This window comes from Somniosus microcephalus, chromosome 4, assembly GCF_052327205.1.
Source record: "Somniosus microcephalus isolate GS21.2 chromosome 4, FLI_Smic_1.0, whole genome shotgun sequence".
In the NCBI taxonomy this organism is placed as follows: Eukaryota; Metazoa; Chordata; class Chondrichthyes; order Squaliformes; family Somniosidae; genus Somniosus; species Somniosus microcephalus.
The window spans coordinates 63,147,587-63,291,765 of record NC_140990.1 but is presented as its reverse complement, the minus strand read 5'-3'; the positions used below and the strand labels follow the sequence as shown (position 1 = coordinate 63,291,765).

General features: G+C 50.9%; 1 protein-coding gene and 1 pseudogene across 2 annotated transcripts in view; both read left to right on the top strand.

Annotated features, from left to right (window-relative positions):
• LOC147119052 (uncharacterized) overlaps positions 1-4,984 on the top strand; it is a 23,016-nt gene extending 18,032 nt beyond the window's left edge. The window contains exon 3 of the mRNA XM_085984019.1: positions 4,961-4,984. Coding sequence (XP_085840145.1) covers positions 4,961-4,984 — 24 coding nt within the window. The remainder of the gene's footprint in view (positions 1-4,960) is intronic.
• A 55,874-nt stretch (positions 4,985-60,858) lies between these two features.
• On the top strand, positions 60,859-111,809 carry LOC147119051 (uncharacterized; annotated as a pseudogene). Its single transcript, XR_015077871.1, has 7 exons — positions 60,859-60,971; positions 77,651-79,123; positions 85,030-85,153; positions 89,926-90,059; positions 100,654-101,447; positions 101,522-101,621; positions 111,306-111,809. The product of XR_015077871.1 is annotated as an uncharacterized LOC147119051 (transcript).
• The last annotated feature ends 32,370 nt before the right edge of the window (positions 111,810-144,179 follow it).

Below are 144,179 nucleotides of genomic sequence, written 5' to 3'. Positions count from 1 at the left end.
TTGTGTGCAGTTTTGGTCGCCTTATCTGAGGAAGGACGTACTTGCCATGGAAGGAGTGCAGCGAAGATTCACCAGGCTTGTACCTGGGATGGCAGGAATGACGTATGAGGAGAGATTGTGTCGATTGGGCTTATACTCACTGGAGTTTAGAAGATTGAGAGGGGATCTCTTCGAAACCTATAAAATTCTGTCAGGCCCGGACAGACTAAATGCTGGAAGGATGTTCCCGATGGTCGGGGAGTCCAGAACCAGGGGTCATAGTCTAAGGATAAGGGGTAGGATATTTAGGACTGAAATGAGGAGGAATTTCTTTATCCAAAGAGTGGTGAACCTGTGGAATTCTCTGCCACAGAGGGCGGTGGAGGCCAGTTCATTAAATATATTCAAGAAAGAGTTGGATATATTTCTTAAGGCTAAAGGGATCAAGGGATATGGGGAGAAGGCAGGGACAGGGTACTGAATTTGAATGATCAGCCATGATCTCACTGAATGGCGGAGCACGCTCGAGGGGCCAAATGGTCTACTCCTGCTCCTATCTTCTATGTTTCTATGTTTCTTTGTAGCATCAGCTCCGACTATTTGGCAAAGGGCAATGGATCAAGTCCTGCAAGGGATTCCAGGGACCCAGTGTTATTTGGATGACATCCTGGTCACGGGCGAAAATGACAGTGATCACCTCGCCAACCTGGAGCAGGTGCTCACTAGATTGAAGGAATATGGGCTCTGAGCTAATCGCCACAAATGTGAGTTTTTCCAGAAGCAGATCTTGTATTGTGGCCACGTTATTGATGAAGAGGGGTTACATAAGTCCCCTGAAAAGATTGAGGCAGTAGTCAAGGCTCCAGCACCGGAAAATGTGTCACAACTGTGGTCGTTCATCGGGCTGGTGAACTACTATCATAAGTTCTTGCCGAATTTGTCTACAGTACTACACCCACTGAACACCCTACTGCAAACGGGGGTACCATGGAAGTGGAATGACGAATGTAAACGAGCTTTCCAGAAGTGCAAAGAATTGATCACATCAAAAGAGGTGTTGGCTCATTTCAACCCAGCACTACCAATTCGGTTGGCGTGTGATGCATCACCCTATGGTATTGGAGCGGTGCTGTCGCACAAATTCCCTGACGGGTTGGAGAGGCCAGTAGCCTTTGCGTCTCGGTCACTAACCTCAGCCGAGCGTAACTATGCCCAGATTGACAGGGAGGCCCTCAGCCTAGTGTGGGGAGTGAAAAAGTTCAACCATTATCTGCACGGGCAGAAGTTCACATTGCTGCCTGACCACCAACCACTGGTCTCCATCTTTAATCCAAAGAAGGGCGTTCCGGTGATGACTGCGCAACGGCTACAAAGATGGTCCCTTTTTCTAGGGGCGAACCAATATGAAATAGAGTATAAGGGCACGAAACAGCATGGAAACGCTGATGGGCTATCACGCCTGCCACTGCCTACTGCGGAGGAAGCACCAGCAGTGGACCCTGTCGAAATATTTTATTCGTCTATAATTGAACGCTTGCCAGTAACTAATGCAGATATAGAGAAGGAGACCCGAAATGACCCGACACTGTCTCGGGTATATGATTTGACGGTGAAGGGCTGGCCAACACATCGCGACTCACTGTTGCCAGCATACTCATCCAGAAGAGAACAGCTGTCAGTATGCCTGGGGACCTTGATGTGTGGATCCCGAGTGGTAATTCCACCCAAGTTAAGGGAGAGAGTGCTCAATGAGCTTCACGAAGGCCATCTGGGAGGGGTGAAAATGAAAAGCCTTGCTAGGGCTTATGCGTGGTGGCTGGGGATCGATCAGCAAATTGAGGACCTGACAAGGAGCTGCTCAGGATGCCAGAAGGTCCAAAATGCACCACCACATGCCCCTCTACACCCATGGGAGTGGCCCTCCTCTCCATGGCAACGGGTGCATATTGATTTTGTTGGTCCATTCATGGACTCAATGTTTTTAATAGCCATGGATGCGCACTTGAAATGGCCTGAGGTGATCAAAATGTCCTCCACCACCACGGAGAAAGCAATTGCAGTCCTACGGACCATATTTGCCAGGAACGGCTTGCCAGAGCAGATTTGCTCTGATAACGGACCACAGTTTGTGTCCGAAGAGTTTCAGAAATTTATGAAAAGGAATGGGGTAAGGCATTACACATCCGCCCCATATCATCCAGCCACAAATGGATTGGCTGAGAGGTTTGTACAAACCTTTAAAAAGGCAGTAAGGGCCATGTGCGATGACGACATTCCACTGCAGCATAGGTGGACAATTTCCTGTTAGCCTACAGAAATGCGACACATGCAGTTACCAACCAGATCCCGGCCATGATGTTCTTTAACCGAAGGTTGAGATCTCGTCTGGATTTGCTCAGACCAAATGTACGAAGAAATGTTGAGAATAAGCAATTCCAGCACATCAATGAGAAGCCGACAAGGAGCTTCAATGTAAGGCAACCAGTCTTGGCCCGCGACTACCGAACAGGGAAATGGCAACCAGGAATGATATGCACACGGCAGGGGCCACTAATGTACACAGTGGATGTTGGGGAGAACATTGTGAGATGCCATGTCGACCAGATCCTCGCATCACAGGAACGAGTCAACCCCATGTCTCGCATACCTGGTAATGAACCCGACCTACGGGTAGCATCTACCCCAGAAACAGTAGTATCGGAAGCTGATGAACCAACCGACGACAGGAGGCCAGAATCGCCTCCACACCAAGAGCAAGACACTCAGGAAAGGCGCTATCCAGAAAGGATCAGGAAGCCGCCCCAAAGACTGAATTTATAAATGGACTATTTTCAGTTAATGTTGCATGTTAAAAGTGTTAATTGTTAAATGAATGTTATGGTACTGTTAATCTAAAAGGGGAGGAATTGTAGTGTATGTACCTTTAAGGGGAGAACTACTTTTTACAGCTCCTGTATACTGTAGTACCGGCAGTGACCACACCTGTATATAACCCTGAGTAGGGATCTGTACTGTTTAGTTTTAGAGTAACCCTCATCCAGTAAACACCTGTTGATTGTTCCTCTGCAGCCTCTGTCGATTATTTGAAGGACACACTACCTAAAGATATCCAGATTTAACAGAAGAGTTCACAGGAGCCTGTTAACTGCTGATACAATTATACAACAGACATTTGATCTCCAGATAAAGAAGGACCTGCAGCGTGTTTCCAGGAATTCCCTGTTTTATTGATGTGTGTGTGTTAGTCACCAGGATAACTAAAAATACACGACCCGGGACATCCACGGGCGTGCAATCCCGACAGTTACTCTGGCATCACTTCTGCTGTGGAACTCCAGCACTGACCCTGCTGAAGGTTGTAGGCTCAGGGAGTGGGGCCGCCAGGAGTGGGGCCTCCGGGAGTGAAGTGTAAGGAAGCTGGGCTTCAGTATCCTGACAAATGCATGGCAAGGAACTAGAGGAAACCTTACAGAGGAACCGTCTGGGGTTTTACCGGCCAGCGTAGGTCTAGGGGTGAATGATGCCTGACTCCCTGAACTGTCTTACATTGAACCCAGTTCAGATCAAGGTGAGTTCAGTTTATAGGAGAATAGGGACAAATATCACCCACAATTGAGGGAGTCAAAAGCAGCCATTAGAGAGGCTAAGAGATCTTTGGAAATGAAGACGGTGCACAATTGTAGTAATAATTGTAAAAGCTTTTCCAGCTATGTCAGGAGTCAGAAGACATAGTTACACGGAGTTACATAGAATTACAGAGTCTACAGCACAGGAACAGGCCATTCAGCCCAACTGGTCAATGCCGGTGTTTCTGCTCCACACGAGTCTCCTCCCACCACTCTTTATCTAACCCTATTAGCATATCCTTCTATTCCTTTCTCCCTCATGTGCTTATCTACCTTCCCCATGAATGTATCTGTGCTATTCACCTCAACTACTCCTTGTGGTAGCACGTTCCACATTCTGACCTCTCTTTGGGTAAAGAAGTTTCTCCTGAATTCCCCATTGGATTTATTAGAGACTGTGTTATATTTATGACCTGTAGTTTTGGACTCCCCCACAAGTGGAAACATTTTCTCCAGGTCCACCCGATATAACCTTTTCATAATCTTAAAGACCTCGATCAGGTCACCCATCGGCCTTCTCTTTATTCTAGAGAAAAGAGGCCCAGCCTGTTCAGCCTTTCCTGATAAGTATATCCTCTCAGTTCTGGGATCATCCTTGCAAAGCCTTTTTCCACCCTCTCCAGTGCCTCTATATCCTTTTTATAATATGGTGACCAGAATTGTGCACTGTACACCAAGTGTGGTCTAACCAATGTCCTATACAAGTTTAACATAACTTTTCTGCTTTTCAATTCTATCCCTCTAGAAATGAGCCCCAGTCCATTGTTTGCTCCTGTTATGGCCTCATTAACCTGCGTCGCTACTTTTAGTGATTTGTGTATCTGGACCCCGAGATCCCTTTGCTCCTCTACCCCATTTAGATTCTTATTTTCCAAGTAGTATGTGGCCTTCTTATTATTCCTACCAAAATGCACCACCTATCTTAAAATTAATTTGCTAATTGCCCTCCCATTCTGGAAGTCTTGCGTTTTTTAAATATTCGTTCATGGGATGTGGGCTTCGCTGGCAAGGCCAGCATTTATTGCCCATCACTATTTGCCCTTGTGAAGGTGGTGGTGAGCCGCCTTCTTGAACCGCTGCAGTCCCTATGGTGAAGTTGTTCCCACAGTGCTGTTAGAGAGGGAGTTTAACCCATGATTTTGTCACAGTCTTCCTCAGTATTAACTCTACCTCCCAATTTGGTGTCATAGACAAATTTTGAAATTGTGCCTCTGATTCCCGAGTCCCAATCGTTTCTGTAAATGGTGAACAACAGTGGTCCCAGCACCGATCCCTGTGGAACACCACTTCCCACCTTTTGCCAGTCTGAGTAGCTACTCCCAACCCCTACTCTCTGTTTTCTGTTTTCTAACCAGTTTGTTATCCATAACAGTTTGTAAGATCGACAAGATGGCCAAGGCCAGGCCGTGTGGAGTGAAGGGCCAGGCAGCAGAATGGATGGAAAGCTGGCGACAAAACAGAAATCAGAGGGTTGGAGTTAAGGGAAGTTTGTTGCGACCTTTCCATCCATTCTGCTGCCTGACCTTTGACTCCACACGGCCTGACCGTGGTCATCTTGTAGACCGTACATACTGCAGACACAGTGCACCAGTGGTGGAGGGGGTGGATATTGAGTCCTGTGGCAGGGGCGCTGATGAGGTGGATTTCTCTGTCCGTGAGTTTTGAGGCATCGCTAGTGGCGTTTTTCACCACTTTCCACCTTTAAAAAAACCTTGCTGCCAGTTTATTAAAGCCATTAACAGCCGCTCGGGTGGGACACACCAATAACTGAGGCCTTGTTTCCCTCAGAATGACAGGCCTGAACCCGAGTTAGAAAACATTTAGTAATTAAACCAGACTGGGCGGGGCCTGAGGTGCGAGTCAGTAATGGAAAATTGGTGGCCAGCGTACTTCACACCAGGGCTGAGGACCCGGGGACTCAGGTTTCTGTATCATTTATTGATTCATTTGTTTATTGCCCAATCTCAATCAGACTGACGGGTCATCTTGCTGTCCGGCGGAGGCGAGGTTCCCCAGTGGAGGGCTCTCTACGCGGGGGTCCTTCCCTGCACCATTGGGGATCTGGGGTGGAGACTGTTACAAGGAGCTGTCGTGTGCAACAGTTTTTAAACTCCTTTCCGGACTCCAAGGCCAGATGCGGTTTCTGCAGCCTAGAGGAGTCCATGGGCCGTGTATATATTCAGTGTGAGAGGTTTCAGCCACTGTATAGTTACCTGAAGGGGCTGCTCCTCAACTCTTGGTTACACTTTAGCCCCACGGTCCTAATCTTTGCCCGCGCGGTGCGGAGGCGGGGTGGGTAAGCCGGAGGATCTTCTCCTGTACCTGATCTTGGGCCTGGCGAAAACAGCAATTTGTAGGCCCAGGATGGGCGGGGCTCATGAGGGGGTCACTCTGGCTGCCTGCCTCTCTCCCGTGGTCTTGTCCCTGCCCGAGTGGACCTGGAGAGGGAGTAGGCGGTGTCCACCGGTTCACTTGATACCTTCCTCGACCGGTGGACACCTCGGGTTAAAGAGACGATAATCGATCCTCACTATCACATTGTGATGTAATTATTAATGGTGTGTGTCACAAATACATTTTGTTCTATTTTGAATAGAAATACAAAAGCTCTACTAGACATGTTAAACTACTAGTTATTTAATCCGGGCTGCAGCTGCTGAAAGGTTGACTGTACTGAGGTTTGTGGCCAGAGCTGGCAGACATGTTCTGAAGTCTGATGTCTCACACCTGAAGAGTCTGTTTATGTCGTGTTGTAATGACCTTTTTCTGTTGCCTGGTGTCAGAAATAGAAATCAAAGGGAGATGATGCCTCACTCTGTTAATCAACTCTTTGACACATTCCTATGCATTTCCTTTCTTAATTTACAAAGATCACAACTCCATTAGTGAACACTGGATTGCCAGTCTGCCACTTTTTAGTGAGGCTTGAAAGGATTCGCTGTGAAGCTACACCTGCCCATCTGTCTGTGTGTCACTGTGTTTGGATTGTGTTAGACAACAGTCCTAATATCTTGCCTAAATCCATTACAATTTTTGAAATGTTAGATTGTACTTGGAAGAAGTTGAGTTTGAATCTGACAATTCTGAAATTGGGAGCTGTTAATGATTTTTGTTTTTCACGTAACTGTATAGTGATGTGAAATTGTGACATCAGCGCCAACCTGTATGGCTGCTGTTTTACGAGCTCCTCCCCAACTGGTATTTCAATGTTGTATTTAATGTATTTAATGTTGTATTTTAATATATCATACTGTTAGTTTTTTTAGTATTCTACTGTTTAGTATTTAGCATTCTAGTTTTAGTATTAGTAGTTTAGTTGTTTAAAAAAAAAGTATTCTACTGTTTAACCGACCTGTATGGCTCATGAGGGTAGCCGTTGTTTTACGAGCTCGTCCACAACTTTCCACTTTATTTATTATTTTATTGTTATTATTAAACAATTTTGGAAGTACTGTTTCTTCGCTTATCCGCTACAACCATCAATCACTTCTGGACATAAGATCGTCCGGAGATATAGGAGCTACCCCCGATTTTTCAAACTGGGATTCTGCTGCTACTACCATCTACCCTCCCACCTTCTTACCTGACTTCATTCCTGTGATCAGGAAGCAACGACGGCGCAAGCGGGGCAGACGAGCAGGTGCATTAGTGAAGCTGAGGTGACATGAACACCACCCCACCCTTCCGAGTATTCTCCTGGCGAATGTGCAGTCACTGGACAATAAGCTGGACGAACTCAGGGGGAGGCTCACCTTCCAGTGAGACATTAAGAACTGCAACGTCTTGATTTTCACTGAGACTTGGCTTGATCCATCGATACCGGCTTCGGCCATTCAACCAGAGGGATTCAACATTCACCGGCTAGACCGAACAAAGGACTCGGGGAAGAATAGAGGGGGTGGAGTATGCTTTATGATCAACAGTTCTTGGTGTTCCGACGTGGAACTACTTACATCTTCTTGTTCACCCAACCTCGAACACCTGATGATCAAATGCCGACCCTTCTACCTCCCAAGAGAGTTCTCATCCGTGATCATTACAGCGGTGTATATTCCACCACAGGCCGACACAAATAGGGCACTAAATGAGCTGTATGGGACCATTAGCAGGCTTGAAACTTCCCATCCAGAGGCTGCATTCATCATGGCTGGCGACTTCAACAAAGCCAATCTGAAGAAAGTACTGCCTAAATACCATCAGCATATCACCTGCCCAACGCGAGCCAAGAACACACTAGATCACGTTTACACTCCGTTCTGGGATGGATACAAGGCCCTCCCCCGCCCTCCCTTCGGCAAATCAGATCACACAGAAACATAGAAGATAGGAGCAGGAGTAGGCCATTCGGCCCCTCGAGCCTGCTCCGCCATTCGATGAGATCATGGCTGATCATCCAAACTCAGTACCCCGTACCTGCCTTCTCCCCATATCCCTTGATACCTTTAGCGCTAAGAAATATATCTAACTCCTTCTTGAATATATTTAAAGACTTGGCCTCAACTGCCTTCTGTGGTAGAGAATTCCACAGGTTCACCACTCTCTGGGTGAAGAAATTCTTCCTCATCTCTGTCCTAAATGGCTTACCCCTTATCTTTAGACTATGACCCCTGGTTCTGGACTCTCTGACCATCGGGAACATTCTACCTGCATCTAGTTTGTCCAGACCTGTCAGAATTTTACAAGTTTCAATGAGATCTCCTCTCATTCTTCTAAACTCCAGCGCATACAAGCCCAATCGACCCAATCTCTCCTCATACGTCATTCCTGCCATTCCAGGGATCAGCCTTGTGAATCTTCGCTGAACTCCTTCCATGGCAAGAACATCCTTCCTCAGATAAGGCGACCAAAACTGCACACAGTACTCAAGGTGTGGTCTCACCAAGGCCCTGTACAACTGCAGCAGGACATCCTGGCTCCTGTGCTCGAACCCTCTCGCTATGAAGGCCAACATACCATTTGCCTTCTTCACACGACTCCATCCTGCTGCTACCCGCCTATAGGCAGAAACTGAAACAGGAAAAGCCTGTGATGAGATCTCTACAACGGTGGTCGGATCAATCAGACGCTATGTTACAAGACTGTTTTGATTCCACTGACTGGGATATGTTCCGGAATGCCTTGGACAATGACATCAACACATATACAGATTCAGTCATTAGTTTCATAAACAAGTGCATAGATGACGTTGTTCCGAGGATCGTTGTACAAACATTTCCCAACCAGAAACCATGGGTAAATGGCGATATCCGTGCTATGCTAAAAGCACGGTCCATCGCATTCAACTCTGGGGACATGGATGAGTACAAGAAATCAAGGTACGACCTCAGAAAAACCATCAAAAATGCAAAAAAACAATACACAGATAAAGTGGAGTCACATTATCATAGCTCAGATTCGCAAAGGATGTGGAGTGGACTACAATCTATTACGGACTACAAAGGGAAACCCAGCTCTGTCATGCCCAGCAATGCCTCTCTCCTGGACGAGCTTAACACTTTTTACGCCTGGTTTGAGGCCAACAACAACTGGCCTGTTACAAGGGTGGCTCAGGACGACCGGGTCTTCTCAATCTCCGTGGCTGACGTGAGCAAGACCTTTAAGAGAGTGAACACCCACAAAGCACCCGGTCCAGATGGAATCCCTGGGCGTGTCCTTAGAGCATGCGCTGACCAGCTGGCAGCCGTGTTTACGGATATATTCAACCATTCACTGTACCAGTCTGTAGTCCCCACCTGCTTCAAGATGACATCGGTTATTCCAGTCCCCAAAAAAACAAAAGTAACCTGTTTAAACGACTACCGCCCCATAGCACTCACTTCTGTCATCATGAAGTGCTTTGAGAGGCTGGTCAAAACCCACATCAACTCGTTACTACCTGACACACTGGACCCACTCCAATTTGCCTACCGCCCAAAAAGATCTAGGGATGATGCCATCGCCATTGTACTGCACACTGCCTTATCACACCTGGATAAGAGGAACACCTATGTGAGAATGTTGTTCATTGATTATAGCTCAGCATTCAATACCATTATCTCCTCCAAGCTTGTCAACAAGCTCAGTGAGCTAGGACTTACCACCTCCCTATGCAACTGGATCCTGGACTTCCTGACGGGCAGACCCCAGGTGGTGAAAATAGGCAGTAACACCTCCTCCACACTGATCCTGAACACGGGAGCTCCCCAGGGTTGTGTGCTCAGTCCCCTTCTGTACTCCCTGTTTACTCATGATTACGTGGCCACGCACAACTCCAACTCCATCATCAAGTTTGCTGATGACACTACCGTTGTAGGCCTGATCACAGATGGCGACGAGACAGGCTACAGGGAGGAGGTAAGAGCTCTAGCAGAATGGTGCAAGTACAACAACCTCTCCCGCAACATCAGCAAAACAAAGGAGATGATCGTGGACTACAGGAAGCGGCGGGGGAGGGACACACCCCTATCTACATCGAAGGGGCTGAGGTGGAGAGCGTCAGCAGCTTCAAATTCCTGGGTGTATTCATTACGGAGGACTTAACGTGGTCCCATCACATCGACGTTGTAACCAAGAAGGCATGCCAATGCCTGTTCTTCCTCAGGAGACTGAAGAAATTTGGAATGGCCCCCCAGATTCTCACCAACTTCTACCGGTGCACCATCGAGAGTATCCTGTCCGGCTGCATCACTACCTGGTATGGCAACTGCACCGCCACAGACCGCAAGGCTCTACAGATGGTAGTGAAAGCTGCACAACACACTATAGGAATTAAACTACCTGCTGCCCAGGATATCTACCCTGAGAGGTGCCGGGGGAAGGCCCTGAGAATCATTAAAGACGTGAGCCACCCCAGCCACAACCTCTTCGCCCTGCTCCCATCCGGTAAGAGATACCGAAGCATACGGTCTCGTACCAGCAGGTTTCGAAACAGCTTCTACCCCCAGGCCATAAGACTCATGAACGTATAATTTATTATTATTTATTACTGTTGTTTTATTATTATTACTGTATTTCTATTAGTATTTTATCATTGTTATGCCATATTTATTCCAATGTTGGGAGGACTCGTAAAAATCAACATTTCATTGTGCAGTACACACGTCTGCTGCATATATGACAAATAAAAATTGAATTGAATGTGATCAGTCAAAGCAAATTAAAAGATGCTGCTATTTACTGAACACAACTGAATAATTCTACAAGGATGTTATCGCAGTCTTCCTCAGTATTAACTACATCCCCCAATTCAGTGTCATCAGCAAATTTTGAAATTGTACTTCTGATTCCCAAGTCCAAATCATTCATGTAAATAATGAACAACAGTGGTCCCAGCACCGATCCCCGTGGAACACCTTCCGCCCGTCTGAGTAAATACCTTTAACTCATCCCGTTACTATAACTGGACTTATCTCCATTCCCGTGCCGAGGGGATTGCTGTACCAGATGGGAGGGGCAACATTTGGGGACTCTCGATTCTCCACCAATTCCCATTCCCCTTCTTTCTGGTGGATAATGGAGGTGCCACTGTGTGTAATGTGCAAGTCAGTAAGAATTGTCCACGAGGATTAATTAGCACTTTCTAATTGGAGATGTTAATCAGTGGAACCGTTCAGACATTGAATTGTACCAAAGATTAACATAGGATTGAAATAAAATGTATAATTTTATTGTGAACTAATTTCTGATGAGAGTCCCTGAATTAAGCGGAAGGATCGCAGCGAGCGGTTCTTAAAGGGACACTACAGTCCCGAGAACACAATCAGCTATATATCCAGAATATTAACCTCGAGCCCAGTTATAGGGGTTATTAACATCAGCAGAAACAAACCCCACTGTCAGAATAAACATGGTTCAGTCGTGGATGTCATTAACACCAGGAAAAGCAGCAAAATCCAACCTCTGCAGTCATTTGTGAACTCGCTGGTGTGTCAGCAGGTGGGATGACCGAGTGAATCCCTTCTCACACACGGGGCAGGTGAACGGCCTCTCCCCAGTGTGAACTCGCTGGTGTGCAATGAGGTTTGATGAACACCTGAACCTCTTGCCACAGTGAGAGCAACTGAATGGTCCCTCATCAGTGTGAACTCGCTGGTGTGACTGGAGGCAGGATAACTGAGTGAATCCCTTCCCACACTCGGAGCAGGTGAACGGCCTCTCCCTGGTGTGACTGCGCCTATGATTTTCCAGCTGGGACAGGTAATTGAATCCCTTCCCACAGTCCCCACATTTCCACGGTTTCTCCATGGTGCGGGTGTCCTTGTGTCTCTCCAGGTTGGATGATCAGTTGAAGCCTCGTCCACACACAGAACACGTGTACAGTTTCTCCCCGCTGTGAACGGTGCAATGTTTTTTCAGGCTGTGTAACTGGTTAAAGCTCTTTCCACAGTCAGCGCACTGGAACACTCTCACTGGGTGTCTCGGTGCTATTCCAGTCACACTGATGTTTGAAATCTTTTCCCACAGAGAGAACAGACAAACATTTCTCCTTCCACATTCAAAGGCTGATGATATTCGGGTCCTGATGAATGGAGTGACTCTGTCAGATCTTGATGTGATATTTGGTGTGAGTTTGCAGTGTGTAAATGCTGCCCTTCTCACAGCCTGTAAAAGGAGTTTACAAAAGCCATCACTGTGAGTCCAGGATAGAAATTGACAAGATTCTCTCCTCCTGGTTCCTGGCCAAGGGGGCCGCGCATGCGCCCTGCTGCCCCCTGAGCCTCTCAAGATGGCAGCTGTTAACCCGGGCCTGTCACCGGGAGAAAGCCCCGCAGCTGCCACCCTGCTTGGGGCAAACGCCCGACCGGGAGGCTCTTGTTCGGGGTCTGAGGCCCACCCCGGGTGTTTATAAAGCCTCCCCGCCAGTTCTATTGCACCCCCGCGCTCCGCTGTCTCCTCCCCACTCCGGAATCTTCTCTCCGCCTTCCGCTGCCATCACCCGACTGGTGGCACTGCGCACGCGCGGGACCCGCCCCGCACCGAGCCTTTCCTGCGCCTGCGCACACCGGGCACTGCAGCAATGATAGGGCCTATCCTAGACCGCCGCCATTTTACGTCAACAACAGGTGGCAGAAAAGTGAGTGGACTAGCTGAAGACAGAGATAGCTTTGGAGGATGGACTAGAGGAGGATGAGCGGTGTGGCACAGAGCTGGAGAATCTACTTAAAGGAGTGGCTTGCTAAAGAGAGTGGTAAGGGGAATTTGGTGAGAATGGGAATTGGATGCTGAGGGGGAAGGAGGTGCTCAGTAATTTAAACCAAGGAGCAACAGTAAATAATAAATAATCGCACCGGAGGACACAGAAAAAAGTGGCATTATAATCAACACACAGCAGAGCAAATTAACATAACTATAATTGGTTAGTGCATTGATATACATTTCTTAGTTTAGTTTCGTTCGTGGTTAGTGAAACAATGCCGCAGAAAAATCAACGCTGGAGCACTCAAAGACCCTGCTAAGAAGGCCCTATTCAGCCTGCGCCTCACAAACAACCCGATGACTCCCAGTCATGCAGAGACACAGAGTGTCCACAGTGCCTGGTCTGCACTCAAGGCCTCCATAATCAGCACCTGTGAAGAGACGCTCGGTCACTCGACCAGGAATCACCAAGACTGGTTCGACGAGAACAACCAGGAGATCCAGGAGCTAATAAGCCGCAAGCGCAAGGCATTCCTGAACTGGAAACCACAATACAACTCAAGAGTAAGAAAGCAGCTCTACAGACGCATGAAGGCTGAGGTCCAACAAAAAACTCGTGACCTAAAGAACAGATGGTGGGTGGAGAAAGTGCAGGAGATCCAGCAGCTAGCCGACAACCACGACGTGCGTGGATTCTTTAGCACAGTCAAGACCGCCTACGGCCCAAGCACCCAAGGCCCTACCCCACTGCGGGCCAAGAACGGAGAGGTACTCATCAAGGACAGGGTGCGCAGTCAGTGCCCGCTGGAAGGAGCACTTCAAAGATCTCCTTAACCGAGACTCTGTCTTCGATGCGAGTGTCCTCAACTCCATCCCGCAGCATGCTACCCGCCACCGTCTCAGCACAACCCCAGCCCGGCATGAGGTTGACTAGGCCGTCCGACAACTGAAGAACAAGGCCTCAGGAGCAGATGGAATCCCCGCCAAGGTACTAAAGCATAGCGGAGAAGCACTACTGGCGCAAATTCATGAACTCATTTCTCTCATCAGGAAGGAGGAGAGCATGCCAGGGGATCTCAGAGATGCCGTAATTGTGACCATCTTCAAGAAAGGTGACAAGTCCGACTGCGGTAATTACAGAGGAGTTTCCCTGCTGTCTGCCACAGAAAAAGTCATCGCAAGAATCCTCCTCAATCGCCTTCTCCCAGTGGCCAAAGAGCTCCTCCCAGATTCACAATGCGGGTTCTGCCCACTAAGAGGCACAATGGACATGATCTTCACTGCGCGCCAATTACAAGAGAAATGCAGGGAACAGCACCAACCGCTGTACATGGCCTTCTTTGATCTCACAAAGGCCTTCGACACTGTCAACCGTGAGGGATTATGTAATGTCTTCCTCAAATTCGGCTGCCCTCAAAGGTTTGACACCATCCTCCGCCAGCTTCACGACGACATGCAAGCCGTGATCCTGACCAACGGTTCCACCACAGACACAATTCACGTACGAACTGGGGTCAAGCAAGGCTGTGTCATCGCACCAACGCTCTTCTCGATCTTCCTTGCTGCAATGCTCCATCTCACCTTCAGTAAGCTCCCCGCTGGAGTGGAGCTAATTTACAGAACAAACGGGAAACTGTTCAACCTCCATCACCTCCAGTCCAGATCCAAGGTCATCCCATCCTCTGTTGCTCTGTTGTTGAATTACAGTATGCAGACGACGCTTGTGTCTGCGCTCACTCGGAAGTCGAACTCCAAACCATCGTCAACACCTTCACCGAAGCGTACGAGAGCATGGGCCTTACACTAAACCTTCGTAAGACAAAGGTCCTCTACCAACCTGCCCCTGCCACACAGTACTGCCCCCCGATTATCAAAATCCACGACAAGGCCTTGGACAACGTGGACCACTTTCCATACCTCGGGAGCCTACTGTCATCAAGGGCAGACATCGACGACGAAGTCCAACAACGCCTTCAGTGTGCCAGTGCAGCCTTCAGTCACCTGAGGAAGAGAGTGTTTGAAGACCAGGACCTCAAACCCAGCACTAAGCTCATGGTCTACAGAGCAGTAGTAATACCCGCGCTGCTGTATGCCTCAGAGACATGGACCATGTACAGCAGGCACCTCAAAGCACTGGAGAGGTAGCACCAACGCTGCCTCCGCAAGATCCTGCAAATCCATTGGCAGGATAGGTGCACCAACATCAGTGTTCTTGCTCAGGCCAACATCCCCAGCATCGAAGCTTTGACCACGCTCAATCAGCTCCGATGGACGGGTCACATGCTCAATACGAGACTCCCAAAACAAGCATTCTACTCGGAGCTCCAGCACGGCAAGAGAGCCCCAGGTGGGCAGAGGAAACACTTCAAGGACACCCTCAAAACCTCCTTGAAAAAGTATAACATCCCCACCAACACCTGGGAATCCCTGGCCCAAGACAGCACAAAGTGGAGGAGAAGCATCCGGGAAGGCGCCGAACACCCCGAGTCTCTTCGCCGGGAGCAAGCGGAAGCCAAGCGCAGGCAGTGCAAGGAGCGCACATCAATCCAAGCACCTCACCCACCCGCCCCTTCAACCACCGTCTGCCCCACCTGTGACAGAGGCTGTAGGTCCCGCATTGGACTCATCAGTCACCTGAGAACTCACTTTTAATGTGGAAGCAAGTCATCCTCGGTTCCGAGGGACTGCCTAAGAGAGAGAGAGTGTTAAGCTTGACTTAATAAGGATTTATTAGTGGAAGTGTACTCTTTTTGGTGAAGCAATAAACAAATAAACTGTAACTTAACAAATACATTTAATGAAACTTAACAACTTCAATTAAAATGTGGTTGTCGGGGGCGACGATGCACTCCAGTCCCCGTGGTGCCCACCAGTTGCGGAAGGCCTCGAGTGTGCCGGCGGACACTGCGTGCTCCATCTCCAGGGCCACCCGGGCGCGAACATAGCCACGGTGCAAGTAAGTGTAAGTCAAAGGAAAACGATGTAAGTGATTAAATTCTAACTACTTTTAAAGATGCTCACAACACTGATAAATAGCAAAGTAATTGATCACAGTTCAAGAAATAAACTACAGATAACAAAAAATAAATTCATTCATTCATTAATAAAGACCAGGCAGTGTGTGGGGATTGTAGTATGTGGGAGTTTGTGAACAACGAGACTGTCCCAGACGGCCACATCTGCAGGAAATGTCTCTGCCTCATGACATTCCAGCTCAGAGTCAGTGAGCTGGAGTCCGAGCTAGAGACACTCCGACATATAAGGGAGGAGCAGGAATTACTGGATAATTTACTCGAGTACAGTCACACACCAGAAGAAAGCACAGGTGCAGGAAGGGGAGAGTGTGACTGTCAGTCAGCCGGGTAAGGGGAATGTAGGAGAAGTAGTGAAGGAAGTCCAGCAGACACTGCTCCTGTCCAACAGGTACAAAGTACTCAATACCTGTGAGGATAAGGAGAACAACTGGGAAGGACAGCTAGAATGTTGCCCAAGGCATCATGGAAAAGGAGGCTGTCCAAGGGGTGGAGAAGCAGAGTGGAAACATTGTAGTATAGGGGATTCTATAATTAGAAGGAAAGATAGTAGTCTTTAGTCAGGATCAAGAGTCCCGAAGGGTGTGTTGCCTTTCTGGTGTCAGGGTAAGGGACGTCTCAAAATGTCTGGAAAAGAATCTGGAAAGGGAGGGGGAGACTCCAGTTATTGTGCTCCATGCCAGAACCAATGACATAGGAAAGATTAGGGAAGAGGTCCTGCTAAGGGAGTATCAGGAGTTAGGAGCTAACTCCTAGGTTAGGACCTCACGGATAATAATCTCGGGATTATTACCCGAGCCACGTGCAAATTGGCATGGGGAGAAACAGATTAGGAAAGTCAACATATGGCTAAAGGAGTGGTGTAGGAAAGAGGGGTTCCATTTCAGGGGACACTGGCACCAGGAGTGGAACAGGAGGGAGCTGTACCACCGGGACCCGAACTGGGCTGGGGCCAAGGTCCGAGCAGAAAGGATAACTAGGAAAAAGCCACACTTCATTCCATCGATGAAAATCTTCCTTTTGTGGTCGAGTGCGATGCATCGGAGGTGGCGATCTCGGCTACCTTGAATCAAGGTGGTCGACCCGTTGCATTTCTGTCCAGAACTTTGCAGGGTAGCGAGCTCCATTATCCTCCTGTCGAGAAGGAGGCTACGGCTATCATCGAAGCAGTACGTAAATGGAGTCATTTTCTCGCTTGTCGCCATTTCACACTTATAACCGATCAGTGCTCTGTGGCCTTTATGCTGGATAACCGGAAACGCACTAAGATCAAGAATAACAAAATACAACTCTGGAGGATGGAATTGGCCGCCTTTGGCTACACCATACATTATTGACCCAGCAAAGAGAATGTGGCCCCGGATACCCTCACGCGGGCATTCTGCTCTTCTATGTCAACTTCGACTTCTGCTGATCTTCATACTGACTTATGCCATCCTGGCATTACCCGTATGTTGCACTTTGTGCGATCTAAAAATCTCCCATTTTCTACGGAAGATGTGAAAATAACATGCTCCACTTGTAGAATTTGTGTGGAATTAAAACCACAATTCTTCCATCCGTTGGATGGCTCGCTCATACATGCTATACAGCCTATGCAGCGACTCAGCATTGACTTTAAAGGGCCATTGCCTTCCTCAATGTGAAACACCTACTTACTTACTATGGTGGACGAATATTCATGCTTTCCCTTTGCTTTCCCGGTCCCAATATGCTTACTTCCACAGTGATCAAATGCCTCGATCAGGTCTTTTCCCTTTGCGGTACGGCCAATTTCATCCACTCTGATCGGGGTGCCTCCTTCATGTCAAGCGAACTCAAAAGTTATCTTTCCCAACGGGGAATCGCCACAAGTAAAACAACACCGTATCATCCCATCGGTAATGGACAGGTTGAGAGATACAATGCTATCATTTGGAATGCTGTTCGTCTTGCACTGAGGCCACGCAACCTACCAGACCAGCGGTGGGAAACTGTGCTCCCTGACGTGTTGCATTCCATCAGGTCTCTTCTTTCTACGTCCATCAAAATTACTCCTCATGAACGATTCTTCGGGTTCCAGCGTCGCTCCACTCATGGGATGTCCTTACCATCATGGTTGGCAGCTCCCGGCCCCGTACTGCTCTGAAGATTCATTCAATCTTCCAAGAATGATCCCCTCATCGACGAGGTGGAACTAACAGACATTAATCCCACATACACGTACGTTCAGTACCCTGATGGCCAGAAGTCCACTGTTTCACTCCGAGATCTGGCTCCCTGTCCAACCGGTCCTACGGACCCTACCGATAGAGGGATCCATAGTAATGATGCCGATACTCTGCGCTCCTCCGAGGATGACGCCCTACCTGGGACATCAAGGGATCTGCCAGCTACTCCGCCGAATCAACTCGGGCAGCAGAGCACTCCCCACGGGATGGCCACCCGAAGCCAGGACGCCAGACAATCACCAGCTACCAAGCAAGATGAAGCCAGCTCTGCGCCTGTGGGGACCCGTGCCCGGAGTCACGATCTCCCCAGTCCCCCTCAGATCGATCAAGGCGACACGGGCCCTGTCAACCTACCTGTACGAACCAAGCGACCCAGAGACCAAGACACGGTCCGAGGAGACGTGCCTTCCGACCACAAACAGAAATCAAAATGACTGCGGCTCTTCGTGGTCCGTTATATCCGCTAGAAGGACATCGTCGGACTTCCAAATCGTTCAGGCGGGAAGAATGTCATTAATCTTACCATTTATGTAGAAATGACTCATGAGATAACACTGGGCAGCCAGCTGGTGGCGTCGTCCAAGGAAAGTATAAACACTCGGGCGTGGGCCCAGCTTGCTTAGAACGTTTTTGTAACCAGGAACGAGTGATGTAACTAGAACTCATGGTTGTGAAACCGTTGATTAAAGCCTTGTTTTATGCTCAAACCAAGTGCTTCGTAGTTTTCTTAGGTCACCGGATATAACACATTTAGGAAGGGAGGAGGGGAGGTGGAGTAGCTGTACTTGTTAAAGCTGTCAGAAATAAAGGATGTAACAAACAGTAGGGTAGTTACAGAATCTCTATGGATTGAGTTAAAAGATAAGCAGGGATCTATCACCCTAATAGGGGTAAACTATAGACCACCACATAGTGGAAGGGAGTTGGAGGAAGAAATATGTAGGCAAATCTATGAGGTGAGTAACAGGCATAGAATAATAATCATGGGAGATTTAAACCCCCAAATAAACTGACCACCATTTAAAACATATTCTGCTTTTCTATTTTTCCTCCCAAAGTGGACAACTTCACACTTCTCCACATTATAGTCCACCTGCCATGTTCTTGTCTCGATCCCTTTTGCAGCCTCTTTGCGTCCTCCTCACAGCTTACTTTCCCACCTGACATTGTATCGTCAGTAAACGTGGATACAACACACTCGGTCCCCTCATCCAAGTCACTGATATAGATTGTAAATAGCTGAGGCCCAAGCACTGATTCTTGTGGTACCCCACTAGTTACAGCCTGCCAACCCGAAAATGACTCAGTTATTCCTGCTCTCTGTTTTCTGTCCATTAACCAATCCTCAATCCATTCTAATATATTACCCCCAACCCCATGAGCCCTAACTTTGTGTAATAACCTTTTGTGTGGCACCTTATCGAATGCCTTTTGGAAATCCAAATACACTACATCCACTGGTTCCCCCTTATCTACCCTACTGGTTACTGTAGTGTATGTGCCTTTAAGTCAGAACTACTTTTACAGCTCCTGTATACTGTAGTACTGGCAGTGACCACACCTGTATATAAGCTTTGCGCATGCCTCTGTACCCCCAGTCTTGAGGCTACCCTCCTCCAGTAAAGACCTGTTTATTGTTAATATACAGCATCCATGTGATTATTTAATAACAGCATATCCACTGAACCACGGATCCAACAGTGGTGACGAGTGTCGATTCGAATCTACCTGCAACATAAAAAAAAAAAATAGTCGAGGCCAGGAACACGGGCGTCGACCACGAGCAACCGCCCAGCAGTCAGGCAGAGATTGAACTTTGCAGGGGTGGCTGTGGAGAGCCGGGCTTGGTTCCCCAGCCACGATGAGCAGCAAGAGACTGACGACAGGTCCAGCGCAGACCCTTCCCGAGCAGCGGCGGCTGGAGCCGACCGACGGTGGAGAGAAAGCCGAGCGCGTCGACGGGGTAAGACAGAGGGTGAAGAGTGCAGGTCGCAGCCGGGGGTTGAACACCGAGCGGCGTCGAGAAAAAGAAAACAAACCGGAGAGAGAGAGAGGGTAGAGAAACAGCCGGGTTCTAGACTGAGCGGCGCTGAAAAATATAAATAGAAGAATGCGCAGAGCACAGCCAGGGCTCACGGGCTGAACAGGGTCCGCGGGGCGAAGAAAGGGGAGCGCGGGAGATGCCATTGAGCCGCGGAGAAGAAGAAAGAGCGTGGGAGACGCCATTTTTAGAAGCCGCAGCGGAGAAGAAGGGCGAGCGCGGGAAGGAAGGAAAGCGTGGGAGATGCCATTTTGTGCCAGCGGAGAAGAATGGGAAGCGCGGGAGGTGCCATTTTTGACAGTTAACTCACACCCAAGGATGCCGAAGAGTGGCAGTATCTCTACGTTTGACAATGAAGTCGAAGATTGGGCGACATATGTGGAACATATTGAGGTGTACTGCAGGGCAAATGAAGGGCCAGATGCTAATAAAGCACTGGTTCTGTTAAATTCCATGGGTGCAAAAACTTATGGGTTACTGCGAAATCTAATAACCCCAGAGAAGCCGGTAAACAAGAATTTTGAAAGCATAGTAGGAATCCTACAGGACCAGTTAAACCCCACACCGCTGCTGATAGCAGAATGATTTAAGTTCCATAAAAGGAACCAACACAAAGACGAAAGCAATGCTGAGTACCTAACGGAACTGCGCAAGCTAGCGAAACACTGCCAGTTTGGAGCGGGACTAGCAGATACGTTAAGGGACAAGTTTGTGTGTGGGCTACAAAGTGAAGGAACCCAGGAACAGCTTCTATCAGAAAAGGATCTTACGCTGGACAAAGCTTTCAGTATGGCAGTATCACACGAAGCAGCTGCAAGGGGCGCTGCACAGATACAACGGATACTGCAAGAATATGGCACCAATGAAATGTCCTATGGAACAGGGAAGTGCTGTCGCTGTGGCAGAACAACACATGACCAGAAAGATTGTTGGTTCAAGGACCAAGTGTGCAGACAGTGTGGGACACATAGCAAGAGTCTGCAGGTCTGGGAAGAAAACCAACAGTAAGAAATCTCCACAGGAGAAGTACAAAAAGGTACACCAGGTGATGGACAGTGGTTCAGACGAACAGAAAAGTGACACAGACTCTGGAATCAAGGAGCTGGGTTGTCTGAAACTACATAAGGTAACAGAAATGGAGGATCACCAGACTATCTGGGTTACACTCAAGATAGACGGAGTCCAAGTGAAAATGGAATTGGACACAGGGTCAGCGCTAACAGTCATAAATCAAAGAGACTACAAGCGGCTATTTTCACACATACCCTTGAAAGCTACAGAGATTGTCTTGAAGATGTATACGGGGCAAAAAGTCTACCCCAAAGGAAAAATAAGGGTGAAAGTGACATATAAAGGCCAGGAAATACCTAAAATGGATATATATGTATTGCCAGATGGAGGACCACCACTGCTAGGACGTGAATGGATCCAGAAGATACAATTAGATTGGCATTCCATACAGGCACTGAAGGTTGAGGCCAAAAAGGATGACGACATCACACCTGGACGACTGTCAAAAATGCTAACTGACGCAAAAGAAGTGTTCCAGGAGGGACTAGGAACACTAAAAGGAATAACAGCAATGATTAAAATAGAGGAAAATGCAAGCCCAAAGTTTCTGAAGGCCAGACCAGTGCCTTATGCGATCAGACCAACTGTTGAAGCAGAGCTGGAAGGGTTGGAACGTTCAGGAGTACTGTCCAAAGTGGACTGGAGCGAGTGGGCTACACCCATCGTTCCTGTAATGAAGAGGTCGTTGAGTAATACGCCTGGGGAACCAAAGAAGGTCCGCATCTGTGGGGATTTTAAGGTGACAGTGAACCCAGTCCTTCACACGGTACAATATCCGCTTCCACGAATTGAGGATATTTTCGCCTCGCTATCTGGAGGTAAACGCTTCACCAAAAATTGATCTAGCCCAGGCGTACTTGCAAATGGAGGTAGAAGAAGCTTTGAAACAATACCTTACGATCAACACTCATAAAGGTCTCTATCAATACAACCGGCTGGTGTTTGGGGTAGCCTCGGCTCCGGCTATTTGGCAGAGGGCGATGGATCAGGTCCTGCAAGGGATTCCAGGCACCCAGCGTTATTTGGACGACATCTTGGTCACGGGCGAAAATGACGGTGATCACCTCGCCAACTTGGAGAAGGTGCTCACCAGATTAAAGGAGTATGGGCTACGAGCTAATCGCCACAAGTGTGAGTTTTTCCAGAAAGAGATCTCGTATTGTGGCCACGTCATCGATGAAGAGGGGTTACATAAGTCCCCTGACAAGATTGAGGCAGTAGTCAAGGCTCCAGCACCGGAAAATGTGTCACAACTGAAGTCGTTCCTCGGGCTGGTAAACTACTACCACAAGTTCTTACCAAATTTGTCTACGGTATTAGACCCACTGAACACCCTACTGCAAACAGGGGTACCATGGAAGTGGGATGACGAACGTAGACGAGCTTTCCAGAAGTGTAAAGAATTGATCACATCAAAAGAGGTGTTGGCCCATTTCAACCCAGCACTACCAATTCGTTTGGCATGTGATGCGTCACCCTATGGTATTGGAGCGGTGCTGTCGCACAAATTCCCTGACGGGTTGGAGAGGCCAGTAGCCTTTGCGTCTCGGTGACTAACCTCAGCCGAGCGCAACTACGCCCAGATTGACAGGGAGGCCCTCAGCCTAGTATGGGGAGTAAAAAAATTCAACCACTATCTGCATGGGCAGAAGTTCACCTTGCTGACTGACCACCAACCACTTGTCTCCATCTTTAATCCTAAGAAGGGTGTTCCAGTGGTGACTGCACAGCGGTTACAAAGATGGTCCCTGTTTCTAGGGGCGAATCAACATGAAATAGAATATAAAGGCACGAAACAGCATGGGAATGCTGATGGGCTATCGCGCCTGCCACTGCCTACTGTGGAGGAAGCACCAGCAGTGGACCCTATCGAGATATTTTATTCGTCAATAATTGAACGATTGCCAGTAACGAACGCGGATATAGAGAAGGAGACCCGCAATGATCCGACGCTGTCTCGGGTATATGAATTGACGGTGAGGGGATGGCCAACTCATGGCGACTCACTGTTGCCAGCATTCTCATCCAGAAGAGAACAGCTGTCAGTATGCCAGGGGACAGTGATGTGTGGATCCAGAGTGGTGATTCCAGCCAAGTTAAGGGAGAGAGTGCTAAATGAGCTACATGAAGGTCATCTGGGGGGAGTGAAAATGAAAAGCCTTGCTAGGGCTTATGTGTGGTGGCCGGGAATCGATCAACAAATCGAAGACCTAACTAAGAGCTGCTAAGGATGCCAGAAGGTCCAAAATGCACCACCACATGCCCCTCTACACCCATGGGCGTGGCCCTCCTCTCCATGGCAATGGGTGCATATTGATTTTGCTGGTCCATTCATGGACTCAATGTTCTTAATAGCAGTGGATGCTCATTCAAAGTGGACTGAGGTAATAAAAATGTCTTCAACCACTACAGAGAAAACGATTGCAGTCCTACGGACCATATTTGCCAGAAATGGTTTGCCAGAGCAGATTTGCTCTGATAATGGACCACAGTTTGTGTCCGACGAGTTCCAAAAATTTATGAGAAGGAATTACACATCCGCCCCGTATCATCCAGCCACAAATGGATTGGCTGAGAGGTTCGTACAAACCTTTAAGAAGGCGATAAAGGCCATGTGCAACGATGAAATTCCACTACAGCATAAGATGGACAATTTCTTATTAGCCTACCGAAACACGACACATGCAGTTACCAACCAGACCCCGGCCATGATGATCTTTAACCGAAGGTTGAGATCTCGTCTGGACTTGCTCAGACCAAATGTGCGAAGAAATGTTGAGGACAAACAATTCCAGCACATCAATGAGAAGCCGACAAGGAGCTTCAATGTAGGGCAACCAGTCTTGGCCTGTGACTATCGAACAGAGAAATGGCAACCCGGAACGATATGTACAAGGCAGGGGCCATTAATGTACACAGTGGATGTCGGGGAGAACATCGTGAGACGCCACGTCGATCAGATCTTAGCGTCACAGGAACACGTCAACCCCATGTCTCGAGTAGCTGGGGATGAACCCGACATACCGGTAGCATCTACCTCAGACCCAGTAGCAGTGGAACCCGATGAACTACCCGATGAAAAGGGGTCAGAATCGCCTCTGCACCAAGAACAAGAACCTCCGGAAAGGCGCTATCCCGAAAGGGTCAGGAAGCCGCCCAAAAAACTGAATCTATAAATGGACTTTTGTTGTTTAATGTACATGTTGAAATGTTAGTTGTTATTTGAATATTAGGGGTACTACTAATCTAAAAGGGGAGGAATTGTAGTGTATGTGCCTTTAAGTCAGAACTACTTTTACAGCTCCTGTATACTGTAGTACTGGCAGTGACCACACCTGTATATAAGCTTTGCGCATGCCTCTGTACCCCCAGTCTTGAGACTACCCTCCTCCAGTAAAGACCTGTTTATTGTTAATGTACAGCATCCATGTGATTATTTAATAACAGCATATCCACTGAGCCACGGATCCAACAGTTACATCCTCAAAAAACTCTTAGATTTGTCAAATATGATTTCCCTTTCATAAATCCGTGTTGACTCTGCCCAATCATATTCTGATTTTCTAAGTGCCCTGTTACCACGTCCCTAATAATAGATTCTAGCATTTTCCCTTGCATTAATGATTTGGACTTAGGATTAACGAACTCAATTTGCAGATGATACCAAACTAGGGGTTATAGCTAACACTGAGGAGGAATGCAACAGAATACAAGAAGATATTAAAAAACTTGCAGACTGGGCAGTTAAGTGGCAAATGAACTTTAACATCGATAAATGTGAAGTGATGCACTTTGGTTGGAAAAACAGAAATATCACCGACACCTTAGAAAATAACAAACTGAATGGGATAAAAGAGCAAAGGGATCGAGGGATACAGGCGAACAAATCATTTAAAAGCAGCATCGCAGGTCAGAAAAGCAATTAACAATGTTAACAAAGCAGTGGGATTTATTTCTAGGTGTATAGAATTCAAAAGTAGTGAAGTTATGTTAAACTTGTATAGGACCTGGTCAGGCCACACTTCCCACAGGCGTACTGTGCACAGTTCTGGTCTCCATACTATAAAAAAGAGATAGAGAGATGGGAGAAAGTGCAAAAAAGATTTACAAGGATGGTACCAGGACTGAGAGATTACAGTTATCAGGAAAGATTAAACACGTTGGGACTTCCTGAGAAAACTGAAGACTTAGAGGTGACCTGATAGAAATCTTTAAAATGATGAATGGGTTGGACAGGGTAGATGTGGAAAGAATATTTCCACTTGTGGGAGAATCTAAAATTAGGGCCATAAATACAAGAGAGTTACTAATAAATCCAACAGGGAAATAAGGTGAAATGTCTTTACTCAGAGGGTGGTTAGAATGTGGAACGCGTTGCCGCAGGAAGTGGTAAATAGCTCAGATGCTTTCAAAAGGAAACGAGGCGAGTCCAGGAGAGCGAAGGGAAAAGAAAGATTTGCTGAAAGGCTGAGATGAGGCAGACAGAATGGGAGGAGACTCGTGTGGAGGATAAACAGCAGCACCAGAGACTAGTGGGGCCGAATAGCCTGTATCTGGGCTGTATATTCCATGTAATTCGATCACTAAAGTCAATGAAACTTCAACCCTGTGATTCCAGGCCCCAGACAGCTGGAGCCGCGCACGCTGGGATCCTCAGGAGCAACACTCGGATACACTCACAGCGCAGGCCCACCATTACAATTATACACTGCTTCAGAAAATCAATACACTCACAGCGCAGGCCCACCATTACAATTATACACAGCTTCAGAAAATCAATACACTCACAGCGCAGGCCCAGCATTACAATTATACACAGCTTCAGAAAATCAACACAGTCACAGCGCAGGCCCACCATTACAATTATACACAGCTTCAGAAAATCAACACAGTCACAGCACAGGCCCACCATTACAATTATACACAGCTTCAGAAAATAAATATACTCACAGCGCAGGCCCACCATTACAATTACACACAGCTTCAGAAAATAAATACACTCACAGCGCAGGCCCACCATTACAATTACACACAGCTTCAGAAAATAAATACACTCACAGCGCAGGCCCATGTGGAAATATGATTTTGCCCTTACTAGTGCATGATGGGATACTTGACATCTAATGTATTTTTGTACCATTGCCTGTGGACTAAAACCGAGTCAGCAGCAACTAATGTAATCTTCTGACCTATTGCAATTAAGTTAATCACAACCTGCCAGAACAATACATTGCAGAACTATTGGGTAACCGCACTGCTAATGACATCTGGCCAAAGAGTGAAAGCAATTCTGTTAAAGGTCAATCTCGTTTCTCTTTATACATGATCATATTGAACTTGTGTTCTTCACTGTATAAATATGATAATCAGACATGAGTGAGCAAATCATTTTTCGGTAACAAGATTCAAACAAAACCTCCTGACAGAATATAATTAACTAACTTTGTCTGAAGACATTTCTGTCCTGCTGACCTTTTGATTGTCCTTGTTTAAACTCTGAATGTGTTTAAGATGATACAAAACCATTACACGTGATCGATGGAACGCTTGCTTGTTTGAGTGTAGAAATATGCTGCATTCGCTGATGTCCTTTAGAGATGTTGGCCTAGCCTTTGTCCAGGCAGCTCTCTCCTTGTATATACTGGTATGCAAGTAAAATAAAGCTTTGCTTATCTGACGGTTAAGTTTGTTTCAGAGTCTTACTCGGAGTCGAGACTTCAACAGTATTTCTTGGAGGTCCCACCCAGATCGCTTGCTGTACCGGTGAGTAAACGGACCAAGACACGGTATCTTTCTGGGAACGAATCCTAACTGGCCAGTTATAAGCGGCATTAGCCACCAAAGGGATTCCCTCTCAGTCTGAAAACTAGTGTGTTCTGTTTGCTATTGGCTACAGTACTGCGATCAGTTGAGACTCATTTTTCCAGGGTTGAGTTGTCATTTTGTAATTATTTCCTCTTTCAGTCTATCAGAAAAGGAGACGATTTCGGAAACCTGAGCCCTGAAATAGACCGTCCAGATAAGACACAGTAAAGTCGGGTGATCCCGGACTAAGAAAGGTACCAAGGATAAAAGGGAAAGCGCTAGAAGTTTGATACTGCAGTGGGGGTGGGTCACCCGGAGATTAAGTTACTATAGTAGGGGGCGGGTCCCCCGGAGATTAAGAAGCCAGAGAGAGAGTCTTGCGGCAGAAGGCAGGAGACCTTCAGAGATTTCATTAAAGTATAAGGACTCAGTTCTGCAGTGGCGAATAACACAGACTGAGAATTGTCTATTGTTCAGTGTATCGTTGTGGTAAACCACTTTTGTCGTTCACTATCGTTACACTATAGTTATCACTGTTATATCGTTACTCTATGGTTATCACTGTTCACACTGTTGTATCACTATACGAGGTCGCCTCTTGTCACGCTGTTATACCTGGGCTGACCACAGCTGACTCCGCCCATGGCTCCACCTACCTGCCCAGGTATAAAGGTGGTCGACTGGCTGGTATTCCTCCTTGTTGGATCCGATCACCCACGAGGGTGGGCTCTGTTATTTAGCCAATAAAAACCTATAGTTACTTTCTTAACTCGTCGCTTTTCATTGGATGAATTGATAGGTACATCAATAGTATAAGGTTTTAATGAGTTACTTAATTTGTTTACATGTGTGGTCTGTCGCGTTAGTTATTATTAGTCTTGTTATTGTTAGTATGTGTTTCTTTTCATCTCTTACAGCAACTTGGTTGCAAAATCGCAAAGGGGAAACGGATTATTGCGATCCAGAGAAATTACGCCTAGTTGAGACTAACGAACAGGAAATTCCCAATTAAGTAAAAAAAAAGGGTGCCAAATCTAGTAAAATCCCAGAGAAAGGCACCCCTGCTTGTTATATTTTTCAAAACTGCGGTCAAGTTTCAATCAATGACCTGCCAAGGTGGTCCAGATGGACCCGAAATGGGAAATACTCATTTCCACCAGATGGCACCGTTAACATAGACAGAATTACCTTTCTAGAGGAATGCCTCATAAAAACAAAGGGACCCAACTAGAAAAGGAAAAAAAGTAAATTGGTCAGCCTTCTCAGATTGGAAAAAGGAAGCAGAGAGGCGACGCGAACGAAGTATAGAAGTGAGTAAACATAATAAAAAGAGGGATGAGATTAATCAGGAACAGAATAAACAACAAAAAGTTAAACAAAATCAGGGTTGGCAGGGTCCACAAAATTTATCCGGAAACAGAAATACCCAAGCCCAGGTTCACACTCGTCCACAGACTAATTGGACAACTAGCAATCCCTGGGAAAATCAAAGTGGCCCAAACGAAGAGTTTGGACAAAATCCAAATTGTTCAGCATGACGTTACTTAGAGCCCACCCCAGACATTGCCCAGGAACAACAAGCTGTGGTACAATTGCCTGCAGTATCATTAAATTCTAAAGAAGAGCCATTTATAAATTTAAATATGAATGGAACACAAGTCCCATTTTTTGGTAGACACTGGAGCAACTAATTCGGTCTTGACTAAACAATATGCAGTAGGAGCGCCTTGTACCAATCAGAGTGTCAAGTGTGTAGGACTTTCAGGAACAACCCAGACTATGGTATGGTCCACTCCATTGGATGTACAGATGAAAGACTTTCATGAACAGCATGCATTCTTATTATCTGAAGACGTTCCCATCAACTTATTTGGAAGAGATTTGTTGTGTAAAATGAAAGCAGTGATATCATGTACGGAAAAAGGACTGAAGGTACATGTTCCAACTGACAGATGTGGGATGTACCCATTGCAGGTCCACAATTCTCCTATTTTGTATTGTTGGACTAATCGTGATGACAACCTCAGTAAACAATTACTGATGGCTGTGGGAGCATTGCAGTTTTCACAAGATCAGTATCAGAATACCAGAAGCAGTTAAATTTGAGACATTGGCATGATAAATTGCACTGTACAGCCTATTATGACAAAACGGGAGAAGATCTAGAAGTGGCAATTAATTACAAGCCCTTTCTGCATCAGAAATATTCATTTAAAATCCGAAGAATTTTAATTGGGCAAGAAGGAATAGCGTCACCAATCTTGCTGACCCAAACAGCATGGGAATTATTCAGGGCAAAAGACTCTAAGCCACACTGTACACTAGCAGTGGCACATGAATTCAAATCTTCTGATCTAGGACAGATGATCCTACGCCTATCAAAAGCTGCAGTTCAACAGGAGTGGAGAATAAGTCAGGGTTGGTTCAAGACCTAAGAGCAGTTAACGAGTCTGTTCTCCCTGCCTACCCGGTGGTCCCAAACCCAGCCACTATCCTGACCAGTATACCTCCTAATTCAAGGTATTATACGGTCATTGATCTCTGCTCAGCCTTCTTCAGCATTCCTATTCACCAAGATTCCCAGTTCCTGTTTGCCTTCACGTTCAAAGGAACCCAATACACATGGACCAGGCTGCCACAAGGCTATACAGAAAGCTCAACTATCTTTTCGCAGTGCCTCAAACATGATTTACAGGACATTGTCTTAACCGATGGGTCAACCCTCATACAGTAAGTAGACGACCTGCTAATTGCATCACCTACCCAAGAGGCATTGTGAATCAGTGACTCGGCTTATCACTAAGCCTCGTATAGACATTGTAGAAACTCCTCTGGACAATAGCGATTTTATATTTTATGTGTATGGATCAGCCCTCAGAGACTAAAAGGGCTCGCCAAAAAGTGCATATGCCATTTCCGATGATCATTCAATTATCGAAGCATGTTCACTACCATCTTTCTTTTCAGCAAAACAAGCAGAACTGTTTGCCGTTACAAGAGCATGTATTTTAGCTACAGGAAAATCAGTGAATATTTATACTGACTCTCGGTATGCATTTGGAGTCACTCATGATTATGGTCAAATTTGGAAACTTAGAGGATTCCTGACTTCATCAGGATCTACAGTTAAAAATGCTGAACAAATTGATAACCTTTTAAAGGCTCTCCAGTGTCCTACAAAAATTGCTGTTGTTAAATGCAAAGCACATACAGGCAATCAAGACCAGGCTTCTTTGGGCAATGATAGGGCAGATCGAGCAGCTAAGGCTGTTGCTCTATCTGATACAGGGTCACAAGTGTCTGCATATGTTCTTAGAAATCAAGATCCAGACAATCCCCCACCCACAATTGATGACGTTTTGGCCTATCAATTACAGGCCAGTCCGGACGAAGTGTTAGCTTGGGTGAATGATACTTGTTTTAAAACACCTGAAGGAGTATGGGTCTACCATGACAGCCGCATGGTGGCTCCCAAGTCAATACTCCCATGGATTGCCCGATGTGTCCACATGTTCACATGCAGGCAAAGGGGGGATGGCAGACTATATCACACAAACTTGGTATTCACCAGGCATTGACAATTACAAAACAAATTAGTGAACAATGCATTGGCATCGGCAGCGGGTGGAGGCGGAGCTGAGCGGCAGAGCGACTACAAGAGGCCCCAGAGGCTCAGGTAGGCCCCAGTGCGGCATCGGCAGTGGGTGGAGGCGGAGCTGAGCGGCAGAGCGACTACAAGAGGCCCCAGAGGCTCAGGTAGGCCCCAGTGCGGCATCGGCAGCGGGTGGAGGCGGAGCTGAGCGGCAGAGCGACTACAAGAGGCCCCAGAGGCTCAGGTAGGCCCCAGTGCGGCATCGGCAGCGGGTGGAGGCGGAGCTGAGCGGCAGAGCGACTACAAGAGGCCCCAGAGGCTCAGGTAGGCCCCAGTGCGGCATCGGCAGCGGGTGGAGGCGGAGCTGAGCGGCAGAGTGACTACAAGAGGCCCCAGAGGCTCAGATAGGCCCCAGTGCGGCATCGGCAGCGGGTGGAGGCGGAGCTGAGCGGCAGAGCGACTACAAGAGGCCCCAGAGGCTCAGGTAGGCCCCAGTGCGGCATCGGCAGCGGGTGGAGGCGGAGTCGGGACCAGCGGGAGCAGTGAGTCGGAGCCCGGTATAAAAACCGGAGAGAGGCGAGGCCCGAGACCACAGCTGGGGCAGTCGGGAGAGCAGGAGGCCAGTAACTGCTGGGGCAGTCAGGAGAGCAGGAGGCCAGTAACTGCTGGGGCAGTCGGGAGAGCAGGAGGCCAGTAACTGGTGAGTTTAAAAGCTCACCTTTCGCGGGCTTTTTCTTTCACAGCTGGTGCAGTCGGGAGAGCAGGAGGCCAGTAACTCTTATATAGGTGGAGCTGTTGCTAAACCCGAAACACTACAGTGTAGTGTCTCCCACCCTTCCACCTCCTCTAACCTTTTAGGGGTTAGGGGAAGTTGAAAAGGTAGGTTCAATTTATTTTATTTCAGGAGCCTAACCTAGGTGGAAAAGGTTCCAGGACAGGAGGCGGCAGTGAAAATACAACACCAGAAAACAGGTAGGTGACTGGTTGGTGAGTACTTTCACAAACTTATTCTAAGTAGAATTCAATAATTAAGCTAAATCGTAGTAAATAAAAGGGTATTGTAAGGGTTAAGTCATGGAAGGGCAGCTCGGACCCGTGTCATGCTTCTCCTGTGCCATGTGGGAAATCAGGGACACTGTCCCTGACAACTATGTGTGCAGGAAGTGTGTCCAGCTGCAGCTCCTAGCAGACCGCATGGCGGCGCTGGAGCTGTGAATGGACTCACTCTGGAGCATACGCGATGCTGAGGATGTTGTGGATAGCACATTCAGTGAGTTGGTCACACCGCAGGTAAAGGCTAGCTCAGACAGTAAATGGGTGACCAAAAGGCAGGGTAAAGGCAGGAAGGTAGTGCAGGAGTCACCTGCGGTCATCTCCCTCCAAAACAGGTTTACCGTTTTGGGTACTGTTGGGGGAGATGACTTATCAGGGGAAGGCACCAGCAGCCAGGTTCAGGGCACCATGACTGGCTCTGCTGCACAGAAGGGCGGGAAAAAGAGGGATAGGGCTATAGTGATAGGGGATTCAATTGTAAGGGGGATAGATAGGAGTTTCTGTGGCCGAGACCGAGACTCCAAGATGGTATGTTGCCTCCCTGGTGCAAGGGTCAAGGATGTCTCGGAGCGGGTGCAGAGCATTCTGAAGGGGGAGGGGGATCAGCCAGTTGTCGTGGTACATGTAGGTACCAACGATGTAGGTAAAAAGAGGGAGGAGGTCCTACAAGCTGAATTTAGGGAGTTAGGAGCTAAATTGAAAAGTAGGACCTCAAAGGTAGTAATCTCTGGATTGCTACCAGTGCCACGAGCTAATAAGTTTAGAGAGAGTAAGATAGATAAGCTAAATACGTGGCTTGAGCAGTGGTGCAAGGGAGAGGGATTTAAATTCTTGAGGCATTGGAACCAGTTCTTGGGGAGGAGTGACCTGTACCAAGGGGACGGTCTACACCTGAACTGTGAGGGAGCCGATGTCCTCGGGGTAATATTTTCTAGGGCGGTTCGGGAGGATTTAAACTAATTTGGCAGGGGGATGGGAACCTAGGTAGTGGAAAAGAGGGAAGTCATATGAAGTTAGAAATAGATGGTAGAAAGGTGAGAAGCAATAAGCAAAGGAGAGAAACACAAAGGGCCAAACAAATTCATAATGAGAGTGTGAAAAAAGCAAGCCTGAAGGCTTTGTATCTTAATGCTAGAAGCATTAGGAACAAGGTGGATGAATTAGTTGTGGAAATAGAGGTAAACAAGTATGATTTGATTGGGATTACAGAAACGTGGCTGCAGGGTGGGCAAGGCTGGGAACTTAACATCCAGGGATATACAATATTTAGGAAGGATCGGCAAAAAGGTAGGGGAGGTGGGGTAGCATTGCTGGTAAAGGAGGGGATTAATGCAATGGAAAGGAAGGATATTAACTCGGATGAAACGGAATCTGTATGGGTAGAAATGAGAAATAGCAAGGGGAGGAAAACGTTAGTGGGTGTGATATATAGGCCTCCAAATAGTAATATGGAGGTGAGGGAAGGCATAAAAAGGGAAATTAGAGAAGCGTGCGATAAGAGCACAGCTGTCATCATGGGTGACTTTAATTTACATATTGATTGGACTACCCAAATTAGTAAAAATTCTGAGGAGGAGGAATTCCTGGAATGTTTTCGGGATGGTTATCTGGACCAATATGTCGAGGAGCCGACTCGAGATCAGGCCATTTTAGACTGGGTATTGTGCAATGAGAAGGGACTTATCAGCAATCTTCTTGTACGAGGCCCCTTGGGTCAGAGCGATCATAATATGATCGAGCTCTCAGTCGAGATGGAGAGTGAGGAAATTGAATCAGAGACTAAGGTCCAGAACTTAAATAAAGGGAATTACGAGGGTATGAGACGGGAATTGGGTAAGATTGATTGGGTGGTGTTTCTGGGGGGATTGACAGTGGATAGACAATGGCAAGCATTCAAAGATAGAATGGAAGAATTCCAGAACATGTTTATACCGGTTTGGCATAAAAATAAACCTAAAAAGGTGACTCAACCGTGGATAACGAGGGAAATTAGGGACAGCATAAAATCAAAAAAAAGGGCATATCAACTGGCAAAAAAAAGCACCAGACCGGAAGATTGGGGGCAGTACAGGATACAGCAAAAGAGGACAAAGGGATTAATCAGGAAGGGGAAAATAGAATACGAAAGTAAACTTGCAGCAAACATAAAGACAGACTGCAAAAGCTTTTATCGGTATATCAGGAGGAAAAGACTGGTAAAATCCCAAGTCGGTCCCTTGCAGTCCGATTCGGGAGAATATATAATGGAGAATAAGGAAATGGCAGACCAATTAAACTCATACTTTGGTTCTGTATTCACAAAGGAGGACACAAATAACCTCCCAGGAATATCGGCAAACATAGGGACTAATGAGAGGGAGGAGCTGACAGAAATTAATATCTCTAGGGATATGGTGTTGGGTAAGTTGAGGGGACTGAAGGCCGACAAATCCCCGGGGCCTGATAAACTACATCCTAGGGTACTTAAGGAGGTGGCCCTGGAGATAGCAGATGCTCTAAGGATCATCTTCCGGAACTCCATTGACTCGGGAACAGTACCCGTGGATTGGAGGGTAGCTAATGTTACCCCAATATTTAAAAAGGGGGGTAGAGAGAAAGCAGGGAATTATAGACCAGTAAGCCTTACATCGGTTGTGGGCAAAATGCTAGAGTCCATTATTAAGGATAAAATAGCGGAGCACTTGACAAATGGGGAAAGGATCGGACAGAGTCAACATGGATTTACAAAGGGTAAATCGTGTTTGACTAATCTGCTGGAATTTTTTGAGGAAGTAACTGGTAAAATAGATGGGGGAGAGCCAGTGGATGTGGTGTACCTTGACTTCCAGAAAGCCTTCGATAAGGTTCCACACAAAAGATTATCATGCAAAATTAAGGCTCATGGGATTGGGGGCAAAGTATTAACGTGGATAGAGAACTGGCTGGCGGATAGAAAACAGAGAGTTGGAATAAACGGCTCATTTTCGGAGTGGCAGGCAGTGACCAGCGGGGTGCCGCAAGGATCTGTCCTGGGACCCCAGCTGTTCACAATATATATAAATGATCTGGATCAGGGAATTGGATGCAATATTTCCAAATTCGCTGACGACACTAAACTAGGAGGAGGGGTGGGCTCTGATGAGGATGTCAGGAGGCTACAGTGCGATTTGGACAGGTTGGGGGAATGGGCGGATACGTGGCAGATGCACTATAATGTGGATAAATGCGAGGTTATCCACTTTGGGGGTAAAAACAGGAGGGTGGATTATTATCTAAATGGCAATAGATTGGGAGATGGGGAAGTGCAGAGGGACCTGGGTGTTCTTGTGCACCAGTCACTGAAGGAGAGCATGCAGGTGCAACAGGCGATTAAGAAGGCAAATGGTATGTTGGCCTTCATATCAAGGGGGTTCGAGTATAGGAATAGGGATACCTTACTACAGCTGTACAAGGTGCTGGTGAGACCGCATCTGGAGTATTGTGTACAGTTTTGGTCGCCCCATCTGCGGAAGGATGTTCTTGCCATGGAAAGAGTGCAGCAGCGATTCACCAGGCTGATACCTGGAATGGCGGGAATGACCTACGAGGAGAGATTGAATAGTTTGGGCTTGTACTCACTGGAGTTTAGAAGATTGAGAGGGGATCTCATCGAAACATATAAAATTATGGCAGGCCTGGACAGGCTGAATTCAGAGAGAATGTTTCCAATGGCAGGGGAGCACAGAACCAGGGGCCACAGTCTAAAAATAGCGGGCAAATCATTTAAAACAGAGATGAGGAAGAATTTCTTCACTCAAAGAGTGGTGAGCCTGTGGAATTCCCTGCCACAGAGGGCTGTGAAGGCTAATTCAATAAATATTTTCAAGAGAGAATTGGATATATTTCTGAAGGCTAAGGGGATTAAGGGTTACGGAGAAAAGGCGGGGACGGGGTACTGAACTGGTAAGATCAGCTATGATCTCAGACGAAGATCAGCCATGATCTCATTGAATGGCGGAGCAGGCTCGAAGGGCCAAATGGCCTACTCCTGTTCCTATCTCTATGTTTCTATGTTTACCTGCCAAACAATGAACCCAGGTAAAACGGAAAAGGTACAGGCTGCCTCCCACCCAAATCCAACAAGACCCTTTGTACATTTACAGATGGATTTTATTGAATTACCGGTATGTTTAGGATTTAAGTATGTATTAGTTATTGTAGATGTGTTTTCACGATGGATTGAAGCCTTTCCATGTAAAAAAAAAAATGATGCAGTTACTGTTGCAAAATGTTTGTTAAAAGAAATTGCACCACGATTTGGTATACCTGCACAACTTTCAAGTGACAATGGATCACATTTTACTGGGACAGTTGCGCGAGAAATGTGTAAGGCTTTACAGATCAACCAACACTTCCACTGCAGCTGTCATCCACAGTCAGCGGGGCTGGTAGAAAGATATAATGGTATGCTGAAAAACAAACTTTCCAAACTCTGCAGTGAGACTGGACTTAAATGGGTTGAACTGTTACCCTTGGCATTGATGGGAAGGCGATCAGCAACAAACAGAATGACGGGACTGTCACCACATGAAGTCGTCATGGGACGACCTCAGAGACTGCCATTTTCTGCACCCTTCACTGCCAAGCAGATGGACATTCACAAGATGGATGAACATATGTTGAATTATTGCATTGCCTTAACTAAGTGTATTTGAGTTTCCACCAACAGGTCAAGCAAGCCCAGGGTGAACCAGCTGAAGGAAGGTGCCATAACCTAGAACCAGGAGACAACGTATACATGAAAGTATTCAAGAGAAAGAACGGTCTCCAACCCAGATTCGAAGGTCCGTACCAAGTACTCCTAGCAACTAATACTTCTGTAAAGGTGAAAGAGAGACCAACATGGATCCACGCCTCCCACTGCAAAAGAGCTCCAGAAAACAAGGAAAAGGAATCACCAACCCCATCAGTAAATGGAACTGAACATTAGGACTATGTTTCCTTGGGACACTTATAATGCCTGCAATGCCCCAATTGTATATAAATACATTTTTGTATATGGCATACACGTACGCAACAACGGTGAGTGCTTCCAGCTGTTGGGTTTGTGCCCATGTTCCCATACATAGTAAAGGGGGTATTCCATTAAGACCTATCTCCTTCAATGAGTCAGAGACGATGGAATGGATTTTACGCCAAAATGGGAGTATTACCAAGTATGAGTTAAATGGCCCCAAAAAGATTATAGTAGATGAAGACTGGCAAAGGCATTGGACCTCGGCAGGGTGCGATTTGGACACCCTCAAAGGATGGTATCAGCCTAAGTATGACCATGCTAGACAGCTCCCCTCCCTGGTCCTCACCAATACATCTGGGATAGGGAGACCAGTAAGCTCATGGTGCCTGGATAAGAGTAAGAGTAAAGGACCAAGCGTTGGTCACAGTTATTATGCAGAACCAGTTAAAGTAATGATGCAGGTACAGCTCAAGGACCTATTTGATGGGGAAGGAAAGATTAAATGCAATCTTGCTAGACTAGGTTGTCCTTGATAAGGACATAAGGAGGGAATGTGGAAATATGATTTTGCCCTTACTAGTGCATGATGGGATACTTGACATCTAATGTATTTTTGTACCATTGCCTGTGGACTAAAACCGAGTTAGCAGCAACTAACGTAATCTTCTGACCTATTGCAATTAAGTTAATCACAACCTGCCAGAACAATACATTGCAGAACTATTGGGTAACCGCACTGCTAATGACATCTGGCCAAAGAATGAAAGCAATTCTGTTAAAGGTCAATCTCGTTTCTCTTTATACATGATCATATTGAACTTGTGTTCTTCACTGTATAAATATGATAATCAGACATGAGTGAGCAAATCATTTTTTGGTAACAAGATTCAAACAAAACCTCCTGACAGAATATAATTAACTAACTTTGTCTGAAGACATTTCTGTCCTGCTGACCTTTTGATTGTCCTTGTTTAAACTCTGAATGTGTTTAAGATGATACAAAACCATTACACGTGATCGATGGAATGCTTGCTTGTTTGAGTGTAGAAATATGGTGCATTCGCTGATGTCCTTTAGAGATGTTGGCCTAGCCTTTGTCCAGGCAGCTCTCTCCTTGTATATACTGGTATGCAAGTAAAATAAAGCTTTGCTTATCTGACGGTACAGTTTGTTTCAGAGTCTTACTCGGAGTCGAGACTTCGACACCCACCATTACAATTATACACAGCTTCAGAAAATCAATACACTCACAGCGCAGGCCCACCATTACAATTATACACAGCTTCAGAAAATCAATACACTCACAGCACAGGCCCACCATTACAATTATACACAGCTTCAGAAAATCAATACTGAGCTGAAATAGTTTATTATTCAGTTCAACACATTGAGTGGCTGATTAGCACAGGTTAGATACAGTGTAAAGCTCCCTCTACACTGTCCCATCAAACACTCCCAGGGCAGGTACAGCATGGGTTAGATACAGAGTAAAGCTCAATCTACAGGGTACCTCTCTTCCCCTGAAGGTGCTGACTCTGGCTGTATTCAGTTCTACAATCACTGGTTCCCCTCTCTCTCCTCCCCTGAAGGTGCTGACTCTGGCTGGGTTCAGTTCTACACTCACTGGTTCCCCTCCCTCTCCTCTCCTGAAGGTACTGACTCTGGCTGGGTTCAGTTCTACACTCACTGGTTCCCCTCCCTCTCCTCCCCTGAAGGTGCTGACTCTGGCTGGGTTCAGTTCTACATTCACTGGTTCCCCTCCCTCTCCTCTTCTGAAGGTACTGACTCTGGCTGGGTTCAGTTCTACATTCACTGGTTCCCCTCCCTCTCCTCTTCTGAAGGTGCTGACTCTGGCTGGGTTCAGTTCTACACTCACTGGTTCCTCTCCCTCTCCTCCCCTGAAGGTGCTGACTCTGGCTGGGTTCAGTTCTACATTCACTGGTTCCCCTCCCTCTCCTCTTCTGAAGGTACTGACTCTGGCTGGGTTCAGTTCTACACTCACTGGTTCCCCTCCCTCTCCTCCCCTGAAGGTGCTGACTCTGGCTGGGTTCAGTTCTACAGTCACTGGTTCCCCTCCCTCGCCTCCATGAAGGTGCTGACTCTGGCTGTGTTCAGTTCTACAATCAGTGTTTCCTCTCCCTCTCCTGAATATTCACTGTTTTAGATTCGGGCCTGGGGCCGTACTCGGTGTTTGTAAAGCCTGTGTCCTCCCTGGATCCCAGGGCTTGGTGAAAGGTAATAACCGATATGGGGCAAAGGCAGTTATGTGGAGTTCACTCACAGATCAGCCATGATCTCATTGACTGGAATTCCTCATGGTAAGGTGCAGACCCTTCTACCTGCCTCGGGAATTCACGGCTGTTATCATCACTGCGGTCTACATCCCACCACACGCTAATGCCAAACTAGCACTGAAGGACCTCTACAGGGCCATCAGCGAACAACAAACTGCGCACCCAGACGGAGCTTTTATCGTCGCGGGGGACTTCAATCACATAAACCTAAAAACTGTATTACCGAAATTCCACCAGAATGTTTCCTGCCCCACAAAAGGGGAGAACACACTGGATCAAGTCTACACGAGCATTGTAGATGCTTATAAGGCCATTCCCTGCCCCCACCTTGGGAAGTCTGACCACCTCTCCCTGTTTCTAGCCCCGGCATACAAACCGCTCATCAAAAGAGTGAGAACATCAGTGAGATCAGTGAAAGTATGGCCAGAGGGGGCAGTCTCGGAGCTTCAGGATTGCTTCGAATGCACTGATTGGGGCATGTTTGCCCATAATGACATCGAGGAATACGCATCCACAGTGCTATTCTACATTAACAGTTGCGTCGAGGTCGTCACGACCCATAAAAATATCAGGACATACCCCAACCAGAAACCCTGGATAAACGGAGAGGTCCGCTCGCTGTTGAAAGCACGCGACGCAGCATTTAAATCTGGCGACCGGCGGCTTACAGTGCAGCTAGGACCAACCTAAAAAAGGGTATCAGGACTGCCAAAAGGAAACAGACACTGCGGATAGAGGATCATTTCCACCACAACTCGGACCCCCGGCGCATGTGGCAAGGCATCCAGTCCATCACTGACTACAAGAGCAAAAACACCAGCCCCCCGGTTAGCGATGCCTCCCTTCTGGAGGAGCTTAACAACTTCTACGCTCGCTTCGACAGGGACAACAGGGAGCCGGCTACCAAAGCCTTGCCACCCCCGGAAGACCAGGTGCTCACTCTGTTGACCTCTGACGTAAGGGGTGTTCTACGCGGAGTGAACACACGAAAGGCTGCTGGACCGGATAGCATCCCTGGACGGGTACTCAAGGAATGTGCTGATCAGCTGGCTGATGTCTTCACCGCCATCTTCAATCTGTCATTGGCCCAGGCAGTAGTCCCTACATGCTTCAAGACCACTACCATTATTCCTGTGCCCAAACAAACGGCTGTGACATGCCTGAACGACTATCGACCTGTCGCACTCACACCCATCATAATGAAGTGTTTCGAGAGACTGGTCCTGGCTCACATCAAAGCCAGTGTTCCCGCCTCTCTTGACCAACACCAGTTTGCCTATCGTGCAAACAGATCAACGGAGGATGCAATCACAACTGCTCTATACTCGGCACTGAATCACTTAGATGGTAAAGAGACCTACATCAGAATGCTGCTCATAGACGACAGCTCAGCATTCAACACTATCGTCCCCAACAAGCTGGCCACCAAACTCCAAACTCTTGGCCGGAACACTTCCCTCTGCAACTGGACCCTGCACTTCCTAACAAACAGACTCCAGTCTGTCAAATTAGGTAACCACACCTCCCCCCCCGACCCTGAACATGGGGGCCCCACAAGGATGTGTGATGAGCCCCCTCCTCTACTCCCTCTTCACCCACGACTGCGTGGCTGTTCATGGTTCCAACACCATCATCAAGTTTGCGGATGATACCACGGTAGTAGGCCAGATCACAACAACGATGAGTCAGCCTACAGGGAGGAGGTCCAGCATCTCGTGAAGTGGTGCGCCGATAACAACCTGGCCCTTAACATCAAGAAAACCAAAGAAATCATCGTGGACTTCAGGAAGTCTAAAGGCGGAAGTCACACCCCCATCCACATCAATGGGGCTGTGGTGGAAAGGGTGGACAGCTTTAAGTTCCTCGGAGTCCACATCACGGAAGACCTCTCCTGCTCCCTCAATACCTCCTCTCTGGTGAAGAAGGCCCAGCAGCGCCTATATTTCCTAAGGAGGCTGAAGGGATGTAACCTGTCACCCCTGGTCCTCTCTAACTTTTACCGCTGCACAATAGAGAGCATCCTGACGAACTGTTTCACAGTATGGTATGGCAGCTGTAGCTACTACGACTGGAAAGCCCTGCAGCGGGTAGTCAAAACTGCCCAACGCATTACCGGCACCCGGCTACCGACCATAGAGCACATATACCAGAAACGCTGTTTACGGAGGTCACGGTCCATCATCAAAGACCCTACCCACCCCAGCCACAGTCTGTTCGCCCTCCTGCCATCTGGGAGACGCTACAGATGCATTTGCACCCGTACGACCAGATTTAGGAACAGCTTCTTTCCCAGGGCTGTCATCCGACTGAACTCCACAAATAAACTCTAAAGCCTGCACATCTGCCAATGCACTTTATTATGGTTATGTTTATGTTAATGTATTACAAGCCAATTGTATGTTGAATGTTTAAATGTCTTAATCTAAATGTACACTCTCGGGAGCCGCAAACCTACATTTCGTTGTACTGCACTTGTGCACTAACAATGACAATAAAAGTTGATTTGATTTGATTTGGTGGAACAGACTCGAGGGGCTAAATGGCCTCCTCCTGTTCGTATAACTGACAGAATGATCATGGTTCTGTCCTGGATGTGATTAACAGCAGCAATAACAGCAGAATCCAACCCCTGTAGTCACTTGTGAACTTGCTGGTGTTTCAGCAGGTTGGATGACTGACTGAATCCCTTCCCACACACGGAGCAGGTGAACAGCCTCTCCCCAGTGTGAACTCGCTGGTGTGTCCGCAGGTTGGATGAATCAGTGAATTCCTTCTCACACACGGAGCAGGTGAATGTCCTCTCCCCAGTGTGAACTCGCTGGTGTGTCAGCAGCGGCGATAATCGAGTGAATCCCTTCCCACACACGGAGCAGGTGAATGGCCTCTCCCCAGTATGAACTTGCTGGTGTATCAGAAGCTCGGATGAATGAGTGAATCCCTTCCCACACATGGCACAGGTGAACGGTCTCTCTCCAGTGTGAACTCGCTGGTGTCTCAGCAGGTGCGATGGCCAAGTGAATCCCTTCCCACACTCAGAGCAGGAGAACGGCCTCGCCCCAGTGTGAACACGCTGGTGTGACAGCAGGTTGAATGACTGAGTGAATCCCTTCCCACATGTGGAGCAGGTGAACGGCCTCTTCCCAGTGTGAATACGTTGGTGTGTCAGCAGTTTTTCTGTTTTTAAAACTCTTCTCACAGTCAGAACATTTAAATGGTCCCTTATCTGTGTGAATACCCTGGTGTTTCAGCAGGCTGGATAAAGTAGTGAATCCCTTCCCACATTCAATGCAGGTGAATGGCCTCTCTCCCGTGTGAACTCTCAGGTGTATCTGGAGGTTGGACGACTGAGTGAATCCCTTCCCACACACGGAGCAGGTGAACGGCCTCTCTCCGGTGTGACTGCGTCGATGAGTTTCCAGCTCAGATGGGTAATTGAATCCCTTCCCACAGTCCCCACATTTCCACGGTTTCTCCATGGTGCGGCTGTCCTCGTGTCTCTCCAGGTTGGATGATCGGTTGAAGCCTCGTCCACACACAGAACACGTGTATGGTTTCTCCCCGCTGTGAATGGTGCAATGTTTATTCAGGCTGCGTAACTGGTTAAAGCTCTTTCCACAGTCAGTGGAACACTCTCACTCGCGTGTGTGTGCCTCAGTGTTTTTCCAATCACACTGATGTTTGAAATCTTTTCCCACAGACAGAACAGGCAAACATTTCTCCTTCTACAATCAAAGGCTGAGGATATTTACCTCCTCCCTTCCCACTGTCCAGGGCCCCAAACACTCCTTCCAGGTGAAACAGCGATTTACTTGTACTTCTTGCAATTTAGTATACTGTATTCTCTACTCACAATCCTCTACATTGGTTGGACCAAACGCAGATTGGGTGACCGCTTTGCGGAACACCTCCGTTCAGTCCGTAAGGGTGACCCTGAGCTTCCGGTCGCCTGTCACTTTAATTCTCCGCTCCACTCCCACACTGACCTCTCCGTCCTCGGCCTCTTCCACTGTTCCAATGAAGCTCAACGTGAGCTCGAGGAACAGCACCTCATCTTTCGATTAGGCACTTTACAGTCTGCCGGACTCAACATCGAGTTCAACAATTTCAGGCCATAACCTCGGCCCCTATCATTTTTTCTCTCTCTCACATGGCAGCTGTTGACCATTCTGCCATTGCCATTTACACTTCATCTAGAGTCATCTTTTGTTTCTTAACTTGTCCCATTACCATCTCCATTTGCCTTGCACCATCATCCCTTTTGTCTCTTCATCTCTCCTGCCTTCCATCCTATCACAGACCTTCCCTTTTGTTCTTTCCTCCCCTCCCCCCTCTCCCTGCCCCTACACTTGCTTTAAAACCTGTTACATCTCCAACTTTTCCCAGTTCTGACAAAGGGTCATTGACCTGAAACGTTAACTCTGTTTCTCTCTCTACAGATGCTGCCTCACCTGCTGAGTATTTCCAGCATTTTCTGTTTTTATTCCTGTATTAGCGAGGTCCACATTCTAACCACTCTCTGAGTAAAGAAATTTCTCCTCATTTCCCTGTTGGATTTATTTGTAACTATCTTGTATTTATGGCCCCTAGTTTTGGATTCTCTCCACATCTATCCTGTCCAAGCCATTTATAATTTTAAAGACCTCTATCAGGTCTCCTCTAAGTCTTCCCTTTTCTGAAGAAAAAATCCCCAACCTGTTCAATCTTTCCCGATAGCTGCACACTCTCAGTTTACAAAAGCCATCACTGTGAGTCCAGGATAGAAATTGAGAACATTCTGTCTACCTGGTTCCTGTCCCAAGGTGGCCGCGCATGCGCCCCTGCTGTGACTTTTTTTTTCTCTCCAGGCTTTATTAAGAGCGCAATAACAACAGAAAATGCTGGAAATACTCAGCAGGCCAGGCAGCATTCATTGAAGGGTCCCAGACCTGAAACGTTAACTCTGTTTCTCTCTCCATGGATGCTGCCTGGCCTGCTGAGTATTTCCAGCATTTTCTGTTGTTATTTCAGATTTCCAGCATCCGCAGTATTTTGCTATTATTTTATTAAGAGCGCTGCATAACACAGATCGGGTGATAATTCCCTCAATCTGGAGAACAGAAGTACAGTGGATTCGCGCGCGATCTTTTCAAGTCTATTGCAACTGACAACAGCTTAAGTGGCCTGTTCTTATACACAAGCCTGCTGTGATTTTAAACCCCTGGGTAGCCTGGGCGAGTCACTGACCAATCAAACCCGCAGCTGGACACACACGTGACACACAATCCACCAATGGTTTTCACCCCCGGGGCACTTGGGTCAGGTTGGGAACAGGTGCCTTGAAGCCCCGCCCACTCGTCGTTCCTGCACGAAGATGGCCGCCCAATGAAGCTTCCCACTCTCCTTTACCAGGATGGCGACCATTAACCTGGGCCTATTACCGGGAAAAAGCCCCGCAGCAGCAATCGCGGGACCATTAGGTTATTAATCGGGGCTTGCGGCTTACTCCAGCTGTTTATGAAGCCTATCTGCCCACATTCCGGGTTCATTACACCCCCAAGCCCCGCCATCCATTACCCGCTGCCGATGCGAGACTCCACCCTTTGTCCTTTTCCACCACTCGCACTGCGCATGCTCCATCACTGTCCGGTGCTGCGCATGCGCACTGGGCTCCTGTGGTGTGGATAGGGCACATTCCTCCCTGCGGGGAATGTTGGGTAAAAGCCTCGCCATTGAAAGACCATATTCGCATATAGAAAATTATTATCTGTGATAGGCGTGAGATTGGGACCGAAGGGCCAAGCAATAAAATTAGGATGCAAATTATACAGAAACCCAAGTGCACGGGCCATCCGCTGTAGTTCTGTCCTGGATGTGATTAACATCAGCAACAGGAGAATCCAACCCCTGCAGTCACTTGTGAACTCGCTGGTGTTTCAGCAGGTGGGTAAACGAGTGAATTAATTCCCACGCACACATTTAAACAGCTTTTCTTCAGTATTGTGTCTCAAATGCTTTGACCTTTTAACGCTGGAGTGTTAATAGGTGGGAAAACTGAATAAATTCCTTCCCACATGTGAAGTATCTAACCGATCTCTCTCTAGTGTGACTGTGCTGGTGTGTCAGTGAATGGGATGACCGAGTGAATCCCTTTCCACACACACAGCTGGTGAACGGCCTCTCTCCTGTGTGAACATGCTATTGTGTCTGTAGGCTAGGGTGCACCTGTAGGATTTAGCAAACATTATTAAGATTCTATAAGCATTTTTACATAACTATAATATGTGAAATTGTATGTTAAAAGCCTAAAAGTCTGTATAAAATGGCGAATGGCTGAGAGCAAAGCAGGATGGGAAATATGCCAACCTGACTAAAAAAAAACTGCTGTTCCCAATTACCGAAGTAACGGAATGTAGTGCTATGTTTATGGAGACAAGGAATTCAGCAATATTGTGCTGAAAGAGATAAAAACTAGAGAGATAGGAGTTGGAGACATCCTTCATTGGTACAGCTATAGGATGGACTGACTATTTAGAAAACATTCTAGGAAATATTCTGTGAAAAGTGAAGATCTGAGATAAGGGTACTTTGTTATGCATAGAGAAAAAGTCAGAAGGATCAACAAGGTCATAAGATGGCTAACGAGGGAAGCAAGACATTTTACCAGGTGTCAGAGGGTTAATTATTGCCATGTAAGCAAAACGAGAGGAAAAAGGGTATAAAGGTACAGGTTTTGAACATCAAAAGTGTGCACCGTGTAACCAGAGATTGATAGGAGCTTCGGTCAACAGAACACAGCAAGATCCCAAGTAAGTGAGCTTCGGTCAACGGAACACAGCAAGATCCCAAGTAAGTGAGCTTTGGTCAACAGAACACTGCAACATACATCAGGAGACTTGCGCTGTGGTCACTCGGAGGGAATGCCGGGGTTCAAACGAACAGACTGCGACTATCTTCTTGTTCAGTATTACTTCTTTGTACCGGATGTTTAATGCTGAATAAACCTGTTTTACTGATACACAATATAACTGTACCCAGAGTGGTTTGTGTAGTCATGGACTGTTTTACTGATACACAATATAACTGTACCCGGAGTGGTTTGTGTAGTCATGGACACATTATTATAACAGCTTTTGAAAGCTACATCAGTCATCGGGAAAATGCTGGAATCCATTGTTAAGGAAGTGGTATCAAGTCACTTAGAAAATCATAACATGATTAGGCAGAGTCAACATGGTTTTATGAAAAGGAAATCGTGTTTCACAAATTTATTAGAGTTTTTTGAGGATGTAACTAGCAGGGTAGATAGAGGGGAACCAGTGGATGTAGTATATTTGGATTTTCCAAAAGGCTTTCGATAAGGTGCCACATAAAAGGTTATTACATAAGATTAGGGCTCATGGGGTTGGGGGTAATATAGCAGCATGGATAGAGGATTGGTTAACGGACTGAAAACAGAGAGCAGGGATAAACAGATCTTTTTCAGGTTGGCAGGCTGTATCTAGTGGGGTACCGCGTGGATCAGTGTTGGGGCCTCAGCTATTTACAATCTATATTAATGACCCAGATGAAGGGACCGAGTGTAATGCATCCAAGTTTGCTGATGATACAAAGGTAGGTGGGACAGTAAGCTGTGAGGAACCTTTGGACCTTCTGACAATCACCTTAAATCTGTGTCCTCTGGTTCTCGAGCCTTCTGCCAATGGGAACAGTTTCCCTCTATCTACTCTGTCCAGACCCCCTCACGATTTTGAACACCTCCATCAAATCTCCTCTCAATCTTCTCTGCTCTAAGGAGAACAATCCCAGCTTCTCCAATCTCTCCACATAACTGAAGTCCCTCATCCCTGGTACCATTCTGGTCAATCTCCCCTTAACCTTCTCTGCTCCAAGGAGATCAACCCCAGCTTCTCCAGTCTCTCCACGTAACTGAAGTCCTTCATCCCTGGTACCATTCTGGTAAATCTTTTCAGCAGCCTCTCCAAGGCCTTCACATCCTTCCTAAAGTGCGGTGCCCAGAATTGGACACAATAAGAAAGAAAGTTGGACTTGCATTTATAAGAACAATAAGAAATAGGAGCAGGAGTCGGCCATTTGGCCCTTCGAACCTGCCCCGCCATTCAATGAGATCATGGCTGATCATCTGCCTCAACTCCATTCACCGGCCCTATCGCCATATCCCTTGATGCCTTTACTGGTCAGAAATCTATCAAATCTGTTTTGAATATACCCAATGACTGAGCCTCCACAGCCCTCTGGGGTAGAGAATTCCAAAGATTCACCACCCTCTGTGTGAAGAAATTTCTTCTCATCTCAGTCCTGAATGACCGACCCTTTATCCTGAGGCTGTGGCCCCTGGTTCTAGACTCCCCAGCCAAGGGAAACATTCTCCCAGCATCCACCCTATCAAGCCCTGTAATAATTGTGTATGCTTCAATGAGATCCCCTCTCATTCTTCTGAATTCAAGAGAATACAGGCCTAGTTTACTCAATCTCTTCTCATACGACAGTCCCGCCATCCCAGGAATCAATCTCGTGAACCTTCGTTGCACACCCTCTATAGCAAGTATATCCTTCCTTAGGCAAGGAGAAAAAAATTGTACACAGTACTCCAGGTGTGGTCTCACCAAGGCCCTATATAATTGGAGGCAGCGTTGGTGGTACCTCTCCAGTGATTTGAGGTGCACTGGAGAGGTACCACGAACGCTGCCTCCGCAAAATCCTGCAAATTAATTGGCAGGATAGACGCACCAACGTCAGTGTTCTCGCTCAGGCCAACATCCCCAGCATCGAAGCTTTGACCACGCTCAATCAGCTCCGATGGACGGGTCACATCGTCTGCATGCCCGATACGAGACTCCTAAAACAAGCGCTCTACTCGGAGCTCCGGCACGGCAAGGGAGCCCCAGGTGGGCAGAGGAAACGCTTCAAAGACACCCTCAAAGCCTCCTTGAAAAAGTGTAACATCCCCACTGACACCTGGGAATCCCTGGCCCAAGACCGCACAAAGTGGAGGAGAAGCATCCAAGAAGGCGCTGAACACCTCGAGTCTCCGGCAGCAAGCGGAAGCCAAGAGCAGGCAGCGCAAGGAGCGCACGTCAACCCAAGCACCCCACCCACCCGCCCCTTCAACCACCATCTGCCCCACCTGTGACAGAGACTGTAGGTCCCGCATTGGACTCATCAGTCACCTGCGAACTCAGTTTTAATGTGGAAGCAAGTCATCCTCGGTTCCGAGGGACTGCCTAAGAAGAAAGAAGATATAATTGGAGTAAGACTTCTTTACTCCTGTACTCAAATCCTCTTGTCATGAAGGCCAGCATAGCATATGCCTTCTTAACCGCCTTTCACGACCACCGGACGTCCCAAAGCGCTTTACAGCCAATGAAGTAATTTTGAAGTGTAGTCACTGTTGTAATGTGGGAAACGCGGCAGCCAAATTGTGCACAGCAAGCTCCCACAAACAGCAATGTGATAAGGACCAGATAATCTGTTTTTTCGTCATGTTGATTGATAAATATTGGGCTCAAAACACCGGGGATAACTTCTTCGAAATAGCACCACAGGATCTTTCACGTCCACCTGAGGGGGCAGACGGGGGCCTCGGTTTAACATCTCATCTGTAAGACGGCACCTCCGACAGTGCAGCGCTCCTTCATTACTGCCCCTCAGACAATGTGGAGCTCCTGCAGCATTGCTTCCCCCAACAGTGTGGCGCTCCCTCAGCACTGCCCCTCCAACATTGCGGCGCTCCCTCAGCACTGCCCCTCCGACAGTGCAGTGCTCCCACAGAACTGTCCCTCCAACATTGCGGTGCTCCCTCAGTACTGCCCCTCCGACAGTGCAGCGCTCCCACAGAACTGTCCCTCCAACATTGCGGTGCTCCCTCAGTACTGCCCCTCCGACAGTGCGGCGCTCCCTCAGCACTGCCCCTCCGACAGTGCAGTGCTCCCTCAGTACTGCCCCTCCGACAGTGCGGCGCTCCCTCAGCACTGCCCCTCCGACAGTGCGGCGCTCCCTCAGCACCACACTGGACTGTCAGCCTCGCTTTATGTGTTCAAGTCCCTGGAGTGGGTTTGAACCCACAACCTTCTGACTCTGCTATCCACTCAGTCTTTTATACAGTTTCTATATAAGTTCCTTGCTTTTGCACTCTACCCCTCTCCTAAAGCAAAGGAGTTATGATGAATTGTTAAACAGTTTTTTTGCAGAGTGACCAAGGCTGTCTGTGTAGTGTATGTACCTTTAAGAGGAACTATGTTTTTGTAGCCCCTGTGTACTGTAGTACCAGTAGTGACCACTCGGGTATATAAGCCTGTATAGCGTCTTGTGTAGTTAGTTCACCTCCAGACTTTGTTCAATAAACACTTGGTAAATCAACTCCTGCATTCCGTGTCTCCATTAACACACGGATCTAACAGTGGCGACGAGTTAGAAACGAACTTACCTGCAATTCGGCAGCACCTCAAGGAGATCGATTCCTCAGACGAAGGTCGAAGCAAGAAAAAACAAACAAACTGTGGTTTCACCAGCTAAACGGGCCGGTGGCAGGTAGTGCACTGATCCTTCCTGGGCTGCGGTGGGCTGGGGCTCGATCGGGGTGGCTCTGCAGCGGGGCCGGGCAGCGAGTCGGAAAGCAGAAGCAAAGAGAGACAGAGGGTGGAACACTCAGGAGGCGGCCGGTGCTGCAAAGCAGGTCGGCGTTCGGACTGAGCAGAGGGAGGGGAAAGTCCCAGAGGGTCCGCTCCACAACGGGAACGGTTCTCCAAGTAACGGAGAAACTATTTGAAAGATATAAAAAAAAATAGAAAGACCGCGAAAAGCTGCAGGTCGCAACGGGAACCGCGGAGAACAGCGTTGGCAGCAGCGGCAGCGGCGGGAAAGCGCGGGAGGTGCCATCTTGACTCGGCGGGGAAGAAGAAAAAGCGCGCGAGGCGCCATTTTTGATTTTCAGGATGCCGAAGACTGGCAATATTACTGCTTTCGATAGTGATATAGAGGATTGGACCACAGATGTGGAAAGAGTGGAGGTATATTGCAAGGCGAATGAAGTAGCGGATGATAAAAAGGCATCGGTACTTCTAAATCTGATGGGCGCAAGGACATACGGGCTGTTACGAAACTTGATCACTCCAGCCAAACCGATGGACAAGAATTTTAAGGAGATTGTTGATACCCTACAGGAGCACTTAAACCCAACACCGCTGCTGATAGCGGAACGATTCAAATTCTTCAGGAGGAATCAGCACAAGAATGAAAGTAACGCTGATTACCTCACCGAATTACGAAAGCTGTCAAAGCACTGCCAATTCGGGGCAGGACTGGCAGATTCTCTACGAGACAAATTCGTCTGCAGTCTCCTAAGCGAAGGAACACAGAAAAGACTGCTTTCTGAGAAAGATTTGACACTGGACAAGGCTTTCAGTGTGGCTGTATCATACGAAGCAGCAGCAAGAGGAGCTGCAGAGATACTGCAAAAGCCACAGGACTTCGGCACCCATGAAATGACACGAGGTTTCAAGAGATGTTATCGCTGCGGCAGATCCACCCATGACCAGAAGGACTGCTGGTTCAAGGACAAAGCATGCAGGCAATGCGGAAAGATGGGACACATTGCACATGTATGCAGATCTGGAAAAAAATCCGCTGACAGTAAAAAGGTCAATAAGGAAAAGTACAGAAAGGTACAAATGATGACGGACAGTAGCTCCGAAGACCAGAAGAGCGATAGCAACTCCGGAAACAAGAGACTAAGCTGTCTCAAATTACATAATGTAATTGCCAAAGAAGATTACCAGGCCATTTGGGTTACCCTCACGATAGCGGGGTCCCCAGTTAAAATGGAGCTAGATACAGGATCAGCTCTGACCGTCATAAGTCGACGGGATTACGAGCGGCTATTTCCGCATATACCTTTGAAAGACACATCCATTATCTTGAAGACATATACGGGGCAGAAAGTATACCCCAGAGGGAAAATAAGGGTGCCTGTTGTATACAACGGCAAGGAAATACAGAAGTTGTATTTATACGTTCTGCAAGATGGTGGTCCACCGTTGTTGGGACGTGAATGGATCAGAAAGATACGTTTAGACTGGCACTCCATTCAGGCACTGACGGTGACCAGTAAGAAAACAAATGATGATGACGTCATACCTGGACGATTAAAAGAAATCTTGCTAACGCCAAAGAAGTGTTTCAACAGGAACTAGGAACCCTGAAAGGCGCCACCGCCTCAATAAAAGTGGAAGATGCGGCAATTCCCAAGTTTTTTAAGGCAAGGCCGGTGCCATACGCAATTCGTCCAGCCGTCAAGGCAGAGCTGGAGAATTTGGAAAAAGCAGGCGTGTTATCTAAGGTAGATTGGAGCGAGTGGGCAACACCCATCGTTCCGGTCATGAAGAAAACATTGAATAATGATAAATCTGAAGAACAGAGAAAAATTCGCATCTGTGGGGACTTCAAGGTGACTGTAAACCCGGTTCTTCACACGGTACAGTATCCTCTTCCGAGGATAGAAGATATTTTCGCCTCACTATCCGGAGGGAAACGTTTCACCAAAATTGACTTAGCACAGGCATATCTACAGATGGAGGTTGAGGAGGCCTCTAAAAAGTATCTCACGATAAACACACACAAAGGCCTGCACCAGTACAATCGACTGGTTTTCGGAGTGGCATCAGCTCCGGCTATCTGGCAAAGAACTATGGAGCAAGTCCTGCAAGGGATTCCGGGGACTCAATGCTACCTAGACGACATCCTTGTAACAGGAAAAAATGACAACGAGCACCTTGCCAACTTGGAGCAGGTGCTCACGAGGCTGAGAGAACGGGGCCTACGAGCAAATCGCCCCAAGTGCGAATTTTTCCAGAAACAAATATCATATTGTGGCCATGTCATTAACGAAGAAGGGTTGCATAAGTCACCTGAAAAAATTGAAGCGGTCGTAAAAGCCCCCGCGCCTGAAAATGTCTCACAATTAAGGTTGTTCCTGGGATTAATAAATTACTATCATAAATTTTTACCAAACTTGTCAACGGTTCTGCACCCTCTTAACGCACTGCTACAAACGGGAGTAATTTGGAAATGGAGCGAAGACTGTGAACGTGCCTTCCATAAATGCAAAGGCTTGATCACGTCCAGGGAAGTGTTGGCTCATTACAACCCATCACTGCCAATCAGACTGGCGTGTGATGCATCCCCTTATGGCGTGGGAGCAGTATTATCGCATAGATTCCCTGATGGCTCGGAGCGGCCGATAGCTTTTGCGTCACGCTCATTGAACTCAGCTGAGCGTAACTATGCCCAGATCGACAGGGAGGCACTCAGCCTGGTGTGGGGGGTGAATAAATTCAACCATTACCTACACGGACAAAAATTTACCTTGTTGACTGACCATCAACCCCTCGTCTCCATATTCAACCCTAAAAAGGGCGTTCCCATTATGACAGCGCAAAGGCTACAGAGGTGGTCCCTTTTCCTAGGGGCACACCAATATGACATAGAATACAAAGGGACAAAACAGCATGGGAATGCTGACGGCTTATCGCGCCTACCGTTGCCAATGGTAGAAGAGGCGCCTACAGTGGACCCAATGGAGATGTTCCACTCGACCATAGTGGAATGTCTACCGGTGACAAATTCTACCATTGAAAAGGAAACGAGAAATGACCCGACTCTCTCACGAGTCTACGATTTAACGGTGAAGGGATGGCCAGCACATGGCGAACTACTGTTGCCAGCATTCTTGCAAAGAAGAGAACAGCTGTCAGTGCCGAGGAACCTTGATGTGTGGATCCAGAGTGGTGATTCCACCCAAACTCCAGGATAAAATGCTAAAGGAGCTTCACGAGGGGCATCTGGGTGGAGTGAAAATGAAGAACTTAGCCAGAGCGTTTGTGTGGTGGCCAGGTATCGATGGAGACATCGAAGAAATGACCAAGAGCTGTCTAGGATGCCAGAAGGTCCATAACAACCCACCACAAGCCCCTCTACATCCATGGGAGTGGCCCTCATCTCCATGGCAAAGGGTACATATCGACTTTGCTGGTCCATTTATGGACTCAATGTTCTTAATCACGGTGGATGCACACTCCAAGCGGCCGGAGGTAATAAAGATGTCCTCCACCACCACGGAAAAAACAATCACAGTATTAAGGACCATATTCACCAGGAATGGGCTGCCTGAACAGATCTGCTCTGATAATGGACCGCAATTTGTATCCGAAGAATTCAGGAAGTTCTTAAAAAAACAATGGGGTTAAGCACTACACGTCCGCCCCATACCATCCCGCCACCAATGGATTAGCTGAAAGGTTTGTCCAGACCTTCAAGAAGGCCATAAAGGCCATGGGTAATGAAGACATAAATCTACAACATAAGGTAGATAACTTCTTGTTTGCGTACAGGAATGCAACACATGTGGTTACAAACCAAACCCCCGCCATGATGTTTTTCAATAGAAGACTAAGATGCCGGCTGGGTTTGGTCAAGCCAAACGTCAGAAGGGACGTAGAGAACCGGCAATTTCAAAGCATGAATGAAAGGCCAACTAGAACCTTCCAGATAGGTCAAACAGTTTTGGCCCGGGACTACCGTACCGAGAAATGGCAGCCTGGAACTATTTGCACATGACTGGGACCACTGATGTATACCGTGGACATTGGAGAAAGCATAATAAGGCGCCATGCTGACCAGATCATAGAGTCATCCGAAAAAGGACAACCTACACCACAACTCTATACGCCTAGTGATGAAGCAGTGATACCCATAGTATCTACCTCCGATCCGGTGATACTGGAACCAGATGAACCTGACACTGGCATTGAAGCCGAATCGACCTTGCCAAAAGAACCTACTACACCACTGAAACCTACTACACCACCGAGGCGTTATCCGGACCGAGTCAGGAAGCCTCCAGAGAGACTAAATTTGTAATTGATTAACTTCAGCAAATGTGTAGATTATTGTTCTTGTAAAAATGTTATTTAATGATTACTTAAAATGTTATGTACCATTTATCTAAAAGGGGAGGAATAGTAGTGTATGTACCTTTAGGAGGAACTATGTTTTTGAAGCCCCTGTGTACTGTAGTACCAGTAGTGACCACTCGGGTATATAAGCCTGTATAGCGTCTTGTGTAGTTAGTTCACCTCCAGACTTTGTTCAATAAACACTTGGTAAATCAACTCCTGCATTCCGTGTCTCCATTAACACACGGATCTAACAGTCTGTAGGAAACAATTTTGCATTTCAAAGAAGCTTGTATTGTAAAGCTTGGATTTATGAATAGGGCATAGTGCACAGAGCAAAGAGGCAAAGATAAACTTGTAATAACAGAAAATGATGGAAACACTCAGGCAACATTTAATCTAATATAAGCTAATAGAATGTTATTGTTTATTGCGAGGGGAATTAAATACAAAAGTAGGGAGGTTATGCTTCAGTTATACAGGGCATTGGTGAGACCACATCTGGAGTACTGTGTACAGTATTGGTCTCCTTATTTAAGGAAGGATGTAAATGCGTTGGAAGCAGTTCAGAGAAGGTTTACTAGATTAACACCTGGAATGGGCGGGTTGTCTTATGAGGAAAGGTTGGACAGGCTAGGCTTGTATCCGCTGGAGTTTAGAAGAGTAAGAAGTGACTTGATTGAAACATATAAGATCCTGAGGGGTCTGGGCAGGGTGGATGTGGAGAGGATGTTTCCTCTTGTGGGAGAATCTAGAACTAGGGGTTGTAGTGATCAATAGCATGTCATTCTATAGTGGACACTAGGTGGAGCCGTAGAGCTGTATATAGCTGTATGTATAAGACTACACTACCCAGCTATATATTATATTAAGACTACATTACCCATGAGGCTAGGCTACCCACAAGGCAGCAGTCAAGATGGAAGCCTCTACAAGATGCTGTACAAGTCCACATGTGCTCAATAAAGCAGCTAGCAAAAGCTAGCTGTGTTCATAATAAGAATGTCTATTTATTAATGAACATAACATGGTACCAGGGTGGTGAAGATCTGCTGAAAATTGTGAAAAGCGACATGGAGAATTTGAAGACACCAGAGCGTTTGAAACTCACAGAAAAAATCGACTACAATTGGCAGACTTTTAAACAGCAATTCGAACTCTACATTGCAGTCATCGGATTCGGTACGAAGCCAGACGCAAGGAAGATAGCGTTGCTGCTTACGGTTGCAGGCCCACAGGCGATAGAGGTATTTAATACATTTGTATTTAATCCAGCGGAGAACAGAGACAAATTAGACGATGTGCTACAGAAATTTGATGCACATTGTTCTCCCAAAAAGAATGAGACGTATGAAAGATACATCTTCCGTTCTCGGACACAGCAACAAAAGAGACTTTTGATAGCTTTATAACTGATCTGAAACTGAAAGCACAGACATGTAATTTCTCTGAGCTCAAAGCATCCATGATTCGTGACCAGATTGTGTTTGGTATTCATGATAAAAAAGTCAGGGAACGTCTGTTGAGAGAAACTGAACTAAATTTGGAAAATGCGGTGAAAATATGCCAAGCCAGCGAGCTAGCTCGAAAGCACGCGCAGACTTTCAGTGAAATCAATAATGATGCGATTGTAATGAGTGATAATGCTGCTGTCGGTGCTGTGTCCTATAAGGGGAAGAAACATGGGCAGAACAGAAATGAAAAGCAATCGGAGGATGACATTTTTAATTGTAAACGCTGTGGTTACAAACACCAGTTAAGACAATGCCCAGCGTTTGGAAAAATGTGCACAAAGTGTAATGGAAAGAATCACTTTGCCAACAATGCTTTTCAAAAGTACAAACTAAGAAAGGGCAACGAGTTAATGTAATTGAGGACACTGATTTAAGTGAGACATTTTTTGTAGGAATGGTGTCATGTGACAATATCAAAAAGGATACAGAAAATGTGCAGCCCTCAGAAATGGACAATGCTGAACATAAAGTTAATGCAGTAAAAGAGGACAAATGGATGATCCCACTGCAGGTAAATGGAGCATTAGTTACCTTGAAACTAGACACTGGGGCAAAAGCAAACTTAATCAGTATGAGTGACATTAACAATATGAAAGAAAAGCCCAAAATACAGAAAAAGTCAGTACTACTGAAGGACTATAATGGACAGAAAATAGATAGCTTAGGTGTATGCAGACTTAAAGTGACAGTCAAAGACAAAGTGCATCATCTCATGTTTTCTGTTGTGGCTGAAAGGCTTGATTCACTACTGGGTGACAAAGCTTGTGAGGACTTAGTACTGGTCAAGAGAGTCTACCATATAAACTGTGCCATAAGCAGACCAGATGACTCGGTGGATTCTGTAGTGAATAATTTCCAGGATGTGTTCAAAGGATTTGGAGTTCTACCATTCACTTACAAGATCCAGCTGAAGCAGGATGCTCAGCCAGTGGTACATGCTCCACGAAGAGTTCCAGCACCCCTGTGTGACCGGCTCAAGAATGAACTGGACAGAATGACCACACTAGGAGTCATCAGGAAAGTTGAAGAGCCAACACACTGGGTTAACTCCATGGTATGTGTAAAGAAAAAGAACAATGATCTAAGAATATGCATGGATCCAAAGGACTTAAATGCAAACATAAAACGTGAACACTACCAGATTCCCAAGCGAGAAGAAATCACCAGTGAAATGTCAGGTGCCAGATACTTTACAAAGCTCGATGCCTCACAAGGATTTTGGCAACTAAAACTGGATGAAGAGAGCACCAAATACTGTACCTTCAACACACCATTTGGCAGGTATTGTTTCCTCAGAATGCCTTTCGGGATAATATCTGCATCTGAAATCTTTCATAGAGCGATGGAACACATAATTGAAGGTCTGGAAGGAGTTCGGGTCTATGTTGATGACATCATCATCTGGGGCTCCACACTGAAAGAACACAATGAGAGACTGACTAAAGTGCTACAGAGCATACGCCGGAATGGACTGAAGCTCAACAAAGCCAAGTGTCAGTTTGGCATCCAGGAAGTCACTTTCCTAGGAGATAATCTATCTGGTAAAGGAATAGAGCCAGATATGGAAAAAGTAAACGCCATACTCAAAATGCCCCGACCCACTGACAAAAAAGGAGTGCTACGCATCATGGGGATGATAAATTTCATTGGAAAGTTCATTCCTAACTTGTCAGCCAAGACAGCCTGTCTGCGAGACCTGCTACATAAAACAAATGAGTTCGCATGGACAGAAAGACATGAACAAGAGTGGATAAACCTCAAAACAGTGCTGACAACCACACCTGTACTCACCTTCTTTGACCCAACCAAAAGAATCAAAGTGTCAATGGATGCATCAAAAGATGGCCTAGGTGCGGTCTTGCTACAAGCAGAGGGTGAAAATTGGAAGCCTGTTGCCTATGCCTCCAGGTCTATGACTGATACTGAGTGTCGATACGCCCAGATTGAAAAGGAATGTCTAGGCTTGGTAGTTGGACTAGAAAAGTTTCATGGCTACATATATGGACTTCCCACCTTCACAGTTGAGACAGACCACAGCCCTCTGGTTGCCATCATAAAAAAAAACCTGAATGAGATGTCTCCAAGGATTCAACGACTCATGATGAAGCTGCAAAGATATGACTTTGAACTGATCTACACACCAGGCAAATACATAATGTTAGCAGATGCACTATCCCGAGCACCCACAATGAGTCATGTGAGCTCTACTGAAGAAGACGTGGATGTTCATGTGAGTATGGTCGCTGCTGCGCTGCCCGTGTCAGACACAAAATCAAAGCAAATAGCAGAAGAAACAGTAAAAGATACAGTATTACAAACAGTAATAGAGAACGTTCATCATGGTTGGCCAAAAGGTTCCTGTCCAAAATATTTTCACATAAGGTCAGAATTGAGTGTCGCAAGTGGACTATTACTAAAACAGAACAGAATAGTCATTCCACAGGCTCTACGTCAAGACATGCTGAAAAGGATTCATGAGGGACACCTCGGAATTGAAAAATACAAAAGGAGAGCAAGAGACACTGTTTATTGGCCTGGCATAAATAAGGATATTGAGAACATGATAGGCAAATGTGAGGCATGTCAGAAACACCAAAACAAACAAGCAAAGGAACCAATGATAGTAGCTGACATACCAACAGCAGCATGGCAAAAGGTTGGTATGGACCTTTTTCATTTAAATGGTAAAGACTATCTAATAGTGATTGACTACTATTCTATCCTGAGATGGCGCTGCTCTCAAGCACCACAGCAAGCAGTGTCATAATGCATGTGAAATCCATCTTCGCCAGACATGGAATTCCCAGGATTGCCGTTCGCGACAATGGTCCGTGCTTCAACTGTAAGGAGTGGCAACAGTTTGCAGCCCATTATGACTTTCAGCACATTATGACTTTCAGCACATCACATCCAGTCCTTTGTATGCTCAGTCAAATGGTAAGGCAGAGAAAGGTGTTCAAGTTCTCAAGCAGCTACTAAAGAAAGCGACAGAAAGCAAGTCTGATCCTTATCTCGCCCTGCTGAGCTACCGAGCCTCACCTTTAGACTGTGGTTCTTCACCTGCTGAACTACTAATGGGTCGCAAGTTGTGCACCACGCTACCCTGCTGTGCAAAAGAACAGCAAAGTGAGGAACTGAGACAGAGACTTCAACTGTTAAAGCTGAAACAGAAATTATACTATGACAAGTCATCCAAAACTCTAAAACCATTGACAAAGGATGATGTTGTCAGGATTGAGGATCCAGATGCATGGAACAGGAAAGCTACAGTTCTTGAGGAAGTAGGACCAAGGTCATACACTGTTAGAACTGAGGAAGGACAGATTCTCAGGAGGAACCGCCGTTCCCTCCTAAAAACACAAGAGACTATTCAAGACCAGATTGATGACAATGCCGCAACTGCAACTTGTCATTCACTGCCAGAACAATCTCATGAAGACACATCAGACTTACCCGTGTTGAGAAGATCCACACGTGAAGTAAAAGAGCCTGATAGACTTAATCTTTGAGTACAATGTAAAGCTTTGAAAATGTGTTGACTGTTTTGAAAATGTTTATGTTTATAGAGCACTAACAAAAAAGTGTTACTGATATTATCTTTATTGTTTTCTTGAAAGTTGATTGATATTGATTTTGTTAAACCTCAAAGAAAGGGGGATGTAGTGATCAATAGCATGTCATTCTATAGTGGACACTAGGTGGAGCCGTAGAGCTGTATATAGCTGTATGTATAAGACTACACTACCCAGCTATATATTATATTAAGACTACATTACCCATGAGGCTAGGCTACCCACAAGGCAGCAGTCAAGATGGAAGCCTCTACAAGATGCTGTACAAGTCCACATGTGCTCAATAAAGCAGCTAGCAAAAGCTAGCTGTGTTCATAATAAGAATGTCTATTTATTAATGAACATAACAGGGGTCACTGTTTAAAAATAAGGGGTCGCCCATTTAAGACAGAGATGAGGAGAAATTTTTTCTCACAGAGGGCCGTGAGTCTTTGGAACTCTCTTCCTCAGAGGGCAGTGGAAGCAGAGTCTTTGAATATTTTTAAGGCAGAGGTAGATAGATTCTTGGTAAGCAAGGGGGTGAAAAGTTACCGGGGGTAGTCGGGAATGTGGAGTAATCAGATCAGCCATGATCTTATTGAATGGCGGAGCAGGCTTGAGGGGCCGAGTGGCCTACTCCTGCTGCTAATTCCTATGTGACCTATGCACATTAACTCCCAGGTCCCTCTGTCCCTGCACACTGTTTAAAACTGTGCCATTAAGTGTATATTGCCTCTCCCTGTTCCTTCTGCCAAAATGCATCACCACACACTTCGATTGGGTCGATTCGGCTTACACTTGCTGGAGTTTAGAAGAATGAGAGGGGATCTCATTGAAACTTATAAAATTCTAACAGGACTAGACAGACTAGATGCAGGAAGGATGTTCCCGATGGTCTGGGAGTCCAGAACCAGGGGTCACAGTCTAAGGATAAGGGGTAAGCCATTTAGGACAGAGATGAGGAGGAATTTCTTCACCCGGAGAGTGGTGAACCTGTGGAATTCTCTACCACAGAAGGCAGTTGAGGCCAATTCATTAAATATATTCAAGAAAGAGTTGGATATATTTCTTAAGGCTAAAGGGATCAAGGGATATGGGGAGAAAGTAGGGACAGGGTACTGAGTTTGGATGATCAGCCATGATCTCATTGAATGGCAGAGCAGGCTCGAGGGGCCGAATGGCCTACTCCTGCTCCTTTTTTCTATGTTTCTCTGTATTAAATTACATCTGCCACCTGTCTGCCCATTCTGCTAGCCTTTCCATGTCCTGTTGCAGTCGATTGGTATCACCCTCACTGTTTGCCACACTCCCAAGTTTGGTGTCATCGGCAAATTTAGAAATTCTACACTGCATTGCAATATCCAGGTCATTTATATGTATGTATGGAGATGAGATGATATGAGCAGGCTCTAAGGGCCGAATGGCCTACTCCTGCTCCTATTTGTTATGTTCTTATAAGTGCAAGTCTATCTTGAACCCACAACCTTCTGACTCTGCAATCCACTGAGCCACAGCTGACTCCAGTCTTTTACACAGTTTAATCATAACTTCCTTGCTTTTTGCACTCTACGCCTCTCCAAAAGCAGGGGAGTTATGATGAATTGTTAAAGTTTTTTTTTGCAGAGTGACCAAGGCTGTGTGTAGGAATCAATTGTGCATTTGAAAGAAGCTTGTATTTTGAAACTTCTGCCCCTTTGCCAGGCCCGCTGCCTGCGGCCCCTCCCCCAGATTCCAGCCCCAGCTCTGTGCTGACTGAGCTACTCTCACCTGGGGACAGCGCGTCACAATCGGACCCAGCGCACCTGAGCTGGAGAGGAGGCCCCGCCCCCTTGCCGCGCCGCCATTGGTTGGAGGACCAGGCCGCCCAGTTCAGTCCTCCCACCTCAACCCTCTTCCTATTGGTCAGAGATCCCGTCAGTCAGAGGCTGATTATGTCACAATCGGGCCCGTCTACAAGCGCCGGGGAGGAAAGGTCCCGCCCCCTTGCCGCGCCGCCATTGGTTGGAGGACCAGGCCGCCCAGTTAAGTCCTCCCAGCTCAGCCCTCTTCCTATTGGTCAGCGCTCCCGTCAGTCAGAATCACGTGGCTCCGGCTCACTCCACCACCCCGCGCAGCACAATCCGTTCCGTTCGGCGTCCGCGGAGGTCCCGTCCGACCCACTCTCAGGTTTGGTTTTTCTCGTATTTTGCTTTATAATCTCGATCTCCGCACCCCCCCTCACCTCGATTTAAATCGATTCCCAAACACTTTACTTTACTCCGGCCGCTGACTCCGCCTCTTCCCCGGGCCCGGCCTGGCTTTCCGTTTTCTCCCCGGAGGCCCCGCGCAGGCGCACTGGCAGCCTCGTTTTGTGGTGGGACCGAATGAGTATGCGCGGCCCCGCCCCTCCACATTTAAAGGGACCCCCACCCCCTCCACATTTAAAGGGACCCCCTCCACATTTAAAGGGACCCCCACCCCCTCCACATTTAAAGGGACACCCACCCCTCCACAATTAAAGGGACACGCACCCCCTGCACATTTAAAGGGACACCCACCCCCTGCACATTTAAAGGGGACACCCACCCCCTGCACATTTAAAGGGGACACCCACCCCCTGCACATTTAAAGGGACACCCAACCCCTGCACATTTAAAGGGACACCCACCGCCTCCACATTTAAAGGGACACCCACCGCCTCCACATTTAAAGGGACTCCCTCCCCCCCTCTCATGTCCTCTACTGTGGAGGAGGAATTCCTGGAGTGTTTACGGGATGGTTTCCTGGGTCGGAATGATCATAATATGATCAAATTCTTCATTAAGATGGAGAATGAAGTTGTTGACTCAGAGACTAGGGTCCTAAATTTAAATAAAGGAAACTACGATGGTCTGAGGAGCGAGTTGGGTAGGATTGATTGGGGAATGTCACTCAAAGAGTTGACGGTGGATAGGCAATGGCAAACATTCAAAGACCGACTGGATGAACTACAGAATTTGTTCATCCCAGTTTGGCATAAAAATAAAACAGAAAAGGTGACTCAACCGTGGCTAACAAGGGAAATTAGGGATAGCATAAGATCCAAGGAGAGGACATATAAATTGGCCAGAAAAAGCAGTAAACCTGAGGATTGGGAGCAGTTTAGGATTCAACGAAGGAGGACAAAGGTATTAATTAAGAAGGGGAAAATAGAATATGAGAGTAAGCTTGCAGGGAACATAAAAACTGACTGTAAAAGCTTTTATAGATATGTGAAGAGAAAAAGAACATAAGAACATAAGAAGTAGGAGCAGAAGTAGGCCATACGGCCCCTCGGGCCTGCTCCGCCATTCAATAGGATTATGGCTGATCCGAACCTAGACTCACGTCCACTTCCCTGCCCGCTCCCCGTAACCCCTAATTCCCTTATCAGTTAGGAAACTGTCTATCTTTGTTTTAAATTTATTTAATGTCGCAGCTTCCACAGCTATCTGAGGTAGCAAATTCCATTGATTTACCACCGCCTGAGTGAAGAAGTTTCTCCTCATCTCAGTTTTGAAACGGCAGCCCCTTATTCTAAGATTATGCCCCCTAGTTCTAGTCTCACCCATCAGTGGAAACATTCTCCCCGCATCCACCCGATCAAGCCCCCTCACAATCTTATATGTTTCGATAAGATCGCCTCTCATTCTTCTGAATTCCAATGAGTAGAGGCCCAACCTACTCAACCTTTCCTCATACGTCAACCCCCTCATCTCCGGAATCAACTGAGTGAACCTTCTCTGAACTGCCTCGAGAGCAAGTATATCTTTTCTTAAATATGGAAACCAAAACTGTATGCAATATTCCAGGTGTGGCCTCACCAGTACCCTGTATAACTGCAGCAAGACTTCCCTGTTTTTATACTCTATCCCCCTTGGAATAAAAGCCAAGATTCCATTGGCCTTCCTGATCACCTGCTGTACCTGCATACTAACTTACTGTGTTTCATGCACCAGGACCCCCAGATCCCTTTGTACTGTAGCACTTTGCAGTTCTCTCCATTTAGATAATAACCTGATCTTTGATTTTTTTCTGCCAAAGTGCATAACCTCACACTTTCCAACATTATATTCCATCTGCCAAATTTCTGCGCACTCACTTAGCCTGTCTATGTCCTTTTGCAGGTTTTTTATGTCCTCCTCACTCACTGCTTTCCCTCCCATCTTTGTATCGTCGGCAAACTTGGATATGTTGCACTCGGTCCCCTCCTCCAAATCGTTAATATAGATTGTAAAGAGTTGGGGTCCCAGCACTGACCCCTGCGGAACACCACTAGTTACTGATTGCCAACCCGAGAATGAACCATTTATCCCAACTCTCTGTTTTCTGTTAGATAGCCAATCTTCCACCCATGCCAGTATATTACCCCCAATCCTGTGATTTTTTTATCTTGTGCAGTAATCTTTTGTGTGGCACCTTGTCAAATGCCTTTTGGAAGTCCAAATACACCACATCCACTGGTTCCCCTTTATCCACCCTGTTTGTTACATCCTCAAAGAATTTGAGCAAATTTGTCAAACATGACTTCCCCTTCATAAAACCATGCTGACTCTGTCCGATTAAATTATGCTTATCCAAATGTCCTGTTACTGCTTCCTTAATAATGGACTCCAACATTTTACCAACCACAGATGTTAGGCTAACTGATCAATAGCCTTTTGTCTACCTCCCTTATTAAATAAGGGCGTTACATTAGCAGTTTTCCAATCTGCTGGGACCTTGCCTGAATCCAGGGAGTTTTGCAAAATTACCACCAATGCATCCGTAATCCCCACCACTACCTCTCTCAAGACCCTAGGATGTAAGCCATCAGGTCCAGGGGATTTATCCGCCTTAAGTCCCATTATCTTACCGAGTACCATCTCCTTAGTGATTTTAATCGTGTTTAGCTCCTCCCCCCCATAGCCCCCTGTTTGTCCAGTGTTGGGATATTTTTAGTGTCCTCTACTGTAAAGACTGATACAAAATATTTGTTCAGCATTTTTGTCATCTCCATGTTCCCCACTACTAATTTCCCATCTCGTCCTCTAAGGGACCAACATTCACTTTAGCCACCCTTTTTCTTTTTATATAACTGTAGAAACTCTTGCTATCTGTTTTTATATTTTTTGCTAGTTTACTTTCATAATCTATCTTCCCTTTCTTAATTAATCTTTTAGTTATTCTTTGCTGGCTTTTAAATACTTCCCAATCTTCCATCCTCCCACTAGATTTGGCTACTTTATATGCCCTTGTTTTCAGTCGGATACTATCCTTTATTACTTTACTTAGCCACGGATGGCTGTCTTTTCTTTTATGCCCCTTTTTCCTCAGTGGAATATATTTTTCTTGAAAGTTGTGAAATATCTCCTTGAATGTACACCACTGCTCATGTACTGTCTTACACCTTAATCTATTTTCCCAGTCCACCTTAGTCAACTCTGCTCTCATACCTTCATAGTCTCCTTTATTTAAGCTTAGTACGCTGGTTTGAGATCCAACTCTCTCACCCTCCAACTGAATTTGGAATTCAACCATGTTATGGTCACTCATTCCAAGGGGATCCTTTACTAGGACATTTTTTATTAATTCTGTCTCATTACACAGGACCAGATCTAAGATTGCCTGCCCCCTGGTTAGTTCAGTAACATACTGCCCAAGGAACCCGTTCCTCAAGGCTGCCCTGCCCAATTTGATTTGTCCAGTCAATATGAAAGCTAAAATCTCCCATGATTATAGCTGTTCCCTTATTACAAGCCCCAACTATTTCCTGATTTATACTCCGACCAATAGAGTTGCAACTGTTAGGAGGCCTATAGACTACGCCCACTAGTGACTTTTTCCCCTTATTATTCCTTATTTCCACCCAAACCGTTTCACTATCCTGATCCTTTGACCCAATATCATTTCTCACTATTGCAGTGATTCTATCCTTTATTAACACAGCCACCCCACCTCCTTTTCCTTCCTGTCTGTCCTTCCTAATAGTCAAATACCCCTGGATGTTTAGTTCTCAGTCATGGTCACCCTGCAGCCATGTCTCCATAATGGCCACCAGATCATACCCATGTGTAGTTATTTGTACCGTCAACTCGTCTATTTTGTTACGAATGCTGCGTGCATTCAGATAAAGAACTTTTAAATATGTTTTGTGACAATTTATTCCTGCTTTTACCCCCTTTACTACTTTACCTTTATCTTGATATATTCTGTCCCTTCCTGACACGCTCTGGTTTTTAATTCCCCCACTGCTACCTTGCTGTATTGCCTTCTCCGCTGACATTTTTATTTTTCGCTCGCTTGAAACCTCCCCCCCACTAATTAGTTTAAAGCCCTCTCTACAGCCCTAGTTATTCGATTCGCCAGGATTCTAGTCCCAGCACTGGCCAAGTGAAGTCCGTCCCAACGGAACAGCTCTCTCCTGTCCCAGTGCTGGTGCCAGTGTCCCAAGAAGCAAAACCCATTTCTCCCACACCAGTCTTTGAGCCACACATTTAACTCTCTGATTTTATTTACCCTAGCCAAATTTGCTCGTGAGGGCAGGTACAGCACGGGTTAGATACAGAGTAAAGCTCCCTCTACACTGTCCCATCAAACAGTCCCAGGGCAGGTACAGCACGGGTTAGATACAGAGTAAAGCTCCCTCTACACTGTCCCATCAAACACTCCCAGGGCAGGTACAGCACGGGTTAGATACAGAGTAAAGCTCCCTCTACACTGTCCCTTCAAACACTCCCAGGGCAGGTACAGCATGGGTTAGATACAGAGTAAAGCTCCCTCTACACTGTCCCTTCAAACACTCCCAGGGCAGGTACAGCATGGGTTAGATACAGAGTAAAGCTCCCTCTACACTGTCCCATGAAACACTCCCAAGGCAGGTACAGCGCGGGTTAGATACAGAGTGTCAGCCGTGGCTCAGGCGGTAGCACTCTGGCCTGTGAGTCAGAAGGTTGTGGGTTGAAGTCCCACTCCAGAGACTCGAGTCTAAAACTCTGTGCTGCCCCTCCAGTGCAGTGCTGAGGGAGTAAAGCCCAGTGCAGAGTAAAGTTCCCTCTGCACTGCTCCACGAACAGGCCTGAGCCCGAATCTCAGAAGAGCGCCCTCTGCTGCATTCCACTTGTCTCAGCAGCGGGAGAAGCAGGCGGCGGAAGTCCCGCCCCTCGGACACCCCGATTGGTTGGAGGACCCGCCGCCACCTTAGCCCTCCAAGCTCCGTCCGCTCTCTCCCTATTGATCGGAGCTCCCGTCAGTCACCGCCGTGGAGTTGATGACGTGCCTCAGTCCGGCTCCCTGCAGAAGACAAGGGGCTGCGGCCGCTCAATCCGCTCTGCTCTGTGCCTGGAGGGCGCTGGGATGGTGCGGTTTGTATTTTTATTTCTTTATCTTCCCACCCGCGCTTCTCTCCGCAATATATTAAAAAGCCCTCATAAAACTCACTTTCCGCCAGTGATCCGGACTCCCACGGTTGCCCGGGCCGACCCAGAATGCGGGGCCCTGCGCAGGTGCGGTGGCGGCTCACCCTCACCTTGGAGCGGCGCATGCGGAGCAGGGGGAGGGGGCGGGGCCTGTTCACAGCCCGCGCTCACCTTGGAGCGGTGCATGCGGAGTAGGGGGAGGGGGCGGGGCCTGTTCAGAGCCCGCGCTCACCTTGGAGCGGTGCATGCGGAGTAGGGGGAGGGGGCGGGGCCTGTTCAGAGCCCGCGCTCACCTTGGAGCGGTGCATGCGGAGTAGGGGGAGGGGGCGGGGCCTGTTCAGAGCCCGCGCTCACCTTGGAGCGGTGCATGCGGAGTAGGGGGAGGGGGCGGGGCCTGTTCAGAGCCCGCGCTCACCTTGGAGCGGTGCATGCGGAGGAGGGGGAGGGGGCGGGGCCTGTTCAGAGCCCGCGCTCACCTTGGAGCGGTGCATGCGGAGGAGGGGGAGGGGGCGGGGCCTGTTCAGAGCCCGCGCTCACCTTGGAGCGGCGGATGCGGAGTAGGGGAGGGGGCGGGGCCTGTTCAGAGCCCGCGCTCACCTTGGAGCGGTGCATGCGGAGTAGGGGGAGGGGGCGGGGCCTGTTCAGAGCCCGCGCTCACCTTGGAGCGGCGCATGCGGAGTAGGGGGAGGGGGCGGGGCCTGTTCAGAGCCTGCGCTCACCTTGTAGCGGTGCATGCGGAGTAGGGGGAGGGGGCGGGGCCTGTTCAGAGCCCGCGCTCAGCTTGGAGCGGCGCATGCGGAGCAGGGGGAGGGGGCAGGGCCTGTTCAGAGCCTGCGCTCACCTTGGAGCGGTGCATGCGGAGTAGGGGGAGGGGGCGGGGCCTGTTCAGAGCCCGCGCTCACCTTGGAGCGGTGCATGCGGAGCAGGGGGAGGGGGCGGGGCCTGTTCAGAGCCCGCGCTCAGCTTGGAGCGGTGCATGCGGAGTAGGGGGAGGGGGCGGGGCCTGTTCAGAGCCCGCGCTCACCATGGAGCGGCGCATGCGGATTAGGGGGAGGGGGCGGGGCCTGTTCAGAGCCCGCGCTCACCTTGGAGCGGTGCATGCGGAGTAGGGGGAGGGGGCGGGGCCTGTTCAGAGCCCGCGCTCACCATGGAGCGGCGCATGTGGAGCAGGGGGAGGGGGCGGGGCCTGTTCAGAGCCCGCGCTCACCATGGAGCGGTGCATGCGGAGCAGGGGGAGGGGGCGGGGCCTGTTCAGAGCCCGCGCTCACCATGGAGCGGCGCATGCGGAGTAGGGGAGGGGGCGGGGCCTGTTCAGAGCCCGCGCTCACCATGGAGCGGTGCATGCGGAGTAGGGGGAGGGGGCGGGGCCTGTTCAGAGCCCGCGCTCAGCTTGGAGCGGCGCATGCGGAGCAGGGGGAGGGGGCGGGGCCTGTTCAGAGCCCGCGCTCAGCTTGGAGCGGCGCATGCGGAGCAGGGGGAGGGGGCAGGGCCTGTTCAGAGCCTGCGCTCACCTTGGAGCGGTGCATGCGGAGTAGGGGGAGGGGGCGGGGCCTGTTCAGAGCCCGCGCTCAGCTTGGAGCGGCGCATGCGGAGCAGGGGGAGGGGGCAGGGCCTGTTCAGAGCCTGCGCTCACCTTGGAGCGGTGCATGCGGAGTAGGGGGAGGGGGCGGGGCCTGTTCAGAGCCTGCGCTCACCTTGGAGCGGCGCATGCGGAGTAGGGGGAGGAGACGGGGCCTGTTCACAGCCCGCGCTCACCTTGGAGCGGCGCATGCGGAGCAGGGGGAGGGGGCGGGGCCTGTTCAGAGCCCGCGCTCACCATGGAGCGGTGCATGCGGAGCAGGGGGAGGGGGCGGGGCCTGTTCAGAGCCCGCGCTCACCATGGAGCGGCGCATGCGGAGTAGGGGAGGGGGCGGGGCCTGTTCAGAGCCCGCGCTCACCATGGAGCGGTGCATGCGGAGCAGGGGGAGGGGGCGGGGCCTGTTCAGAGCCCGCGCTCACCATGGAGCGGCGCATGCGGATTAGGGGGAGGGGGCGGGGCCTGTTCAGAGCCCGCGCTCACCTTGGAGCGGCGCATGCGGAGTAGGGGAGGGGGCGGGGCCTGTTCAGAGCCCGCGCTCACCATGGAGCGGTGCATGCGGAGTAGGGGGAGGGGGCGGGGCCTGTTCAGAGCCCGCGCTCAGCATGGAGCAGCGCATGCGGAGCAGGGGGAGGGGGCGGGGCCTGTTCAGAGCCCGCGCTCAGCTTGGAGCGGCGCATGCGGAGCAGGGGGAGGGGGCGGGGCCTGTTCAGAGCCCGCGCTCACCTTGGAGCGGCGCATGCGGAGTAGGGGGAGGGGGCGGGGCCTGTTCAGAGCCTGCGCTCACCTTGGAGCGGTGCATGCGGAGTAGGGGGAGGGGGCGGGGCCTGTTCAGAGCCCGCGCTCAGCTTGGAGCGGCGCATGCGGAGCAGGGGGAGGGGGCAGGGCCTGTTCAGAGCCTGTGCTCACCTTGGAGCGGTGCATGCGGAGTAGGGGGAGGGGGCGGGGCCTGTTCAGAGCCCGCGCTCACCTTGGAGCGGCGCATGCGGAGTAGGGGAGGGGGCAGGGCCTGTTCAGAGCCCGCGCTCAGCTTGGAGCGGTGCATGCGGAGTAGGGGGAGGGGGCGGGGCCTGTTCAGAGCCCGCGCTCACCATGGAGCGGCGCATGCGGATTAGGGGGAGGGGGCGGGGCCTGTTCAGAGCCCGCGCTCACCTTGGAGCGGTGCATGCGGAGTAGGGGGAGGGGGCGGGGCCTGTTCAGAGCCCGCGCTCACCATGGAGCGGCGCATGCGGAGCAGGGGGAGGGGGCAGGGCCTGTTCAGAGCCCGCGCTCACCATGGAGCGGTGCATGCGGAGCAGGGGAGGGGGCGGGGCCTGTTCAGAGCCCGCGCTCACCATGGAGCGGCGCATGCGGAGTAGGGGAGGGGGCGGGGCCTGTTCAGAGCCTGCGCTCACCTTGGAGCGGTGCATGCGGAGTAGGGGGAGGGGGGCGGGGCCTGTTCAGAGCCCGCGCTCAGCTTGGAGCGGCGCATGCGGAGCAGGGGGAGGGGGCAGGGCCTGTTCAGAGCCTGCGCTCACCTTGGAGCGGTGCATGCGGAGTAGGGGGAGGAGACGGGGCCTGTTCACAGCCCGCGCTCACCTTGGAGCGGCGCATGCGGAGCAGGGGGAGGGGGCGGGGCCTGTTCAGAGCCCGCGCTCACCATGGAGTGGTGCATGCGGAGCAGGGGGAGGGGGCGGGGCCTGTTCAGAGCCCGCGCTCACCATGGAGCGGCGCATGCGGAGTAGGGGAGGGGGCGGGGCCTGTTCAGAGCCCGCGCTCACCATGGAGCGGTGCATGCGGAGCAGGGGGAGGGGGCGGGGCCTGTTCAGAGCCCGCGCTCACCATGGAGCGGCGCATGCGGAGTAGGGGAGGGGGCGGGGCCTGTTCAGAGCCCGCGCTCACCATGGAGCGGTGCATGCGGAGTAGGGGGAGGGGGCGGGGCCTGTTCAGAGCCCGCGCTCAGCTTGGAGCAGCGCATGCGGAGCAGGGGGAGGGGGGCGGGGCCTGTTCAGAGCCCGCGCTCAGCTTGGAGCGGCGCATGCGGAGCAGGGGGAGGGGGCGGGGCCTGTTCAGAGCCCGCGCTCACCTTGGAGCGGCGCATGCGGAGTAGGGGGAGGGGGCGGGGCCTGTTCAGAGCCTGCGCTCACCTTGGAGCGGTGCATGCGGAGTAGGGGGAGGGGGCGGGGCCTGTTCAGAGCCCGCGCTCAGCTTGGAGCGGCGCATGCGGAGCAGGGGGAGGGGGCAGGGCCTGTTCAGAGCCTGTGCTCACCTTGGAGCGGTGCATGCGGAGTAGGGGGAGGGGGCGGGGCCTGTTCAGAGCCCGCGCTCAGCTTGGAGCGGCGCATGCGGAGCAGGGGGAGGGGGGCAGGGCCTGTTCAGAGCCTGTGCTCACCTTGGAGCGGCGCATGCGGAGTAGGGGAGGGGGCAGGGCCTGTTCAGAGCCCGCGCTCAGCTTGGAGCGGTGCATGCGGAGTAGGGGGAGGGGGCGGGGCCTGTTCAGAGCCCGCGCTCACCATGGAGCGGCGCATGCGGATTAGGGGGAGGGGGCGGGGCCTGTTCAGAGCCCGCGCTCACCTTGGAGCGGTGCATGCGGAGTAGGGGGAGGGGGCGGGGCCTGTTCAGAGCCCGCGCTCACCATGGAGCGGCGCATGCGGAGCAGGGGGAGGGGGCAGGGCCTGTTCAGAGCCCGCGCTCACCATGGAGCGGTGCATGCGGAGCAGGGGAGGGGGCGGGGCCTGTTCAGAGCCCGCGCTCACCATGGAGCGGCGCATGCGGAGTAGGGGAGGGGGCGGGGCCTGTTCAGAGCCCGCGCTCACCATGGAGCGGTACATGCGGAGTAGGGGGAGGGGGCGGGGCCTGTTCAGAGCCCGCGCTCAGCTTGGAGCGGCGCATGCGGAGCAGGGGGAGGGGGCGGGGCCTGTTCAGAGCCCGCGCTCAGCTTGGAGCGGCGCAGGGGGAGGGGGCAGGGCCTGTTCAGAGCCTGCGCTCACCTTGGAGCGGTGCATGCGGAGTAGGGGGAGGGGGCGGGGCCTGTTCAGAGCCCGCGCTCAGCTTGGAGCGGCGCATGCGGAGCAGGGGGAGGGGGCAGGGCCTGTTCAGAGCCTGCGCTCACCTTGGAGCGGTGCATGCGGAGTAGGGGGAGGGGGCGGGGCCTGTTCAGAGCCCGCGCTCACCTTGGAGCGGTGCATGCGGAGCAGGGGGAGGGGGCGGGGCCTGTTCAGAGCCCGCGCTCAGCTTGGAGCGGTGCATGCGGAGTAGGGGGAGGGGCGGGGCCTGTTCAGAGCCCGCGCTCACCATGGAGCGGCGCATGCGGATTAGGGGGAGGGGGCGGGGCCTGTTCAGAGCCCGCGCTCACCTTGGAGCGGTGCATGCGGAGTAGGGGGAGGGGGCGGGGCCTGTTCAGAGCCCGCGCTCACCTTGGAGCGGTGCATGCGGAGCAGGGGGAGGGGGGCGGGGCCTGTTCAGAGCCCGCGCTCAGCTTGGAGCGGTGCATGCGGAGTAGGGGGAGGGGGCGGGGCCTGTTCAGAGCCCGCGCTCACCATGGAGCGGCGCATGCGGATTAGGGGGAGGGGGCGGGGCCTGTTCAGAGCCCGCGCTCACCTTGGAGTGGCGCATGCGGAGTAGGGGGAGGGGGCGGGGCCTGTTCACAGCCCGCGCTCACCTTGGAGCGGCGCATGCGGAGTAGGGGGAAGGGGCGGGGCCTGTTCAGAGCCCGCGCTCACCTTGGAGCGGCGCATGCGGAGTAGGGGGAGGGGGCGGGGCCTGTTCAGAGCCCGCGCTCACCTTGGAGCGGCGCATGCGAATTAGGGGGAGGGGGCGGGGCCTGTTCAGAGCCCGCGCTCACCTTGGAGCGGCGCATGCGGAGTAGGGGAGGGGGCGGGGCCTGTTCAGAGCCTGCGCTCACCTTGGAGCGGCGCATGTGGAGTAGGGGGAGGGGGCGGGGCCTGTTCAGAGCCCGCGCTCACCTTGGAGCGGCGCATGTGGAGTAGAGGAGGGGGCGGGGCCTGTTCAGAGCCCGCGCTCACCTTGGAGCGGCGCATGCGGAGTAGGGGAAGGGGCAGGGCCTGTTCAGAGCCCACGCTCACCTTGGAGCGGCGCATGTGGAGTAGGGGAAGGGGGCGGGGCCTGTTCAGAGCCCGCGCTCACCTTGGAGCGGCGCATGCGGAGTAGGGGAGGGGGCGGGGCCTGTTCAGAGCCCGCGCTCACCTTGGAGCGGCACATGCGGAGTAGGGGGAGGGGGCGGGGCCTGTTCAGAGCCCGCGCTCACCTTGGAGCGGTGCATGCGGAGGAGGGGGAGTGGGAGGGGGCGGGGCCTGTTCAGAGCCCACGCTCACCTTGGAGCGGCGTATGCGGAGTAGGGGGGGGGCGGGGCCTGTTCAGAGCCCGCGCTCACCTTGGAGCGGTGCATGCGTAGGAGGGGGAGGGGGCGGGGCCTGTTCAGAGCCCGCGCTCACCTTGGAGCGGCGCATGCGGAGTAGGGGGAGGGGGCGGGGCCTGTTCAGAGCCCGCGCTCACCTTGGAGCGGCGCATGCGGAGTAGGGGGAGGAGGCGGGGCCTGTTCAGAGCCCGCGCTCACCTTGGAGCGGCGCCTGCGGAGTAGGGGGAGGGGCAGGGCCTGTTCAGAGCCCGCGCTCAGCTTGGAGCGGCGCATGCGGAGTAGGGGAGGGGGCGGGGCCTGTTCAGAGCCCGCGCTCACCTTGGAGTGGCGCATGCGGAGTAGGGGGAGGGGGCGGGGCCTGTTCAGAGCCCGCGCTCAGCTTGGAGCGGCGCATGCGGAGTAGGGGGAGGGGCGGGGCCTGTTCACCGCCCACGCTCACCTTGGAGCGGCGCATGCGGAGTAGGGGGGGGGCGGGGCCTGTTCAGAGCCCGCGCTCACCTTGGAGCGGCGCATGCGGAGTTGGGGGAGGGGGCGGGGCCTGTTCAGAGCCCGCGCTCACCTTGGAGCGGCGCATGCGGAGGAGGGGGAGGGGGCGGGGCCTGTTCAGAGCCCGCGCTCACCATGGAGCGGCGCATGCGGAGCAGGGGGAGGGGGCGGGGCCTGTTCAGAGCCCGCGCTCACCATGGAGCGGTGCATGCGGAGCAGGGGGAGGGGGCGGGGCCTGTTCAGAGCCCGCGCTCACCATGGAGCGGCGCATGCGGAGTAGGGGAGGGGGCGGGGCCTGTTCAGAGCCCGCGCTCACCATGGAGCGGTACATGCGGAGTAGGGGGAGGGGGCGGGGCCTGTTCAGAGCCCGCGCTCAGCTTGGAGCGGCGCATGCGGAGCAGGGGGAGGGGGCGGGGCCTGTTCAGAGCCCGCGCTCAGCTTGGAGCGGCGCAGGGGGAGGGGGCAGGGCCTGTTCAGAGCCTGCGCTCACCTTGGAGCGGTGCATGCGGAGTAGGGGGAGGGGGCGGGGCCTGTTCAGAGCCCGCGCTCAGCTTGGAGCGGCGCATGCGGAGCAGGGGGAGGGGGCAGGGCCTGTTCAGAGCCTGCGCTCACCTTGGAGCGGTGCATGCGGAGTAGGGGGAGGGGGCGGGGCCTGTTCAGAGCCCGCGCTCAGCTTGGAGCGGTGCATGCGGAGCAGGGGGAGGGGGCGGGGCCTGTTCAGAGCCCGCGCTCAGCTTGGAGCGGTGCATGCGGAGTAGGGGGAGGGGGCGGGGCCTGTTCAGAGCCCGCGCTCACCATGGAGCGGCGCATGCGGATTAGGGGGAGGGGGCGGGGCCTGTTCAGAGCCCGCGCTCACCTTGGAGCGGTGCATGCGGAGTAGGGGGAGGGGGCGGGGCCTGTTCAGAGCCCGCGCTCACCTTGGAGCGGTGCATGCGGAGCAGGGGGAGGGGGCGGGGGCCTGTTCAGAGCCCGCGCTCAGCTTGGAGCGGTGCATGCGGAGTAGGGGGAGGGGGCGGGGCCTGTTCAGAGCCCGCGCTCACCATGGAGCGGCGCATGCGGATTAGGGGGAGGGGGCGGGGCCTGTTCAGAGCCCGCGCTCACCTTGGAGCGGCGCATGCGGAGTAGGGGAGGGGGCGGGGCCTGTTCACAGCCCGCACTCACCTTGGAGCGGCGCATGCGGAGTAGGGGGAAGGGGCGGGGCCTGTTCAGAGCCCGCGCTCACCTTGGAGCGGCGCATGCGGAGTAGGGGGAGGGGGCGGGGCCTGTTCAGAGCCCGCGCTCACCTTGGAGCGGCGCATGCGGAGTAGGGGAGGGGGCGGGGCCTGTTCAGAGCCTGCGCTCACCTTGGAGCGGCGCATGTGGAGTAGGGGGAGGGGGCGGGGGCGGGGCCTGTTCAGAGCCCGCGCTCACCTTGGAGCGGCGCATGTGGAGTAGAGGAGGGGGCGGGGCCTGTTCAGAGCCCGCGCTCACCTTGGAGCGGCGCATGCGGATTAGGGGAAGGGGCAGGGCCTGTTCAGAGCCCACGCTCACCTTGGAGCGGCGCATGTGGAGTAGGGGAAGGGGGCGGGGCCTGTTCAGAGCCCGCGCTCACCTTGGAGCGGCACATGCGGAGTAGGGGGAGGGGGCGGGACCTGTTCAGAGCCCGCGCTCACCTTGGAGCGGTGCATGCGGAGGAGGGGGAGGGGGCGGGGCCTGTTCAGAGCCCGCGCTCACCTTGGAGCGGCGCATGCGGAGTAGGGGGAGGGGGCGGGGCCTGTTCAGAGCCCGCGCTCACCTTGGAGCGGCGCCTGCGGAGTAGGGGGAGGGGCAGGGCCTGTTCAGAGCCCGCGCTCAGCTTGGAGCGGCGCATGCGGAGTAGGGGAGGGGGCGGGGCCTGTTCAGAGCCCGCGCTCACCTTGGAGTGGCGCATGCGGAGTAGGGGGAGGGGGCGGGGCCTGTTCAGAGCCCGCGCTCAGCTTGGAGCGGCGCATGCGGAGTAGGGGGAGGGGCGGGGCCTGTTCACAGCCCACGCTCACCTTGGAGCGGCGCATGCGGAGTAGGGGGGGCGGGGCCTGTTCAGAGCCCGCGCTCACCTTGGAGCGGCGCATGCGGAGTTGGGGGAGGGGGCGGGGCCTGTTCAGAGCCCGCGCTCACCTTGGAGCGGCGCATGCGGAGGAGGGGGAGGGGGCGGGGCCTGTTCAGAGCCCGCGCTCACCTTGGAGCGGCGCATGCGGAGTCGGGGGAGGGGGCGGGGCCTGTTCAGAGCCCGCGCTCACCTTGGAGCGGCGCATGCGGAGTAGGGGGAGGAGGCGGGGCCTGTTCAGAGCCCGCGCTCACCTTGGAGCGGCGCATGCGGAGTAGGGGGAGGGGCAGGGCCTGTTCAGAGCCCGCGCTCAGCTTGGAGCGGCGCATGCGGAGTCGGGGAGGGGGCGGGGCCTGTTCAGAGCCCGCGCTCAGCTTGGAGCGGCGCATGCGGAGTAGGGGGAGGGGGCGGGGCCTGTTCAGAGCCCGCGCTCTGCTTGGAGCGGCGCATGCGGAGTAGGGGGAGGGGCGGGGCCTGTTCACAGCCCACGCTCACCTTGGAGCGACGCATGCGGAGTAGGGGAGGGGGCGGGGCCTGTTCAGAGCCCGCGCTAACCTTGGAGCGGTGCATGCGGAGGGGGCGGGGCCTGTTCAGAGCCCGCGCTCACCTTGGAGCGGCGCATGCAGAGTAAGGGGAGGGGGCGGGGCCTGTTCAGAGCCCGCGCTCAGCTTGGAGCGGCGCATGCGGAGTAGGGGGAGGGGACGGGATTTGTTCAGAGCCCGCGTTCAGCTTGGAGCGGCGCATGCGGAGTAGGGGGAGGGGCGGGGCCTGTTCAGAGCCCGCGCTCAGCTTGGAGCGGCGCATGCGGAGTAGGCGGAGGGGCGGGGCCTGTTCACAGCCCACGCTCAGCTTGGAGCGGCGCGTGTGGAGTCGGGGAGGGGGCGGGGCCTGTTCAGAGCACACGCTCACCTTGGAGCGGCGCATGCGGAGTAGGGGGAGGGGACGGGAGCTGTTCAGAGCCCGCCCTCAGCTTGGAGCGGCGCATGCGGAGTAGGGGGAGGGGGCGGGGCCTGTTCAGAGCGCTCCTCCAACAATGAGAACAACAACAACTTGTGTTTCTATAGCGCCTTTAATGTAGTAAAACGTCCCAAGACACTGCACAGGAGTATTGTAAGACATTGAAAAATGTGACGCCAAGCCACATCAGGAGAAATTAGGGCAGATGGCCAAAAGCTTGGTCACAGAGGTGGGTTTTGATCGGCCATGATCTAATTGAATGGCGGAGCAGGCTCGAGGGGCCGAATGGCCGACTCCTCCTATTTTCTATGAAAGAGAGGCGGAGAGGTTCAGAGAGGGACTTCCAGAGCTTAGGGCCGAGGCAACAGAAGACACGGCCACTGATGGTGCAGCCATTATAATCAGGGATGCTCAAGAGAGCAGAATTGGAGGAACGCAGATGTCTCGGCGGGGGGGTGGAGGAGGTTGTTTTCTTTGGAACTGAGGAGGCTGAGGGGAGACCTGATTGGGATGTATAAAAGTATGAGGGGCCGAGATAGGAAGGGCCTATTTCCCTTGGCAGAGGGGTCCACAACCAGGGGGCACAGATTTAACGTAATTGGTTGGAAGTTTAGAGGGGATTTGAGGAGAAATGTTTTCACCCAGTGAGTGGTGGGAGTCTGGAACTCACTGCCTGACAGGGTGGTAGAGGCAGAAACTCTCATCACATTTTAAAAAGTACTTGGATATGCACTTGAAGTGCCGTAACGTACAAGGCTACGGACCAAGTGCTGGAAAGTGGGATTAGTGTGGATAGCACTTAATTGGCCGGCACGGACAAGATGGGCCGAATGGCCTCCTTCTGTGCCGTAAATTTTCTGTGATTCTATCGCGGAGGGTGGGTGGGTGGTTGTGAGGCTGATGGGATTAACTAAGATAGGGAGGGGCGAGGCCATGGAGAGATTTGAAAACAAGGATGAGAATTTTGAAATCGAAACATTCCTTAACCGGGAGCCAATGTAGGTCAGTGAGCACAGGGGTGATGGGTGAACGGGACTTGGCGTTGAGTTACGACACGGGTAGTTTTGGATGACCTCAAGTTTACATAGGGTGGAATGTGGGAGGCCAGCCAGGAGTGAGTTGGAATAGTCGAGTCTAGAGCTAACAAAGGGCCGGATGAGGGTTTCAGCAGCGGATGAGCTGAGGCAGGGGGGGAGACAGGCCATGTTACCGAGGTGGAAATAGGCGGTCTTTGTTATGCTGCAGATATGTGTTCGGAAGCTCATTTCAGGGTCAAATATGACACCAAGGTTGTGAACAGTGTGGTTCAGCCTCAGAGAGATGTTAGGGAGAGGGATGGACTCAGTGGCTAGGGAACAGAGTTTGTGGCAGGGACTGAAAACAATTGCTTCAGTCTTCCCAATATTTAATTGGAGAAAATTTCTGCTCACCCAGAGCCGGATTAGAGATCGTGGAGGGGTCGAGAGAGGTGGTGCTGAGGTCGACCTGGGTGTCGTCAGCGTACATGTGGAAACTGATGCTGTGTTTTCAGATGATGTCACCAAGGGGCAGCATTTAGATGAGAAATAGGAGGGGCCCAAGGATAGATCCTTGGGGGACACCAGAGGTAACGATGCGGGAGCGGGAAGAGAAGCCATTGCAGGTGATTCTGTGGCTACAATTAGATAGATAAGAATGGAACCAGGCGAGTGCAGTCCCGCCCAGCTGGACGACGGTGGAGAGGCGTTGGGAGAAGGATGGAGACAAAGGCTGCAGACAAGTCAGGAAGGACGAGGAGAAATAGTTTACCTTTGTCACAGTCACAAAGGATGTCATTTGATGAGACTTTGATGAGACTTGATTTGACTTCAGGGCCAAGTCAGTGAGGTGGATGGGGCTGTTTCTGGCCCGCTGGTTATTGTGGGCACGGCTGGACATCACTGGGACCGGCTCTACCCTGTTTGTTCTTTGAATCAAAATTAGCCAAAAAAAACCCTGCTTCCCCCCCTTACCCTTTCTACACTCCTTTTACAGGGTTTTAGAAGTGGAGCATTTACAGACAGGAAGCTCAAACCAAACATCACGTCAAATTCTGACAGAGTTACATGATTCATCAGGACCTGATTCAGTCGCTCCTTGAATCTGCTGGCACACCCGTGAGTTCACACTTATGACAGACCCTCTAAATGTTTTGAAAGAGCTTCAAAATCTACAAGTACCTGAAGCGACACCAGTGGCCACACACTGAGGAGAATCCCCGGCACCGTGTGTGGGAAGGGATTCACTCAGTCATCCGCTCCGATGATACACCAGCAAATTCACACTAGGGAGAGACCTTTAACCCACTCCGTGTGTGGGCAGGGATTAATTGCACCCTCCGTGCTGCTGAGACACCAGCTTGTCCACACTGATGAGAGATCGTTGACCTGCTCCGTGTTTTTGAAGCGATTCTCTCATTCTGCCACCCTCCTGAGACACCAGCTTGTTCACAGTGATGAGAGACTGATTAAATGTTCTGACTGTGGGAAGAGATTTAAAAGGTCCCAGGACCTGAAGAGACACCAGCTGGAGAGAGCAGGAGAGATTCTGTTCACCTGCTCCGTGTGTGGGAAGAGATTCACTCGGTCCTCGAATCTGCTGGCACACCAGCGAGTTCACACTGGGGAGAGGCCGCTGAAACATTCCGACTGTGGGAAAAGCTTTCAAATATCCCAGAAGCTGAAGGGACACCAGCGGGAGGAAGCAGGAAAGAGGCCATTCACCTGCTCTGTGTGTGGGAAAGTATTCACTCGGCCATCCCACCTACTGAGACACCAGCGAGTTCACACTGGGGAGAGACCGTTCACCTGCTCCGTGTGTGGGAAGGGATTCACTCGGTCATCCCACCTGTTGAGACACCAGCAAGTTCACACTGGGGAGAGGCCGTTCACCTGCTCTGTGTGTGGAAAGGGATTCACTCAGTCATCCCACCTGGTGAGACACCAGCGATATCACACTGATGAGAGACCATTTAAATGTTCTGACTGTGGGAAGAGCTTTAAAACCTCTGGGGATCTGAAGGTACACCAGCGAGTTCACACTGATGAGAGACCATTTACATGTTCTATCTGTGGGAAGAGCTTTAAAAGCTCCGGGGAGCTGAAGAGACACCAGCGATTTCACATTGGGGAGAAGCCGTTCACCTGCTCCGTGTGTGGGAAGGGATTCACTCAGTCCTCGACTCTGCTCGAACACCAGCGAGTTCACACTGATGAGAGACCAGTTACATGTTCTGTCTGTGGGAAGAGCTTTAAAAGCTCCGCGAACCTGAAGAGACACCAGCAAGCTCACACTGGGGACAGGCCGTTCACCTGCTCTGTGTGTGGGAAGGGATTCACTCAGTCCTCGACTCTGCTCGATCACCAGCGAGTTCACACTGATGAGAGACCATTTCACTGTTCTGACTGTGGGAAGAGCTTTAAAAGCTCCGGGAACCTGAAGAGACACCAGCGAGCTCACATTGATCTGTAGCGCAGGGCCCTGAAGACAGCTGGGGCATCATGAACATGGAATGGATGAATGTTTTGAAATTCTTGTAATGCTGTTTAATCTTTAAGACTGCTGTGTTGATGATTCCCTTTGTTTGACTGTTCATGGTGTTACATAATAATAAGAAATTTAATTAATTACATAGAATGGAGCAGGTGATGTGTTTCTGTTGCGAGATGTGGGAGCCGGTGGACCCCATTGAAGCTCACGGTGATTACATTTGCGACAAGTGTTTGCTGCTAGAGGAACTCCGGCTCCGTATTGAGGTGCTTGAGACCGAGCTTCAGACACTGCGACACATCAGGGAGGGGGAGAAGTACCTGGACTCTATGTTTCAGGAGGTAGTCACACCTATGAAATTAATTAATTCAGATGTAGTCCGTAGTCAGGGACAGGACGGTGTGACTGAGTGAGGCAGGTACAGGGATCCAGGAGGTAGTGTTGAAGGAGCCGCAGCCCTTGCTCTTGTCAAACAAGTTCGAGATTCTTACTCCCTGTGAGGGCGGGAGTGGGGACTGCAGGGAGGATGAGCAACCTGGCCACAGCACCGTGGAACAGGGGGCCATTCAAGTGGGGGGAGTAAAAAGAAATGTTGTAGTGGTCGGGGATAGTATCATTAGGGGGATAGATAGGGTTCTCTCCAGTCGAGAGCGGGAGTCCCGAAGGCTGTGTTGCCTGCCCGGTGCCAGGGTTAAGGACATTTCTTCTGGGCTGGAAAGAAACTTGGAGTGGGAGGGGGAGGATCCAGTTGTCGTGGTCCATGTTGGTACAAACGACGTAGATAGGACAAGGAAGAAGGTTCTGTTAAAGGAGTATGAACAGCTAGGGGTCAAATTAAAAAGCAGAACCTCAAGGGTAATAATCTCTGGATTATTACCTGAGCCATGAGCGAATTTGGCTAGGATAAATAAAATTAGAGAGTTAAATGCGTGGCTCCAAGACTGGTGTGGGAAAAATGGGTTTTGCTTCTTGGGACACTGGCACCAGTACTGGGACAGGAGGGCGCTGTTCCATTGGGACGGACTTCACTTGGCCAGTGCTGGGACTAGAATCCTGGCGAATCATATAACTAGGGCTGTAGAGAGGGCTTTAAACTAATTAGTGGGGGGGAGGTTTCTAGAGAGCAAATAATAAAAATGACAACGGAGAAGGTCATAGACTTAGGTAGCAGTGGGGGAATTAACAAACAGAACATGTCAGGAAGGGACAGAAGGTATGGAGTAAAAAGTAAAGTAGTAAAAGGGGAAAAAGCAGGAACGAAGTGTCACAAAACCTATTTGAAAGTTCTTTATCTGAATGCACTTAGCATTCGTAACGAAATGGACGAGTTAATGGCACAAATAACTACATATGGGTATGATCTTGTGGCCAGTACAGAAACATGGCTGCAGGGTGACCATGACTGGGAATTAAACATACCAGGTTATTTAACAATCAGGAAGGACAGGCAGGAAGGAAGGGGAGGTGGGGTGGCTATGTTAATAAAGGAAGGAATCACTGTAATACAGAGAAATGATGATATTGGGTCAAAGGATCAGGATAGTGAAACAGTTTGGGTGGAGATAAGGAATAATAAGGGGAAAAAAACACTAGTGGACGTAGTCTATAGGCATCCGAACAGTTGCAACTCTGTTGGACGGAGTATTAATCAGGAAATAGTTGAAGCTTGTAATAAGGGAACAGCTATAATTATGGGGGATTTTAACTATCATATTAACTGGACAAATCAAATTGGGCAGGGCAGCCTTGAGGATGAGTTCATTGAGTGTATTAGGGATGGGTTTCTTGAGCAGTATGTAACTGAACCGACAAAGAAATGGCAGACCAACTAAATACATATTTTGGTTCTGTCTTCACAAAGGAGGACACAAATAACCTCCCAGAAATACCGGGGAACATAGGGTCTGATGAAAGGGTGGAACTGAAAGAAATCAGTATTTGTAGGGAAATGGTGTTAGGAAAATTGATGGGACTGAAGGCCGATAAATCCCCAGGGCCTGATAATCTACATCCCAGGGTACTTAAGGAAGTGGCCCTAGAAATAGTAGATGCATTGCTGGTCATCTTCCAGAACTCAATAGACTCTGGAACAGTACCCATGGATTGGAGGGTAGCTTATGTTACCCCACTATTCAAAAAAGGTGACAGAGAAAATGCGGGGAATTATAGACCGCTAAGCCTGACATCGGTAGTGGGGAAAATGCTAGAGTCCATTATAAAAGATGTAATAGCAGTGCACTTGGAAAGCAGTGACAGGATCGGACAAAGTCAACATGGATTTACAAAAGGTAAATCATGCTTGACTAATCTGGAATTTTTTGAGGATGTAACTGGTAAAATAGATAAGGGAGAACCAGTGGATGTGGTGTATTTGGACTTTCAGAAGGCTTTCGATAAGGTCCCGCATAAGAGATTAGCGTGCAAAATTAAGGCACATGGGATTGGGGGCAAGGTATTGACTTGGATAGAGAACTGGTTGGCGGACAGAAAGCAAAGAGTTGGAATAAACGGGTCGTTTTCTGAGTGGCAGGCAGTGACTAGTGGGGTACCGCAAGGATCGGTCCTAGGACCCCAGCTGTTCACAATATATATTAATGATCTGGATGAGGGAATTGGATGTAATATCTCCAAATTTGCAGATGACACAAAGCTGGGTGGGAGGGTATGCTGTGAGGAGGATGTCATGAAACTCCAGTACGATTTGGACAGGTTAGGTGATTGGGCAGAAACATGGCAAATGCACTATAATGTGGATAAATGTGAGGTTATCCACTTTGGAGGGAAAAACAGGAAGGCAGATTATTATTTGAATGGCAATAGATTGGGTGAAGGGGAAGTGCAAAGGGACCTGGGTGTTCTTGTGCACCAGTCGCTGAAGGTAAGCATGCAGGTGCAGCAGGCGGTTAAGAAGGCAAATGGTATGTTGGCCTTCGTAGCAAGAGGGTTCGAGTACAGGAATAAGGATGTCTTGCTACAGTTGTACAGGGCCTTGGTGAGACCGCACCTTGAGTATTGTGTGCAGTTTTGGTCGCCTTATCTGAGGAAGGACGTTCTTGCCATGGAAGGAGTGCAGCGAAGATTCACCAGGCTGATACCTGGGATGGCAGGAATGACGTATGAGGAGAGATTGTGTCGATTGGGCTTATACTCACTGGAGTTTAGAAGATTGAGAGGGGATCTCATCGAAACCCATAAAATTCTGTCAGGCCTGGACAGACTAGATGCTGGAAGGATGTTCCCGATGGTCGGGGAGTCCAGAACCAGGGGTCATTGTCTAAGGATAAGGGGTAGAACATTTAGGACTGAAATGAGGAGGAATTTCTTCACCCAAAGAGTGGTGAACCTGTGGAATTCTCTGCCACAGAGGGCGGTGGAGGCCAGTTCATTAAATATATTCAAGAAAGAGTTGGATATATTTCTTAAGGCTAAAGGGATCAAGGGATATGGGGAGAAGGCAGGGACAGGGTACTGAATTTGAATGATCAGCCATGATCTCATTGAATGGCGCAGCAGGTTCGAAGAGCCGAATGGCCTACTCCTGCTCCTATCTTCTATGTTTCTATGTTTCTATGACCAGGGGACAAGCAACCTTAGATTTGGTCCTGTGTAATGAGACAGGATTAATTTAAAATGTCCTAGTAAAGGATCCCCTTGGAACGAGTGACCATAACATGGTTGAATTCCATATTCGATTAGAGGGCGAGAAGGTTGGATCTCAAACAAGCGTGCTGAGCTTGAATAAAGGAGACTATGAAGGTATGAGAGCGGAATTGATTAGAGTGGACTGGGAAAATAGATTAAAGGGTAAGACGGTACATGATCAGTGGTGTATATTTAAGGAGTTATTTTACAACTTCCCAAAAAAAAATTCCACAGGAAAAAAGGGTGTAAAAGAAAAGATAGCCATCCGTGGCTAAGTAAAGTAATTAAGGATATTATCAGTCTAAAAACAAGGGCGTATAAGGTAGCCAAATCTAGTGGGAGGATAGAAGATTGGGAAGTCTTTAAAAGACAGCAAAAAATAACTAAAAGATTGATTAAGAAAGGGAAGATAGATTATGAAAGTAAATTAGCAAAAAATATAAAAACATAGCAAAAGTTTCTATAGTTATATAAAAAGAAAAAGGGTGGCTAAAGTAAATGTTGGTCCCTTAGAAGATGAGACCGGGAATTTAATGGTGGGAAACATGGAGATGGCAAAAACACTGAACAAATATTTTGTATCAGTCTTTACGGTAGAGGACACTAAGAATATCCCAACACTGGACAAACAGGGGGCTCTAGGGGGGGAGGAACTAAATACGATTAAAATCACAAAGGAAGTGGTACTTGGTAAAATAATGGGACTCAAGGCGGATAAATCCCCTGGACCTGATGGCTTACATCCTAGGGTCTTGAGAGAAGTGGCGGTAGGGATTGTGGATGCATTCGTAATAATTTTCCAAAACTCCCTGGACTCAGCAAAGGTCCCGACAGATTGGAAAACTGCTAATGTAACACCCTTATTTAAAAAGGGCAGTAGGCAGAAGGCTGGAAACTATAGACCTGTTAGCCTAACATCTGTGGTTGGTAACATTTTAGAGTCCATTATTAAGGAGACAGTAACGGGACATTTGGATAAACATAATTTAATAGGACAAACTCAGCATGGTTTTATGAAGGGGGAGTCATGTTTGACAAATTTGCTTGAGTTCTTTGAGGAAGTAACATACAGGGTGGATAAAGGGGAACCAGTGGACGTAGTGTATTTAGACTTCCAAAAGGCATTTGACAAGGTGCCACACAAAAGATTATTGCTCAAGGTAAAAAATCACGGGATTGGGGGTGATATTCTGGCATGGGTGGAGGATTGGCTATCTAACAGAAAGCAGAGAGCTGGGATAAATGTTTCATTCTCAGACTGGCAATCAGTAACTAGTGGTGTTCCGCAAGGGTCAGTGCTGGGTCCCCAACTCTTTACAATCTATATTAACAATTTGGAGGAGGGGACCGAGTGTAACATATCAAAGTTTGCAGATGATACTAAGATGGGAGGGAAAGTAGTGAGTGAGGAGGACATAAAAAACCTGCAAAGGGACATAGACAGGCTAAGTAAGTGGGCAGAGATTTGGCAGATGGAATACGATACTGGAAAGTGTGAGGTTATGCACTTTGGCAGGAAAAATCATAGAGCAAGTTATTATCTTAATGGCAAGAAACTGGAAAGTACTGCAGTACAAAGGGATCTGGGGGTCCTGGTGCACGAAACTCAAAAAGTTAGTATGCAGGTGCAGCAAGTGATCAAGAAGGCCAATGGAATGTTGGCTTTTATTGCCAGGGGGATAGAATATAAAAACAGGGAGGTATTGTTGCAGTTGTACAAGGTATTGGTGAGACCGCACCTGGAATACTGCATACAGTTTTGGTGTCCATACTTAAGAAAAGACATACTTGCTCTCGAGTCAGTACAAAGAAGGTTCACTCGGTTAATCCCGGGGATGAGGGGGTGGACATATGAGGAGAGGTTGAGTAGATTGGGACTCTACTCATTGGAGTTCAGAAGAATGAGAGGCGATCTTATTGAAACATAAGATTGTGAAGGGGTTGGATCGGGTGGATGCGGTGAGGATGTTCCCAATGATGGGTGAAACTAGAACTAGGGGGCATAATCTTAGAATAAGGGGCTGCTCTTTCAAAACTGAGATGAGGAAAAACTTCTTCACTCAGAGGGTAGTAGGTCTGTGGAATTTGCTGCCCCAGAAAGCTGTGGAAGCTACATCATTAAATAAATTTAAAACAGAAATAGACTGTTTCCTAGAAGTTAAGGGAATTAGGGGTTACGGGGAGCGGGCAGGAAATTGGACATGAGTCTAGGTTCGGAATGGTCATGGCCCTGTGGGTAGCGGAGTGGGCCCAGGGGCCGTGTAGCCTGGTTCTGCTCCTACTTCTTGTGTTCTAATTCTGTGTTAGATTTCAGGAGATGGTTCTATTCCTGTTCCTGGCTGGGGTGGAGATCACCTTTTACAGAAGGTAAGCACTGTGAAAGTATAGGGACAGAGTGATCTCCTGGAAGAGTTTCGATCGCCTAGATGGGTCGGAGAGGAATTTCCCAGATTTTTTCTCCCAAATTGGCCATTGGGTCTTTATCTGTTTTTTCGCCTCTCCCAGGAGATCACATGGGTTCGGGTGGGATGTAGAGTGATAGAAGATTTGAGGTTAGGATCAGATCAGCCATGATCTTATTGAATGGTGGAGCAGGCTCGACGGTCTGATTGGCCTACTCCTGCTCCTATTTCTTATGTTCTTATGTACAGCACAGAAACAGGCCATTCGGCCCAACTGGTCCATGCCGGTGTTTATGCCCCACACCCACCCTACTTCAATTAACCCGATCAACATATCCTCCCATTCCTTTCTCCCTCATGTGGCTTCCTCATAAATCCATCTATACTGTTCACCTCAACCACTCCTTGTAACGAGTTCCCCATTCTCACCATTCTCTGGGTAAAGACATTTCTCCTGAATTCCCTCCTGGATTTATTAGTTACTTTTATATTTATAGCCCCATAAATATGATGAGATTCTGTTAAGCTGACCAGTATGTTGTTGTACTTTGTCTTTTTCTGATGAATGAAACATTACTGAGCCCCTGTACCCGTGTTATGGGATGAAGTGCCAGACAAGTGAAGGCACAACATCTGGGTGTGAATCTAATAATAACCTCATGGACCGTATAGGTGTGATAACCAGACGGGCTTGTGGTTATAGTCTGGTCACAGATGGACTAAATTCCCTGAATTAGCAGGAGTTCAGGAGGCGGTCAACAGACGGGTCCAAACAATCCCATTTCCTGAGCGGTAACCAAGCTTGTGTATAAGAACAGGCCACTTAAGCCATTGTCAGTTGGAACAGACTCGAGAAGATCGCGCGTGAATCCACTGTACTTCTATTCTCCAGATTGAGGGAATTATCACCCGATCTGTGTTATGCAGCATCTTAATAAAGCCTGGAGAGACAATTTGTGTTCCCGTGAGCTTGATTATCGGGTATCCGAAACCCTAGGACTCCCGATCATTAGAGTCAACCTCAGTGTGTGGAAAGGGATTCCCTGGTGTATCCCACTCGCTGACACACCAGAGTGTCCACAGTGTGACTGTGGTGGGTCGATTCCACTGTTTCCGATGCCTTTAATCACATCCAGGACTGAACCATGTTAATTCAGGCAACTGGGGCTTGTTAATGTTAAGAGCCCCCAATAACTGGGCTGGATTTAAAGATTATTCCCTGTTCTCTCAGTACTAGTGAGCAGAGAGAAGCTGATGTTATAGAATCATGGAGCACAGTAGGATGCCTTTTGGCCCATCGTGCTGGTGCCAGCTCTCTGAAAGAGCGATGCAATTAGTCCCACTGCCCTGCTCTTTCCCCACAGCCCTGCAAATTTCTCCCTTTACTATATATCCAATTCCCTTTTGACAGTTAATATTGAATCTGCTTCCACCTCCCATTCAGGCAGTGCATTCCAGATCATCACAATTCGCTGTGTAAAAAAAGTCTCCTCATTTCCTCTCTAGATTCTTTTGCCAATGATCTGAAATCTGTGTCCTCTCGTTACCGACCCTCCTGCCAGTGACAACAGCTTCTCCTTACATAGAACCGTAGAAGATAGGAGCAGGAGTAGGCCATTCGGCCCCTCGAGCCTGCTCCGCCATTCAATGCGATCATGGCTGATCATCCAAATTCCGTACCCTGTCCCTGCCTTCTCCCCATACCCCTTGATCCCTTTAGCCCTGAGAAATATATCCAACTCCTTCTTGAATATATTTAATGAATTGGCCTCTACTGCCTTCTGTGGTAGAGAATTCCACAGGTTCACCACTCTCTGGGTGAAGAAATTCCTCCTCATCTCTGTCCTAAATGGCCTACCCCTTATCCTTAGACTGTGACCCCTGGTTCTAGACTCCCCGACCATCGGGAACATTCTTCCTGCATTTAGTCTGTCCAGTCCTGACAGAATTTTATACGTTTCAATGAGATCCCCTCTGATTCTTCTAAACACCAGCGAGTACAAGCCCAATAGATCCAATCTCTCCTCATACATCATTCCTGCCATCCCAGGATGGTGAATCTTCGCTGAACTCCTTCCATGGCAAGAACATCCTTCTGGATTCTGGATTAGATCAAAGCAGACGATCCAGGTTTGGTGTCCCCTACATACTATTTCCAGAACTACAGATCCTTGTTTGCTCGATCAAAACCCCTCATAATTTTGAGCACCTCGATCACAGCGCCACTTAACCGTCTCTGCTCCAAGTTATATTGCCATTGTTTTGTGAATTTTTGCTGTGATCGAGGTGCTGGATGTCCGTGCCTGGGAAATGGGACATTCTATCCTCGTGAGCACCGAGTGTCAGCATCCAGCAATCTCTGGTCAGGGACTGTCTTTTTAAACTGCCTCACCTGAGCTTTTTGACTCCCTGATTTCATTATTAAACATTTCAGAGTTTTTGCAGAGTGACCAAGGCTGAACAGATTAATGTGAGGTATTACATTTTGGTAGGAAGAATGGGGAGGTCACTTATCACTTGGAGGTTGCGAGTCTAGGTGGGGTAGAGGAACAAAGGGATCTCGGAGTACAAATACACAAATCACTAAAAGTTGTGACACAGGTTAGCAAGGCCATAAAAAAGCAAACCAAGCACTAGGGTTTATTTCTCGAGGGATAGAATTGAAAAGTAGTGAAGTTATGCTAAACCTGTATCGAACCTTGGTTAGACCACACTTAGAGTACTGCGTACAGTTCTGGTCGCCATATTATAAAAAAGGATATAGAGGCACTGGAGAGGGTGCAGAGAAGATTGACAAGGATATACCAGAAATGCGAGGGTATACAGATCAGGAAAGGATGAACAGGCTGGGTCTCTTTTCTCTTGAAAACAGAAGGCTGAGGGGTGACCTAATAGAGGTCTTTAAAATTATGAAAAATGTTGATAGAGTGGATACAGAGAGAATGTTTCCACTTGTGGGGAAGAGCATAACTAGAGGCCATCAATATAAGATAGTCACCAAGAAATCCAATAGGGAATTCAGGAGAAACTTCTTTACCCAGAGAGTGGTGAGAATGTGGAACTCGCTGCCACAGGGAGTGGTTGAAGCGAATAGTATCGATGTATTTAAGGGGAGGCTGGACAAACATATGAGGGAGAAGGGAATAGAGGGTTATGCTGATAGATTTAGATGAGGAAAGACGGGGAGGAGGCTCGAGTGAAGCATAAACACCGGCATGGGCTGGTTGGGCCGAATGGCCTGTTTCTGTGCCGTATATCCGATGTAATCCCATGTCAAGTATCCCAGCTGGCTTAGCTCCAGGCACTTTAGCTCAGTGGGCAGCACTCTCACCTCTGAGGCAGAAGGTCGTGGGTTCAAGTCCCAGTCCAGAGACCTGAGCATAAAAATCTCGGTTGACACTCCAGTACTGAGGGAGTGCTGCACTGTCAGAGGTGCCGTCTTTTGGATGAGATGTTAAACCGAGGCCCCCGTCTGCTCTTTCAGGTGGACGTAAAAGATCCCATGGCACTACATTGAAGAAGAGCAGGGGAGTTCTCCCCAGTGTCCTGGGGCCAATATTTATCCCTCAATCAACATCACTGAAATAGATTATCTGGTCATTGTCACATTGCTGTTTGTGGGAGCTTGCTGTGCGCCAATTGGCTGCCGTGTTTCCTACATTACAACAGTGACTACACTTCAGAAGTTCTTCATTGGCTGTAAAGCGCTTTGGGACATCCTGAGGTTGTGAAAGGCGCTACATAAATGCAAGTCTTTCAAAGCAAGACGGCGAGTGTCAGTGGTTGGAGGGAGGAGCTCAGTGTTCTCGGGACTGCAGCGGTTCAAGAAGGCAGATCACCACCACCTGCTCAAGGGCAATTAGGGGTGGGCAATAAATGCTGGCCATGCCAGCGACACCCACATCCCATGAATGTAGAGGGAGCTGTATTCTGTATCTGTATTCTGTATCTCATCCCTGCTGTACCTGTCCTGGGAGTGTTTAATGGGACAGTGCGGAGGGAGTCTTAATCTGTATCTAACCCATGCTAATCATCCACTTAATTTTTTAATATAATAATAAAGTATAACAATATAATCTCATCTTCTAACCCTTTCTAAAATTGTGCTAGTTGCCCGTGCGCTGAGTTTATCCGAGCATTGCTCCGATGGACGCCGCGCGGCTCATCCCAGTGTCTGAAATCACAAGAATCAACTTTCATTGATTTTCTCCTCCTCCTCCTATTGCTTGCTCTAAATGTATCTCTGCACTCCTCAGCCGGCCGAGACAATGGCGGTGGTTGTTACCCAGAACGCTCCGCGAGGAAGAATAGGCCCTGTCAATGCTGCAGGGGCCTAATGCGCAGGCGTGACGTGGGGGGGGGCAGGGCGGGTCCCGCGCGTGTGCAGTCAGTGCCGCCAGTCGGGTGATGGCGGCGGAAGGCAGAAAGAAGATTCCGGAGCGGGGAGGCGGAGGGGCGCAGGGGAGCAATGGAACCGGCGGGGAGGCTTTATAAACCCCCGATGTAGGCATCAAGCCCCCGAATAAGAACCTACGGGTGCTGCGTTTGCCCCGAGCGGGGCGGCGGCTGCGGGGCTTTCTCCCGGTGACAGGCCTGGCTCAACGGCCGCCATCTTGAGAGGCCGAGTGTGCAGCGGGGCGCATGCGCGGCCCCCTTGGGCCAGGGAGCAGGAGGAGAGAATGTTGTCAATTTCTGTCCTGGACTCTCAGTGATGGCTTTTGTAAACTCCTTTCACAGGCTGTGAGAAGGGCAGGATTGACAGACGGGGAAACTCAAACCAAACTTCACATCAAGATCTCAGAGAGTCACTCCATTCATCAGGACCTGAAATTCATCGGCCTTTTGAGTGTGGGAGGAGAAATGTTTGGGAGGTAAGTAGCACGGAGTCCAGTTCTATGGAGTACTGCTTCTACAGAGTACTTAACTCGGGAATTGGGTGAGTGAGGGAATTCGGTGAGGTGGGGGTAAGAGGTGCTGTTTGATACATTAAAAAATATATAAACAGCTAGGGTTAAATTAGGACTGTGGGCTAAGTTACAGTAAAGAGCTAAAGCATATAACTAAATGTAATAAATTCAACAAGGTTATTACCTAGATTAAAAACTATTAATAGACAATTGGGTATTTCAAAACTTGAAAACCTAATTAGTTAAATAAAATACAATAGAGATGGCAGGGCAGGTGATGTGTTGCAGCTGTAGCATGTGGGAGCTGGTGGACCCCAGTGTGATCCACAGCAACCACACAGAGTCATAGAGGCACAGAAGGAGGCCATTCGGCCCATTCAATCCGTGCCGGCTCTCTGTAGAGCAATCCAGTCAGGCCCATTCCCCCGCTCTATCCCCGTAGCCCTGCAAGTTTATTTCCCTCAAATGCCTATCCAGTCTCCCCTTGAAAACATGGAGTGTCTCCGCTTCCACAACTTCTGTCGGCAGCGAGTTCCAGGTCCGCACCACTCGCTGCGTAGAAAAGTTTTCCCTCACATCCCCCTGTATCTCTTGCCCAAAACCTTAAATCTATGTCCCCTAGTCCTTGTACCAGCAACTAGTGGGAACAGCCTTTTCCCGTCGAGCCTAGCCAAACCGGTCATAATCCTGTACACCTCTGTCAACACTCCCAGGGCAGGTACAGCACGGGTTCGATACAGAGAAAAGTTCCCTCTACACTGTCCCATCAAACACTCCCAGGGCAGGTACAGCACGGGTTCGATACAGAGTAAAGCTCCCTCTACACTGTCCCATCAAACACTCCCAGGGCAGGTACAGCACGGGTTAGATACAGAGCAAAGCTCCCTCTACACTGTCCCATCAAACACTCCCAGGGCAGGTACAGCATGGGTTAGATATAGAGTAAAGCTCCCTCTACAGTGTCCCACCAAACACTCCCAGGGCAGCTACAACACGGGTTAGATACAGAGTAAAGCTCCCTCTACACTGTCACATCAAACACTCCCAGGGCAGGTACAGCACAGGTTAGATACAGAGTAAAGCTCCCTCTACACTGTCCCATCAAACACTCCCAGGGCAGGTAGAGCATGGGTTAGATACAGAGTAAAGCTCCCTCTACACTGTCCCATCACACACTCCCAGGGCAGGCACAGTACGGGTTAGATACTGACGAAAGCTCCCTCTACACTATCCCATCACACACTCCCAGGGCAGGTCCTGGGACTCTGCTGCCCCTGTGCATGCACACTAGCAGCTGGTCCTGAGACTCTGCTAACCCTGAGGATGCCCAATAGCAGCTGGTCCTGGGACTCCGCTACCCTTGAGCATGCGCAGTAGCAGCTGGCCCTGGGACTCTGCCCCTGAGCATGCCCACTAGCAGCTGGTCCTGGGACTCTGCTGCCCCTGAGCATGCCCACTAGCAGCTGGTCCTGGGACTCTGCTGCCCCTGAGCATGCCCACTAGCAGCTGGTCCTGGGACCCTGCCCCCTGAGCATGCCCACTAGCAGCTGGTCCTGGGACTCTGCTGCCCCTGAGCATGCCCACTAGCAGCTGGTCCTGGGACTCTGCTACCCCTGAGCATGCCCACTAGCAGCTGGTCCTGGGACTCTGCTGCCCCTGAGCATGCCCACTAGCAGCTGGTCCTGGGACCCTGCCCCCTGAGCATGCGCACTAGCAGCTGTTCCTGGGACTCTGCTGCCCCTGAGCATGTGCACTAGCAGCTGGTCCTGGGACTCTGCTGCCCCTGAGCATGCCCACTAGCAGCTGGTCCTGGGACTCTGGGCCCCTGAGCATGCGCACTAGCAGTTGGTACGGGATTCTGCTGCCCCCTGAGCATGCCCACTAGCAGCTGTTCCTGGGACTCTGCTGCCCCTGAGCATGCCCACTAGCAGCTGGTCCTGGGACTCTGCTGCCCCCTGAGCATGTCAACTAGCAGCTGCTCCTGGGACTCTGCCCCTGAGCATGCCCACTAGCAGCTGGTCCTGGGACTCTACCCCTGAGCATGCCCACTAGCAGCTTGTCCTGGGAGTCTGCCCCTGAGCATGCCCACTAGCAGCTGGTCCTGTGACTCTCTACTCCTGTGCATGCCTACTAGCAGCTGTTCCTGGGACTCTGCTACACCTGAGCATGCCCACTAGCAGCTGGTCCTGGGACACTGCCCCGGAGCATGCCCACTAGCAGCAGGTCCTGGACACTGCTTCCCCTGAGCATGCCCATTAGCAGCTGGTCCTGGGATTCTGCTGGTCCTGAGCATGCGCACTAGCAGCTGGTCCTGGGACTCTGCTGCCCCTGAGCATGTGCACTAGCAGCTGGCCCTGGGCCTCTGCTGCCCCTGAGCATGCCCACTAGCAGCTGGTCCTGGGACTCTGCCCCTGAGCATGCCCACTAGCAGCTGGTCCTGGGACTTTGCTGGTCCTGAGCATGCGCACCAGCAGCTGGTCCTGGGACTCTGCTGCCCCTGAGCATGCGCAACAGCAGCTGGTCCTGGGACTCTGCTGCCCCTGAGCATGCCCACTCGCAGCTGGTCCTGGGACTCTGCTGCCCCTGAGCATGCCCACCAGCAGCTGGCCCTGGGACTCTGCCCCTGAGCATGCGCATTAGCAGCTGGTCCTTGGACTCTCTACCCCTGAGCATGCCCACTAGCAGCTGGTCCTGGGACCCTGCCCCCTGATCATGCGCACTAGCAGCTGTTCCTGGGACTCTGCTGCCCCTGAGCATGTGCACTAGCAGCTGGTCCTGAGATTCTGCTGCCCCTGAGCATGCCCACTAGCAGCTGGTCCTGGGTCTCTGCTTCCCCTGAGCATGCGCACTAGCAGCTGGTCCTGGGACTCTGCCCCTGAGCATGCGCACTAGCAGCTGGTCCTGGGATTCTGCTGCCCCCTGAGCATGCCCACTAGCAGCTGTTCCTGGGACTCTGCTGCCCCTGAGCATGCCCACTAACAGCTGGTCCTGGGACTCTGCTGCCCCTGAGCATGCCCAATAGCAGCTGGTCCTGGGACTCTGCCCCCTGAGCATGCCCAATAGCAGCTGGTCCTGGGACTCTGGGCCCCTGAGCATGCCCACTAGCAGCTGGCCCTGGGACTCTGCCCCTGAACATGCCCACTAGCAGCTGGTCCTGGGACTCTGCCCCCTGAACATGCTCACTAGCAGCTGCTCCTGGGACTCTGCTGCCCCTGAGCATGCCCACTAGCAGCTGGTCCGGGGACTCTGCCCCTGAGCATGCCCACTAGCAGCTCGTCCTGGGACTCTGCTACCCCTGAGCATGCCCAATAGCAGCTGGTCCTGGGACTCTGCTGCCCCTGAGCATGCCCACTAGCAGCTGGTCCTGGGATTCTGCTGCCCCCTGAGCATGTGCACTAGCAGCTGGTCCTGGGATTCTGCTGCCCCCTGAGCATGTGCACTAGCAGCTGTTCCTGGGACTCTGCTGCCCCTGAGCATGCCCACTAACAGCTGGTCCTGGGATTCTGCTGCCCCCTGAACATGCCCACTAGCAGCTGGCCCTGGGACTCTGCCCCTGAACATGCCCACTAGCAGCTGCTCCTGGGACTCTGCTGCCCCTGACCATGCCCACTAGCAGCTGGTCCTGGGACTCTGCTACCCCTGAGCATGCCCAATAGCAGCTGGTCCTGGGACTGCGCTGCCCCTGAGCATACCCACCAGCAGCTGGTCCGGGGACTCTGCCCCTGAGCATGCCCACTAGCAGCTGGTCCTGCGCCTCCGCTGCCCCTGAACATGCCCACTAGCAGCTGGTCCTGGGACTTTGCCCCTGAGCATGCCCACTAGCAGCTCGTCCTGGGACTCTGCTACCCCTGAGCATGCCCAATAGCAGCTGGTCCTGGGACTCTGCTGCCCCTGAGCATGCCCACTAGCAGCTGGTCCTGGGTCTCTAGTTCCCCTGACCATGCCCACTAGCAGCTGGTCCTGGGACTCTGGGCCCCTGAGCATGCGCACTAGCAGCTGGTATGGGATTCTGCTGCCCCCTGAGCATGCCCACTAGCAGCTGGTCCTGGGTCTCTAGTTCCCCTGAGCATGCGCACTATCAGCTGTTCCTGGGACTCTGCTGCCCCTGAGCATGCCCACTAACAACTGGTCCTGGGACTCTGCTGCCCCTGATATTGCCCAATAGCAGCTGGTCCTGGGACTCTGCTGCCCCCTGAGCATGCCCACTAGCAGCTGGTCCTGGGACTCTTCCCCTGAGCATGCCCACTAGCAGCTTGTCCTGGGAGTCTGCCCCTGAGCATGCCCACTAGCAGCTGGTCCTGGGACTCTGCCCCTGAGCATGCCCACTAGCAGCTTGTCCTGGGAGTCTGCCCCTGAGCATGCCCACTAGCAGCTGGTCCTGTGACTCTCTACTCCTGTGCATGCCCACTAGCAGCTGATTCTGGGACTCTGCTACACCTGAGCATGCTCACTAGCAGCTGGTCCTGGGACACTGCCCCTGAGCATGCGCACCAGCAGCTGGTCCTGGGACTCTGCTGCCCCTGAGCATGCCCATTAGCAGCTGGTCCTGGGATTCTGCTGGTCCTGAGCATGCGCACTAGCAGCTGGTCCTGGGACTCTGCTGCCCCTGAGCATGCCCACTAGCAGCTGGTCCTGGGACTCTGCCCCTGAGCATGCCCACTAGCAGCTGGTCCTGGGAATGTGCTGCCCCCTGAGCATGCGCACCAGCAGCTGGTCCTGGGACTCTGCTGCCCCTGAGCATGCGCACTAGCAGCTGGTCCTGGGACTCTGCCCCTGAGCATGCCCACTAGCAGCTGGTCCTGGGACTCTGCCCCTGAGCATGCCCACTAGCAGCTGGTCCTGGGAATGTGCTGCCCCCTGAGCATACCCACTAGCAGCTGGTCCTGGGACTCCGCTACCCTTGAGCATGCGCACTTGCAGCTGGTCCTGGGACTCTGCTACCCCTGAGCTTACCCACTAGCAGCTGGTCCTGAGATTCTGCTGCCCCTGAGCATGCCCACTCGCAGCTGGTCCTGGGACTCTGCTGCCCCTGAGCATGCCCACTAGCAGCTGGTCCTGGCACTCTGCCCCTGAGCATGCTCATTAGCAGCTGGTCCTTGGACTCTCTACCCCTGAGCATGCCCACTAGCAGCTGGTCCTGGGATCCTGCCCCCTGATCATGCGCACTAGCAGCTGTTCCTGGGACTCTGCTGCCCCTGAGCATGTGCACTAGCAGCTGGTCCTGGGATTCTGCTGCCCCCTGTGCATGTGCACTACCAGCTGTTCCTGGGACTCTGCTGCCCCTGAGCATGCCCAATAGCAGCTGGTCCTGGGATTCTGCTGCCCCCTGAGCATGGCCACTAGCAGCTGGTCCTGGGACTCTGGGCCGCTGAGCTTGCCCACTAGCAGCTGGCCCTGGGACTCTGCCCCTGAGCATGCCCACTAGCAGCTGGTCCTGGGACTCCGCTGCCCCTGAACATGCCCACTAGCAGCTGGTCCTGGGACTCTGCTGCCCCTGAGCATGCGCACTAGCAGCTGGTCCTGGGACTCTGGGCCCCTGAGCATGCCCACTAGCAGCTGGTCCGGGGACTCTGCCCCTGAGCATGCCCACTAGCAGCTGGTCCTGGGACTTTACCCCTGAGCATGCCCACTAGTAGCTGGTCCTGGGACTCTGCCCCTGAGCATGCCCACTAGCAGCTGATCCTGGGACTCTGCCCCTGAGCATGCTCACTAGCAGCTGGTCCTGGGACTCCGCTGCCCCTGAGCATGCCCACTAGCAGCTGGTCGTGGGACTCTGCTGCCCCTGAGCATGCGCACTAGCAGCTGGTCCTGGGACTCTGCCCCTGAGCATGCCCACTAGCAGCTGGTCCTGGGACTCTGCCCCTGAGCATGCTCACTAGCAGCTGGTCCTGGGACTCCGCTGCCCCTGAGCATGCCCACTAGCAGCTGGTCCTGGGACTCTGCTGCCCCTGAGCATGCGCACTAGCAGCTGGTCCTGGGACTCTGCCCCTGAGCATGCCCACTAGCAGCTGGTCCTGGGACTCTGCCCCTGAGCATGCCCACTTGCAGTTGGTCCTGCGACTCCGCTGCCCGCTGAGCATGCACGTTCTAAACCCCAACAAGAGTGGTGCATGTGGAATTTGAGTTGCCTGGAAAGGAATCTGTCATTTGCCTTTGATCAATAACCCTCATGGTCTTGAGGACCTCCATCAGGCTGGCCCTCATCCGTCACTGCTTCAGTGCACAGAAAAGCCCCAAACTTCTCCAATCTCTGTTACTAACTGCTCTTTGGAACAGAGGAGACTGAGGGAGATTTGATTGAGGTGTATAATATTACGAGGGGCCTGGATAGAGTGGGTAGGATTAGGAAGAACCTATTTTCCTTAGCAGCGAGGTCAATAACCAGGGGCCATAGATTTAAAGTAATTGGTAGAAGGATTACAGGGGAGGTGAAGAGAACCTTTTTCACTCAGAGGGTGGTCGGAGTCTGGAACCTTCTGCCTGAAAGGGTGGTAGAGGCAGAAACCCTCATCTCAGTTGAAAGGTACTTGGATATGCACATGGTGCTGTAACCTGCAGGGCTACGGACCAAGAGCTGGAAAGTGAGATTAGGCTGGAAAGCTGTTTTTTGGCCGGCTCAGGCACGATCGGCCGAATGGCCTCCTCCTGTGCCTTAATTTCTGTGATTCTATGATAACCCCTCTATTGCTAGACAGTCTGGGTCAAAATGGAGTGAAAAAGAGAAACAAAGAACTTAAAGAAAGACTTGCATTTATATAGCGCCTTTCACGACCATCGGATGTCCCAAAACGCATTACAGCCAGTGAAGTGCAGTCACTGTTGTAATGTAGGAAAAGTGGCAGCCAATTTGCACTCAGCAAGCTCCCACAAACAGCAATGTGATAAAGACCAGATAATCTCTTTTAGTGATGTTGATTGATGGATAAATATTGGCCATGACTCCCCTGCTCTTCTTTGTAATAGTGCCCTGGGATCATTTACGTCCACCCGAGAGAGCAGACGGGGCATCGTTTTAATGTCTGATCTGAAAGACGGCCCCTCCGACAGTGCAGCACTCCCTCAGCACTGCACTGGCGTGTCAGCCTGGACTTTTGCTCTCAAGTCTCTGGAGTGGGACTTGAACCCACGACCTCTGACTCAGGCGAGGGTGCATTTATTCGCCGCCCTTCACGACCCCAGGATGCCCAAAGCGCTTCACGGCCAATTCATTGATTTTGAATTGCTGTCGCTGTTGCAATGTAAGGAAAGGCGCCAGCCAATTTATACTCAGGGACCCTCTGTTATTCCTTCCCCTGGCTTCCCTCAGAATCCTCGGATGGAAACCATCATGTCCCTGGGATTTGTCCCCCCTCCATTTGAGGAATGTCTTCAGTCCCGTATCTTGTAGCTTTTAAAAGCTCTTTAGAATAATTTGTCCGTGACTACACAAACCACTCTGGGTACAGGTATATTGTGTATCAGTAAAACAGTCCGTGACTACACAAACCACTCTGGGTACAGGTATATTGTGTATCAGTAAAACAGTCCGTGACTACACAAACCGCTCTGGGTACAGGGATATTGTGTATCAGTAAAACAGTCCGTGACTACACAAACCACTCTGGGTACAGGTGTATTGTGTATCAGTAAAACAGTCCGTGACTACACAAACCACTCTGGGTACAGGTATATTGTGTATCAGTAAAACAGTCCGTGACTACACAAACCACCCTGGGTACAGTTATATTGTCTATCAGTAAAACAGTCCGTGACTACACAAACCACCCTGGGTCCAGTTATATTGTGTATCAGTAAAACAGTCCGTGACTACACAAACCACCCTGGGTCCAGGTATATTGGGTATCAGTAAAACAGTCCGTGACTACACAAACCACCCTGGGTACAGGTATATTGTGTATCAGTAAAACAGGTTTATTAAGCATTAAACATCCGGTACAAAGACGTAATACTGAACAAGAAGATAGTCGCAGTTTGTTCATCGAACCCCGGCATTCCTTCCGAGTGACTGTGGCGCAGTCTCCTTATTCTCTTGCTGTGTTCTGTTGACTGAAGCTTCTTCCTCCTCTGGCTTCGCGCTGCTTTCACTGTTCAATATCTGCATTTTTATTCCCTTTTTCTCCCATTTTGCTTACGTGGCAGTAATTAGTTCTCAGACACCTAGTAAATGTCCCTCCTTTCCTCGCCAATCATCTTATGACCTCGTTAGTTCCACTCGGCCTCTTTCTGTGCATAACACAATACCCTGATTTAAGAACTTCACTTTACAGAACATCCTTGAGGTGTTTTCTAAACAGTTTGTCTATTCTGCAGTTTCTAAAATGAAGGCTCCAACTCCTATCTCTCTTCTCTAGCTTGCACGGGAAGGTTCCATGGGGAAGGGCTGCTGTGGGTAATTGAGGAGTGGACCAGGGTGTTGCGGAGGGAGTGGTCCCTTCGGAATGCTGAAAAGGGTGGTGGATCATGTTGGAGGTGACAGAAATGGCGGAGAATGATCCATTGACTGTGGAGGCTGGTGGGATGAAAGGTGAGGGAGGACAAGGGGAACCCTATCGTGGTTCTGGGAGGGAGAAGGGGTGAGGGCAGAAATGCGGGAAATGGAATGGACACGGTCGAGGGCCATGCCAACCATGGTACAGGGGAATCCTCAGTTTTGAAATCCATGATTTTGAACGCCTCTATCAAATCTCCTCTCAATCTTCTCTGCTCTAAGAAGAACAACCCCAGCTTCTCCAGTCCATCCACGTAACTGAAGTCCCTCAGACGTGGAATCATTCTCATAAATCTTTTCTGCACCCTCTCTAAGGCCTTCACATCCTTCCTAAAGTGCGGTGCCCAGAATTGGACACAATACTCCAGTTGAGGCCGAACCAGTGTTTTATAAATGTTCATCATAACTTCCTTGCTTTTGGACTCTATGCCTCTATTTATTTATGAATCCCAGGATCCCAAAGCACTTTACAATTAAGTACTTTTTGAAATGTAGTCACTGTTGTAATGTAGGAAATGCGGCAGCCAATTTGCGCACAGCAAGCTCCCACAAACAGAAATGTGACAATGGCCAGATCATCTGTTTTTGTTATGTTGGTTGATGGATAAATATTGGCCAAGACAGCAGGGAGAACTCCCCTGCTCTTCTTCAAAATAGTGCCTTGAGATCATTTACGTCCACCTGAGAGAGGAGTGGAATTAATTATATAGTTCTACCAAAGGGTCAGCACAGGCTCGATAGGCCGAATGGCCGCTTTCTGCGTTGTTTTATTCTGCTTTGATGAACATGGCGGATGTCCTTACCCAGAGTGCCCCGCGTGGGTGAATACGGCCTATCTCCATCAGCAGGGGCGCAGCGCGCAGTCGCGGGAAGGACTGGTCTGTGGAGACCGCCTTCCTGCGCGGAGCATGCGCATGCAGCTCCAGGACACTGAGCGGGGGCGAGCGCGGCCTCAGCAACACCGAGTGCACATCTCAGGCCCCGAATCAGAGCGGCCGGGCCCGGCGGACGTGCGGCCAGGGCCCCGGCACCAGGAAACCCAGGGTGCAGCGCCTCCCCCAGACAGGAGAAACCACAACTGGATCGACACAGCAGAGCCGCCAATCCAGAGCCGGCTTGTATCAGGGCGGGCGCTGGATGCGGAAGTCGCTCCCTGGCCGCCTGTGGAGGTCTTTTTGTTGCTTCAGTTTGAGCTGGAGTGGAGATGGAGGAGAAGCTGCTGGGTTTAACCCCCAGTACTTCTGAGCCCAGGAGGACCCAACAATTTCCAATGTGAGACTGTCAAGGGAGGTGGATTCTGGGGGAGATTAGGTTGTTAAACAGACACTGTCCCTACAATGTAAAAGAGTATTGTTTTAGGAACAAGTATTTCTGGAGAGGCTTTGAATCCATTTTACATATACAGATTTTTTTACTCATTCCTGGGATGTGGGCATCAATGGCAAGGCCAGCATTTATTGCCCATCCCTAATTTCCCATTGAGGTGATGGTGAGTCACCTACTTGAACCACTGCAGTCCGTGTGGTGAAGGTGCTCCCACAGTGCTGTATGAGAAGGAGTTCCAGGATTTTGACCCAGTGACAATGAAGGAACGGCAATATATGTCTTAAGTCAGGATGGTGTGTGACTTGGAGGGGAACTTGAAGTTGATGGTGTTCCCATGCAACTGCTGTCCTTGTCCTTCTAGGTGATTGATGTCGCAGGTTTGGGAGGTTGTGTCAAAGAAGCCCTGTTCAGTTGTAGATGTATACAGTCCCTCTCTTGCACCCCCTTCCCCTCCCACCTCTCTCTCTCTCACCCCCTTCCCCTCCAACCTCTCTTTCTCACACCCTTTCCCTCCCACCTCTCTCTTCCCATAGAGGCCAGAGTCTTGGTGGCGGGTTCACTTCCCTGAAGGACATTAGAGAAACAGTTGGGTTTTTACGACAATCCGGCAGCTTTCATAGTCACTTGTTTCTAGTGCCGGTCCCACAAATGACCAGATTCATTAAACTCAATTTCACAACCTGCGTTTGTGTTTTTGTGGGTTCTCTCACACTCCCTTTTACCTCTTTGAAATTCATTTTACAGGATATTAGAATGGAGGATTTGCAGACCGTAAGCTCAAACCAAACATCACATCAAGATCTGACAGAGTCACGTGATTCATCAGGACCCAAATATCATCGGCCTTTGAACATGGAAACAAAAAGCACCGTTCACAGCGGGGAGAAACCGTACACATGTTCTGTGTGTGGACGAGGCTTCAGACGATCATTTGGCCTGTCGAGACATAAGCGCAGTCACACCACGGAGAAACCGTGTAAATGTGGGGACTGTGGGAAGGGATTCAGTTCCCCGTCCCAGCTGGAAACTCATCAGCGCAGTCACACCGGGGAGAGGCCGTTCACCTGCTCCGAGTGTGGGAAGGGATTCACTAATTCATCCAATCTGCTGAAACACCGCCGAGTTCACACTGACGAGAGACCGTTCCGGTGCTCCCACTGCAGCAGTTGGTTCAGGCAGTCATCTGACCTCATTGTACACCAGCGCACTCACACTGGGGAGAGGCTGTTCACCTGCTCAGTGTGTGGGAAAGGATTCACTTGTTCATCCCACCTACTGACACACCAGCGAGTTCACACTGGGGAGAGTCCGTTCACCTGCTCTGTGTGTGGGAAAGGATTCACTCAATCATCGAGCCTCACTTCACACCAACTAGTTCACACTGATAAGAGACCTTTTAAATGTTCTGATTGTGAGAAGAGATTTAAAAGCAAAAATGATCTGCTGACACACCAACGCACTCACACTGGGGAGAAGCCATTCACCTGCACTGAATGTGGGAAGGGATTCACTCAGTCTTCTGACCTTTTGATACACCAGCGAGTTCACACTGGGGAGACGCCGTTCACCTGCTCTGAGTGTGGGAAGGGATTCACTCAAACAACCTGCTGAGACACCAGCGAGTTCACACTGGGGAGAGGCCATTCACCTGCTCCGTGTGTGGGAAGGGATTCACTCATTCATCCAACCTGCTGACACACCAGCGAGTTCACATGTGATTACGGGGTTTGGATTCTGCTGTTATTGCTGCTGATGTTAATAACTAGGCTGGAGTTTATTATTCTGGATATATCTATATATATATATAAATAAAAGGATATGTCTCTCTGTCTGTCTCTCTATCTGTCTCTCTGTCTGTCTGTCTCCCTGTCCGGCTATACAATCAAAAGTTATAGAGCGTACCTACACATATGTTATATCAAAAGAAAGCTCATCATTAGGGGACTCTTGTAGGTGTATTTACTTTTTGGTCGGACAAAAATTGTGACGACGGTATCCAAAAAACGTTCAAAATTTCACTCATTATCTGCTCATTTGCATCGAGTGAGGGCGGGTTCATTGTGTGTGCGGGCGGGCCATCCTACAGTTGAGTGACAGGACCATTGACCAATCTTACACTTCAGTGACCTGACGGTTGACCAATCGCTGCATGTGTGGGCGGGCCTTATCATTCTGAACCGAGGTGAGTGTCAGCCATCTTGATTCCTAACTACTAACTATTGATTTATTTTTCCCACTTTCGTGTGTGGAGGGGATTTTATCCAGCACAAATTTGGTACTTAGGAGCCCAACTAGCTCATTATATAATTTGCGTGTAATAAATGAGTCCAGTATGTGATTTATTTCTCTGGGCCATGTCAGTGCGGGGGCCCGGGGCCTAGGCTTCTCCAACCACCAGCAGCGCAACTCCAGTCCCAGGCTCCTGGCCTAGACAGGGACCAACACTGGCAGAGGGGAGAGGGTCTGCTGCCTCCGCTCCATTCCTGGGGTCAGTAGGTGGGGAGGCTTCATAAGCAACTGGGGTAGGTCGCAAGCCCTGAATAATTATCTGAAGGTCCTGTGTTTGCAGCTGAGGGGATTTCTTCTGCTGACAGCCCCAGGTTAATGGCAGCCATCTTTGTCAAGGAGGGCAAAAAGTTTCAGTGCGACGCCATTTTGATTCAGTGTGTAACAGAGTGCATGCGCTGCCATCTTAGTACAGGAACATAGAGTGGGTGGGGCTTCAGTGCTCCCAATCGGGTCCTGGAGAGAAAATCGAGTGTGTGGGCGGGGCCTAATCTTTCCAACTGAACAGCAAGCGGTGGCCATTGTTGTTTGTGATACAACACACTGACAGGTGAGGACCCCCTTTTTTAATAAAAAGATTGGTGAGGTTGTAAAGTGTATGTTATAGAAAGATTTACCAAAAATGTTTTATAAGTACTTTAAGTTTCATGTTTCAAGGTATTAAAAAGTAGGCTGGACCATGTCAGTGTAGGGGCCCGAGGGCCTAAGCTTCTCCAACGGTCGGCAGCGCAACTCCAGTCCCAGGCTTCTGGCCCAGACAGGGACCAACACTGGCAGAGGGAGAGGGTCTGAGGGTCTGCCTGGCCTTTTCCCCTCCGCCTCCCACATGTCCTCCCCAACACCCCTCGCCCCCCTTCTCCCCCCCTCACACCCACACACCCCCCTTCCCCCCCTCCCACACCCCTCACCCTTTGCCCCCCCTCCACCACACCCCCTTCACACCTGCTCCCCCCACACCCCCCCTCCCCACACCACCCCTCCCACATCACCCCCTCCCACACACCCTCCCACACACCCCTCCCCACCCCACACACCCCCCTCCCAACACACAACCCTTACCCCCACACACTGTTCCCACACCCCCCCTTCCCCCTCCCACACTCCCCTTCCCCCCCCCAACACCCCCCCCCTTCCCCCCTCACCCACACCCACCCTTCCCCCTCTCCCACACCCCCTTCCCCCCTCTCCCACACCCCCCTTCCCCCCTCCCACACACCCCCTTCCCCCCAACACCCCCCTCCCACACAACCCCTTCCCCCCCCACACAACCCCTTCCCCCCCCACACACCCCCTTCCCCCCACACACCCCCTTGCCCCCCACACAACCCCTTCCCCCCCACACAACCCCTTCCCCCCCCACACACCCCCTTCCCCCCACACACACCCTTTCCCCCCACCCCCCTTTCCCCCCCTTTCCCCTCCACCCCCCCTTTCCCCCCTCCCCACCCCACACCCCTTTCCCCCCCTCCCAGCGCACCTCCATTCCCCCCTCCCAACCCCCTTTTCCCCAACCCACTTTTCCCACACACACCCTTTCCCCCACCACCCCTTTCCCCCACCACCCCTTTCCCCCACCCCTTTCCCCTTTCTCTCCTTTCCTCTCTCTCTCCTTCCCTCTCTGTCTCTCTCTCTCTCTGTCTCTCTCTCCCTCTCTCTTTGTCTCTCGCTCCCTCTCTCTCTCTCACACTCCCTCTCTCTCTCTCTCTCACACTCCCAGTCTCTCTCTCTCTCACACTCCCACTCTCTCTCTCACTTCTCCCCCACTCTCACTCTCTCTCTCCCCCACACTCTCTCTCTCCCCCACACTCTCTCTCTCCCCCACTCTCTCTCTCTCCCCCACTCTCTCTCCCCCACACTCTCTCTCTCTCTCTCCCCCACTCTCTCTCCCCCACTCTCTCTCTCTCTACCCACTCTCTCTCTCTCCCCCACTCTCTCTCCCCCACTCTCTCCCCCCCACTCTCTCCCCCCCACTCTCTCTCCCCCACTCTCTCTCCCCCACTCTCTCTCCCCCACTCTCTCTCCCCCACTCTCTCTCCCCCAGTCTCTCTCTCCCCCACTCTCTCTCTCCCCCCCACTCTCTCTCTCTCTCCCACTCTCTCTCTCTCCCCCACTCTCTCTCTCCCTCACTCTCTCTCTCTCTCTCTCCCCCACTCTCTCTCTCACCAGTCTCTCTCTCTCCCCCAGTCTCTCTCTCCCCCTATCTCTCTCTCTCCCCCTGTCTCTCTCTCTCTCTCTTCCCCATCTCTCTCTCTCCCCTAGTCTCCCTCTCTCTCTCCCCCAGTCTCTCTCTCTCCCCCAGTCTCTCTCTCTCTCCCCCAGTCTCTCTCTCTCTCCCCCAGTCTCTCTCTCTCTCCACCAGTCTCTCAATTCAATTCAGTTCAAATCCCTTTATTGGCATGACCAGGTACATCTTATGTTGCCAAAGCATCGAAAAACATTAATGGTTGAACACATAAACGCAGATCTATCCATACAGTGTATAAACAGATATATCCCTGAGTGTATAAATATACATTCGTATAATTTGTATATACTCTTTTCTTAGATTTAACGGTTGTCCCTCTGTTTATGGCAAGCTGTAACATAGTGTGCCGCTAAGGTTACACAATTTCTCTGTTCCCCTAGTAGGTATGGGAGTTTTTGGTCGTCATTCAAATTTCTGAATTCAGGGCATATTTTTGTGAATTTTGGGTAGAAATTCTCCCTGATGCCCTGATATTTTCCACAAGCTGTGAGGAAGTGCATCTCTGTCTCCGCCACTCCCTGACTGCAGTGAGAGCATATCCTGTCCTCTCTTGGTAGCCGGGTCTGCCTCTGTCTACCTTTTTCGATGGCCAGGCTATGTTCACTAAGTTTGTACATTGTCAAGGTTTTTCTCAGTTTGCTATCCTTTACCATGGTCAGGTATTCAGCCATGTTGTCTTGTCTGTTTAGGGCCAAGTAGCAATTGAGTTTGTTTTGGGTTTTTGTTGTTTCTGCCCAATATGACAGATATTTTTCCTTTTGCTTAGTGACAATTGTGTTGGGTCGAATTCTCTGTGCTACGTTGTCACTGTCCTGGGGCTGGTTATTGTTAGTGGTGTTAGTAATTACTTCACTGAGTCCCAGGACTAGTTGACTGAGGGTATTCTTCTTTATGGTCCTCTCTTGGCATTTCAGGACTTTGTAATGATAGCAGTGGGGGTTGCTCATTTTTAGGTGTTTCCAAAATTTGGTGGCTCTTTTTTGGATAGTAATTATTAATGGATATTGGCCTAGTTCTGCCCTGCATGCATTGTTTACGGTTTTCCTTTGAGTCCGGAGGGTACTTTTACAGAATTCTGCATGTAGGATCTCAATTGGGTGTTTGTCCCATTTTGCAAATTCTTGTTGTGTTAGCGGTCCCCACACCTCACTGCCATAGAGTGCAATTGGTTCAGTTACTGATTAAAAGAATTTGAGCCAAATGCTAATTGGGATTTCTATTTGGATTGCTTTTTTAATGGCATAGAAAGCCCTTCTAGTTTTCTCTTTCAGTTCATTCACAGCCAGATGAAAATTTCCTGTAGAACTGATTTTTAAGCCCAAGTATGTGTAGTTAGTGGTTTGTTCAATTTTAGTTGTTCCTAGTGTGAAATTTATTCTGGTTCCCTGATGTCTGGATCTTTGCTGGAACACAAGGACTTTGGTTTTTTGGAGGTTTATTGTCAGGGCCCAGGTCTGACAGAACGACTCTAGCAGATCCAGGTTCTGCTGTAGACCCTCCTTAGTTGGTGACAGCAGAACCAGGTCATCTGCATAGAGGAGGAATTTAACCTTGGATTCATATAGGGTGAGGCCGGGTGCTGTAGATTGTTCAAGTAGTTTTGCCAGCTCATTTATGTAAATATTAAAGAGTGTCAGTGAGATGGGCGAGCCCTGCGTCACACCATGCCCCTGTGGGAAGTATTTTGTTTGTTTGTCTCCAATTTTAACTGCACATTTATTGTTTGTATACATTGATTTAATTACATCATATGTTTTTCCCACTACACCACTTTCAATAAGTTTCAAGAATAGACCGTCATGCCAGATGGAATCGAACGCCTTCTGGAAATCTATAAAGCAGGCAAAAATTTTGCTTTTGTTTTGATGAACATGTTTGTCAATTAGGGACTGTAGGGTGAAGATATGATCTGATGTTGTATATTTTGGTAGGAATCCAATTTGGCTTTTGCTCACGACATTGTGCTCCTCAAGGAAGTTTATAAGTCTTTTGTTTATGATACGACAGAATACCTTCCCCAGGTTACTGTTTACACAGATGCCTCGATAGTTATTTGGGTCAGCTTTGTCTCCACTTTTGTATATGGGCGTTATGAGTCCTTTGTTCCAGATATCAGGGAAGTAACCGACACTCAGAACCAAGTTGAAGAGTTTTAAGATAGCCAATTTCATTTTATTGTCTGTGTGTTTAATCATCTCGCTTAGGATGCCGTCTGCACCGCAAGCTTTTCCTGGTCGCAGGTCCTTGAGTTTTTCAACTAGCTCTTTTTCAGTTATTATGGGGTCTAGCGGGTTTTGGTTATCTTTTATGGCCAATTCGAACTTTTCCAGTTTTTTGCATATTTGGTATTGCCCTGGGCTTAGTGTGTTTTTCTGGTATAATTTTTCAAAATGGTTTTCCCATGTGTCTCCGTTTTGAATGGCCAATTCGTCGTGTTGTTTTTTGTGTAATGTATTCCAGTTGTCCCAGAAACAATTGGAATCAATGGATTCCTCAATGGAGCGGAGTGTATTCTTAATATACTTCTTTTTCTTGGTTCTGAGTGTTTTTTTGTATTGTGTTAGTGCCTGACAATAAGTAAGGCGTAATTCCTCGTTTTCTGGCTGTCTGTGTTTTTGGTTTGATATTTTTCTGAGATTTTTCCTCATGTTCTGGCAATCTGAGTCAAACCATTTTTTGTAGTTTTTTGTTTTGGGTTTATTCTTGCGAACTTTCAAGTTTGACATTGATGCCAAATTATCAAAAATATTATTTAGGTTATTCACTGCCCGGTTTACGCCTTCTTTATTGTGTGTGTATGTATTTTCCAGAAAGGTGTCCAAGAGAGCTTGAGTTGATTGATTGCTAATTGCTTTCTGGTATTTTTCCGTGCTGTTTTTGGCCCATCTGTAGGATTTTATAATGTTGTACAGCTTACTGGGTTGTGTTTCTGTGTTGGTTGTTTCTGTTCTCTCTCTCTCTCCCCCAGTCTCTCTCTCTCTCCCCAGTCACTCTCTCTCTCCCCCAGTCACTCTCTATCTCCCCCAGTCACTCTCTCTCCCCCCCAGTCTCTCTCTCTCCCCCCCAGTCTCTCTCTCTCCCCCCCAGTCTCTCTCTCTCCCCCCAGTCTCTCTCTCCCCAGTCTCTCTCTCTCTCCCCCAGTCTCTCTCTCTCTCCCCCAGTCTCTCTCTCTCTTTCCCCCAGTCTCGCTCTCTCTTTCCCCCAGTCGCTCTCTCTCTTCCCCCAGTCGCTCTCTCTTCCCCCCAGTCGCTCTTTCTCTCTCTTCCAACAACAACATGCCCTCAAAAAACCCTCGGCACCGCCGGGCACTTCAGCAAGTGTTAAATAAATCAGCTTTTTTTTAAACACATTGTTTTAGATTTTTGTCTTTCCCACCTGAGTGTTTAGTGTCACCTGTCTTATTTACAGACGCTCCCTAATGAGTCTCCATTTCTCTTCCATTTACAGACGCTCCCTGACCAGTCACTATTTCTACTCCATTTACGAATGCTCCCTGACCAGTCTCCATTTCTCCTTCATTTACAGATGCTCCCTGAGCCATTTCCATTTTTCCTCCATTTACAGACGCTCCCTGACCAGTCATCATTTCTCCTCCATTTATAGATGCTCTCTGACCAGTCACCAGTTCTCCTCCATTTATAGACGCTCCCTGACCAGTCATCATTTCTCCTCCATTTATAGACGCTCCCTGACCAGTCACCATTTCTCCTTCATTTACAGACGCTCCCTGACTTCCTGTCCGACCCAGAGTTTGGCGCTTTGTTGAGATTTGCTCAGGTTGAAAGGTCAAGCCCCGCCCCTCACACACTCCGATTGGTTGGAGGACCCGCCGCCCACTCGGTCCTCCAGCCCCGCCCCGCTCGCTTCCTATTGGTCCGGAGCTTCCGTCAATCACCCGGGCAGTGTGAGCTGAGCATGCGCGAACCTTGGCAGCAGCCGCTGACACATCAGGTAAGAGAGCTCAGAGAGTGGGTTCATGAACCCCGGGGGGGGACGCGGGCTGCTCACATCCCGAGCTCAGGGAGCGGGTTCATGAACCCCAGGGGGACGCGGGACGCTCACACCCCGAGCTCAGGGAGTGGGTTCATGAACCCCGGGGGGACGCGGGCCGCACACACCCGAGCTCAGGGAGCGGGTTCATGAACCCCAGGGGGACGCGGGACGCTCACGCCCCGAGCTCAGGGAGTGGGTTCATGAACCCCGGGGGGACGTGGGCTGCTCACACCCCGAGCTCAGGGAGCGGGTTCATGAACCCCAGGGGGACGCGGGCTGCTCACACCCCGAGCTCAGGGAGTGGGTTCATGAACCCCGGGGGGACGTGGGCTGCTCACACCCCGAGCTCAGGGAGCGGGTTCATGAACCCCAGGGGGACGCAGGCTGCTCACACCCCGAGCTCAGGGAGTGGGTTCATGAACGCCGGGGGGACGTGGGCTGCTCACACCCCGAGCTCAGGGAGTGGGTTCATGAACGCCGGGGGGACGTGGGCTGCTCACACCCCGAGCTCAGGGAGTGGGTTCATGAACGCCGGGGGGACGTGGGCTGCTCACACCCCGAGCTCAGGGAGCGGGTTCATGAACCCCAGGGGGACGCGGGCTGCTCACACCCCGAGCGCAGGGAGCGGGTTCATGAACCCCGGGGGAGGCTGCGAGATTCTCAGCAGCTCAGCTCTGCTCGGTGCTCTGTGAACGGGCTGCTCCACACCCCGGCTGCTCACGGGGAATGCCGGTGCGGAGGGCCCAGTGCAGAAGGCCCAGGGTGGAAGACCCAGAGGAGAGTGTCCTAGGCCGGAGGCCCAGCACGGAGGACCCCAGGTGGGGGGCCTAGGGCGGAGCGGCTGGTCGACAGAAGCGGAGTCGGATGATGCTGTGGGTGAGCATGTTGTATGGTTTCTAAAGGTGAAGAACGGTCTCCGGCTCGAATGAGTTCCAGCGGCCCCATCTGTGCTCCATCTGGTGGCAGCTGTGAGGCTTTGTTTCGGTGATGGGATCGGGTTTGTGCGCCGCCATTTGGTGGAGGAAAGACAGATTGTTCCTATCTATAGTATGGTGCTTGAACAGCCATAAGATGGGAAAAGAGAACGGGATAAAAGTAAAAAAGGAAAATAAAAGACAAAACAAGGTATATCGGCAAGGAATAACGAATGTCTTGATGGTTGGGTCCTGTGAGTGATAACAGCAAGAAGAAGGAAATTTGAGTAGTCGTTTTCTTCTTTTACGCGATTTGAGAAAGTGGTCGGCTTCTTTTCTGTGGAAAGGTTGAAGACTGTGGATAAGGATTATGAAATTATATGGTTGGATAACATCAAGTGAAGATGAGGAGTTATTAGAGTGCCAATAGGACTGGCATTGAACTGGTATTACTTGTTTTTGAAGAAGTTTCAGGTTCTGGTTAAAAGTAGTTTACTTGACGTCTTAAGTGATTTTTTGATATGGTTGTGGGATTTTGTATATTGTGGTGTTATTTGGTATTAAAGCCTTCCTTAATCAAACGAATGAAAGCTCTAGTGAACGCACACATGCGGATACAAATATATGCACACACGCACGCATGCACAATGGAACTTACGTTCGACCGATTGAAGGGCCCGCTCTCCAGGATGGGGGTCACTCGGTGAGCGTGAGGCCTGCCGGACAGATGAATGAACGCACGCATGCACACAGGTAGACAAATGATACTCACGCTTACACAATGGAACTTACGTTCGACCGAATGAAGGGCCCTCGCTCCCCAGGTGAAAGTCGGCTTGGTGAGCGTGAAGCCTGCCGGACAGATGAACGAACACATAGGCATGCACGCAGATAGTAACGGCACACATGTACGCAGTCATGCACATGGAACTTACGCTTGAGCGAACGAATGGAGGAATGAATGACTAAATGATTGAACAATGCCAGTTGGACTGGCGTATACGGATTCTTGGTTTATTAAATAGTTGCAGTTTGTACTGTAAACATTATTGATTTACCTGTAAAATTTATTGTTGTATTTATATTGTTGACCATAATTGGTCAATGAATGTAATGGATTTACTATGTAACTGTTGAGTTGTATAAGTACTGTTGTACTTGAATGTTAAAATTTTTTAAAAAGGACAACAGGTTATACCAAGCAAAAATGAAGAGTTACTAGATTGCCAGTAGGACTGGTATGTATTGTTTTTTACTATGGGTACCTGTATTGTTGATATTGGTTTTGTCTGGAAAAATTTATTATTGTTTTTGTACTATTAATCCTAAAGCTGTTTCTTCTAAGACTTAGCCTTATTGTGGTTAATGAATGTAATGGATTTATCATGCAATTGATGAATTGTAACAAGTACTACCAGATTTAAATAAAAGATTAATGAACCGCAGGGGGACGCGGGCTGCACACACCCCGAGTGCGGCCCCAGCCCCCATTATTAAAACACTCAACATTATCCGCTTCCCCACAACTACCCGCCGAAAAATCCAAATTTCTATCCTGACATTTGTAAACTCCTTTTACAGGGTATTAGAAGGGGAGGATTTACAGACGAGAAACTCAAACCAAACATAACGTCAAGATCTGACAGAGTCACTCCATTTTTCAGATTTCAAACATCAGTGTGACTGGAAAAGCACCGAGACACACACACCCGAGTGAGATTGTTCCAGTGTACTGACTGTGGAAAGAGCTTTAACCAGTTACACAGCCTGAAAAACATCGCACCATTCACAGTGGAGAGAAACTGTACGCGTGTTTTGTGTGTGGACGAGGCTTCAACTGATCATCCAAACTGAAGAGACACAAGGACACCCGCACCTTGGAGAAACTGTGGAAATGTGAAGACTGTGGGAAGGGATTCAATTACCCGCACCAGCTGGAAATTCATCGATGCAGTCACACCGGGGAGAGGCCATTCACCTGCTCCGTATGTGGGAAGGGATTCACTCAGTCATCCCACTTGCTGATACACCAGCGAGTTCACACTGGGGAGAGGCCGTTCATCTGTCCCGTTTGTGGGAAGGGATTCACTCAGTCATCCAACCTTTTAAAACACCACCGAGTTCACACTGGGGAGAGGACGTTCACTTGCTCCATATGTGAGAAGGGATTCACTCTGGTAGGCAAGCTGCTGAGACATCAATGAGTGCACACTGGGGAGAGGCCGTTCATCTGCTCTGTGTGTGGGAAGGGATTCACTCAGTCATCCAACCTGCTGGCACACCAACGAGTTCACAAGTGACAGCAGGGGTTGGATTCTGCTGTTATTGCTGCTGTTAATCACATCCAGGACTGAACCACATTCATTCTGACAGTTGTTTCTGCTGATGTCAGTAATTCCTGTAATTGAGCTGAAGTTTAATATTGTGGATATATGTCAAATAAATCAGCTTTGTTTTAAATACATTGTTGTAGATTTTTATCTTTCCCACCTGCGTGTTTAGCATCACCTGGCTGAAGCTCAGAAAGGACAATCTGGGGGAGGATCGTACAGCGGGAACTGAACTTTAGTCTGGACACAGTCATTCAGGGCCACACTGAGAGGGGTAAACAGCACTTTGGTCTCTATCGTCTTCTCGGGTGAATTTCCCATGTGTCCAGAATCATTTTCTGCAACAATATGTCCTAGAACCAACAAGGGGGCAGGCCATATTAGATTTAGTAATGAGCCAGATTTAGTCAACAGCCTCACGGTGCGTGAACATTTATCTAACAATGATCATAACATGATTGAGTTTCACGTTATGTTTGAAAGGGAGAAACGCAAAACAGCTACTAAGATTCTAGTGTTAGATAAGGGCAATTTCAATGGGATGAGACAGAGACTGTCCACAGTAAACTGGGAAAATCTGTTAATGGGTAAAATGGCTGAAGATCAGCAGGAGGTGTTCAAAAACATAGAAACATAGAAGATAGGAGCAGGAGTAGGCCATTCGGCCCTCGAGCCTGCTCCGCCATTCAATGAGATCATGGCTGATCATCCAAATTCAGTACCCGGTCCCTGCCTTCTCTCCATATCCCTTGATCCCTTTAGCCTTAAGAAATATATCTAACTCCTTCTTGAATATATTTAATGAATTGCCCTCTACTGCTTTCTTTGGTAGAGAATTCCACAGGTTCACCACTCTCTGGGTGAAGAAATTCCTCCTCATCTCTGTCCTAAATGGCCTACCCCTTATCCTTAGACTGTGACCCCTGGTTCTGGACTCCCCGACCATCGGGAACATCCTTCCAGCATCTCGTCTGTCTAGTCCTGTTAGAATTTTATAAGTTTCAATGAGATCCCCTCTCATTCTTCTAAACTCCAGTGAGTACAAGCCCAATCGACCCAATCTCTCCTCATACATCATTCCTGCCATCCCAGGTATCAGTCTGGTGAATCTTCGCTGCACTCCTTCCATGGCAAGAACGTCCTTCCTCAGATAAGGCAACCAAAACTGCACACAATACTCAAGATGTGGTTTCACCAAGGCCCTGTACAACTGCAGCAAGACATCCTTGTTCCTGTACTCAAACCCTCTCGCTATGAAGGCCAACATATCATTTGCCTTCTTAACTGCCTGCTGCACCTGCATGCTTACTTTCAGCGACTGGTGCACAAGGACGCCCAGGTCTCGTTGCACTTCCCCTTCTCCCAATCTATTGCCATTCAGATAATAATCTGCCTTCCTGTTTTTGACACCAAAGTGGAAAACCTCACATTTATACACATTATATTGCATCTGCCATGCTTCTGCCCAATCACCCAACCTGTCCAAATCATACTGGAGTTTCTCGGCATCCTCCTCACAGCACACACACCCACCCAGCTTTGTGTCGTCTGCAAACTTGGAGATATTACATCTAGTTCCCTCGTCCAGATCATTAATATATATTGTGAATAGCTGGGGTCCAATGACCGATACTTGCGGTACCCCACTAGTCACTGCCTGCCACTTGGAAAAAGAGCCGTTTATTCCAACTCTTTGCTTTCTGTCTGCCAACCAGTTCTCTATCCAAGTCAATACCTTGCCCCCAATCCCATGTGCCTTAATTTTACACGCTAATCTCTTATGCAGGACCTTATCAAAAGCCTTTTGAAAATTCAAATACACCACCTCCACTGGTTGTCCCTTATCTATTTTACCAGTTACATCCTCAAAAAATTCCAGTAGATTAGTCAAGCATGATTTACCTTTTGTAAATCCATGTTGACTTTGTCCGATCCGGTCACTTTTTTCCAAGTGCTCTGCTGTTACATCCTTTATAATGGACTCTAGCATTTTCCCCACTACCGATGTCAGGCTTACCGGTCTGTAATTCCCCGTTTTCTCTCTACCACCTTTTTTGAATAGTGGGGTAACATTAGCTACCCGCCAATCCATGGATACTGTTCCAGGGTCTATCGAATTTTGGAAGATGACCAGCAATGCATCTACTATCTCTAGGGCCACTTCCTTAAGTACCCTAGGATGTAGATTATCAGGCCCTGGGGATTTATCGGCCCTCAATCCCATCAATTTCCCTAACACCATTTCTGTTGAGTCTGTGGTTACAAGTGCAGTTATTATGAATAACACGACACAGACAACAGAGAGTAACTAAACAGGTCTTTAGTGATTGAGGGTCAGAACGGGAACTGAGATACATATTACTCCACAGGGTTTATATACCGGTGTGGTCACTACCGGTACTACAATGTACAGGAGCTGTTAAAAAGTAGTCCTTCACCTTAAGGTATCCTCTTAAGGTAGTACAGGTTACATACACTACAATTCCTCCCCTTTTAGCTTAACAGTGGACACCCCATTAATACAGTACATGAATATATATACATATATACAATTTACACACAATGAATATTCAAAGGTTCAGTCTCTGAGGAGGCTTCCGGATCAGTGCTGGATAACGCCTTTCAGGGATCTCTTGTTCCCATTGCTGGGGTGACTCATTCAATTGATCTTCTATGGATTCAACATCATCTAATACAACCGAGTCCGAGGTAGATGCTATAGGCTCAATAAATTCTTCAACTGGTGTCTCTGCCAGAGACATGGGGTTGACCCTTGTTCTTGATCCCACAAGTTGGTCAGCATGACGTCATATTACGTTCTCCCCAGTGTCTACCGTGTACATCAAAGGCCCCTGCCATGCACAAATTGTTCCAGGTTGCCATTTATCATTTCTATAGTCCCTGGCCAACACTGGTTGTCCTATTTCAAAACTCCGAGTGGCCTTTTCATTTATGTGTTGGAATTGCTTGTGTTCAACTTCCCGTCTCACATTGGGTTTTAACAAATCCAACCGGGACCGCAACCTTCTGTTATAGAACATGATGGCAGGGCTTTGATTTGTCACTGCATGCGTGGCGTTTCAATATGCCATTAGGAAATTGTCCACCTTGTGTTGTAGTGGAATATGATCTTCACACATGGCCTTTATTGCCTTTTTGAATGTTTGTACAAATCTCTCGGCCAACCCATTTGTAGCCGGATGGTATGGGGCAGATGTATAGTGTTTCACCCCATTCTTTTTCATGAATTTCTGGAATTCTTCTGACACGAACTGTGGCCCGTTGTCTGAACAAATTTGTTCGGGCAATCCATCCCTCGCAAATATAGTTCTCAAGACTGCAATCGTCTTCTCAGTGGTAGTGGTCGACATCTTGATCACTTCTGGCCATTTAGAGTGTGCGTCTACTGCTATGAAAAACATGGAATCCATGAATGGACCTGCAAAGTCAATATGCACGCATTGCCATGGAGCTGAAGGCCATTCCCACGGATGCAGCGGTGCAATTGGAGGTGCATTCTGAACTTTTTGACACCCTGAGCAGCTTTTTGTCAGATCCTCTATTTGTTTGTCTATACCTGGCCACCACACATAAGCCCTAGCAAGGCTTTTCATCTTGACTCCCCCCAGATGACCTTCATGCAATTCTTTTAAGACTCTCTCCCGTAATTTCGGAGGAATAACCACCCTTGTTCCATACATCAGTGTTCCTTGACATACAGACAGCTGTTCTCGTCAGGCTGAGAATGCTGGTAACAGTGGTTCGCCATGTGCTGGCCATCCCTTCACCGTCAAATCGTAGACCCGAGACAGTGTCGGGTCATTTCGGGTCTCTCTCTCAATACCCGCATTGGTGACTGACAAGCATTCGATGATGGTCGAGTGAAATATCTCGACAGGATCAACTGCCGGTGCCTCTTCCGCTGTAGGTAGTGGCAGGCGCGACAGCCCATCAGCATTACCATGTTGCTTTGTACCTTTGAACTCAATATCGTATTGATGTGCCCCTAGGAAAAGGGACCATCTCTGAAGCCTCTGCGCCATCATTACCAGAACACCCTTCTTAGGATTGAATATGGAAACCAATGGTTGATGATCTGTCAGCAGTGTAAACTGTTGTCTATGCAGGTAGTGGTTAAATTTCTTCACTCCCGACACGAGGCTGAGGGCCTCCCTATCTATCTGAGCATAGTTGCACTCAGCGGAGGTCAATGATCTGGATGCAAAAGCGACTGGCCTTTCCGAGCCATCTGGAAACCTATGTGAGAGCACCGCCCCGATACCATAGGGAGATGCATCACAAGCCAACCGAATAGATAGCGTTGGGTTAAAGTGAGCCAACACTTCCTTAGACGTGATCAATGCCTTGCTCTTCTGAAAAGCCTGCTTACAGTCATCGCTCCACTTCCATGGTATTCCCGTTTGCAAGAGGGTGTTTAGTGGGTGTAACACTGTAGATAAATTTGGTAAAAACTTGTGGTAGTAGTTAACCAGCCCGAGGAACGACCTCAACTGTGACACATTTTCCGGTGCTGGAGCCTTGACTACTGCCTCAATCTTGTCAGGGGACTTATGTAACACCTCCTTGTCAATAACGTGGCTGCAGTACGAAATTTGCTTCTGAAAAAACTCGCATTTCTGGTGATTAGCTCTTAGCCCATATTCTTTAAATCTGATGAGCACCTGTTCCAAATTCGCGAGGTGATCACTATCGTTATCTCCTGTAACCAGGATGTCATCCAAGTAACACTGTGTCCCTGGAATTCCCTGCAAGACCTGTTCCATGGCCCGTTGCCAAATAGCCGGAGCTGATGCCACTCCAAAAACCAGCCTATTATACTGATATAAGCCCTTATGCATGTTAATCATGAGATACTGTCTCGACACTTCATCAACTCTGCAGGTACGCCTGCGCCAGGTCTATCTTGGTGAAGTGCTTGCCGCCAGATAACGAAGCGAAGATATCTTCAATCCACGGAAGCGGATATTGCACTGTGTGAAGAACTGGATTAACAGTGACTTTGAAATCACCACAGATGCGAACCATCCTAGGTTCACCAGGCGTGTTGCTCAATGATCGCTGCATGACAGGAACAATGGGTGTAGCCCACTCGCTCCAGTCCACTTTGGACAGTACTCCTGAACGTTCTAACCCTTCCAGCTCTGCTTCCACAGCAGGTCGTATCGCATAAGGCACCGGTCTGGCTTTGAAAGATTTTGGGCTTGCATTTTCTTCAACCTTGATGGTTGCAGTAATTCCTTTCAGTGTCCCAAGTCCCTGTTGGAACACCTCCTTAGCATCGTCTAAGATTTTGGACAGTCGTCCAGGTTTGACGTCGTCCTCCTTACTGGCATCCACAGTCAGTGCTCGTATGGAATGCCAATCCAGTTGTATTTTCCGGATCCATTCACGTCCTAGTAGTGGCGGACCTCCATCAGGTAACACATATAAGTCCATTTCCTGACTTTCTTTACCATTGTAGACCACGTTTACTTTTATTTTTCCTTTGGGGTATACTTTTTGCCCCATGTATGTTTTCAATACAATCTTCATATCCCTCAGGGGAATGTGCGAGAATAACCTTTTGTAGTCTCGCTTATTTATGACCGTTAAGGCCGATCCTGTGTCCAATTCCATCTTCACTTGGACTCCTGCTATCTTGAGCATGACCCAGATAGTTTGGTGGTTGTGGTAAACCACTGTTATTGTATCCTACTGTTATCGTTATTGCATATTGTTACCTCTGGTTGGCGCTGTGTACCAATGCATGCCTCAGCTGGCTCCGCCCACATGACCAAGTATAAAGGTGGGTGTTTCGGCAACCCACTTCCTTTTGGAACCAGTTAGCCACGAGAGGCATGCTCTGTTCTTTAGTTAATAAAAACCTCTTCATTACTTTCCTAATTCATCGCCTTTTATGGAGTAATTGATAAGCGTATCAATTTTATTAACTAAAAGTAAAATGTCGACACCTGAACAGCAACAACAGCAGGCGTTGCTGCGAGCCCTCAGACCAGCATGCCTGGACCTCGACCCTCAAGCAGCGGGTTCATCGACCAATTTCGAACACTGGCTGAGCTGCTTTGCATCCTTCCTAGAAGCCTCCGCCGTGACATCGGAGGAGAACAAACTAAAAGTTTTGACCGCCCAGGTGAGCCCTCAAGTATATACACTCATCCGGGATGCTACTACGTACACGGCGGCCCTCGAACTACTAAAAGGGCAATACACGTGCCCAGTGAACACGATTTACGCCAGACACCTCTTGGGATCCCGCAGGCAGCAACTGGGGGAATCGGAAGAGGCATTTTTACGGGTGTTACAGACACTCTGCAGGGACTGCGACTGTAAGGAGGTAACGGCTGCGGGGCACGCGGAGGGACTTACCTGTGATACCTTCGTTAGGGGCCTCCAGTCCGACTACTCCCGGCAGAGACTGCTCGAAAGCAAGGAGCTCGACCTGAAGACGGCCGTAGCCCTTGCGCTCTCGTTAGATGCGGCCCACCGAAACCTCGAAGCATACTCACGTAATGGTGCCGCGCCATGGCCATCACGACCTTGGGACATGGGACCACCGCCCCCGGTACCAACTGCTGCAGCGATGTCCCGAAATCAACCGGGACCGCCGCCCCCGGTACCAACTGCAGTGATGCCCCGTAACCAGGCCCAAAAATGCTATTTCTGTGGCCAGTTAAAACACCCTAGAGCGCGCTGCCTGGCTAAGACCGCTACCTGCTCGGGCTGCGGGAAGAAAGGCCATTACGCCAATGCCTGCAGGGGGAAACCCACGAACGCCAGCAGCGCCGCGTGCGAACCGTGGGGGCAGCCATCTTATCCGCCATTTTGTGCACCTCCGGCCGCGTGGGGACCTGAGTCATGGCCGCCGCCATTTTGTCCGCCGCACTCAACCGCCATTTTGTTTCCGGACTCGACCACCGTCTCGTCGGACGACCATATCGACTCACTAAGCCATACACTGGCCTTCATTACGCTGGATCAAGCCCTGCCTCATCATCTGTCCAGGTCCATGATGGACATCACGGTAAACGGCCGCGCCACCACTTGCCTATTTGACAGCGGGAGCACAGAGAGTTTTATTCACCCCGACATGGTGCGTAGCCACTCCCTCACGGTCCTGCCAACGCACCATCAGATTTCTATGGTGTCTAAGTCCCATTCAATGGACGTCGGCGGCTACTGTGTGGTGACCCTTTCGGTTAGGGGCACAGAATATAAAAATTTTAAACTTCTTGTCCTGCCCCGTCTTTGCGCTGCCGTGCTGCTAGGGTTGGATTTTCAGTGCCACCTTAAAAGTGTCACATTAGCATACGGTGGACCCCTCCCCCCACTCACAGTCTGCAACCAACACCTTTTAAATCGCCCGCCGCACACCACTTGCAGCCTTTCCACACTCAAAGTCCCCCCCTGCCCCATGTTCGCTAACCTCACCCGCGACTGTAAAACCATCGCTACCAAGAGCAGGCGGTACAGCGCCGGGGACAGAGCTTTTATTAGCTCTGAGGTGGAGCGGCTCCTGAAGGAGGGCATTATCGAAGGGAGCACCAGCCCCTGGCGAGCCCAGGTTGTAGTCGTTAAAACCACCGATAAACGCCGCCTGGTCATTGACTACAGCCAAACCATAAACCGGTACACTCAGCTGGATGCATACCCCCTTCCTCACATACCTGATATGGTCAATCAGATTGCGCAATACAGAGTATTCTCCACCATTGACCTTAAGTCAGCATACCACCAACTCCCCATCCGCCATGAGGACCGCCAGTATACTGCCTTCGAGGCGAACGGCCGCCTCTACCATTTCCTTAGGGTTCCCTTCGGCGTCACCAACGGGGTTTCGGTCTTCCAAAGGGAGATGGACCGGATGGTTGACCAGAACGCGCTGCAGGCCACCTTTCCCTCCCTGGATAACGTCACCATCTGCGGCCACGACCAGCAGGGCCATGACGTTAATCTAGAAAAATTCCTCCGTACGGCCCAGTGGCTGAACCTAACGTACAATAAGGAGAAATGTATGTTTCGCACCAAACGCCTTGCCATTCTCGGCTGCGTAGTGGAGAACGGAGTCATCGGGCCCGACCCCGACAGAATGCGCCCCCTTATGGAGCGAGCTGCCCGCGGCCAACTGAATTTCTAGGCCTGGGACTGTACATGGGGATTCTAACCCTGGGACTGTACTTGGGGATTCTAACCCTGGGACTGTACATGGGGATTCTAACCCTGGGACTGTACATGGGGATTCTAACCCTGTGACTGTACATGGGGATTCTAACCCTGGGACTGTACATGGGGATTCTAACCCTGGGACTGTACATGGGGATTCTAACCCTGGGACTGTACATGGGGATTCTAACCCTGGGACTGTACATGGGGATTCTAACCCTGGGACTGCACCTGGGGATTCTAACCCTGGGACTGTACATGTGGATTATAACCCTGGGACTGTACATGGGGATTCTAACCCTGGGACTGTACATGGGGATTCTAACCCTGGGAATGTACATGGGGATTCTAACCCTGGGACTGTACATGGGGATTCTAACCCTGGGACAGTAAATGGGGATTATAACCCTGGGACTGTACATGGGGATTCTAACCCTGGGACTGTACATGGGGATTCTAACCCTGGGACTTTACATGTGGATTCTATCCCTGGGACTGTACATGGTGATTCTAACCCTGGGACTGCACATGGGGATTCTAACCCTGGGACTGTTCATGGGAATTCTAACCCTGGGACTGTACATGGGGATTCTAACCCTGGGACTTTACATGGGGATTCTAACCCTGGGACTGTACATGGGAATACCAACCCTGGGACTTTTCATGGGAATTCTAACCCTGGGACTGTACATGGGGATTCTAACCCTGGGACTATACATGGGGAATCCAACCCTGGGACTGTACATGGGGATTCTAACCCTGGGACTGTACATGGGGATTCTAACCCTGGGACTGTACATGGGGATTCTAAACCTGGGACTGTACATGGCAATTCTAAACCTGGGACTGTACATGGGGATTCTAACCCTGGGATTGTACATGGGGATTCTAACTCTGGGACTGTACATGGGGATTCTAACTCTGGGGCCTAGAAATTCAGTGGGCCTTGCACCCACTTAGCGCCTAAAGAGGTCTTTTGCGCCGGCGGGGTTGCAGCGCTGAAATTGAGTGCAGCGGTATTGGCGGCGGTAGCCGTTAGCGCTGCGCCGGGACCGATGACGTCATCGGTGTGCTCGATGGCCCGTAACGCCCCGAAACCGCGCCGATCCCCATATTTATTTGCGCCCGCCTCCTCCGAAGCGGGCGCAAACAGCGAACAGAAAACGGGGCCATCCTGTTGCCATAGTGGGGCGCTTTAAATCTGAAGGTGCGGCCGGCCGCTTTTTCGGCGGCTGCCTCCCCGCACCTCCTTCCCCGGCCGCCTCCACCCACCCCCGCGGCATTGCCGGCTGGTTTCCGTGGAGCCCGGCACTTCTCCGTTGTGCCGGGCTCTTTTGCCGGCACTCGCGATCAGGTCTCCGGCCGTTGCAGGCACCTCCCCCTTAAGAGAAGGGGGAGGCCTGCAGTACCGCAGCCTGCTGCACCACATCGGGTGGCGCTGCGGCAACTAGCGCGCCGATATTCTGTTGCAGCGCCCCAAACGGAGGCGGGCACACCCTGGTATAGCGCCCGCTTCCAAAATGGGGTGCAGAAGACGAATATCCGGCGTGCGCTAATGCCTCTCCGCCGAGCGCTAACTTTTGGGCGCGAGCGAGCTGCCCGCGGCCAAGTGAATTTCTAGGCCTGGGACTGTACATGGGGATTCTAACCCTGGGACTGTACATGGGGACTCTAACCCTGGGACTGTACATGGGGATTCTAACTCTGGGATTGTACTTGGGGATTCTAACCCTGGGATTGTACATGGGGATTCTAACCCTGGGACTGTACATGGGGATTCTAACCCTAGGATTGTACATATGGATTCTAACCCTGTGACTGTACATGGGGATTCTAACCCTGGGACTGTACATGGGGATTCTAACCCTGGGACTGTACATGGGGATTCTAACCCTGGGACTGTACATGGGGATTCTAACCCAGGGACTGTACATGGGGATTCTAACCCTGGGACTGTACATGGGGATTCTAACCCTGGGACTGTACATGGGGATTCTAACCCTGGGACTGTACATGGGGATTCTAACCCTGGGACTGTACATGTGGATTCTAACCCTGGGACTGTACATGGGGATTCTAACCCTGGGACTGTACATGTGGATTCTAACCCTGGGAATGTACATGGGGATTCTAACCCTGGGACTGTACATGGGGGTTCTAACCCTGGGACAGTAAATGGGGATTCTAACCCTGGGACTTTACATGGGGATTCTATCCCTGGGACTGTACATGGTGATTCTAACCCTGGGACTGCACATGGGGATTCCAACCCTGGGACTGTTCATGGGAATTCTAACCCTGGGACTGTACATGGGGATTCTAACCCTGGGACTTTACATGGGGATTCTAACCCTGGGACTGTACATGGCGATTCTAACCCTGGGACTGTACATGGGAATACCAACCCTGGGACTGTTCATGGGAATTCTAACCCTGGGACCGTACATGGGGATTCTAACCCTGGGACTATACATGGGGAATCCAACCCTGGGACTGTACATGGGGATTCTAACCCTGGGACTGTACATGGGGACTCTAACCCTGGGACTGTACATGGGGATTCTAACCCTGGGACTGTACATGGCGATTCTAACCCTGGGACTGTACATGGGGATTCTAACCCTGGGATTGTACATGGGGATTATAACCCTGGGACTGTACATGGGGATTCTAACTCTGGGGCCTAGAAATTCAGTGGGCCTTGCACCCACTTAGCGCCTAAAGAGGTCTTTTGCGCCGGCGGGGTGGTAGCGCTGAAATTGAGTGCAGTGGTATTGGCGGCGGTAGCCGTTAGCGCTGCGCCGGGACCGATGACGTCATCGGTGTGCTCGATGGCCCGTAACGCCCCGAAACCGCACCGATCCCCATATTTATTTGCGCCTGCCTCCTCCGAAGCGGGCGCAAACAGCGAACAGAAAACGGGGCCATCCTGCTGCCATAGTGGGGCGCTTTAAAGCTGAAGGTGCGGCCGGCCGCTTTTTCGGCGGCCGCCTCCCCGCACCTCCTTCCCCGGCCTCCTCCATCCCCCCCCTGCGGCATTGCCGGCTGGTTGCCGTGGAGCCCGGCACTTCTCCGTTGTGCCAGGCTCTTTTGCCGGCACTCGCGATCGGGTCTCCGGCCGTTGCAGGCACCTCCCCCTTAAGAGAAGGGGGAGGCCTGCAGTACCGCAGCCTGCTGCACCACATCGGGTGGCGCTGCGGCAACTAGCGCGCCGATATTCAGTTGCAGCGCCCCAAACGGAGGCGGGCACACCCTGGTATAGCGCCCGCTTCCGAATTGGGGCGCAGAAGACGAATATACGGCGTGCGCTAATGCCTCACCGCCGAGCGCTAACTTTTGGGTGCGAGCGAGCTGCCCGCGGCCAAGTGAATTTCTAGGCCTGGGACTGTACATGGGGATTCTAACCCTGGGACTGTACATGGGGATTCTAACCCTGGGATTGTACATGGGGATTCTAACCCTGGGACTCTACATGGGAATTCTAACCCTGGGACTGTACATGGGGATTCTAACCCTGGGATTGTACTTGGGGATTCAAACCCTGGGACTGTACATGGGGATTCTAACCCTGGGACTGTACATGGGGATTCTAACGCTGGGATTGTACATGGGGATTCTAACCCTGGGACTGTACATGGGGATTCTAACCCTGGGACTGTACATGGGGATTCTAACGCTGGGATTGTACATGGGGATTCTAACCCTGGGACTGTACATGGGGATTCTAACCCTGGGGCTGTACATGGGGATTCTAACCCTGTGACTGTACATGGGGATTCTAACCCTGGGTTGTACATGGGGATTCTAACCCTGGCACTGTACATGGGGATTCTAACCCTGGGACTGTACATGGGGATTCTAACCCTGGGACTGTACATGGGGATTCTAACCCTGGGACTGTACATGGGGATTCTAACCCTGGGACTGTACATGGGGATTCCAACCCTGGGACTGTACATGGGGATTCTAACCCTGGGACTGTACATGTGGATTCTAACCCTGGGACTGTACATGGGGATTCTACCCCTGGGACTGTACATGGGGATTCTAACCCTGGGAATTTACATGGGTATTCTAACCCTGGGACTGTACATGGGGATTCTAACCCTGGGAATGTACATGGGGATTCTAACCCTGGGACTGTACATGGGGATTCTAACCCGGGACAGTAAATGGGGATTATAACCCTGGGACTGTACATGGGGATTCTAACCCTGGGAATGTACATGGGGATTCAAACCCTGGGACTGTACATGGGGATTCTAACCCTGGGACTGTACATGGGGATTCTAACGCTGGGATTGTACATGGGGATTCTAACCCTGGGACTGTACATGGGGATTCTAACCCTGGGACTGTACATGGGGATTCTAACGCTGGGATTGTACATGGGGATTCTAACCCTGGGACTGTACATGGGGATTCTAACCCTGTGACTGTACATGGGGATTCTAACCCTGGGTTGTACATGGGGATTCTAACCCTGGGACTGTACATGGGGATTCTAACCCTGGGACTGTACATGGGGATTCTAACCCTGGGACTGTACATGGGGATTCTAACCATGGGACTGTACATGGGGATTCTAACCCTGGGACTGTACATGGGGATTCTAACCCTGGGACTGTACATGGGGATTCTAACCCTGGGACTGTACATGTGGATTCTAACCCTGGGACTGTACATGGGGCTTCTACCCCTGGGACTGTACATGGGGATTCTAACCCTGGGAATTTACATGGGGATTCTAACCCTGGGACTGTACATGGGGATTCTAACCCTGGGAATTGACATGGGGATTCTAACCCTGGGACTGTACATGGGGATTCTAACCCTGGGACAGTAAATGGGGATTATAACCCTGGGACTGTACATGGGGATTCTAACCCTGGGAATGTACATGGGGATTCTAACCCTGGGATTGTACATGGGGATTCTAACCCTGGGACAGTAAATGGGGATTATAACCCTGGGACTGTACATGGGGATTCTAACCCTGGGACTGGACATGGGGATTCTAACCCTGGGACTTTACATGGGGATTCTATCCCTGGGACTGTACATGCTGATTCTAACCCTGGGACTGCACATGGGGATTCTAACCCTGGGACTGTTCAAGGGAATTCTAACCCTGGGATTGTACATGGGGATTCTAACCCTGGGACTTTACATGGGGATTCTAACCCTGGGACTGTACATGGCGATTCTAACCCTGGGACTGTACATGGGAATACCAACCCTGGGACTGTTCATGGGAATTCTAACCCTGGGACTGTACATGGGGATTCTAACCCTGGGACTATACATGGGGAATCCAACCCTGTGACTGTACATGGGGATTCTAACCCTGGGACTGTACATGGGGTTTCTGACCCTGGGACTGTACATGGGGATTCTAACCCTGGGACTGTACATGGCGATTCTAACCCTGGGACTGTACATGGGGATTCTAACCCTGGGATTGTACATGGGGATTCTAACCCTGGGACTGTACATGGGGATTCTAACTCTGGGGCCTAGAAATTCAGTGGGCCTTGCACCCACTTAGCGCCTAAAGAGGTCTTTTGCGCCGACGGGGTGGTAGCGCTGAAATTGAGTGCAGCGGTATTGGCGGCGGTAGCCGTTAGCGCTGCGGCGGGACCGATGACGTCATCGGTGTGCTCGATGGCCCGTAACGCTCCGAAACCGCGCCAATCCCCATATTTATTCGCGCCCGCCTCCTCCGAAGCGGGCGCAAACAGCGAACAAATAACGGGGCCGTCCTGCTGCCATAGTGGGGCGCTTTAAAGCTGAAGGTGCGGCCGGCCGCTTTTTCGGCGGACGCCTCCCCGCACCTCCTTCCCCGCCCTCCTCCACCCACCCCCCGCGGCATTGCCGACTGGTTGCCGTGGAGCCCGGCACTTCTCCGTTGTGCCGGGCTCTTTTGCCGGCACTCGCGATTGGGTCTCCGGCCGTTGCAGGCACCTCCCCCTTAAGAGAAGGGGGAGGCCTGCAGTACCGCATCCTGCTGCACCACATCGGGTGGTACTGCGGCAACTAGCGCGCCGATATTCAGTTGCAGCGCCCCAAACAGAGGCGGGCACACCCTGGTATAGCGCCCGCTTCCGAATTGGGGCGCAGAAGACGAATATACGGCGTGCGCTAATGCCTCACCGCCGAGCGCTAACTTTTGGGCGCGAGCGAGCTGCCCGCGGCCAAGTGAATTTCTAGGCCTGGGACTGTACATGGGGATTCTAACCCTGGGACTGTACATGGGGATTCTAACCCTGGGACTGTACATGGGGATTCTAACCCTGGGACTGTACATGGGGATTCTAACCCTGGGACTGTACATTGGGATTCTAACCCTGGGATTGTACATGGGGATTCTAACCCTGGGACTGTACATGGGGATTCTAACCCTGGGACTGTACATGGGGATTCTAACTCTGGGGCCCAGAAATTTAGTGGGCCTTGCACCCACTTAGCGCCTAAAGAGGTCTTTTGCGCCGGCGGGGTGTTAGCGCTGAAATTGAGTGCAGCGGTATTGGCGGCGGTAGCCGTTAGCGCTGCGCCGGGACCGATGACGTCATCGGTGTGCTCGATGTCCCGTAACGCCCCGAAACCGCGCCGATCCCCATATTTATTAGCGCCCGCCTCCTCCGAAGCGGGCGCAAACAGCGAACAGAAAACGGGGCCGTCCTGCTGCCATAGTGGGGCGCTTTAAAGCTGAAGGTGCGGCCGGCCGCATTTTCGGCGGCCGCCTTCCCGCACCTCCTTCCCCGGCCTCCTCCACCCTCCCCCCCCGCGGCATTGCCGGCTGGTTGCCGTGGAGCCCGGCACTTCTCCGTTGTGCCGGGCTCTTTTGCCGGCACTCACGATCGGGTCTCCGGCCGTTGCAGGCACCTCCCCCTTAAGAGAAGGGGGAGGCCTGCAGTACCGCAGCCTGCTGCACCACATCGGGTGGCGCTGCGGCAACTAGCGCGCCGATATTCAGTTGCAGCGCCCCAAACGGAGGCGGGCACACCCTGGTATAGTGCCCGCTTCCGAATTGGGGCGCAGAAGACGAATATACGGCGTGCGCTAATGCCTCACCGCCGAGCGCTAACTTTTGGGCGCGAGCGAGCTGCCCGCGGCCAAGTGAATTTCTAGGCCTGGGACTGTACATGGGGATTCTAACCCTGGGACAGTACATGGGGATTCTAACCCTGGGATTGTACTTGGGGATTCTAACCCTGGGATTGTACATGGGGATTCTAACCCTGGGACTGCACATGGGGATTCTAACCCTGGGACTGCACATGGGGATTCTAACCCTGTGACTGTACATGGGGATTCTAACCCTGGGACTGTACATGGGGATTCTAACCCTGGGACTGTACATGGGGATTCTAACCCTGGGACTGTACATGGGGATTCTAACCCTGGGACTGTACATGGGGATTCTAACCCTGGGACTGTATATGGGGATTATAACCCTGGGACTGTACATGTGGATTCTAACCCTGGGACTGTACATGGGGATTCTAACCCTGGGACTGTACATGGGGATTCTAACCCTGGGACTGTACATGGGGATTCTAACCCTGGGACTGTACATGGGGATTCTAACTCTGGGGCCCAGAAATTTAGTGGGCCTTGCACCCACTTAGCGCCTAAAGAGGTCTTTTGCGCCGGCGGGGTGTTAGCGCTGAAATTGAGTGCAGCGGTATTGGCGGCGGTAGCCGTTAGCGCTGCGCCGGGACCGATGACGTCATCGGTGTGCTCGATGGCCCGTAACGCCCCGAAACCGCGCCGATCCCCATATTTATTAGCGCCCGCCTCCTCCGAAGCGGGCGCAAACAGCGAACAGAAAACGGGGCCGTCCTGCTGCCATAGTGGGGCGCTTTAAAGCTGAAGGTGCGGCCGGCCGCATTTTCGGCGGCCGCCTTCCCGCACCTCCTTCCCCGGCCTCCTCCACCCTCCCCCCCGCGGCATTGCCGGCTGGTTGCCGTGGAGCCCGGCACTTCTCCGTTGTGCCGGGCTCTTTTGCCGGCACTCGCGATCGGGTCTCCGGCCGTTGCAGGCACCTCCCCCTTAAGAGAAGGGGGAGGCCTGCAGTACCGCAGCCTGCTGCACCACATCGGGTGGCGCTGCGGCAACTAGCGCGCCGATATTCAGTTGCAGCGCCCCAAACGGAGGCGGGCACACCCTGGTATAGTGCCCGCTTCCGAATTGGGGCGCAGAAGACGAATATACGGCGTGCGCTAATGCCTCACCGCCGAGCGCTAACTTTTGGGCGCGAGCGAGCTGCCCGCGGCCAAGTGAATTTCTAGGCCTGGGACTGTACATGGGGATTCTAACCCTGGGACAGTACATGGGGATTCTAACCCTGGGATTGTACTTGGGGATTCTAACCCTGGGATTGTACATGGGGATTCTAACCCTGGGACTGTACATGGGGATTCTAACCCTGGGACTGCACATGGGTATTCTAACCCTGTGACTGTACATGGGGATTCTAACCCTGGGACTGTACATGGGGATTCTAACCCTGGGACTGTACATGGGGATTCTAACCCTGGGACTGTACATGGGGATTCTAACCCTGGGACTGTACATGGGGATTCTAACCCTGGGACTGTATATGGGGATTATAACCCTGGGACTGTACATGTGGATTCTAACCCTGGGACTGTACATGGGGATTCTAACCCTGGGACTGTACATGGGGATTCTAACCCTGGGAATGTACATGGGGATTCTAACCCTGGGACTGTACATGGGTATTCTAACACTGGGACAGTAAATGGGGATTATAACCCTGGGACTGTACATGGGGATTCTAACCCTGGGACTGGACATGGGGATTCTAACCCTGGGACTTTACATGGGGATTCTATCCCTGGGACTGTACATGCTGATTCTAACCCTGGGACTGCACATGGGGATTCTAACCCTGGGACTGTTCAAGGGAATTCTAACCCTGGGACTGTACATGGGGATTCTAACCCTGGGACTTTACATGGGGATTCTAACCCTGGGACTGTACATGGCGATTCTAACCCTGGGACTGTACATGGGAATACCAACCCTGGGACTGTTCATGGGAATTCTAACCCTGGGACTGTACATGGGGATTCTAACCCTGGGACTATACATGGGGAATCCAACCCTGTGACTGTACATGGGGATTCTAACCCTGGGACTGTACATGGGGTTTCTGACCCTGGGACTGTACATGGGGATTCTAACCCTGGGACTGTACATGGCGATTCTAACCCTGGGACTGTACATGGGGATTCTAACCCTGGGGTTGTACATGGGGATTCTAACCCTGGGACTGTACATGGGGATTCTAACTCTGGGGCCTAGAAATTCAGTGGGCCTTGCACCCACTTAGCGCCTAAAGAGGTCTTTTGCGCCGACGGGGTGGTAGCGCTGAAATTGAGTGCAGCGGTATTGGCGGCGGTAGCCGTTAGCGCTGCGGCGGGACCGATGACGTCATCGGTGTGCTCGATGGCCCGTAACGCTCCGAAACCGCGCCAATCCCCATATTTATTCGCGCCCGCCTCCTCCGAAGCGGGCGCAAACAGCGAACAAATAACGGGGCCGTCCTGCTGCCATAGTGGGGCGCTTTAAAGCTGAAGGTGCGGCCGGCCGCTTTTTCGGCGGACGCCTCCCCGCACCTCCTTCCCCGCCCTCCTCCACCCACCCCCCGCGGCATTGCCGACTGGTTGCCGTGGAGCCCGGCACTTCTCCGTTGTGCCGGGCTCTTTTGCCGGCACTCGCGATTGGGTCTCCGGCCGTTGCAGGCACCTCCCCCTTAAGAGAAGGGGGAGGCCTGCAGTACCGCATCCTGCTGCACCACATCGGGTGGTACTGCGGCAACTAGCGCGCCGATATTCAGTTGCAGCGCCCCAAACAGAGGCGGGCACACCCTGGTATAGCGCCCGCTTCCGAATTGGGGCGCAGAAGACGAATATACGGCGTGCGCTAATGCCTCACCGCCGAGCGCTAACTTTTGGGCGCGAGCGAGCTGCCCGCGGCCAAGTGAATTTCTAGGCCTGGGACTGTACATGGGGATTCTAACCCTGGGACTGTACATGGGGATTCTAACCCTGGGACTGTACATGGGGATTCTAACCCTGGGACTGTACATGGGGATTCTAACCCTGGGACTGTACATTGGGATTCTAACCCTGGGATTGTACATGGGGATTCTAACCCTGGGACTGTACATGGGGATTCTAACCCTGGGACTGTACATGGGGATTCTAACTCTGGGGCCCAGAAATTTAGTGGGCCTTGCACCCACTTAGCGCCTAAAGAGGTCTTTTGCGCCGGCGGGGTGTTAGCGCTGAAATTGAGTGCAGCGGTATTGGCGGCGGTAGCCGTTAGCGCTGCGCCGGGACCGATGACGTCATCGGTGTGCTCGATGTCCCGTAACGCCCCGAAACCGCGCCGATCCCCATATTTATTAGCGCCCGCCTCCTCCGAAGCGGGCGCAAACAGCGAACAGAAAACGGGGCCGTCCTGCTGCCATAGTGGGGCGCTTTAAAGCTGAAGGTGCGGCCGGCCGCATTTTCGGCGGCCGCCTTCCCGCACCTCCTTCCCCGGCCTCCTCCACCCTCCCCCCCGCGGCATTGCCGGCTGGTTGCCGTGGAGCCCGGCACTTCTCCGTTGTGCCGGGCTCTTTTGCCGGCACTCACGATCGGGTCTCCGGCCGTTGCAGGCACCTCCCCCTTAAGAGAAGGGGGAGGCCTGCAGTACCGCAGCCTGCTGCACCACATCGGGTGGCGCTGCGGCAACTAGCGCGCCGATATTCAGTTGCAGCGCCCCAAACGGAGGCGGGCACACCCTGGTATAGTGCCCGCTTCCGAATTGGGGCGCAGAAGACGAATATACGGCGTGCGCTAATGCCTCACCGCCGAGCGCTAACTTTTGGGCGCGAGCGAGCTGCCCGCGGCCAAGTGAATTTCTAGGCCTGGGACTGTACATGGGGATTCTAACCCTGGGACAGTACATGGGGATTCTAACCCTGGGATTGTACTTGGGGATTCTAACCCTGGGATTGTACATGGGGATTCTAACCCTGGGACTGCACATGGGGATTCTAACCCTGGGACTGCACATGGGGATTCTAACCCTGTGACTGTACATGGGGATTCTAACCCTGGGACTGTACATGGGGATTCTAACCCTGGGACTGTACATGGGGATTCTAACCCTGGGACTGTACATGGGGATTCTAACCCTGGGACTGTACATGGGGATTCTAACCCTGGGACTGTATATGGGGATTATAACCCTGGGACTGTACATGTGGATTCTAACCCTGGGACTGTACATGGGGATTCTAACCCTGGGACTGTACATGGGGATTCTAACCCTGGGACTGTACATGGGGATTCTAACCCTGGGACTGTACATGGGGATTCTAACTCTGGGGCCCAGAAATTTAGTGGGCCTTGCACCCACTTAGCGCCTAAAGAGGTCTTTTGCGCCGGCGGGGTGTTAGCGCTGAAATTGAGTGCAGCGGTATTGGCGGCGGTAGCCGTTAGCGCTGCGCCGGGACCGATGACGTCATCGGTGTGCTCGATGGCCCGTAACGCCCCGAAACCGCGCCGATCCCCATATTTATTAGCGCCCGCCTCCTCCGAAGCGGGCGCAAACAGCGAACAGAAAACGGGGCCGTCCTGCTGCCATAGTGGGGCGCTTTAAAGCTGAAGGTGCGGCCGGCCGCATTTTCGGCGGCCGCCTTCCCGCACCTCCTTCCCCGGCCTCCTCCACCCTCCCCCCCGCGGCATTGCCGGCTGGTTGCCGTGGAGCCCGGCACTTCTCCGTTGTGCCGGGCTCTTTTGCCGGCACTCGCGATCGGGTCTCCGGCCGTTGCAGGCACCTCCCCCTTAAGAGAAGGGGGAGGCCTGCAGTACCGCAGCCTGCTGCACCACATCGGGTGGCGCTGCGGCAACTAGCGCGCCGATATTCAGTTGCAGCGCCCCAAACGGAGGCGGGCACACCCTGGTATAGTGCCCGCTTCCGAATTGGGGCGCAGAAGACGAATATACGGCGTGCGCTAATGCCTCACCGCCGAGCGCTAACTTTTGGGCGCGAGCGAGCTGCCCGCGGCCAAGTGAATTTCTAGGCCTGGGACTGTACATGGGGATTCTAACCCTGGGACAGTACATGGGGATTCTAACCCTGGGATTGTACTTGGGGATTCTAACCCTGGGATTGTACATGGGGATTCTAACCCTGGGACTGTACATGGGGATTCTAACCCTGGGACTGCACATGGGTATTCTAACCCTGTGACTGTACATGGGGATTCTAACCCTGGGACTGTACATGGGGATTCTAACCCTGGGACTGTACATGGGGATTCTAACCCTGGGACTGTACATGGGGATTCTAACCCTGGGACTGTACATGGGGATTCTAACCCTGGGACTGTATATGGGGATTATAACCCTGGGACTGTACATGTGGATTCTAACACTGGGACTGTACATGGGGATTCTAACCCTGGGACTGTACATGGGGATTCTAACCCTGGGAATGTACATGGGGATTCTAACCCTGGGACTGTACATGGGGATTCTAACACTGGGACAGTAAATGGGAATTATAACCCTGGGACTGTACATGGGGATTCTAACCCTGGGACTGTACATGGGGATTCTAACCCTGGGACTATACATGGGGATTCTATCCCTGGGACTGTACATGGTGATTCTAACCCTGGGACTGCACATGGGGATTCTAACCCTGGGACTGTTCATGGGAATTCTAACCCTGGGACTGTACATGGGGATTCTAACCCTAGGACTTTACATGGGGATTCTAACCCTGGGACTGTACATGGCGATTCCAACCCTGGGACTGTACATGGGGATACCAACCCTGGGACTGTACATGGGGATTCTAACCCTGGGACAGTACATGGGGATTCTAACCCTCGGACTGTACACGGGGATTCTAACCCTGGGACTGCACATGGGGATTCTAACCCGGGGACTGTACATGGGAATTCTAACAATGGGACTGTACATGGGGATTCTAACCCTGGGACTGTACATGGGGATTCTAACCCTGGGACTGTACATGGGGATTCTAACCCTGGGACTTTACATGGGGATTCTCTCCCTGGGACTGTACATGGTGATTCTAACCCTGGGACTGCACATGGGGATTCTAACCCTGGGACTGTTCATGGGAATTCTAACCCTGGGACTGTACATGGGGATTCTAACCCTGGGACTTTACATGGGGATTCTAACCCTGGGACTGTACATGGCGATTCTAACCCTGGGACTGTACATGGGAATACCAACCCTGGGACTGTTCATGGGAATTCTAACCCTGGGACTGTACATGGGGATTCTAACCCTGGGACTGTTCAAGGGAATTCTAACCCTGGGACTGTACATGGGGATTCTAACCCTGGGAATTTACATGGGGATTCTAACCCTGGGACTGTACATGGCGATTCTAACCCTGGGACTGTACATGGGAATACCAACCCTGGGACTGTTCATGGGAATTCTAACCCTGGGACTGTACATGGGGATTCTAACCCTGGGACTATACATGGGGAATCCAACCCTGGGACTGTACATGGGGATTCTAACCATGGGACTGTACATGGGGTTTCTAACCCTGGGACTGTACATGGGGATTCTAACCCTGGGACTGTACATGGCGATTCTAACCCTGGGACTGTACATGGGGATTCTAACCCTGGGATTGTACATGGGTATTCTAACCCTGGGACTGTACATGGGGATTCTAACTCTGGGGCCTAGAAATTCAGTGGGCCTTGCACCCACTTAGCGCCTAAAGAGGTCTTTTGCGCCGACGGGGTGATAGCGCTGAAATTGAGTGCAGCGGTATTGGCGGCGGTAGCCGTTAGCGCTGCGCCGGGACCGATGACGTCATCGGTGTGCTCGTTGGCCCGTAACGCTCCGAAACCGCGCCAATCCCCATATTTATTCGCGCCCGCCTCCTCCGAAGCGGGCGCAAACAGCGAACAGAAAACGGGGCCGTCCTGCTGCCATAGTGGGGCGCTTTAAAGCTGAAGGTGCGGCCGGCCGCTTTTTCGGCGGACGCCTCCCCGCACCTCCTTCCCCGCCCTCCTCCACCCACCCCCCGCGGCATTGCCGACTGGTTGCCGTGGAGCCCGGCACTTCTCCGTTGTGCCGGGCTCTTTTGCCGGCACTCGCGATTGGGTCTCCGGCCGTTGCAGGCACCTCCCCCTTAAGAGAAGGGGGAGGCCTGCAGTACCGCATCCTGCTGCACCACATCGGGTGGTACTGCGGCATCTAGCGCGCCGATATTCAGTTGCAGCGCCCCAAACGGAGGCGGGCACACCCTGGTATAGCGCCCGCTTCCGAATTGGGGTGCAGAAGACGAATATACGGCGTGCGCTAATGCCTCACCGCCGAGCGCTAACTTTTGGGCGCGAGCGAGCTGCCCGCGGCCAAGTGAATTTCTAGGCCTGGGACTGTACATGGGGATTCTAACCCTGGGACTGTACATGGGGATTCTAACCCTGGGATTGTACTTGAGGATTCTAACGCTGGGATTGTACATGGGGATTCTAACCCTGGGACTGTACATGGGGATTCTAACCCTGGGACTGTACATGGGGATTCTAACCCTGGGACTGTACATGGGGATTCTAACCCTGGGACTGTACATGTGGATTCTAACCCTGGGACTGTACATGGGGATTCTAACCCTGGGACTGTACATGGGGATTCTAACCCTGGGAATTTACATGGGGATTCTAACCCTGTGACTGTACATGGGGATTCTAACCCTGGGAATGTGCATGGGGATTCTAACCCTGGGACTGTATTTGGGGATTCTAACCCTGGGACAGTAAATGGGGATTATAACCCTGGGACTGTACATGGGGATTCTAACCCTGGGACTGTACATGGGGATTCTAACCCTGGGACTTTACATGGGGATTCTATCCCTGGGACTGTACATGGTGATTCTAACCCTGGGACTGCACATGGGGTTTCTAACCCTTGGGACTTTACATGGGGATTCTAACCCTGGGACTGTACATGGCGATTCTAACCCTGGGACTGTACATGGGAATACCAACCCTGGGACTGTTCATGGGAATTCTAACCCTGGGACTGTACATGGGGATTCTAACCCTGGGACTATACATGGGGAATCCAACCCTGGGACTGTACATGGGGATTCTAACCCTGGGACTGTACATGGGGATTCTAACCCTGGGACTGTACATGGGGATTCTAACCCTGGGACTGTACATGGGGATTCTAACCCTGGGATTGTACATGGGGATTCTAACCCTGGGACTGTACATGGGGATTCTAACCCAGGGACTGTACATGGGGATTCTAACTCTGGGGCCCAGAAATTTAGTGGGCCTTGCACCCACTTAGCGCCTAAAGAGGTCTTTTGCGCCGGCGGGGTGGTAGCGCTGAAATTGAGTGCAGCGGTATTGGCGGTGGTAGCCGTTAGCGCTGCGCCGGGACCGATGACGTCATCGGTGTGCTCGATGGCCCGTAACGCCCCGAAACCGCGCCGATCCCCATATTTATTTGCGCCCGCCTCCTCCGAAGCAGGCGCAAACAGCGAACAGATAACGGGGCCGTCCTGCTGCCATAGTGGGGCGCTTTAAAGCTGAAGGTGCGGCCGGCCGCATTTTTGGCGGCCGCCTTCCCGCACCTCCTTCCCCGGCCTCCTCCATCCACCCCCCCGCGGCATTGCCGGCTGGTTGCCGTGGAGCCCGGCACTTCTCCGTTGTGCCGGGCTCTTTTGCCGGCACTCGCGATCGGGTCTCCGGCCGTTGCAGGCACCTCCCCCTTAAGAGAAGGGGGAGGCCTGCAGTACCGCAGCCTGCTGCACCACATCGGGTGGCGCTGCGGCAACTAGCGCGCCGATATTCAGTTGCAGCGCCCCAAACGGAGGCGGGCACGCCCTGGTATAGTGCCCGCTTCCGAATTGGGGCGCAGAAGACGAATATACGGCGTGCGCTAATGCCTCACCGCCGAGCGCTAACTTTTGGGCGCGAGCGAGCTGCCCGCGGCCAAGTGAATTTCTAGGCCTGGGACTGTACATGGGGATTCTAACCCTGGGACTGTACATGGGGATTCTAACACTGTGATTGTACTTGGGGATTCTAACCCTGGGACTGTACATGGGGATTCTAACCCTGGGACTGCACATGGGGATTCTAACCCTGTGACTGTACATGGGGATTCTAACCCTGGGACTGTACATGGGGATTCTAACCCTGGGACTGTACATGGGGATTCTAACCCTGGGACTGTACATGGGGATTCTAACCCTGGGACTGTACATGGGGATTCTAACCCTGGGAATGTGCATGGGGATTCTAACCCTGGGACTGTATTTGGGGATTCTAACCCTGGGACAGTAAATGGGGATTATAACCCTGGGACTGTACATGGGGATTCTAACCCTGGGACTGTACATGGGGATTCTAACCCTGGGACTTTACATGGGGATTCTATCCCTGGGACTGTACATGGTGATTCTAACCCTGGGACTGCACATGGGGTTTCTAACCCTTGGGACTTTACATGGGGATTCTAACCCTGGGACTGTACATGGCGATTCTAACCCTGGGACTGTACATGGGAATACCAACCCTGGGACTGTTCATGGGAATTCTAACCCTGGGACTGTACATGGGGATTCTAACCCTGGGACTATACATGGGGAATCCAACCCTGGGACTGTACATGGGGATTCTAACCCTGGGACTGTACATGGGGATTCTAACCCTGGGACTGTACATGGGGATTCTAACCCTGGGACTGTACATGGGGATTCTAACCCTGGGATTGTACATGGGGATTCTAACCCTGGGACTGTACATGGGGATTCTAACCCAGGGACTGTACATGGGGATTCTAACTCTGGGGCCCAGAAATTTAGTGGGCCTTGCACCCACTTAGCGCCTAAAGAGGTCTTTTGCGCCGGCGGGGTGGTAGCGCTGAAATTGAGTGCAGCGGTATTGGCGGTGGTAGCCGTTAGCGCTGCGCCGGGACCGATGACGTCATCGGTGTGCTCGATGGCCCGTAACGCCCCGAAACCGCGCCGATCCCCATATTTATTTGCGCCCGCCTCCTCCGAAGCAGGCGCAAACAGCGAACAGATAACGGGGCCGTCCTGCTGCCATAGTGGGGCGCTTTAAAGCTGAAGGTGCGGCCGGCCGCATTTTTGGCGGCCGCCTTCCCGCACCTCCTTCCCCGGCCTCCTCCATCCACCCCCCCGCGGCATTGCCGGCTGGTTGCCGTGGAGCCCGGCACTTCTCCGTTGTGCCGGGCTCTTTTGCCGGCACTCGCGATCGGGTCTCCGGCCGTTGCAGGCACCTCCCCCTTAAGAGAAGGGGGAGGCCTGCAGTACCGCAGCCTGCTGCACCACATCGGGTGGCGCTGCGGCAACTAGCGCGCCGATATTCAGTTGCAGCGCCCCAAACGGAGGCGGGCACGCCCTGGTATAGTGCCCGCTTCCGAATTGGGGCGCAGAAGACGAATATACGGCGTGCGCTAATGCCTCACCGCCGAGCGCTAACTTTTGGGCGCGAGCGAGCTGCCCGCGGCCAAGTGAATTTCTAGGCCTGGGACTGTACATGGGGATTCTAACCCTGGGACTGTACATGGGGATTCTAACACTGTGATTGTACTTGGGGATTCTAACCCTGGGACTGTACATGGGGATTCTAACCCTGGGACTGCACATGGGGATTCTAACCCTGTGACTGTACATGGGGATTCTAACCCTGGGACTGTACATGGGGATTCTAACCCTGGGACTGTACATGGGGATTCTAACCCTGGGACTGTACATGGGGATTCTAACCCTGGGACTGTACATGGGGATTCTAACCCTGGGACTGTATATGGGGATTATAACCCTGGGACTGTACATGTGGATTCTAACCCTGGGACTGTACATGGGGATTCTAACCCTGGGACTGTACATGGGGATTCTAACCCTGGGAATGTACATGGGGATTCTAACCCTGGGACTGTACATGGGGATTCTAACCCTGGGACAGTAAATGGGAATGATAACCCTGGGACTGTACATGGGGATTCTAACCCTGGGACTGTACATGGGGATTCTAACCCTGGGACTATACATGGGGATCCTATCCCTGGGACTGTACATGGTGATTCTAACCCTGGGACTGCACATGGGGATTCTAACCCTGGGACTGTTCATGGGAATTCTAACCCTGGGACTGTACATGGGGATTCTAACCCTAGGACTTTACATGGGGATTCTAACCCTGGGACTGTACATGGCGATTCTAACCCTGGGACTGTACATGGGGATACCAACCCTGGGACTGTACATGGGGATTCTAACCCTGGGACAGTACATGGGGATTCTAAGCCTCGGACTGTACATGGGGATTCTAACCCTGGGACTGCACATGGGGATTCTAACCCGGTGACTGTACTAGGGAATTCTAACAATGGGACTGTGCATGGGGATTCTAACCCTGGGACTGTACATGGGGATTCTAACCCTGGGACTGTACAAGGGACTTCTAACCCTGGGACTTTACATGGGGATTCTATCCCTGGGATTGTACATGGTGATTCTAACCCTGGGACTGCACATGGGGATTCTAACCCTGGGACTGTTCATGGGAATTCTAACCCTGGGACTGTACATGGGGATTCTAACCCTGGGACTTTACATGGGGATTCTAACCCTGGGACTGTACATGGCGATTCTAACCCTGGGACTGTACATGGGAATACCAACCCTGGGACTGTTCATGGGAATTCTAACCCTGGGACTGTACATGGGGATTCTAACCCTGGGACTATACATGGGGAATCCAACCCTGGGACTGTACATGGGGATTCTAACCCTGGGACTGTACATGGGGATTCTAACCATGGGACTGTACATGGGGATTCTAACCCTGGGACTGTACATGGCGATTCTAACCCTGGGACTGTACATGGGGATTCTCACCCTGGGACTGTACATGGGGATTCTAACCCTGTGACTGTACATGGGGATTCTAACCCTGGGAAGCACATGGGGATTCTAACCCTGGGATTGCACTTGGGGATTCTAACCCTGGGATTGTACATGGGGATTCTAACCCTGGGAAGCACATGGGGATTCTAACCCTGGGACTGCATATGGTGATTCTAACCCTGGGACTGCACATGGGGTTTCTTACCTGGGGACTGTACATGGGGATTCTATCCCTGGGACTGTACATGGGGATTCTAACCCTGGGACTGCACATGGGGTTTCTTACCTGGGGACTGTACATGGGGATTCTATCCCTGGGACTGTACATGGGGATTCAAACCCTGGGACTGTACATGGGGATTCTAACCCTGGGACTGCATATGGTGATTCTAACCCTGGGACTGCACATGGGGTTTCTTACCTGGGGACTGTACATGGGGATTCTAACCCTGGGACTGCATATGGTGATTCTAACCCTGGGACTGCACATGGGGTTTCTTACCTGGGGACTGTACATGGGGATTCTATCCCTGGGACTGTACATGGGGATTCAAACCCTGGGACTGTACATGGGGATTCTAACCCTGCGACTCTACATGGGAATTCTAACCCTGGGACTGTACATGGTGATTCTAACCCTGGGACTCTACATGGGGATTCCAACCCTGAGACTGTACAAGGCGATTCTAACCCTGGGACTGTACATGGTGATTCTAACCGTGGGACTGCACATGGGTGTTCGAACCTAGGAATGTGCATAGATTTTCTAACCCTGGGACTGTACATGGGGTTTCCAACCCTGGGACTGTACATGGGGTTTCCAACCCTGGGACTGTACATGGGGATTCTAACCCTGGGACTCCACATGGGAATTCTAACCCTGTGACTATACACGGGGATTCTAAACCTGGGAATATACATGGGGATCCAGCCCTGGGACTGTACGTGGGGATTCTAACCATGGGACTGAACATGGGGATTCTAACCCTGGGACTGTACATGGGAATTCAAACCCTGGGTCCGTACATGGGTATTCTAACACTGGGAATATACTTGGGGAACTAACCCTGGGACTGTACGTGGGGATTCTAACACTGGGACTGTACATGGGGATTCAAACCCTGGGACTTTACATGGGGATTCTAACACTGTGACTGTACATGGGGATTCAAACCCTGGGACTGTACATGGTGATTCTAATCCTGGGACTGTACATGGGTATTCTAACCCTGGGACTGTACATGGGGATTCTAACCCTGGGACTGCATATGGGTATTCCAACCCTGGGACTGTACATGGGAATTCAAACCCTGGGTCCGTACATGGGTATTCTAACACTGGGAATATACTTGGGGAACTAACCCTGGGACTGTACGTGGGGATTCTAACACTGGGACTGTACATGGGGATTCAAACCCTGGGACTTTACATGGGGATTCTAACACTGTGACTGTACATGGGGATTCCAACCCTGGGACTGTACATGGTGATTCTAATCCTGGGACTGTACATGGGGATTCTAACCCTGGGACTGTACATGGGGATTCCAAACCTGGGACTGTACATGGGTATTCTAACCCTGGGACTGTACATGGGGTTCTAACCCTGGGACTGCATATGGGTATTCCAACCCTGGGACTGTACATGGGGATTCTAACCCAGGGATTGTACATGGGGATTCTAACCCTGGGACTGTACATGGGGATTCTAAACCTGGGACTGTACATGGGGATTCTAACCCTGGGACTGAAAATGGGGATTCTAACCCTGGGACTGTACATGGGGATTCTAACCCTGGGGCTGTACATGGGGATTCTAACCCTGGGACTGTACATGGGGATTCTAACCCGGGGACTGTATATGGGGATTCCAACCCTGGGACTGTACATGGGGATTCTAAACCTGGGACTCTACATGGGGATTCCAACCCTGGGACTGTACATGGGGATTCTAACCCTGGGACTGTACATGCGGCTTCTAACCCTGGGACTCTACATGGGGATTCTAACCCTGGGACTGTACATGGGGATTCTAACCGTGGGACTGAAAATGGGGATTCTAACCCTGGGACTGTACATGGGGATTCTAACCCTGGGGCTGTACATGGGGATTCTAACCCTGGGACTGTACATGGGGATTCTAACCCGGGGACTGTACATGGGGATTCCAACCCTGGGACTGTACATGGGGATTCTAAACCTGGGACTCTACATGGGGATTCCAACCCTGGGACTGTACATGGGGATTCTAACCCTGGGACTGTACATGCGGCTTCTATCCCTGGGACTCTACATGGGGATTCTAACCCTGGGACTGTACATGGGGATTCTCACCCTGGGACTGTACATGGGGATTCTAACCCTGGGACTGTACATGGGGATTCGAACCCTGGGACTGTACATGGGGATTCTAACCCTGGGCCAGTCCAGGGGGATTCTAACCCTGGGACTGCACATGGGGTTTCTAACCCTGGGCCAGTACAGGGGGATTCAAACCGTGGGACTCTACATGGAGAATCTAACCCTGGGACTGTGCATGGTGATTCTAACCCTGGGACTGCACATGGGAATTCTAACCCTGTGACTGTACATGGGGATTCTAACCCTGGCACTGTACATGGGGATTCTAAGCCTGGGACTGTACATGGGGATTCTAACCCTGGGTCTATACATGGGGTTTCTAACCCTGGGACGGTACATGGGGATTCTAACCCTGGGACTGTACATGGGGATTCCAACCCTGGGACTGTACATGGGGATTCTAACCCTGGGACTGTACATGTGGATTCTAACCCTGGGACTGTACATGGGGATTCTAACCCTGGGACTGTACGTGGGGATTCTAACCCTGGGACTGTACATGGGGATTCTAACCCTGGGACTGTACATGATGATTCTAATCCTGGGACTGTACATGGGGATTCTAATCCTGGGACTGTACATGGGGATTCTAACCCTGGGACTGTACATGGGGATTCTAACCCTGGGACTATGCATGGGGATTCTAACCCTGGGACTGTCCATGGGGATTCTAACCCTGTGACTGTAAATGGGGATTCTAACCCTGGGACTGTACATGGGGATTCTAACCCTGGGATTGTCCATGGGGAGTCTAACCCTGGGACTGTACATGGGGATTCTAACTCTGGGGCCTAGAAATTCAGTGGGCCTTGCACCGACTTAGCGCCTAAAGAGGTCTTTTGCGCCGGCGGGGTGGTAGCACTGAAATTGAGTGCAGCGGTGTTGGCGGCGGTAGCCGTTAGCGCTGCGCCGGGACCGATGACATCATCGGTGTGCGAGATGGACCATAACGCCCCGAAATCGCGCCGATCCCCATATTTATTTGCGCCCGCCTCCTCCGAAGCGGGCGCATACAGCGAACAGAAAACGGGGCCGTCTTGCTGCCATAGTGGGGCGCTTTAAAGCTGAAGGTGCGGCCGGCCACTTTTTCGGCGGCCGCCTCCCCGCACCTCCTTCCCCGGCCTCCTCCACCCCCCCCCCCCGCGGCATTGCCGGCTGCTTTCCGTGGAGCCCGGCACTTCTCCGCTGTGCCGGTCTCTTTTGCTGGCACTCGCGATCGGGTCTCCGGCCGTTGCAGGCACCTCCCCCTTAAGAGAAGGGGGAGGCCTGCAGTACCGCAGCCTGCCGCACCGCATCGGGTGGCGCTGCGGCAACTAGCGTGCCGATATTCAGTTGCAGCGCCCCAAACGGAGGCTGGCACACTCTGGTATAGCGCCCGCTTCCGAATTGGGGCACAGAAGATGAATATACAGCGTGCGCTAATGCCTCCCCGCCCAGCGCTAACTTTTGGGCGCGACTGAGCTGCCCGCGCCCAAGTGAATTTCTAGGCCTGGGACTGTACATGGGGATTCTAACCCTGGGACTGTACATGGGGATTCTAACCCTGGGATTGTACATGGGGATTCTAACCCTGTGACTGTACATGGGGATTCTAACCCTGGGACTGTACATGGGGATTCTAACCCTGGGACTGTACATGGGGATTCTAACCCTGGGACTGTACAAGGGGATTCTAACCCTGGGATTGTACTTGGGGATTCTAACCCTGGGACTGTACATGGGGATTCTAACCCTGGGACTGTACATGGGGATTCTAACCCTGTGACTGTACATGGGGATTCTAACCCTGCGACTGTACATGGGGATTCTAACCCAGGGACTGTACATGGGGATTCTAACCCTGGGACTATACATGGGGATTCTAACTCTGGGACTGTACATGGGGATTCTAACCCTGGGGCTCAACATGGGGATTCTAACCCTGGGACTGTATATGTCGATTCTAACCCTGGGACTGTACATGGGGATTCTAACCCTGGGACTGTACATGGGGATTCTAACCCTGGTAATGTACATGCGGATTCTAACCCTGGGACTGTACATGGGGATTCTAACCCTGGGACAGTAAATGGGGATTATAACCCTGGGACTGTACATGGGGATTCTAACCCTGGGACTGTACATGGGGATTCTAACCCTGGGACTGTACATGGGGATTCGAACCCTGGGACTGTACATGGGGATTCTAACCCTGGGCCAGTACAGGGGGATTCTAACCCTGGGACTTCACATGGGGTTTCTAACCCTGGGCCAGTACAGGGGGATTCAAACCGTGGGACTCTACATGGAGATTCTAACCCTGGGACTGTGCATGGTGATTCTAACCCTGGGACTGCACATGGGAATTCTAACCCTGGGACTGTACATGGGGATTCTAACCCTGGCACTGTACATGGGGATTCTAAGCCTGGGACTGTACATGGGGATTCTAACCCTGGGTCTATACATGGGGATTCTAACCCTGGGACTGTACATGGGGATTCGAACCCTGGGACTGTACATGGGGATTCTAACCCTGGGCCAGTACAGGGGGATTCTAACCCTGGGACTGTACATGTGGATTCTAACCCTGGGTCTATACATGGGGTTTCTAACCCTGGGACGGTACATGGGGATTCTAACCCTGGGACTGTACATGGGGATTCCTACCCTGGGACTGTACATGGGGATTCTAACCCTGGGACTGTACATGTGGATTCTAACCCTGGGACTGTACGTGGGGATTCTAACCCTGGGACTGTAAATGGGGATTCTAACCCTGGGACTGTACATGATCATTCTAATCCTGGGACTGTACATGATGATTCTAATCCTGGGACTGTACATGGGGATTCTAACCCTGGGACTGTCCATGGGGATTCTAACCCTGAGACTGTAAATGGGGATTCTAACCCTGGGACTGTACATGGGGATTCTAACCCTGGGATTGTACATGGGGATTCTAACCCTGGGACTGTACATGGGGATTCCGATCCAGGGA